We start from the raw sequence: 144,179 nt of genomic DNA, 5'->3' as shown, positions 1-144,179 counted from the left end.
ACCAAATTTAGGGGGCAAATTTTCAAAGTCTAGGGGTGGAATTTTTTTCCGACGAAAATACCAAAAAAGGTATCTTTCCAAATCAAGTGGACAATAAGTTCCCCTGCTTTCAAGGTAGTACGTTGGTATGTATTCTTTTATCGTTTGTATATTATACATGAATAAATAAATTCATCTATTTCTTGTGTCTCTAAAATAAGCCCAATTAGGAATTACTATCCAGTTATTCAATTAAATTACAACAAAATCTATATTAAACTTGAAAGAAAGAAGATGAATTCAAACCTATATGCTGTGAGATAAAATTTTAATAGGATAATTGAAAGCAGTATCAGATTGGTACTTAAATACATGTACTTAAGAAGGTACTTAAGTATAGTTCCAAGCACTTACTTAAAGACATTTTTGAAGAGTAAGTTAAGCACATATTTAAATACATTTTGTGTGTACTTATCGTTACTTAAGTACCAAGTATATTTGTGTCTTGAACTTCTCTAAAGTCTTCTAGAAATTAAAACAAATTCGCGAGTAACCCACTACCGGCTTTAACAAGCCACTGAAGGTAAGTGTATTGTGAAGAACACAAGTAATTTTAGTATTCTGAACTATGGGACACATCAGGCTTCTGAAAATACGCTATTGTTTGGCAACTATTATCTAATTACCATGATCTTTCTACAATCTTAACTGTCCAGTAATCATGCCTAACTGCATTTAAACTTCAGAAGTACAGTTGCTGACAGCTGGACATAACTCAGAAGGAGGTGAACTATAGCGCGGTTTTGGAGCTCAATCACACCAGGGACAAAGCAAACAGTTACTTATATTAGTTCGAGTGGTTCCAGCTAATAACTATCTTCAAGAAAAAAATAAATAAATTCCTGCAGTTAGCTGCCTGATATGTTGCCAAGCACACTCTAGGTTAGGATTCACATCAATATGTAGGCATTATTTTTCTTCTCTTAGACAGGCGCGGAAGTTGCTGTGGGGCAAGGAAGCTATATTCCCCTCCCTCTTGCTGCACAATATTTATCTTTTAGTTTTACGATTTTTGGAATAATTGTTTAAAAGGAGTATATAAGGAATATTACACTTTTTGATAATACATTTCAACAGCTTCCGGCACTTTGCAGCGTAGAACATATTCTATTCAAGCCGTTCACTAGCCCTTTAACAGAAAGCTTTCACCACTTTAAACCGTATTTTTCAAATATAATATAGTCGTCACGTTTTTGGTTTTGTCTCACACTCTCGCAGTCGTCTCGTAAAGGAAAAGGGGTAGTGACACCTTTTGCTACAGCTATAAGTACTTTAGACAAACTTAGTAGGTGTCATTATTATATCGTAACCAAGCTCCTTCCCCTTTTCCGGAATCCTTAATCTGCCACTATATCTATTTTGTAAATATTTGAAAAAATAAACTTTTAGGTTGAAAATTTGTAGTATTTTCCGCCGCGAGGTATCGAAAGTTTGCCCCCCCCCCCTCACAATAGGATTCTTCTGTATTTACGCCACTTGGACTTAAGAAATTGTTTTTGCTCTTGCGGCTTATGCACCAAATCAAAAATTATGGTTACCAGGTACCTAAATCTCGAAAATTAAGATCCATGCCAAATCTTTTAATAGCTTGATTTAAATAAGTATACGAGCAAGAGGCTTTAGGTGAGCTACTACCATCATATATTAAATTGTTTGAGCAGACCATAGGCTATTTAATCATGCATAGTCCGTTTTTTCATTATCATCTTAAATCCTCTGATCTTCATATACTTTATTCTTTAAATTTTTAAACAAAATTATGCTATTTCAATGAATGTGCAATGTCTTCCGTTTTTTTGTATTTAAATTTTTTTTTTTTAGCATGTCCAACCTCGCTTGCATCAGTCATTTGTCGAATACAAGGAGGAAGCAGAAAAACAGTCTTCTAAAAGTAAAAGACTCCTAATGGATCATGAAGGAAATAAAGAAAGTATGGAAGAGGGGGTACTGCAAGATCCATGTTCTCTTCCAAGTACAAGTAGTTCTGAAAAGTCAGCTCATAACAAAGGTTAGTATGGCGTTCAGACGGGTGACATAAGAAAAAAAAAATCCGAATAGCAGAAAACCCTATTTGACATAACTATTCAATATGCAATGCTTGTTACGTCACCCGTCGTGTTCACCCAATGAAGCCACTATGAATGTCTATACTGGTATAATTTTTAGACAGTTTATATTGTTATAGTAAATGAGAAGCCAGTATTTTGTTTTTGTTTGCTACAGAACTTGTAATATGGTTGAAGCAAAGCTGTTGTCAGTGGTACTCAGGGCCGTACTCATGAATCTCGTTCGGGAGGTTGTTTACCTAAAGAAGTTTGTTTGGGGGCAGGTTTGCAAAAAATACCCTCCTATGAATTTTTTTAACTTCCTGAGCACGATTAGAGCATTTTTGACGAATTTGTTAGTCGGAGAAGCATTACGGGGGAAGGGGGGTCAAACCGAGTAGCATCCACCCCCTGGATACGGCCCTGGTGGTACTATAATGGAGTTTCTTTTCAATTTTTCACTTGAGACAATTGAGCAACTAATGTCAGTTTCTCTCCCGACGACCATATTTTTTGCCATGCAAAAAAAGCCTTCAGGCCTTGTATTTCTGTGCTGAAGTATTAAGTATTTAAGTACAATTTACTTTGAGTGCTTTGCACTGATACTTAATTACAATTTTAGTTGAGTACTTGGTAGTTATACTTAAATACTTTTTTGAAGTACTTGACCGAACACTGATTGAGAGATATTTCTTCTCTCCTAATAATATTCGCATGCTTCGTTATAATTTGGCTTTTATTTATTTATTCGGTGATCAAGCTAATATTTAAATCGACCGGCAATGCAGATAAAATAGCGATAATTTTTGAATTATTGAATGCTGGAATGGCATCCTTATATGCGAATCTTAAAGAGCTACATTCATTAAGCCTACCTAATCAATCAAATGTCTATTCACTCGCAATCCTTGAGGAAATGGAACAAAATGGTGGTGATGCCTCAGATGCTGCTCTGAGTGAGCTTACCAACAATAGGGCAAAAATTGTCTTAGCAGCATTAAGGAAACCTGTTCACCTATTCAGTTTTGCAAACAGGGAAAATGACAGAAATCAGCCTTTTCCTACAGACAAAGAAATACCTTTTACATACATTCCACACCAAGCTGAAATTATTGCAATAAATGGATTTTATAGACCTACTGATGATGGGGTGCAAAGCTCTCTCATTATAGGGATTGCCATTATTAAGGTAGGATATAGGAATATTTTTGGTAATAAAACATTAAAATTGCTCTTGAGAATAAACTATGATAATTACAAAGGGGCAGTAGACTATCATCATGCCCCACATCAAATGTTTTACTCTGCTGTTGTGTGAATTGAGGGCTCAGATTTTTTTTCTAATAAGAAGTGTCAAGAGCCACAATTTCAGCCCAGAGAAGTAAAGACAAAATTCTAGCCTAGTTTAGTCACTTTTTTCTATCTTGGAAATAGGATAGGCTACGTTAGGAAAATGAAACTTTCAGTAATGAATCCAGGACCAAAAAAATACTCTGGGAAGGAATTGCCAAGTTTCCTTGTTAACCTTCTAATTTTTAAGTCTTAGAAATTTGCCTAATTGACATTTTACCTTAATTTTAGTTATTAGTTTCCTTTTCTCTAGTTTTAGTTCTAAAAATGCAATTCCTGTTATTTGAGTAGAATTTTAAGCCATATCAATGTCTTTTTTATTAATTTAAGAAATGTAGTTGCAGATCTTTGAAACCTCATAAATTGGGATTGAGCAAAGCTGTGAAGCTGAAAACAGTTTTCTTCTACTTTGTTTAAGCAGAAGATCAGTTTTACAAGGTTCATGCTTGTAATGCAATGATTTTCAAAGGTCACAGCCCTCTAGAGAGAGAAGAAGTAGATATAGGTATTTTAAAATACTTTTCCAGGGCACACTTTAGTTTATAGGCCTAGACTCCATCCTGAAAGCTGTATTTTCCCAACCATATGCCTTTCCAAGATAGCAAAATACAGCTAAACTAGAATTTTACCAAAGTAAGAATGTATTAATTAAATAATTCTTACTTCAAAATATGCAGAAATATTTTAGGCTAATTAACATATTTTGAAGCTGCTTCTGCAATACTTCACTGAAATACCCCAAATGTGCAAATATACATCCCAAATTAGAAATTTCACATGCAATTAGCCATGTCTCACTCTTAATACACATAGTTCAATAAATGCTGACAAAATAAAAAATTAAAACATAAAGGAAATATGTAATTTAGACTGTATATTTACTCTTGGGATAGGAAAGGATCTAAAAAGGTATTATCTTCTCTAAGGTCTTTTCATTAAAAATGTCTTTTGGAGTATTTGTGTTGTAAAGATTAAAAAAGGACAAATTAGCCCCCACCCTAAACATCAAAAAACACATTTGTCTCTTCTTTGAAGTTTCATGATTGAACACCAATGCTTTCTGGATAGAATGTCTGCTACTGTGATAATTAAAATTTTAGAAATTAGAAGAATAAAAAGATTAAGACTTAAAAATTAGAAGAATAAAAAGAATAAGTTAGTAACATGACAACTGCTGAAACCTTTGATGACTGTTCCCCCCCCCCTTTGATATACCACTAGTCTAGGTTAAATATAGAGCAAGAAGAAAACAGTAAAATAACACATTTTTTCTTATATTTTGAAAGTTCCTTTATATCAGAATTTCATAATTTCTTCCAGTATAATTCAGGTTTTTTTAGTACATTTTTTTTAATTGGGCTGATATATTTATCTAACTGTTCTCATAGTTTCATAATGACATGACAGTATAGTGTAGTAAAGGTATAAAATGCCCATTTTAATGAGGTATAATGGTTGTTTTGGTGGTGAAAAACAATATATTGATATATTATATAGGGTTTTATCTGGCCCTTTTAGGATTGGGGGTTGGAGAGGAGGTGCAATTTACTATAATAGTGAAATTCTATTTAGACAGAATGTATAATAAGGAACATAATGGCATTGTTTAGTTATCTTTCATAGTGTTTCTTCCTCAGGAAGAATGTTCATTGATGAATACTATGAATTTTTTTTAGTTAAAGCAGAATTCATAAAAAAGAAATGAATGCTAACACTTTTATAGGGCAAATAAAAGACTTTCATCTTCATTTTTATTTGGAAGAATATTGGTTAAACCATGGTAATGAGATTGTGATGAGAAGAAATGAACCATTCAATTCCCCTGTCAATACTGCTTCTTTATTTACTGATGGTTGCTGCATGCATACCTTTGCTGACTGGATTTTTTTGTACTAATTTCTCCTCAAAACTAAGTTTGTAGTGCAAAATAATGCCAATTTTGAAAAAAAGAACAAGTCTAGGGCTAGATCCAGTCCAATGAAATGTAGGAGCCAGAGTATTACTGACTCAATATTAAATTTCGGTAATTAAGAAAGTTAGAAATAATAAGATAAGAACATGAATAAAAGAAGATTGAAAATACTGATATGACAACCATTGAAAACTTCACTTGACAAAACATTGTTTTGGTTGATAAATGTTGCTGTTTTCACCTTAATTCATTGGAGAGCTTTAAGGTCCTCTGGACCAGTAGTGCTCTTGAGTTGATGACTCCCAGTCAAATCTCCACTGCTTTTTCTCCCACTCCTTGTCAAGCTGACGTTTGAAAAACTGGATGGAAATAGTGCTAACAGTTGTGCCCTACAATTCATTTCATTGGTTTATTACTCTTCTTGAAAAGTACATTTGACAGATTCTTGATCTGGAGGTTAATTTTGGTAGCTTCATTGAGTGTCCTCTTTTGAGATTGTGGCTGCTCATGTAGATGGTAGAGTTTTCCTTTTGGAGTTTATAAGTCAGTATCATCTCACTATGCATGTGTCAGTAGACAAGGGTAGGTACCTTGAACTACTTGAGATGGTCCTCATATGAGGCTGATTTTAGGCTTTTCATGCACTTCATTGCTTGCCTCTTAACATTTTTCAATGAGCCTAACATCTTGCCAGTAAGAGGGACTAGCTAGGCACATGCTAAAATTAAGATGGTGCTCTAACAAGAGCCTTAAAAAGTTTCATGGATATTGTTGCCTCTCAGCTACAGATGTTTCTTTTAATAGGTCAAGGATAGAATTAGCTTGGAAGACAACATGCTGGACATGGCTGTGGAACCTCAACCTTTCATCAATGATCACACCAAGGTCCCTTCCTTTTCACTAAACGGTCCCTTATATTAGTGATTAGATTTTACTAAAATAAGTTCTAAATTAGGCAATAAGACAAATAAACTAAATAACACAAAAATGCTAAGATGTTGTTGACATGCAGCATTATTTTTAGTAAAAATTTTTCTAGTGTCATGGAAATGCTTTCCATGAAAACAAACCCAAATTGAAATGAATTTTAGACACTGAGTAGGTGAAGTTTTTCTGTATTCTAAGACCATTAAATTGGCTGTCTATTGTAGCTTAGAGAAAGATAAGACATACATTTAAAGTGTTTTGCTTTCCCTCAATAAGTAGGTAGGCTATCTATATAACATTTACAATTTTTCTCTTAGACTAGCAATCTATTATTGCTAGTACATAACAAAGATGGACTAAGTGGAGTATAAAAAAAAGGACACTGTCAAAAACTCCACACAATTATTGACATTATTACTTCCAAGCACTCATTTAACAAGGGTAAAATGCTGCAATACTTTGCAACTTACAATGCAAGGCACTTTATAGAAGACAGATCAGTGGAAAATCAACAATTTCTTTGCAGTTATCAGCAAATCTATATGACAGTTCATCTGTTTTTTTTTTTTTGCAATTCTCATAGCACCACACTGTCAGGAGATATGACCATTACCTCAATCTGCACCCTGGAGTAAATTAGGTCCAATGTCGGGATATTACAAGTCCAAGTAGGGAGATTGAGAAAACACTTGCAGAATCTAAAGAACAATAATTAGATTTGCTTTTTATGATAAACAAAGAAATGTTTCCAAAAGGGTGTAAAAAACAACACATGTTGTACAAAAAAACAAATTATATAGCTGACCAAGTGTTGTCTTATCAAATTGGCCCTTTATCCTGGCAAGAAGTTCATAAGAATGTCTGAGTTTTTTTTTCAAAGAATCAATTGTAAGCTATCTTTTGGATCTAATTGGCATTCCAAATGGAAGGCATAATAAATACCTAAGTGAACTGAAAGATGGAATTGTAGCTAGAACAACTTGGATTGTACCATTGCATGGTGATCTCTGGTCCAAAGACTTGAAACTCAGTTTTGAAGTATCAACAGAAATACCATTTTCATTCAGTCTAGAGAAAACAACATTAATTGCATTTTGAAGTGCACCTAGATTATCAGCTAAAAGAAGAAAGTTGTCAGCATATGACAAGTGATTTGTATTAATTAATGGCTCAATTAGGTATGGTAGAAACTGCTCTGATAGCATTATTAAATATTATGGGATTTAAGACAGAACATTGTTTAACACCTTGGCACACAAATATGATCTCTAATAGTACATTATAAATGTATCCAGACTGAAGCTATCTTTACTTGAGTGCAGCTATGACTGCAACCATGATCATTGTAGGACTCTATTCCTATTTGTCTTAGGTTTACATATGGCTCTTTGCTTTTTTTTCGAAAAACTCCTTTTTATAAGCTTATCAAATTAATTTTCTAGATAACTTAGGTAGTGCAGATTGTATGTTTTAGCAGAGGGCAGGTGGACTGAGAGGGGATGCTATTAAATACAACAGAAGGGCCTTTTGGCTATCAACTTTTGAAAACGGCCCTTGTCTCCTTTCTTCTGTGTAGGTATGAGTGTTTCGTTTTTGGCTCTAATTTGGTGCAGAATGATAATCTTCTTTTAGCCTGATGAAAGTGGTGGAACTAAACAATATCTAAACATGTACTCAGAGTATGATATCACTGAAAAGGATATGAAGTTAGAGTCACTTGCCCTCAACTGCTTCTCAATAGAGCTGGGATTTATACCTTATCAGCTTTCTCATTGGATGTTATTTCAAGGAAACCTACAACCAGAGGTATTTTGGGTGTTTTTCTTCTTTTTTTTTTCTTTACTGATAATGGTAGTTTTTGTTGTTTTTATATCTTGCAAAAACATGGTGGGAGCTATACCTGAAAACCTGTGAGAATCTGGGCTATTGTTTAAATCTGCCTGTTGCAAGGCAGCCAGGGAGTAAAAACTCTCTAGGTAAGTAAAATTAAAAACTGGCAAAGCTTTAAGCTGCTGTATTGGCCTCAAACAGTTGTTGCTGCCCTGTTTTGTGAAGGAAGTTAGGTTGAGCCCTTTGGTTTCAGTAAATATTCTCATGTTAAGTTTAGCATCTTGTGTCAGATTTTATCCGTTTTTATTTGAAGTTAATGTGCTATGATTAGGCCGTTGGCAGATTAATATTATCAGCATTGATAAATAAAATTTTGTCATGGTGAAGATATGCCAAGGCTTAAGATATAATCATGGAACAATATGTTTTTATGGTTACTTATGGCAATGGTTTAATACATAAAATAAGATGCTCTATTAATCAAAATAACAAATGCTACCACAGATATATCATGTATTAAAATAACAAAATCAGTAATGTTAACAGTATACTGTACAATAATCTCACACCATAATAAATACTATAATCTGTCTAAAATTTTTAATCTTTATAGTTTAGTCTATACTATAATTAATGCTATAACAAATCCATAAGATAAACTTCATCAAACATCAGATACTTCCTCTTCTTTTTTGTACTCAAAATGGATAGTTTGTAAGTTTGTAGGTTCTTGAATATATTATACAAAGGTACTTTATCCTTTTTTAAATTTTTCAAAAGAACATGTTTAAAATTGTATCAAATCAAGGCATGATATTAGAGCAAAATAACATAGAACGACTTGAAGATCATCTTCAATTATTAATGAAAAATGTCCAAGCAGTTTGACTTGAATATCTTATGAAATCTTTGTCAATAAGCTTCATATATCTTTAGGAACTTTTTCCTGAGTTTGTGGTGCCTGCTACTTTTTAGTTTTAATATACTGCTATTCTTTTACTTCAATCTTTTGAAAGATCCAAGAAAGAAAGTTATAGGGAAAATGTCCCCAGGACGTTCTAGGCTAGAGGTCTTTCAAACCACTTGCCACAGAGGCAAGTTCTGAAAGATGTATTGGTTTCAGAGAGGATGAAAATAGGCTATTTTAGCAGTCTTTTGAACTAGATGGACATTAAATTCTTACAAATTGTACTTTTTTAAAGTAATTTTCTTTAAGAAATGACTCCTCTGTTGTTTTTTACACAAAAAAATTTATACCAGGCATCTGATAATTCTGGTTCTTTGCATTTAATCATTGAAATTTGCAAGTAATCTATAGATGCTTTGATGAGAAACTATGTTTCTCTACATTACTTGTCCCCCCCCCCCCGATTTGAAGATGACTGTAACCAATTTTATTATTGACAGCTCATTGGCAAAGGACGACAAAATTGTTGAAGAGTATAGGCTTCAGTTTTTGATTGTGGATCCTAAAACACGAAATAATATCTTTGTAGGTCCAACATAAGTTTATTTTCACACATGTCCTTGGGGGACTTCATCCATTGCATCTGCTATTGCTCTTACACGGGTTTGGAAGTCTTATTTGATGCAGGTCTTCAATGTGAAGCATTTTGTTATTTTTAGATTGCAGATGACAGTATATTTGTGTTTTGCGTTTTATTTACATTATATTTGTTATATTTTCGTATTTTTTTTACGTTTATTATAGGTGTTCTTTGTCTTCTTGTCGTTAGGTTGTTGCGGTGGCGTTTACAGAAAAATAAGAGAGAAAGAGAGAAAAGAAAAACGGGTTTAACTTAAATAAAGCAGTGGAACAAAAGCACGAAAAAACAACAACAAAACTTAAAACAATAAAACTCCAAATACTTTGGCTCCAAGTCTGGGAGCCTTTTTCAACGGAAAAAAAAACTTTAAGAAAAACAAAAACATAAAAAAGCAGTAAAAAAAAATGTATGAAACCATCTAAAGAAAAGACCACTAATACAAGAGAAAAAAAAAACAACTAGAAAAATATACATATAAATATAACTCACACTTTCAACACTTCCAGAACTGCAATTACTGTGAACACTGGCGAAACAAAACAGTTGTCTATATACCAATAATTTCCCTCTTTAAACACTTACCAGAACTACAATTACTGTGAAAACTTGCAAGACAAAACGAATGCCTATGGTACACAACAAATATATTTTTTAAATGGTTTGATTTTTTAAAAATGTTTTTTTGTTGTTGTTTTTTCTTAATTTTTTCTTCTGCTGATAAAGAATACTGGACGTGGAGCCGAAATATTCGGATTTTTATTATCTGAAGTTTATTTTTGTGCCTTTTTTTACACTGCTTTAATTGAGTTAAACCCCTTTTTTTCTCTCTTAAATTTTTGTAAATGGAAAAGTGGTATGGTCTAAAAAATTAATTACGTATATAATTGCGTATTCCAATTGCCCTTTAGTTTCGAATTTCTTTTCTGAATTTTTTTTTGGAATTTTTGCCATACTTTTTTCTTCTTGTATTTAAATATGAAAAATTACTGTGCGTAGTAGCTGTAATTAGATCAACGTACTAGATTATGAGTTATCTTTCTTTGACCATCAACAAGAACTAATAAATTGTGTTTTATTGTATTAGGTTTAATAGTTTTTAATTTGATTTTGTCTTACTTTTCTTATGTTTTCATAGTTTAAAATGTTGATATATAGCTGAAATAGTTTTCATTATTTTGTTTTTCTTTTTCAGTTTTATTTTAGTTTTACTTACAGATTTGTTAAGTTTTAGAGTTATGTATAGGTAAAATCGTAAATTTTAGATGATTTTGCTGAATAGTTAAATCACCACCCAAGATTAAAATACATCTGTTATTTAAGATAGGCTTATGCTACTATTACCTCAAACTTTCACCACATTGTGCTCACTAAATCAACTTTACAATAAAGAGTTAGGGGAGGGGGTATTAAGGCTTATTTTAAACATTAGGGGCTGCATATCCCCCTAACCCATCTTCTCCTTATGCAAAATTTTATCCTTAATAAATATTTCGGTTCTAAAAGGGCCCACTTGCCCGCGTTTTCTTCAGACAGTAACGTAGGATCATCTTAAATATAAGCGGATGTACCACCCGCTTATTATTATTATTACTGTTATCACAATTATGGGCAGACCCATCCAACTGGACTGAGACTCAGGCTACAAAGGTCCATTATGTCTGGCTACCCATGTATCTTCCTGGTCTTTTTGCAAGTTTTCAAGTAGTTCTCTGGATGAGGGTGGGTCTGAAATTCCAAAAACAAATTTAGCTTTAAGTTGTCCTCCTTTCTCTCTTCGGATAAGTGTGTGAAAATTATCTTTTCTATTATTTACGAAACATTGCTTTTAGTAGAGCGGTCATCCCCTAAGAACCCATATTCATTGATTAAGTCAAATATATTTCTCAAAATTATAGTATTCTAGGGGTTGAATTCCCACCAATCTGTTTTTACTTGAGACCTGTCACGGAAGGACACAATGAGAAAGTTATAAAATTAGGGAGTGAAAAGGCACTTTTTGTCCTTTTCACCCCCTCCCCTAATACCTTGTGCAAAATTGCGCAAAGCCGTATGTGAATGAATAAGTGCTCATATGGATTACCTCTGTCAGATGATGCACGAAACGAACTGTTGACGGTTCTAAAGCAGGGGTGCTCTGAAAGACGGGGGGAAGATTTGTTAGATTTCTTCTCGTGCACTTGTCTACGGATTGTTTTGGGTAACTGTCTGACTAACCGTATTTCAAACAGTAAGCTGTACGATCTCGCTTTCTAGGGCTATAATAAGAGAAAGTTTGAGATGGCTAGGGCATGTTCTGTGGATAAAGGATGATATATTGCCGAAGATTGTTCTTTTTGGCCAACCGTCTAGGGCTAAATGGAAAGCAGGTCGTCCACGGTTGAGATGACTAGAACCCGCTCTGCAGATGAAGAGTGAGAGATTGCGCTTGTCTGCCAATCATCTAGGACGAATGGGGTGGGAATTATCCCCTAATGGGGTGGGCAGAGTTCGTAAGATAAGATTTGAGGAAAATTGGAACTTCTTATGAGTGTGTAAAGAGGAAGGCTTTGAATAGATTGCGATGGAGAAGGAGCATGCGTAACTATATTGGCCTCAGGTGACTTGGTACTGCAGTGAGTTGTTAGTAGTAGAAGTAGTATTGTCTATAATAACCATTCACGTTGCATGGACTGCACATGTCTTTAACGAGGAATGGAGTATGGCAGGATGACCCCTGAAGCTGGAGGCTTTAAAAGTAGATTTTGGTAGTTTTAGAAAATTGATGTGTCATGTTTTTTTTGCTCTCTGCGGCTGACTTCCCCTCTCCCTTATAGGCTGAAATTACATAAAAAGTCCAGAATTCAGCAATATTTCTAACAAACATGATATTATTTTGACCTATGTTTTTTTTTAAAAAAACGTATTTAAAAAAATGTTTTTTGTTCTTTTTTTCTACCACCCGAAATTTTTATTAGTCTTGCCCTGAAATAAAGCCTACTGATACCCTCGGTTCATATAGTCGGTGGTTCAAATCTATGGCGTGAATAAAACGTGGCAATATTTGTGGCAAATAAAATGTTTACGAATTAGTTGTAGCCTAACGTTTGCACAATTTGAATGACTTAATATAAAATTTGTTATGAATTGTATGCAAAGTAAAAAAAAAAACTGTAATAAATGTAAAACTTGAATGATTAAAATTTCAATCTACAATCATTTTTTTTTTTATTTCAGATGGTTTGGCTGATAAGTGGGAGTGATGAACGATTACACTTATTTAAAGAAAACAGAGATAGCCACACATATGAAGAAGTGGACATTGGTCCTTTTTTTCCTGAACTGAACAGGATTTTTCCAAGTATCGTCCTTTGGGTAGACATTATGTATGATCAACAGAAACACAGGTACTAACACAGGTCTAAGTCTTGGTAGTCCTTTGTCCTTGTGATGCGTTAGTTTGCACCTTCTGTGTTGCGATTTCTGTCTAAAAAGTTGGAAATAATAAATATAAATTTAAAAAAAAGTAGCATTCTGAATGGACTAAAAATTAGGAAATAATTTTTTTTTTCTCGAGAATCTGGGAGTACAAGTGAAAAGAGGGGAGCAATGTCTATTTTATTCAAAGCTTCAACCCGTTTGTGCCCTTCGTTTTTACGAAGATTCTAGAGATTCTAGATTCTAGAGAAAAAACTTTTTTTTTCTTTTTTAGACCTTTTTGAAAGCCACTTAATTTTTTTTTATATTTATTATTTCCTTCATTCTTCTTTGTTTTCTGTGCGTAATGTTTGGCTGGTTTGAAAGCAGCTGATCCAACCTAAAGTTTCGGATTACAACTAGCTTGGCTTAGTAAAGAGTAATGTATCTACCATGTGTTAACAATTTTTCATTTTTCGTTCTTCTCCTCTTGCTTTATCTTAGAACGGATCAGCGGCCATTAGATATCAAATTTTGGGATATTCTTTTTTTGGTTCGAAAAGCAATCAAATGCCCCTGAACTGCCTGTTTACCAGGCAGCTTACCTGCCTGTTTACCTGCCTGTTGCCCCTGAACTGCCTGTTTACCAGGCAGCTTACCTGCCTGTTGCCCCTGAACTGCCTGTTTACCATCCTTTGTTTGCATGGGTGCTGCTGCAACCCCTCGTGTTGCACCCCTCGTGCAACATTACATTACAATTCGAAGCGTTCTTAAAAATGGTCGAACATCGAAAAAAATATCTCGTGGGGCTAAATTGTGCGTGCAGCCCCAGGGACATGAAAATAGCCCAATTTTCGAACAGAACACCATAAGCAGATTTAATTAAAAAGGGGACAGGTTACACCCTGTTACATTTTAAGTAAGTAATTAGTAAAAAAGATCTCACTCATGATTTATGACACTTACTAAGGAGGCTGAGAGGAGGGGTATATAAGGAAGACTGTAAAAAGAGGAGAGGGATTGTAAACCTGAGACTTAACATTTTGAACGTACGATGAAGATGGTTCTCTTTTCCTGATTCTGAGCCTATCTATTCTGGAAATGTCACAAAAAGCACCAGATGGCACTTTATGACAGCGTTATCAAGACGAATTTGTAAAAAGCACGTAGATATGAAAATCAGCTTTCGAATGGGCACTTAAAAAGCTGTCAATGTCGCAGTTACGAAAAATAAAGAAAGAAGATCAGTGCTTTCCATGGGCAAAAAAAGGTTTTCTTTGTTGTTCAAGGTTCACGCCATTTTCAAACCGTTTCCAGCTCTTTTTTGAAATTCCTTTAAATATATTTTTGCAATAAACTATTACTATTAATATTAACCGAGATAATAGATGCCATTCCCGAATCTGCTACTAATGGTAATATATCCTCACTAGATATTTTTTCAAATTGTAAACCATTAGTCACTGTGGTTTGTGGATTGCTCTTTACTATAGTTGCAGCAATTGCTGCAACCATAATGCTTTCTTTTGACTTTCTTTTCAAAGACTTCTCTGACTTCTCATGCAATGCTTTCTTTTGACTTCTCTTTTCATATTGACTCTCTTTTCAAAGTTTCTTAATGAGCTCTTTTCAAAGTTTCTAAGAGAACAAATGGTCATCTCAAAATTTCTAACAGAAGTATTTCGGGAAAATATGTGGCGTGGGGGGGGGATATCCACCCTTCGGTCAATCTGAATCTTAAAAAGGGCTTGAAACTTTTGATTACCAAGGTAATGATCCCCCCCTCCGAAGTTTATGCGATCACCCATTCTATATGCACCTTATATGCCCCAGGGCATAACTTACAACCCTTGCCCGGAGGGCTAAAGGGGGGGGGGTCAACCTCAAAGACATAATTTGCGGACCTTTCAACTACGTTGAACAAAATGGCTCTCTTAAATTTTTTATTGAATGTGTTTGACGAAGTGGTGGGCGTAATCACTTTCTACTATTAAAAAGAGCAGTAGCTCTTTCAATTTCCAATAGGTTTGAAAATTAAGGTTAAGAAGACTAAGTCACTAAGGCTAGGAATAATTGAAGATGAAAAGGTGACGTCGGGTAACGAAAAGATTCATCAGGTGGGCAGCTTAACATACCTTGGTAGTATTATTAGCAAAGACGGTGGGAGCAGTGAAGATGTTAAAAGTAGAATAGTCAAGGCTCAGGGTGTTTTTTTTCTCAGTTAAAATAGAGTTGGGAAGAATAAAAAGATAATTCGAAAAACCAAGATTAGAATATTAGAAGCTACAGTGATGACAGCGGTCAAATATGGCTCTGAAGCATGAGCGCTCCAAAAAGCGGATGAAGATTTAGATGTTATCCACAGAAATTGCCTACCGATTGTTCTGGGCTGACTGACCGTATTTCAAACAGCAGGCTGTACGGAAAATGTGGTTCAATCCCTCTTTCTAGGGTTATAATGAAGAAAGGTTGAGATGGCTAGGGCACGTTCTGCGGATGAAGGATGACAGATTCCGAAGATTGTCCTTTTCGGCCAACCGTCTAGGGCTAAATGGAATGCAGATCGTCATCGTTTGGGGTGGGAGGATGTCATAAACAAAGATTTAAAGGAAATACGAACTTCCTGGAAGGGTGTAAGGAGGGAGTCTTTCAATAGATTTGAATGGAGGAGGAGCGTACGAAGCTGTTTTGGCTTCAGGTGGCTTGGTGCTGATGTGAGTTGTTAGCAGTAGTGTATTTTGAAGGAGCCTAGTTGCCTTTGGCTGCGAATAATTCAAAGATAGATAACTATAATAATTGAGCTAATTAAGTAATTGAAATATTTCTGTACTTCTGTAATTGAAAGCTAGTTGCATTTGTGAATAAGTGAAATAAATGAACTAATATAATAATCGGAAACTACATGTAATAATTGCAAGCTATTTATAAGTTCATAAGCTTATTAATCAACATTCACAAACAAATAAATAAATTAAACAAATCTTTTGTGCTAGAGAACAACTTACCTATTAACTCTACTACTTACTTAAACCTCAACTATTTAATTAGAAGTATTTTAAAGAAATGGAAAATAAATAAGCTATAGTCTATATATATATATATATATATATATATATATATATATATATATATATATATATATATATATATATATATATATATATATATATATAAAACCCTATAGGCAAGTGTGTATTCTCCTGATGAGTCCTTGTGTTGGGTTGTTGCCTCTGAATTATTCGTCTTTTTTTTTTTTTTTAATGTTTGGTAAATGACGACTTATACTTACTGACGACACGACTGCCTGTCCATGGATTATTCTTTATGATTGATTGTGTATGGCTATGCTGTTTGACCTATGTGATTGTATGGATGAGTAGGGTTAAGGCCTCATTCAAGTGCTGATCTATATTAATCACGAATGTATAGGAAAACAGTCTTCCTTTTCTCTTTCTTTCTTTTTTTTTTTTTTTTATGTGTTTGTGCTGTTGCACTGGTGATTTCTTTTTTCATTATATATATATATATATATATATATATATATATAGTTTCCATCACTCTTCAGTACTCAACTTTTATAATTGAAATATTCTTATATTTTTAAAGGAGCCAGCGAATATTTCAAAGATAGATGATTGAAATAATTGAACTAATTAATTAAATATGTTTTTACTTTTTAAATTGACGGCGACTTTTACCTCTTCAGTTGAAAAATAGGCTACAGTTAGCCTGTGGCTATGAATAAGTGAAAACCTTTTGTAAAGTGAAAAGCTACTTGTATACTTGCATTTTGAAAAGCTAATTGTTTGTCCTATAGTTCAAAGCTAATCTTATTTTGCAGGCAGCTAGTAGCTTGTAGCTGTGAATAATCGAAAGCTACGTATATTTTGGATTAACCGTACTAATTGGATAATTAAAAGCTATTTGCAGTATTTGAAAGCTAACTGCGCAACTACTTATTATTATTTTTTTTATAATGTTAGCTACTCATATTTTGAAATGTAATTGAAGTGATGGAATAATCAAAACCTACTTGTAATAATTGAAAGCTACTTGTACGTCTACTTGCTAGTTTTTTTTTTCTATAATGTAAAACTGCTCATATTTTGCAGATGCCTATTAGCCTGTGGCTACAAATAATTGAAGGCTATTTGTGTTCTGAAATAATTAAACTGATTGAATCATTGAAAGCTACTTTTGATTATTGTAAAGTGTTCTATAATTAAAAGCTACTTATTTTACTATACGACTTTTTGTCCTGTGGCAACAAATATTTCAAAGCTTTTTCTTTTTTTTGGAATAATTAAAATAATTAAGCAAATGAAAGCTACTTGTAATAATTGAGAGCTTTTTGAATAATAGAACTGATTAAATAATTGAAAGCTGCTTGCGCTTCTACAACTGAAATCTATTTGCCTTTTTAGGCGTCTAGTAGCCTGTGGCTGTGAGTGTGGGAAATTGCTTTTTTTCGTCACCAATGTAGTCAATGACCTGCCAAACTTGGAAAACGAATACACAGAAGATTTTTCAAGTCCAATAACTTCAGTTAAATTTTTTGAAACTAATAAAGCACCTTTTCCACCACCTGCCATCTTGACTCAGAGTAAGTATTTGATTTTTTTTATATATTATTATTATATTCACATTATTATTGTATTCACAATCTTTTTGCTATTACACTGAGGATATTGGAAAGAGGGATTTTTGCTTTGTAATCTGAATCATTAAAACGTGTAAAATTTAATGTGTTACGAATCAAAAGAAAAACATAAGTATATTTTATTTCAGAAACGTTTTTGAAGTATTTTTCATCAAAAGAGTGACTTAAATTGTGTTTGTGTGTGGTGGGGAAAGGGACAGCCCCCCATCTTTGCTCCTTAACCTTTTAAAATATTCAAGTACCATTTTGGGGGGTAATTTTTAAGTGGAAAAAACTTTTTTTTGGTATTTTCATTGAAAAACAGGAAACCCCCCCCCCATTAGATTTTAAAATACAATCCCGTCACCCGTGAATTATTTGTTTGGGTAGCTTTGAAATAGTAAATAGCTAAGAAAGTAAACTAGCTAAAAATATGAAGTAAAATTAAAAAACAATCTACTTTTAACATAATAGTCTTATTTCAAATTTATAGTCTTCTTTCGTATTGTATTTTATTCATCTTTTTATTGGTTTGGAATCGTTATATCTTTTATATACTCAGTTTTTGACTCTGTACTTTTCTATTATAGACACATTTTATCAGCTATTCTAAGAAAAAGCTTAGAAATAAAGCTAAAAAGCTAAGGAATAAAAAAATGGTTTGACATGATCTTTAACTTCCCAGCAATATTTTAAACAAATAAAGAATTTGTCTCTTGCCGATTTATGAATATCTCCAATAGGTAGACAAAGATAAAAAAAAAGGCTCGAAACATATTAATACAGAAAAGGCCGTATCCAGGAAAGTGTTAGGGGTTTGAACCCCCTTCCCGAAACGTCATTCCGACCCGCAAAAATGTATCAAAAATGAATATAAACAAATTTTTTATATGTTTTTTGATGTATTTTTGTACCCCCCCCCCAGGGAAAAAAATCTTTTTAAATCTCCCCCCCCCTTCAAAAAAAAATCTGGATATGGCTCTGAGCATAGTAGATATTGAGTTCAAAAACTGATTCCAGTGTTGGAAGATGAGCGCATTTGCTATATTTTTTATATTTATTAATAAAAAAACGTTTACAAATAATATTATTCTTTTTTAAAGAATTGGTAGTGGTCTTCAACCGTTTAAAGCGAACGGCCGAAATTTCGTAATACAGAACGAGAAACCTTTCAGTCGAAATCTCACGTGGAATAATTCACTACAGTCGTGACAACGCCGTTCAGATGCATTTGTAACTATTATTCAAACCAAAAGTCTACATACATTGTTATATCCTTTAATTCTGTGAACAATATCATAACTAGCTTTGAAAATAATTCTACGAACAAAAATATAGAATATAAATGTTAAATATTAGAATTATATATTCAAAATATGTAAATTTGTGTTAAAATGCCAAATGAAATTAAAAAGAATTAAGAAATATAAATGTTACAAACGATTCCTGTATTGGTGCCAGAGAAGTTTGCAAATGGTTGCGAGTGCTTTTGTTGTTTTTCCCCAAACGGCTTAATTATCTCTGAGTTTAATTATCTTTGAAACAGCCATGCACTGCTGACAACTTCTAAAAATGTAAAATATTGTCATTTTTTGAAGATTCAAAATTAAAACAAATGAGGTGATCTGCTTGTTTTGTGTTGCTTTTGAACACCGAATTTAATGCTTTCATTTTATTATAATTTTTACAATGTAATACTATAAGATAAATATATAATACTGATAGGATAAAATATAATTCCTTTAGTTAATATTAAGATTTTTTACGATAGGTAGTTCAAATAATAAAAATGATTATAAAATAATAGCTAAGTTGAATGTAAGAAATTGTATCATATGGTTGCATTCTTCTTTTGTTTTATTTTCTTCAATTCTTAATTTTTTCTTATGATTATGATGAAAATGGTGTTAAATAGTGTGTATTGTGTAATGTAGATAAGTAAAAATTCAACCTAAGCTGAGAAATTGCATCGTATGCTTTCTTTTTTTTTGTACAGTCAAATGTTTCTGTCAATGCATACTGACTTTTGTAGCGCTATGAAAACTCTTAATAGACCCTTCAACTGTTTAAAGCTAACCCCCAAGTTTCTTAAGACAGAACAAGAAACTTTTCAGTCGAAATATTACTCAGAGTAATTTACCATAGTCGTGACAACGCTGTTTATATGCTTTTGAGACAATATTTCTCACTACTTTTGTATTGGCTTTATATTGTCTCAGAAGCATCTAACCGGCCTTGTCACGACTCTCATAAATTACTCTGAGTAAGATTTCGACTGAAAGGTTTCTTGTTTTGTCTCACGAAATTTGGGTGGTTTGCTCTAAACAGTTGAAGGATCTATTAAGAGTTATCATAGCAATATAAACAGCTATGTAAATCATTCAGTTTTTTTTCTGCTTCTGATTTTAATTGGTCAAAATTATTTCTTGCTACAATAGCTCGTTGACAAAATAGCCAACACAAATTTGTAGTTAGAGTAAACCAGATAAGGTTTGAATTCCTTGAGGTATAGAAACCGAAATCAACTTTTTTCTTGCATTAAGCAGAAAATGTGATAATCTTTCGTGGCTTTATAATTGATACACTTAAAATTTAAAACAATTTAACCTGAAACTTTGAGAGGAAATGTTTTACTTGGCAGCTGAAAATATGAATCAATAATTTTACGTCTTACATAAAGTGAAAATAAGTTTTCTTTTGAAAAATACCACTGCATGGAATACCATTCTTTTCCTAGGTGTTCCTTAGTATTCATATTTTGCAAAAACAATTAAGTTAATTCTTTCTTTTTAAGTGAACATCAACAAGGAAGTAGAGGAGCCATTAGAAGCCTCAGTCAATGTAATTGTTACTCCAAGTGGTTCATCATCTCTCGTATTTAGGTAACTAGTTTTACACATATAATTACTTATATTGTTACTATTATAATAATATATTGTTACTTATATTGTTACTATTGTAATAATATAGTAATTATATTACTTATAATTAATTATATATAATAACTTATATTACTTATACACATATAATTACTTATATATAATTATATATTACTTATGCTCTTTTTATTTCCTTTCTGGCTGATATATATATATATATATATATATATATATATATATATATATATATATATATATATATATATATATATATATATATATATATATATATATATATATTGGGACCCCTTTGCCTAAGGTTCTCATTGAAGCTCTCGTTAGCCTAAGGTCTCTTGATGTTCTCATTGAAGTAACTCTAATAGCTTCTTTTCCCTACGTGGATCAGTAGCGACTATTGTATTTATTATTATTGGTGGTGGTTTTATTTGTAACCACAAAATTTATTTGTGTTTATAATTGATCACAAGTTAATTCAAAATTAACGCGCCATAAAACAGAATTTTATTTTAAAAATTTCTATCACAGTATGGTTGTCGAATTTGAATTTTACGTCAATAAATCGTTAGTATATATATATATATATATATATATATATATATATATATATATATATATATATATATATATATATATATATATATATATATATATATATATATATATATACTAGCTGTTGGGGTGGCGCCACCCCAACACCTAGTTGGTGGGGGCGCTTCGCGCCCCCCCCAAGCCCCCCCACGCGCGTAAGTCGTTACGCGCCATATTAGTTACGCGCCATTGTAGTTGTGTCCCTATGTCCCACCTGTGAATATAGATATATATATATATATATATATATATATATATATATATATATATATATATATATATATAGATATATATATATATATATATATATATATATATATATAGATATATATATATATATATATATATATATATATATATATATATATATATATATATATATATATATATATATATATGTTTTTAACTACGTAAAACTTGCGAATATACAACATTCTTTGCTGTCCCATTGTCTGTGCATATAAATAGATTGTCAGGTTTACCGACTCTTGAACATGCAACATATAATGGTCCATGGGAAAACAATCCGTATTCAGATCTATACCTCATGATTCTAATGATTGCCCTTGAGCTTTGTTGATGGTGATTGCTAATCGACCATTCCCTGAGTCGCCATCGTCATTTATATATCCCCCTGTGCACCCCGGCGTCCCCTTTGTAGTGATGTCCCTGTGTCCCGGTCGTCATTTATATTCCCTGTGTCCCGGTCGTCATTTGTGTCCCGGTGTTCCAGTCTGTGATTTCTCTTTGAGTGTCCCGGGCGTCATTTATATTCCTTGTGTCCCGGTGTCCCGGTCGTCATTTATATCCCCCTGTGCCCCCCGGCGTCGCCATTGTAGTTGTGTCCCTGTGTCCCGGTCGTCATTTATATTCCCTGTGTCCCGGTCGTCATTTGTATCCCGGTGTCCCGGTCTGTATATACATTCGTTTTTTAGTTTTGTTTTTCTCCTTTATTTTTTTCCTTTTTTCTTTTTTTTCTTTTTTAGTTTATTTAGATTTTTAGATTTTTTAGTTTTTTTATTAGTTTTTAGTTTTTTGTAGTTTTTACCATTTTTTTAGTTTTTTTAGTTTTTTTTTTTACTTATGTCCTGGTCGTCATTTATACTCCCTGTGTCCCGGTCGTCATTTGTGTCTCGGTGCTTTGTTGATTGCTAATTTATATTATATTTATATTTATATTTTTTATATTTATTAATATTTTTTTAGTTTTCTTTTTCTCTTATTTTTCAGTTTTTTCCTTTTTTTTAGTTTTTTCTTTTTTAGTTTTTAGTTTTTTTTTGTTTTTTACCTTTTTTTAGTTTTTTTAGTTTTTTAGCTTTTTTAGTTTTTTTATTAGTTTTTAGTTTTTTTTTAGTTTTTGCCTTTTTTTAGTTTTTTCAGTTTTTTTTAGTTTTTAGTTTTTTACCTTTTTTTAGTTTTTTTTTCTTTTTAGTTTTTTTTGTAGTTTTTACCTTTTTTAGTTTTTTTCTTCTTTTGTATTAGTGTGAAATAATTCAGACGTCATATGCGGACAAACACGACGTCACTCGACAGACAGACAGACAGACATAACCCACAAACAACTTATTTTTATATATATTTATTCATATTTTTTTAGTTTTCTTTTTCTCTTTTATTTTTCAGTTTTTTCCTTTTTTTTAGTTTTTTTCTTTTTTAGTTTTTAGTTTTTTTTTGTTTTTTACCTTTTTTTAGTTTTTTTTTAGTTTTTTTAGTTTTTTAGCTTTTTTAGTTTTTTTTTCAGTTTTTATTTTTTTTGTAGTTTTTGCCTTTTTTAATTTTTTTCAGTTTTTTTTTAGTTATTAGATTTTTACCTTTTTTTAGTTTTTTTTAGTTTTTTAGCTTTTTTAGTTTTTTTTTCTTTTTAGTTTTTTTTGTAGTTTTTACCTTTTTTAGTTTTTTTCTTCTTTTGTATTAGTGTGAAATAATTCAGACGTCATATGCGAACAAACATGACGTCACCTGATCCATCCACAGATCCACACACAGACAACTTATTTTTATATATATAGATAGATAAGATATAATCTGGCGTAACAGGCATAGTGTAACAGACAACTTATTTTTATATATATAGATTTTTATATATATAGATACAGTTTCTTCTTTAGTTTTTTTTCTTTTTTAGTTTTTTCTTTTTTTTAGTTTCTTCTTTTTATTGATTTGTTTTCTTCAATTTGTCAATGTTCATTCTAACATTGACACTTGGAAAAATCTTTACGTGCCAAGCATGCTAAAGCTCCAATAATTTATATTAAACCTCAAAATTTGGGGTATCTGTTTTAAGGTTTTCGAATTACTTTAATCTATTGTCAAAATATATTGAAATATTTGTGCAATTCCCAGTTTTTTTAGTTTTTTCTTTTTTTAGTTTTTTAGCTTTTTTAGTTTTTTTTCTTTTTAGTTTTTTATCTTTTTTATTTTTTTACGTTTTTTCTTTTTAGGTTTTTCTTTTTTTAATTTTTTTAATTTTTAATTTTTTTTTTAGTTTTTTCTTTTTAGTTTTTTTTTAAGTTTTTTACCATTTTTCTTTTTTCGAATTACTTTAATCTATTGTCAAAATATTTTGAAATATTTATGCAATTTCCAGTTTTTACATTCTAGTTTTTTTTTCTTTTATATATATAGAAGATATAATCTGGCGTAACGGACAGACAACTTATTTTTATATATATAGATATATATATATATATATATATATATATATATATATATATATATATACATGAGTCAAAACTTAGTTAAAAAGTCAAAAAAGAAAAATAAATAGATGACAATAAAATTAATGGCTAATTTCCCTGGCTATTATATAACTCAATAAAACTCGGCCAGGAAGGTAGGGTTTGAGGATGATGGAACGTAATCAAGGGACAGAGAGGGTCCTGGTACCGAAACATAAGCCTAGGAGATTTCTTCTCTTGGCCAACGTGGTGAGCTTAAACTTACCTAGTAGATAATGATATGGAACCTTCCCTTTACCATTTATGGTTCTAAGTGCTTGTTTTTGGACATTTTCAATCTTATAAATATGCTTTGGAGAAAGACGGAAATTTCCCACTGGACAAGCAAACTCCAGTATTGGCCGAATAAAAGAACAATAAAGTTGGAGAAGATCCTTAGGGGGACAAGAAAATTTTAAGAGAAGTTTTAGAAGGGAAACCGAAGGGGAAGCTTGTTTTGGGATATTTTGAACATGGGTACCCCACTTTAATTCAGCAGTAATTGTCACCCCCAAGTAGTTTAATGCATGTGACATGGATTTTGGGAGGAATAGGGTCTCTGAAAGAAGGGGGTGATTTAAAAAAATTAACTGTCATTACTGACGATTTATTAGCGTTAACTTTCATCTTCGACAAAGAAGCCTCCTGCGTGGCATCGTGAAGTAATCTAATAATTGAGTCTTTAATATTTCATCGACAAACCTCAAGTACAGATAGATCGTCCACGTACTTCCATCGCTTTGTGTGTTCAGTCATGAGGCTATTTACCATTATAAGGAATAAAATGGGACCCATTAAAGTTCCCTGGGGCATCTCACAAAAGATAGGAAGGGGATCGGAATAAACAATTTTATATTTAAGCACTTAAGAACGACTTGTTAAAAAGCAGGCAACAATTTTAACTAGAAATGGACTCACTTGAAACTCCGCCAGCAGTTTATTTACAAGGATATTGTGGTCAATTAGGTCGAACGCTTTCTGGAAATCGATTAATAAAAGATTCAACCAAGTATCAGGGTTTTCACGATTTTTAAGAATGGTGTCAAGAAGACTAACAAAATAGTGTGAGGTAGATGTCTCCTTCGGGTTTCCAAACAGTTGTAAATAAACAAGTTCGAGAATCTCTGCCTTTAACCAATTAGCTAAGAAACTCGTACATTTTTAAGAAAACTGGGGTCAAGGTGATTGGTCGTGCTCCAATAAAATCATCCAGGCATCCTTTCTTTTGGATTAGAGTAATATACCCCAGCTTCCAGCATGACGGGTACCATCCGGAATTACTAATAGCATTAAAAATACTAACAAGGGGTGTTGATAGTTTATGCTTCTATATGCTTCTATAGATAATGCTTCTATAGATAATGCTTCTATAGATAATGCATTATCTTCTATAGATATGATCTATAGATTTTTAATGATCTTTAACGATAGATTTTTAATGATCTTCTATAGATCATTAAAAATACTAACAAGGGGTGTTGATAGTTTATGCTTCTATAATGCTTCTATAGATAATGCATTATCTTCTATAGATATGATCTATAGATTTTTAATGATTTTTAATGATCTTTAACGATAGATTTTTAATGATCTTCTATAGATCATTAAAAATACTAACAAGGGGTGTTGATAGTTTATGCTTCTATAGATAATGCTTCTATAGATAATGCTTCTATAGATAATGCATTATCTTCTATAGATATGATCTATAGATTTTTAATGATTTTTAATGATCTTTAACGATAGATTTTTAATGATCTTCTATAGATCATTAAAAATACTAACAAGGGGTGTTGATAGTTTATGCTTCTATATGCTTCTATAGATAATGCTTCTATAGATAATGCATTATCTTCTATAGATATGATCTATAGATTTTTAATGATTTTTAATGATCTTTAACGATAGATTTTTAATGATCTTCTATAGATCATTAAAAATACTAACAAGGGGTGTTGATAGTTTATGCTTCTATATGCTTCTATAGATAATGCTTCTATAGATAATGCTTCTATAGATAATGCATTATCTTCTATAGATATGATCTATAGATTTTTAATGATCTTTAACGATAGATTTTTAATAATTTTTAATGCTCTTTAACGATAGATTTTTAATGATCTTCTATAGATCATTAAAAATACTAACAAGGGGTGTTGATAGTTTATCAGGGAATGCTTCTATAGATCAATTGGAATACCAATGGGACAAACACTATTTTTTTTTCAGTTTGTGTATTTTTCTATTATTTGCTTTGCTGAAATTTCCGGGATTTTGTCTTTTGGAGTTTCAGGGATTAGATGGTTTTCAGAGAGAGGGGGAAAGTTTGCACAATGCTAGCTTGGTGTTTGATAAGCTCATTGGCCGTCTGTATGGGCAGTTCATCCAGAAGAAAATCAAGGTTCTTGCACAAAAGACCCCGTATTTCTTTTACTTTATTAAACCATTACAAGTAATTAGATTTTGATGCGCTTCTTAGACTAATTTTTAGCTTACTTTTAAGATGATACAAAATAATTTCTTGTGGTACCAATTGATTGAATCATTACCGTACTAACGAACCAATGCCTAACCGTTAGGATTGAACTACTACTACTTATGATCTATTATTTATTGTGCTACTTACTACTCGTATTTCTACTCGCACCAAGACAAGATATTTTTCGACCTCCTCTGGCAACTGAAATCCAGATCTTACGCGGTAGAACCTCTAAAGACTCACGGCTAGAGTTGCCACCCGGCGGAAAAAATTACTAGATTTTAATGTTTTTTGGTATATTTGGTGATTCTCTTCAATAATCTAAGGATTTATGTGCTGATTTAGGGATTTTTTGTTTAGGCAGCATAAAAATAACTATAAATAGTGATAAATCACTAGGGGTGGCAACCCTGCTCATGGTGACTGAACTAGAAGTCACTGAGATAAAAAGCGTGCTTTACTATTTTGTGATCATTTAATTTTGTGGCGTATTTTCCTGCGGCTATCACATTAGCTTATTCCTCAAGCATATATGCAACAAATTACCGCTACCTTTTTCCACATTATTGCTGTGTCAAATTCTTAGCCAGTTAAAAAAAAAAAAAAAAAAAAAAAAAAAAAAAAAAAAAAAAAAAAAAAAAAAAAAAAAAAAAAAAAAAAACTAGAGATCCTTTTATAGAAAATTTCAAACCAATAAAATTTTGAATGATTTTGAGTCAGAACATTTATACCGGTAAGCTCTCCGTTCTCTGCTAAAACTATTCTTGACAATAATAATCCTGACAATAACAGCTTCTTAAGAGTTCTTCGATGTTTCGTTTCTTACCTTAAAGGAACACCCTGAAGAAATGCAACTCCCTTACCTTTTACTTATCTTTTATTTACCTTAAAGAAATGTACTCCATAATGGATTGACTACACGTCAGAAGCTACCATCAAGTGAAAACTTTGATGTTGTGACATGTTGCACCGTTGGGGACGTTACTATGGATGGCATCGATGAAATTATTCTTGGAACTTACGGACAAGTATTACTTTATTCATTTTTTCATTTATTTATTTACTTCTATGTTAACCGCGCCAGGTACTTAAAAGTATCTGATATGCTGCTATTCCCTTATCTCGTTCCGAAACCTCTAGGCTATAAATTTCTGTTGAACCTTCTTTTAAAAAAGTCAACAAAGGGATTTACCGGGACAATATTCCCAGGATGTTTATTCCAGATAGAAGTCCAACGACCGATGAAGCTGTTCCTAAAGGCAACATTTGCACCCTACTACTATTACCAATCACATAAACTACTGCATCCGTAGTGAGTACTACCAGGGCTGAGGATATTGAAATAAACATCCGAGGAAATGTTGAGGGGAAAGTTAAATTAAAGCAAAGCATACTATGTTTATACAGATTGTTAAAAGAAAGTATCAGCAATATTTTTGAAACAGCTTACCGTATCGAGATGCAAATTCCGGGGCATCTTGAGGGGGATGTATAATTGACCAAAAGGCAACTTGTTCTTGCTACTACTTCTGTTAATACTGCTGCTACTACTGTTACTGCTACTAATACAGCACTAATGCTTCTACAGTGACTCAGAGTCTACTGTGACTCTGTAAGCTCAGCCATAGTCGACCCAGCTCTAAATCGGTACCTGGAAAAATCTGGGGAAGGTAAGCAGGAAGGGTGTTTGAAAGCACAGAATGGTTGGCCCCCAACCCCCCATGGCACTTTCTGGCTGAAGGACCATGAAACGGAGATCAGCACCGCCGGTTTAGACCTTAAGGGTCTAGTACCGTCTTACTTACTTTTACTTACTTTCTACTATTGCTCCTACTACTGCCACTACTACCATGATACTAGTACTATTAAGGCTCAGTATATTAAGGTGGAAATTTTACAGAATATTGAGGGAAAATTTGAACTAAATCTAAACACACTATGTGCATGAAGATTGTCAAAAAGGTGTATCTCAAGAATGCATTTGGGCATTAAGTTGGAACTTTGAGATAATGCTTAAAGGGGAAGCTGAATTGACCAAAAGACAATATGTGTACGCTATTACTTGTATTACTACCTCTGCTGCTTTCACTTCTACTACAGCTCCAACTACTATTTCTATTGTCGAACAGTTCGTGGTAACGAACTGTATTAAGGAGCGACCCGGCTCAATAGTAAACGAAACTCTAAAAATCAGAATTTTGATGCTAAAAGATACATCAAAAGAATCGGATTTTCATGCTGATTTTAAATATATAAGTTTCATCAAATTTAATCTCTGTCATCAAAAGTTACGAGCCTGAGAAAATTTGTCTTATTTTGGAAAATAGGGGGAAACATCCCCTAAAAGTCATAGAATCTTAACGAAAATCACACCATCACATTCGGCACATAAGAAAACCCTATAGCGAAAATTTCAAGCTCCTATCTACAAAAATGTGGAATTTCGTATTTTTTTGCCAGAAGACAGATAACGGGTGCGTGTTTATTTGTTTGTTTTTGTTTTGTTTTTTCTTTTTCCCAGGGGTCATCGTATCGACCAAGTGGTCCTAGAATGTCGCAAGAGGGCTCATTCTAATGGAAATGAAAAGTTATAGTGTCCTTTTTAAGTGACCAAAAAAATTGGAGGGCACCCAGGCCCCCTCCCACGCTCATTTTTTCCCAAAGTCAACAGATCAAAATTTTGGGATGGCCATTTTGTTCCTCACAGGTGCAAACCATAGTAACTATGTCTTTGGGGATGACTTACTCCCCCATAGTCCCTGGGGGAGGGGCTGCAAGTTATAAACTTTGGCCAGTGTTTACATACAGTAATGGTTATTGGGAAGTGCACAGACGTTTGCAGGGGGATTCTTTTGGTTTGGGGGGTTGTGTTGAGGGGAGGGGGCTATGTGGGAGTATCTTTCCTTGGAGGAATATGTCATGGGGGAAGAGAAACTTAAGGAAAATGGCGGAGGATTTTCTAGCATTAATATAAAAAAAAAACAATGAAAAATAAACATGAAAAAGTTTTTTCAATTGAAAATAAGGAGTAGCATTAAAACTTAAAACTAACAGAGATTATTAAGCATATGAGGGGTTCTAAAAATACTTTAGCATAAAGAGCGAGGTATTTAGGAGGATATAAATATATCGCTCTTTATGCTAAAATATTTTTAGTAATTTCAACTACTTATTCTACGGCCTTTCTGATTCAGGGTTCATTCTTAAAGAATTGGGACAAAACTTAAGATTTAGTATAAAGAGCGAGGTATTATCAAGAGGACAAACCCTCTCATATACATAATAAAAATATAAGAATGTAAAAGTTTTTTACGTGAGTTAATTCTTAAGTTACGTATATTTTTTACTAATAAAAACGTTCGTTAAAAATTAAAAGTTCTAGTTGCCTTTTTAAGTAACCGAAAAATTGGAGGGCAACTACACCTCCTTCCCCACTCCTTATTTCTCAAAATCGTCTGATTAAAATTAAGAGAAAGCCATTTAGCCAAAAAGAGAATTAGTATGCAAACTTCATTTTAATAATTTATATTCGGAGAGCCAAAATCAAACATGCATTAATTCAAAAATGTTCAGAAATTAAATAAAAAAACCTAGTTTTTTAACTGAAAGTAAGGAGCGACATTAAAACTTAAAACGAACAGAAATTACTCTGTATATGAAATGGGTTTTCCCCTCCGCAATCCCTCGCTCTTTACGCTAAAGTTTGACTCTTTGCCACAATTCTGATTTTTAAAATAATTAAAAACTTTAGCGTAAAGAGCGAGGGATTGCGGAGGGGAAAACCCATTTCATATACAGAGTAATTTCTGTTCGTTTTAAGTTTTAATGTCGCTCCTTACTTTCAGTTAAAAAAAACTAGTTTTTTTTTATTTAATTACTAGTTGTAAGGCTAAGAGTATTAAGATTAAAAATTCAGGAAGTAAATGAATATACAGGTTATAAAAATTGCATATCGGCATTGTCATAGTAACGGCTAATTGTATTAAGTTGAAAAACCCAGGACTTGATGAGAGGGATCAAGACTTGATGAGAGGGGTGTTCAACTGACCAAAAGGCAATATGTTAATGCTACTCATGCTACTAGTACTAATGCTAATACTGTTAATACTACTAGTAATACTTACACTGCTACTCTGACCACTATTACAGCTATGCCTAAGGGTATGAAGGGACATTTCCAGGGAATGTTTTAGGGGGAGGTGAACTGAATCACGACACGCTGTCTGTATGCAGGTTGTTAAAAGGGCATATGGCAATGTTGTAAGAACGGTTTGGTGTTTTAAGTTGAAGATTACAGGGCTTGCGGGGAATGTTGAATATAACTAAAAGACAATATTTACATCCTAATGCTACGGCTTCTATTCATACTGCTACTACTATTACTAATGGTAACACTACTTCTAAAGCTAAAGGTATAAAGACGAAAAATTTGAGGATTATTGACACGGAACTAAAGTGGAACACACTATGCGTATACAGGTTGTCAAAAGGACGTATTAGCAATGCTTCAGGAGCCGTTTATGGTATTAAATTGAAACTTTCAGTGTGTGTTGAGAGGGAGGTTGAAGAAAAGCAAAGATGCTATGTGCCTACTGCTACTAATGCTATTATTGTTTCTACAACTATTGCTACTTCGCAACTAAGGGTATAAATGGGAAGCTTTCAAGGAATATTAAGAGGGTGGTGAACTAAATCAACACGAACTGTGAGCATGTGGATTGTCAAAAGTGTGATACCGCAGTATCTCAGGATCGGCCTACATTATTAAGTTGGACCTTTCAGGGTGAGTCTGGACTTGCTAGAAGGCACTATGTGTATTCTATTAACAATACTTACACGACTGGGATGACTATTGACGCTAAAGTATCAAGGTGAAACTTTAGGGAAACGTTTAGTGAGTTTAAACGACAAATTATATGCCTGCAGGTTACAAAAAGGCATATAAGTAACATCTTAGGCAGCGCAGCGCTATCATAGATAGTATTATCATAGAAACTGTTAAAGGATTTAATCTGATTGGAAATTCAAAGTTCTAGTGTCCTTTCTAAGAGTCATAAGTGAATGGAGGGCAAGTAGCCCTCCTCCCAAGCCTATTAATTTTCCATTCATATCCAATCAAAATTTTAAGACAGCCCCACAGTCATGCAGTTTGCATATTATGCTTCAAAACTAACTGTTGTTTTAAAACTAAATCAAAAAGCACTGCGTGTATGCTGGTTGAATGAGAAAACATTTTTGAACCATCAAACATGACAAGATCCAGTGGACAACCTGAGAAACGTAAATTCCCGATGGCTGAAAGCGACAAATTGGACAACCAAGACGAATCCGAGAAGCAAAGTAAAGGGTTTTGAAAAATGTCTGAAACGCTGAAAATCCGAAATTAAAACGAGAGTTGCGCGGTTAGAAGACAAGCGACAGAACGTGTCAAAAATGAAAGTGAAGAAAAAAGAAATATTAGGTTACAAGAAAACCGCCGTCGCAATCTTCGACGCCAACAAGCTGTGGCACAAACGTCAGTACGAGCGTATAAAGATGGCATGAAAAACAGAAGTGTTAATTACAAGTAAAAAAAATAACAGTATTTAAAATAAAACAATTTTTTTACACAGAAAAGATGATGATACACTTTAAAGGATGTCTTAGGTAACAGCGATGAAGAAAAAATTCGTTCCTGCGAAGAAAAAAGCCGAATGCTTTTTCCTTTGTCTAATGCTCCGTCTTAATATAAACCAAGACTAGGCTGAACGAAACCAGGAGGAGTGTAAGGAAAGTGGATAGAGCATTAAATTTATAGTAGAGTACTTGGTTCACTCTCTACAAACTTTTCACTTCTTTTCAAACTGTTAGTTTGTAAAGAACGATTCACGGTCCATATTACCCAAAACATTAGCGAATATGTGGATTGAGGAAGTGCATAGCTGTCTAAAAATATATATTTTTTTTTTTTTAAATAGTATTTTTGTTGCAACTTAAAATATGGAAGAGTGTTTCTTACTCGTGTTTTGTTCATATTGTTTACTTTTGATATCACTGATTTGTAATGCGAAAAGTGCATAATATTTCGAAAACAATAGTTGAGACTGACAAAACTACAGAAATTAAGGAAAATGGGGGAAAAAATTGAACAATGCTTAGAAAATTTGAAAAATCTTTAACACAAAGCGAGTTGAACTCAGCTCCTTTAGAGACGAACGAGTCCTTTCTCCGCTGTGGCAACTGGTAATAACAATGTACCATTCAGTTTGTGGTGTCTAAGACGTGATGAAAACATGTGAAAATATGTCCCATACAATTTTGGAGCAATAAAATATTAAAAAAAAAGTTGCAAAAAAATAGCTGCCTCAACATATAGCTAAACCGTGAGCATTTTAGTAGTAGCTTAAAATATGAAAAGAACGTCCCTTTTATAGAATCCTAATAAGTGGGGAATTAATGCCAGTTTGCTTCTCATTCAATTGGACTATCTGTCTTGGCTTATTTTACAATCAGCCATGACTTGATGCCCACAACTATTCCATTTTAATTCAAAGGAGTTTATTTTAATTCAGGAGGTTAGTTCATTTGTTTAATAGATATGTCTATCTATTATACGTCCATGCATCATTGATAGGGCGGTAGAACCAAGGTAAATAGTCATAGAGCTAAGATAGTGATAGAACCTGTAGTTTGCCAAGTGTTTGCCTATGGCTGAGCATAGCATCAGCAGAAATGTCTACATTTTGCTTGTTTTCATAGACAAGTAAAAAAAAAAAGGGTAAAGAATACGGCATTAGACTCTACAGTCCCTACCGGCGACGCTGATTTCCGTTTCTTGGCCCTTCAGCCAGGAAGTGCAATGGGGGGTTGTGGGCCAACCATCCTGTGCTTTCGCACACCCTTCCTGTTTACCTTCCCCAGATTTCTCCAGGTACCCATTTAGAGCTGGGTCGACTCTGGCTGAGCTTACAGAGTCATGCCACTGATCCCCCTCCCAAACCAAATAATTGAGTACACCAGGTTTCGAACCCTCGCCCTCTCAGATAAAGAATCCTGAATCTAGCTCACCGATCCACTCAGCCAAGGCGGCTCAAATAGACAAGTAAATAAAGTAAAGCATAAAAAGATAAAAGTATAAGCATATAAAAGCATACATAAAAGCATAAGGATGAATAAATACTTATTCATCCTTATTTTTATGTTTACCCATCAGGTTTTTTTTTCACGTCTATTACGCTTACAGTTGAAGAAGTTAGCTCCATGCAGGCCATTACTATTAATACTAGAAATAGCCTACAAGTGTTATTTATTTGAAGGTGATTCTTTGTTATAAATGCAACAGAGAAGGTGGATGGGAATTGCTTTGGAAGAAGGTCTGGTCAGACTCTGTGCTCCAGCTTCATTACTGTGATTTGACTGGTGATGGTGTCAAAGAGCTTGTTGTTTTGACTACAAATGGGGTGCAGATTTTACAGGTAAGTAGCCAGTCCTTTTCCTTTCAGGGGTAGGAGACTACCCCTGGTCGACCCGCTTTGGAGCCTCAGAATATAATAAAATACTCGTAAAACGAAGGCAGAAATTTCTTATTGTAGTCTTAACTCAAAGACTGTGGAGTGCATAAGCAGATATTTTAATTTTTGAGTTTTTAATTTTAAAAAGAATTAATTTTAAATCTAATTAAAATGGGCTTAACTTTAATCAATTTAATTGATTAATTAATTAAAACGGGCAAATTAATTTTAACCTAATTAAAAAGAGTTTTTAATGTTAATTTTTAATTTTTGAAGAGATTAATTCATCAGAATCTTACAGTGTACAAAGTCTTTACGTTATTCTTGTAATTTTATGTCCATACCAGCACTTTTGTGAAAGACATGCAAAATCTGGTTTACCCTTGTAGAGATATCTGATCGTATATCCGAAAATATAGCCAGCTCAGAAATTCTGATTTCACTATTGAACTTACCGTTTCAAGAATAGGGGGGGGGTGGAAGGAGTCTAGCCGTTGAAGTCAAAATCAACTTTGTTTGTGGCTGCTAGACTACGTACGCTCCTCCTCCAACCTAATCTATTCAAGGCCTCCCTCTTTACACCCTCCTAGGAAGTTCCCATTTCTTTTAAATCTTTATTTATGACATCCTCCCAACCAGACAAGGACGACCTACTTTCCGTGTAGCCCCAGATTTTTGGCCAAAAAGGACAATCTTCGGCAATCTGTCATCCTTCATCCGCAGAACGTGGCCTAGCCATCTCAATCTTTCTTTCATTATAGCCCTAGAAAGCGAGATTGAACCACATTTTTGACAAAAATGTATCTAAGTCTTTTAGCAATGCGCCAAACAGCGCTACCAACATCGACCCTAGGCTGAAAACCCCAAGGTATTGGGGTATTATTACATATTCCTGATGAGGTTTCACCAAATATTTTCTCTTCCGTGGTACGGAAATGTGCAGCTGCTGAAAAAATCTGATAAATTTACATATAAGTTTGTTTTTGAAACCAAAGACAACTTACAAGCGGCAATGAGTAGCGGCAAGATTTGAAGAACTCAAAGAGATTTTTCTTCTTTTTTTTTTACAAGTATTAAACATCTGTTCAACATATCCTTTTTTCAAAAACAGAGAATCTATAGAAGCGCAGTGGTTTACTGAAACTCTATTAAAGTAACCATGAAATCAACAGCTAAACAGCTTTTGCCAATCCATTTTCATTTTCACCATCCTTCATCCTCTTAGCAAATTTGATTACTCAAGATTTTGATTTCTGTTTTGTCTTTGTGTATGGGGGTGGGGGTATAAAGGTATAGCTTCACCTTTTCTTTGTTTCTAGGCAGTATCCGTCTGAGGTTTCTGATGCGTGTTCCATATGAAAGATAATTCTATGTAGTGTGGACGCAACAGTACCCTCAAAAATAAACAAAAGTGGTTAAAGCTAAGGTAAAGATAATAGCAACTATTTCATGTAGAGTCCACGCTGTACTTTCGTTGCTTGATACGTACTGCGAACAGAACTCAAACACAAAAAAGGCAGCACTATAACCATTCCTTTCGCAATAATATAACTTTTAAACCTTTAAAATAAACAATTTCCATTCCCTTTTTCCGATGTAAGTTGTTTCTGACCATCCTCATAAGTATAGTTTTTTATATTTGAAGTAACAACCCTAGCTGTCAAACGAAGACTGTTTTTGGCGTTGATACAACTATTGCGGTTAGCATACCCAAGGTTGGCAACTTGCACACTTTTTCTGTACACTGCACAGAAAAATTGCGACAAAGCCAGAGCTACGAGCGCCGCCGTTGTAATAATGCTACTCGCTATTCTCGATCTGCTTGTAATCATGTAAACATAAAAGATGGACTCTATAATGCTGCAATGATATGTGCTTTCTGTTAGCAGTCTGACCAGTTGTACTCCAGTATTGAGTGTCCCGTGGCCAGAAGTGGTGAAACCGTGACCAATTTGGACCTGAAAGTGACTATGGAATCTGAACGGTAGTGTAATTAATAAATTCCCAAAGTCTTGTAATGCTGTATTATGCATAAAAGAACATTTTCTGTCAGCTGAGTCCTCTTCCCTATTAAAAGTCAACTATAGAACCGAAGATTTCACTTTGCCAGCCAAGCGTTCGAGCAGAGGAGACCTTCAGGTGGGCTTGGAATACTAACCAGTTTCCACCTTCAGCATCCCTCTTTACCGAAAACGAGTGTTTCCTCGGTCAAATTGGTGATATATTACTGTTATTTACCGATTGATTTTATGGATCTTACTTCCGAAGAAGGTCTTTCCCGGGCTACAACAAAGTTTATTAAATCTTTGCAGCGGTGGGTCCTTGCATCTCAATCCAGAATCCTTGCCGGGGATGTCAATTGTGATTTCTCACTGGCAGATCAGTCAAGAGCTCAAATACCTTTAGCTGTCTTTTCCATTCTGACTTGTCCCAAATTTCCATTCTTATGCGTATATCTGTTACCGCGAATGTCCGGAAATTGGTGGATTTTGACATTCAACGGTGAATGTCCGAAATGCCTTCTTTTCTCCTTGGATTTAGTCAGCGTTGCCAGTCAACTTTTAAATTTAATGCAAGATTGGATGATGACAGATTCGGTTAGATTAAATTACGTTTGGTTAGACGAGGTTAGGGTGGGTTAAGTTGGCTTAAGTTAGGTTATTAACCCATTTCTAATATTTAGAACCAAATTTAACCTAACCGAATCCAACTTAATCTGACCTAACTTAAACTAACATAATCTAACCTAACTTTAACTTTTACCCTCATAGCTTGCATAAGACTGAAAAAGTTGACTTGCAAAGCTAATTGAATCTAAGCAGAGAAAAAGGAATTTCAAACATTCACCGTTGAATGTCGACAGTAACCAGATTTCGGACATTCACGGTAACGGATCCATAGGTCAAGAGTTGCTCCTCGATTTCATGCTCTGTTCATGCACCGTTAGTGTTATGTTGTATACCAAGTGTCGTTTTGCAAAGTGTCTCGTCAACTATAAGGCTGAAATTATTGACCACAATAGTGAGCATCTCGCAAGTAACTAAAGTGAGAACTGGAATTTCGCGGGAGGAAAAATGACCCGAAGGATTGCCTCAGAACTACCAAGTGAGAGTAGCTAATTTTCTTTCTCCTTTCCCCCCTGATCCTGTGTTAGAATACCATTACGAATCTCTACAAGCTGAAAGTCTGATCGATGTTGATTCAGATATCGATTTTGCAGTGTCAGCCTCGAACATATATCGTGGTATCATTCGAATTCAAAAAAAGATCTCTCTTAGAAATAACCACTTGTCCAGTTTTCATTTACTATATGCAAGGGATAAGCTTTTGCAGCACCAACAGTTATTGTGCCAATTACTCAGGTGTTATTGTGCCAATAACTCAGGTGTTGTTGCCGAATCTTTCAGTATTGGTACATTGAATCCTATTGTAAAAAAAAGGACAATATAGGTGGCAGTGTTACCTTTTAACAGTTATTGTGCCAATAACTTTTATAGGTGGCAGTGCTACCTTTTAACAGTTATTGTGCCAATAACTCAGGTGTTGTTGCCGAATCTTTCAGTATTGGTACATTGAGTCCTATTGTAAAAAAAGGGACAATATAGGTGGCAGTGCTACCTTTATTGGCCTATAATATTTTCTTCTGTTCTTTGTAAGTTGCTGGGGTTATTAGTGATAAAGGACGTAAATAAGGCTGGTTCTACCCCAAAAAAAATCAATTTGATTTTAAGGAAGGCTACCATCGAGAGCACGTGTATTACCTGTTTGCAAAAACTCTGCTAGTAGTTGCTAATATTCTGACTGATACAGAGTAGTGGCGAATTCCCGGTTCTTTTGAGGTCGGTTTGTTTCTCGGACTTTTGTCTCTTGCCTAGATTCTCATTTATTGTAGAGTGCGCAGCAGTATAATCTTAATCGTTCAGTGTTTAAAAATATGTATGCTAGGTTAGGCGTTACCTTGAAAGTTCCTACCTGTAATAATAATGTTATCTGTAAGGCTAAAATAAGGGTTTGGAAAGTAATTCGACAAAGCGAGGTAACTTAACCCCCCTTGTCTAAAAATAGTGCAACTGAACCCCCAAAGAAGATGAAAATTATTTTTATGTTTAAAGGAATGGGCCTTTCCATGCTGAATTACACTGCTGACATTTTGAATTTAAGTGAAACTGTACCGTCTATTGAAGAGAATTTTTATATGCTTAGTAACGAATACTAAGTAACCGGTCTAGTAACCGGTCTAGGTTACTAGACCGGTCTAGTTACTAGGTTAGTAACTAGGTTAGTTACTAGGTTACTAGACCGGACTAATAGTAACCGGTCTAGGTTTTAATGCGTCGAAGAGCAAGGGTGTTGTTTTAGGTAATGTTGACTACATAAAACTAGGAAATCATTACTTATTACTCTACTGGCATTTTTCAACCTTTTACTTACTACTGGTTTAGTACCATCGTCATTCTATATTGGCATAGTTACGCCTATTCCTAAGAGCGGGAAAAAAGACTTGTCATCTTGTAGTTCCTGGAGGCCAATTACTAGGGGTTCTATGATTGGGAAAGTGTTTGAGTTGTGTTTGAAGGATCTTCTTGAAATTCTTGACACTGGTTCTAATCAAGTTGGTTTCAAGAGAGGTTTGGGATGTGACCATGCCCATGCATCTTTCAGCAAAGTTATTGAAGAAGCGAGAATCCCTGGTCAACCGCTATACGTCCTCTTGATTGATATCAAAGGGGTCTTTGATAACATTTCTCATGCATCCGCTCTGCTCACTTTAATCCATGCTGGATTGCCCCTAGCTGTCATACGAGTCCTTCGCTCTTGGTATTCTGGTTTAAAGATCCGTATCTGTCCGAGTTCGTCTTCATCTCAGTCCAAATTAATTCAAGTGGGTAGAGGAATTAGACAAGGAGGAATTATTTCTCATTATATATTCAATTCTTGTTAGGTACTGCCCTTAATTCTCTTTCCTGCTCGTTTGTTTCATTATCTCGAAATCTGTCTTACATTGCATATGCTGATGACATTATCCTTCTAAGCCGGTCCAAGTCTAGTCTTGTTTCTAATTTTAATATTTTAATTAATTGTTTAAAAGGTTTGGGCCTTTCTATCAGTTTTGAAAAATGTGAATTTTTTGTTGTAAATTGTTTAGAGGATAATGTCAGGGCGACTCTCGATTGCGGCAATGGTGTTATTTTTCAGTCGTTGCCAATAGTCACTTATTTGGGATTACCTTATGCTGCTTCGAAAAGAGATTTCAAACCTGTCCTGGTTCAGCATGTTCAGATGAAACTACGCAAGGCATTTGGTCTTTTAATTCGTTTTCGGGGTCTTTACCGTCGGGACATCCTTGGTCGTATGTATAGCGCTGTTGCTCTGCCTCACGTATTGTTCCCGTCCCTCCTCTTCCGAAATTTCAGACCTTCTGATCTTTCGCCCATTATTTTAAATTTTGTAAATTTTTACTTGGTTTCCCCCTTTCTTTTAGTAACACTGAGATTGTTTTAAAGCTTAATGTGAAGGATCCTGTAGTCTGTATAAAGAAAAAATATAAAACATTTGAAGATAGGGCGAAAATCAGCCTTTTAGGCCACAATTTATTTCCATTTTTTAGTAACAGTTCTGGCTCTTCATGATTTATAGGCTAATCTATTTAGCAAGTGTTTTTTTTTCTTTTTTTTTTTTAAGTGTTGGATCAATATTTGATAGGTTTTAATTGTAAGTGTTATCAGTTATTTTTTCTTTATATTATATTGTAGCGTACTCCTCATTTTTTGAGAGAAATAAAGAAAATAAATAAAAAAAAATTCAATTATCTACTTACATTAAATACCTTGGTTTTCCAATAGGAGATAGTTTGAAATCGACTAGGACACTCCTCATCAAACATCTAAACGAAAAACTTGGAAATACATTTGGCATGTTAGTCCGCTGTAAAGCGAGCTAACGTATTCTCGGCATTTTGCCTTTTCCCATATCCATAAATGACTCCATTTTGGAATATGATTACGACTACCGGTAAAAAAAAATCAGGTCTGTATTTTGTTTTGTTTTGCGAAGTGTCTCTTTTGTATACCCCTGCGGGCTGAAACAAACGGTCAGTCTCAGCTTACTGGTTAAATGAGTCACTACTAGCGGTTGGGGAGCGTCGGGTTCACTTTTTGTGTAAGATGGACAATTCGAATAGCCTCCATCCTGCTATATGCCAGCACATTATTTTTTCTCTATAGCTTACTTGTTTTAGCTTTTATCTTACGTTATTCAAAATAGTATGTTTTCTACGTGTGTAGTCTTTTTTCTTTTTTTCTTTTCATTCTTTCCTTTTTTCCCCCTTTTTATTCTGTTTATGAAACCTTGTGTGTTCTTTTTGAGTAATAAAATATTTTATTGATAATTTTTTTATTTATTTACAGCATGATCCCGAAACTGTAAGCCAAATTTTTAGTGAACGATTGGCCAATATGTTGAAGTACTCACAGGAGTAGACAAACTTTTGGAAGAAGAAATTTGAAATTTTTTATCAACAAGTGAAAATGTATATATATCCTACCCCGTCTTTCAAAATATCAGTAAAACTCGAGTCAAGTGTTTGGAACTCGTTTCGTGCTTCTTCATTGTGAAGCTGGGATACCAAATTGCTCATTTCGGCATCAAAGTAACCTTAAAGGTATCTGAAAAGGTTTATGCTGACGGCTAGTGTTGGTTCTTAAGAAAGTCCATAAAATAATTGACATGGTATGGTAGTGCCTGACTATGTGCATTTAACAATTGGAATCTGTGCTTGCTGAGATCGTCACGCTAGATAAACAAAGGCTAGTTAAACAAAATAGGCCTGCTAATTTATGTTTTTATGCTAAACGCAAACGACTCTCCCTCACTCCTCGAGAACTAAAAAAGGAAAGGAAAAAATCAAACTATGAGTATCGATGGTTGCGTCACCTTATAAACAGGGAAATACGGTCATGCCATCTATTTTTTATTCATTCTAAAGAGATACAAGATCCGTAAGTATCTGTTTTGTGTTAAGGTCGAAAGGGTTGCAAATATCAAATTTTAACAACCCAAAATAATTATGGTGACACTGGAATTTTTAGCCTGTTCAAAACTGGAAACTACCATTACCAAATTCTTATCCATTACATCCATTAACGTTGTGTCGATTAGATTTATAGAGTCCCTTCCATTTTCTATCTATATCCCATTCTCCTCTCATTTACATGCCTATGTCTTATGTTGTCCTATATGCCTATATTGTCTTGGGCTGTACTTGAAAGTCTGCTAATTTTTTGGTTTGTATTTATTTTGCTCTTATTTCTCATCGATTAGTTTGTAATGAAAAAAACAACAACTAATTTTTAAATAGCTTAAAGCTAAATAAATAAAAGAGAATTAAAGAGTTAAATAATGAGAAATAATGAGAATTAAAGCTAAATAATGAGAATAATGATAAAACATAATGAGGGGCAATGGAGGTAGCTAAACTGGAAGTGTGAAAACCTGATAATAGAAATTTTTGAAGGTAATAAAGCAAACAAATTTTTATCCCTAGTTTAGGACCCCCTCTTATCACAATTGGCTCAGGGCCAATTATTTTACTGTTGCGATTAAATTACTGGTACTATAATCTGAATTGGAAATCTACAGTGTAGAGAAGACCTGCCTCAAGTTATCATGTTTATTAACGGGGCAGTCAACAATTTTGGAAGATCGCTAAAACAGAAAAAAACCTATTGTTCATTGTTTTAAATAAACCTTTCAATTTTTACTTACATTTTTCGGATATTTAAGACTTTTATGGGAAAAATCTACTCACTCCTGTGCCGCCTGTCTATCATTTATCGAAAAGCAAATTTACATTATTATCATCTTATCAATATCATCATCATTATAATATAACGAAAAGAGAAATCACCAATGCAATAGCACAAACACATTAAAAAAAAGAAAAAAAAGGGGGAGGCAGAAGGAGAAAAGGAAGACTGTTTTCCTAAATTAGTGATTAATATAGACCAGCACTTGAATGAGGCCTTAACCCTACTCATCCATACAATCACATAGGTCAAACAGCATAGCCATTCACAATCAACCATAAAGAATAATCCATGGACAGGCAGTCATGTCGTCAATAAGTATAAGTCGTCATTTACCAAAATATATACATTATTATCAATTTACATTATATAAATTTACATTATAATTACATCATTATTTTAAACAAATTTACATAAAAAACTTCCGCAAAAGAAGTTTTTCATTTATGTTCTATTTAACGCGTTTGTAGAAAATCAAATTTTGTGTGAACAGCCTTTGGTTTTTATACTCGTTTATTTATTATTTAATTATATTGTATATTATTATCATTAGTTTATATTGTTATATTATAGTAATATGTAATAGTGACATATGTTATGCGTAATAAGTTATAAGTTCATTTATCAATTAAATATACAAAATTGTTGTTAAAGCTTGAACAGTTAAATAATTATGAGATATTAGGCTACAAAAGAAAGTGAATTCCTTTTCAGGCAAGGACTGTGCTTTTAAATATTCTGCCATACTTTACTTTATATACTTTACTTTATATTTACTTTATACTTTACTTTATATATACTTTACTTTATACTTTACTTTATTTACTTTATACTTTACTTTATATTTTGCCATACTATATTTATATTCTGCCATACTAAAATACCATAATAAAAATATTCTGCCATATATTTATATTCTGCCATACTAAAATACCATAATAAAAATATTCTGCCATATATTTATATTCTGCCATACTAAAATACCATAATAAAAATATTCTGCCATATATTTATATTCTGCCATACTAAAATACCATAATAAAAATATTCTGCCATATATTTATATTCTGCCATACTAAAATACCATAATAAAAATATTCTGCCATATATTTATATTCTGCCATACTAAAATACCATAATAAAAATATTCTGCCATATATTTATATTCTGCCATACTAAAATACCATAATAAAAATATTCTGCCATATATTTATATTCTGCCATACTAAAAAGTGAAAGTATCTGAGATCTCTTTTTTAGACTGACTTTACTATCAAGAAAAAAAAACGAATTTAGAAATTTGTGGAGGTGAAGCTCTAGCTTAACTTTTTCGCCCGTTCCAGTAGGGCGAAAAGTTTTTCCCAGTAGGGCTACTTTTCCCCGTTTCGGGGAAAAGTAGAACTTTTTCCCCGTTCCAGGCTGTCGGTGCAGTTATTTTGGGATGATCTAGAGCGAAAACAGTTGCAAAAAGTAACTTTTTGTTTTGATTCCACTATTTATTGACAGCTAGAGGTCTCAGATTTTGGAATCTGATAATAAAGATTGAACCTTACTGGACGGTCGAGCGGGAACGAATTTGAATACGGAGCGAATTTGATAACGACAAGCTGAAGGATCGGGATACACTCAGAGGTTTCTGCATATCCCTGCAGAACAGATTCAAAGCCCTAAACACAGTTGACGATGCCACAGATGTAGAACGTATCTGGGCCTCAATTATAAGGTGACCAACACAACCATCGAATTCAAGAAAAGAAAGAAAGAAGAGTGGATACCTGATAACATCTGGGAATATGTTAAAGGGATGTTATCCCTTTTCGCTCTTCGCATAAGGAAAGTTCATTTTTTGCTGAAAATAGTCCATTCGAAAAAGTTAAAATTCCACGTCATGGCTTGAAAATTGTCTGTTTTCATGGATTTTCCATGGTCGTGTCAATCCTGATTTTATGTTATATCTATTTGTCACATTTTTCAGAGGGCACTTAGACAATAGTATTCCACAAAATGTCTTAGAAGTTTAGGTGTGTATACTTCACCTGAAAAACAACAACTGTAAAAGTTGTTAAGATTCTTGATAACGGAAGGGTTTTACTGTTGAAATTCGAAAAATAAGGCTTAAAACCAAAATTTTGGTGAAAAGTTGAATTTCCCGAGACGGGAATGCTTTAGTTATCAAAATTTGAAAGCCTGAAAAAACTTGGATTTGTTTAAATGGGAGGAGTCCTTTAACGAAGCTGAATTTTTAAAGTGTTCGAAGTCTGTAACTAAAGAGAGGCTATTACTATCGTTTATTTTCATCGGAACTGAGAAATTGAAACAAAGGGGACTAGTAATCATTAATTTACTAAAGAAAGAGTAAAAATAATTATTTTTTATTATTTGGTTAAAACTGGGTTGAAGTTGGCGATGTTGAGGTATGAAGCGTAGTTAGCATTTTTTTTTTTTTTTTTATAATGGAGATCTTTATTGCATAACTAATATATACAGAAAAAACACGAAGCCTATTATTCTGGGTTTGTATAGCTGCTGCTATAATACTGTACATTACACATATGCAACGGGTTACCATCTACCAACATATCAACACAATATTATAATTCCGCTCGAGAAAAAAAAGTCAAAACTCATACTCATACTGGCAATGACGTCTCAACTGGCAATGAAAAGCAATCCTATCTAACTTATTTTTCAATAAAGAAGGCAACCCATTCCAAAGCGCTGGAAGAAAATGGTGACTGGAAATTGCCGACCTTATCGACACCTTCAGTTGTCTTCTATACTGGCTTACCTTTCTAGTTCTATAACTGTGGAGATTCGCAGCAGTAGAAAGCATATTCCGAAAGCAAGCAGGAATAATACGACTAATGATACTAAACATAAACAAAATGTTATAAAACTTAATTAATCCAGAGAATGGTAGTATTTGGACGCGAGAATAGATGTATCTTACAGAAGTTCGGCTCTCGACCGCATACTCTCATCACTTGTATTTTTTAATGACCGCAACTGCTTAAGATGTGTCGAAAATGCATTAGGCCATATCGAACAGCAATACAATAAATATGGATGGATTAGTGAAAAATAAAGAAGCCATAACTCTTTTTGAGGATACTGGTATTTCAGTTTATACAATTCTACGTTTCTTGCAATCTTCGAGGATATGCACTGAATGTATTAATTTTTAGACTTTTAAAGAAAAAAACATAATCAGTCCTCTTGAGAGCGAGGATTTCTTCTTAAGTGTATCCCTCTTCTAAGTGGAATAAATAGTTTTGAAAGATACGCTTAGAAAGATAAAATTCTTTTAGAGAAGTGTTTTTATGTAAATTTAGGGAAGCGAGGGGGATTAATCAATCAGAATTAGTTAAAAAAACAACAACTAAATCCGACTCTTTTTGGGATGAAGTATAAATACTATTTAAATTGTCTAAAAAAAACTAGATGTGTAGAAGGGGGAGGGGGAAAGAAAGGAGGGGTTATATTCGAAAGAAAATAACATTGGAAAAGGAGGGATCTTATCCGCGTCAGGGGTTCTTCGATTCATGAGGCGTAATTGTTTTTAAAGAAAAAGAGAGATGAAAGAAGAAGAAAATAATCATCAATTTTGAGAGAGGGAGAAGAATATAGCATACGGTTTTCCCTTAAAGTATGAAAAACATCGAAATAATAGTATTTTTGTCATATTGCTGAAAAAAGCGATTTCTAATTTTTTGGCCATGGTCTTGGGGAGGGGGCATGTAAGATGCTGGTAATGCTACTAACTTGTCTTTACCAAGATGAGGTGTATCAAGGGGGGGATGACCGAAGTAAGCTGACTCTGTGTGCTTGCCTGAGATAAAGGGAACCAGGACAGCTCTTCCTATGATGAAGTATTACTTTTAGGATTAAAGAGATAATATTTCTTTGGGGCAGCTTTTACGTAAGTATAATTATTAGCTAAAATCTGAGACGAAAAAAGTTGGAAATTATTGCAGGTAAATAATAAAAAAAGTTAAAGAGAGGCTGTATATCTGACTTAGCAGTCTTGGACGAGGGAGTAGAATTATTAATTAAAGTAGAGTCAAAAGAAAAATAAGATATTGTATTAGAAAAATAATACGGTAAAGCCGTAAAATACAGTAAAAAAATGATACGGTAAAACCGAGAATATGATTGATTGTATGCTGATATCGAAGCACTGGAAGTCTTCTGCTCTAGTCAGTGTAGCACTACCTGGAGTAGACTTTGGCTATGGCCGTAATCTCCTGATATCAAGGTTCAAGCTAAGAATGAGAAACGAGAATGAGAAGGTTCCCGTCGACTGAAATAATTTTGGTAACATCAAAGAGCAGCAACTTCTCTGGTTCAGCCACGACAAACGAATGGAGCCGAGCCATTCGATATTGATTGTAACCTCAGTGGAGGTTATTTTTACAGTCAAGTCAATTTTTGCGCATTTGCCACACTATATTACAAAGAAAAAAACATGGCAGGCTTTGCGTTGTCAGCGTTTTAGGCTTCAAGGGGCTCAAGGCTGTCCTTGTTAAGAGTAGTTCTTCAACTTTAGGATTTTCCACAATCTTTGCTTCAAGCTTCTCAAAATGTTGATGGCAAGATTCAGGAAAGCGTTGGAGGTCAAGAAATTGCGAAGTATTAATTACTGAAAAGCTTCTGAGATATCCTTCAATAACAAAAAAAAAATATTGGAATAGGTTAAAAGAACACTAGGTTAGTTTTTTATTTTTCAATTGAAAGTGTCTAATGGTGCAGTTAGTATTAGCTAGTTCTGTTATTAGCTGGTGCAGCTAGTTTTTCACCTTTTGGATTTCCCACAATCTTTGCTTCCAGCTTCTCAAAATGCTGATGGCAAGTTTCAGGAAAGCGTTGGAGGTCAAGAAATACGTGAAGTATTAATTACTTAAGAGCTTCTGACATATCCTTCAATAATCAAAAACATTTGAAATAGGTTAAAAGAACACTAGGCTAGTTTTTTTATTTTCCAATTGAAAGCGTCTAATGGTGCAGCTTGTATCAGAAACGTGACTCCAAAAGTGTCATCATTAAAGCTCACATCACATCATTAAACCACCATCATTAACATCATTAAAGCATCATCAGTAAAGCAATCATTAAACATTGAAAGCTGTACATTGGTGTTAAAAATGAATCTGTAAAGCTGTAGAATTATTTATAACTTCATTATATTTATTTTTAGTTCTATCATAGTTATATTATTAACTAATTTGTATTATAACTATTAAATATTACATAACTGTTATATTATAAATATTTTAATTGTATATTTAATTATTTTATATTATATTAGTAATATGAGATTATATTATGGTTATATTTTTAACTTCAGTGGGTTGTGGGGAGAAAGTTGGCTCAAGCAAATACGTTAGCATGGGCTATAAACTGAGATCGCTAACATACTGACTTTTTATTGTTTTATTTTCAAGTAAAAACGAGAACAGGGACCTAAATGCATTTTGTAATTGCTGATTTCAACATCAAATTCCTAGCCATCGCACAGCTTAAAAACTGAAGTGAATTCCGAAAAAAAAGAAAGAGAAAAAAAATTCTTCCTTTGTGCGCTCGCTTCCCTGGCGCGGATTCATGCGGAACATTCGAGTGCGCTGTCATTAAATCCAAAACAGTATCTACACAGCATCCACGTAATATGTCAGATAATTCTAATGAACCGGAACCGAAAAGGTCAAAGAGATTTGCCTCCGCTGTTGCATTGAAAAAAAATAAGAGCAATAAACTATATGTTATTAGTTTATTAGGTATAAATTTTGTTTATTTTTATTCATGTCTTTTAGTTTTACTGCTGATGATGAACACTGTACATGTGTTCGAAATATCCAGTTAAATAATTTTATATCTATTCACTGTCAATAAAAAGGTTTCATCCCTATTTTGAACTGTTTTACTTTCGTCATGGAAAGGCAGTGTGGTCTTCGAAGTTATCTACGTAAATGCATCTTGTAATTCCTGATCTCAGCATCAAATTCCTAGCCATCGCACAGCTTAAAACTGAAGTGAATTCCGAAAAAAAAAACGAACGAGGAAAAAATTCTTCCTTGGTGCGCTCGCTTCCCTGGCGCCGATTCATGCGGAACATTCGAGTGCGCTGTCATTAAATCTAAAACAGTATCCACACAGAATCCACGTAAAGTATGCTTCAAACTACTGCAACGAGACCAAACAAGCGCTTTATATCACACACCTTCATTGGTGCATCAACTAGTTTTCTCTCAAAGACCTGGTTGATTTCGGCGTATCCCTATTCTATTCTCCATATCCATAGGAAGTAGAATTTTTCGTTGACCGGTTCTCTCAGCTTTTTGGCTCGTTCTATTTTATACTTTTTAAATAATTTAGTTTTATTTTTATAATTATCTTATACTATTATATAGTAATTCATAATAATATATTGTGATACGGCCATGAATACGTTATATTATTATAAATTAATCAATTAATGCTTTATAAATTAATGCCAAGGGGCACTAAAACCTACCTTGCGATTCCAGAATGTGGTTGAGTCATAGATATGATTATTTGCCTTATTTCAATTCTCAACAATCTTTGTTTTACATTCCTTCTTGATTTTACGTACTGCCGTACCCTTCTGTATCAATCTGATGATGCCATTTTCGATATCAATCTCATATCGTATTCTTTATTATGTCCAGACTAAAAAATTCGATTAAAAAAAGATTTCAAATAAAAGGGGTTAGCACCACAAGGAACTCCCAAAGTTGTCAAATTACTCAAACACCATTTCCTTTGGACTGATTTTTAATGTTTTCGAAGCAGGTATGCTAACACATTTTAAAAAGAAAAAAAGAAAGTTCTGCTCAATTAAATCGAAAATTTTCTTTTTACATTTTCTAATGATGTAAGTTTCATTAAATATGGGTATCAGGACCTCCGGCACAAAACAGGAGACATTAAATGTTTTTTTTTTCGGAATAGTAGGTGTCAACTTTTAGCTTTCAATCATATATTTGGGTTTCTTATTCAAGCTCTACAAGTTAGGGCAACACCATCCAATCAATTCTGAATTGTTTAGCCATCCAAATTAGAAAAAATTAATTGAAAGGATAAGAGATGTAAGGATAAGAGATGTTTTACCACTTAACAGATGTAAAAAAAAATATCAGAAGAAATAGATGTATCAAGACCGGTTCTGATTGTTAAGTAACCTCAAATATGCATTCCTGAGCGACCATGAAGCTTTTTCCCACTCAAAGGTTCTTTTGGAGAAAAACAAATCACCTGATGATAGATTCTGCAGCTTTCAAAATATGCCTTGCATTGAAAGGGAACACTTCCTAGGCCCAAAAAATCGCTTGTCCCGATTGAGGCTGCCGTGAAGAGAATGTGGCGGCACCAACATTTGCTATCGCAGGTTTAGATGACAAAATAAGTCTAAATCAATCTCTCGCTATTTCGTCCTCAACTGAGAGATTACTGCCAAAAAAAAATTGTATATTTCCTCAAAATGCGATTCAACATATTTTAAATATTAACAAGGTTAAGTTTTCAGTCATATTCAATCCTCAATTATACTGTCCTACAACCTGAAAGTGTTTCAAAGGCCAACATAAGGATAAAACCTTCAGGATAAGGGGTTAGATTTATTTTGAAAATTATCATAACAGGGGATAATTGGACTTATAATTCTTAATCTATAAAAAAATTATGAACTTGAAACAGCACATAGCCTAAAGATAGCTTGACTCAGGAATAAATTTCAGAATGAAGTTCGATTGTGACGTAAAACGATGTTAGCATTGAAATCATATTGAAAATAACTTTTCCCTCGCGGTCCCTGAATAGGGGGGGGGGATATTCTCCGATAAGCGCCAATGACTTCTATAACATTTGTAGAGTCGATTCAGTCAAGTAATTAGATTCGGTTTTATACTACAATGGAGGCATTTAATCGACAAAACAAATCCACAACAAAAATATCAACTTTTCCCCTTCTTTTTATACAAGAAGGAAAACAAGAATTTGTTTCATCAAAGGATTTGGCATTTTAACCGTCATACCTCATATTGGAAGCATAAATACTTTGCATCGTTGATTTATTGTCCCCAATTTTCGACCTTGTATGCCATTGAAACTTTCCAATTCATTTTACTATTACTAAAAAATACACCTAAATTTGAATCTGTGACTAATAGACAAATATATATATATATATATATATATATATATATATATATATATATATATATATATATATATATATATATATATATATATATATATATATATATATATATATATATCTACTAGCTGTTGGGGTGGCGCTTCGCGCCACCCCAACACCTAGTTGGTGGGGGCGCTTCGCGCCCCCCCCAAGCCCCCCCGCGCGCGTAAGTCGTTACGCGCCATAATAGTTACGCGCCATTGTAGTTGTGTCCCTATGTCCCACCTGTGAATATAGATATATATATATATATGGTTTTAACTACGTAAAACTTGCGAATATACAACATTCTTTGCTGTCCCATTGTCTTTGCATATAAATAGATTGTCAGGTTATCCCCCTGTTTCCCCCGGTGTCCCCGTTGTAGTTGTGTCCCTGTGTCCCGGTCGTCATTTATATTCCCTGTGTCCCGGGTCCCGGTCATCATTTGTATCCCGGTGTCCCGGTCTGTATATACATTCGTTTTTTAGTTTTGTTTTTCTCCTTTATTTTTTTCCTTTTTTTTTCTTTTTTAGTTTATTTAGATTTTTAGATTTTTTAGTTTTTTTATTAGTTTTTAGTTTTTTTTTCTTTTTAGTTTTTTTGTAGTTTTTACCTTCTTTTTAGTTTTGTTAATTTTTTTTTTTTTACTTGTGTCCTGGTCGTCATTTATACTCCCTGTGTCCCGGTGCTTTGTTGATTGCTAATCGAACATTCCTTTTGTCCTGGTCGCTTTCTCTTTGAGTGTCGTCATTTATTTTTTTCTTTTTTAGTTCTTTTAGTTTTTACCTTTTTTAGTTTTTTTTTAGTTTTTAGTTTTTTTAGTTTTTTACCTTTTTTTAGTTTTTTTAGTTTTTTAGCTTTTTTATTTTTTTTATTAGTTTTTAGTTTTTTTGTAGTTTTTGCCTTTTTTTTTAGTTTTTTGTCCTGGTCGCTTTCTCTTTGAGTGTCGTCATTTATTAGTTTTTTCCTTTTTTTTTTTAGTTTTTTATTGGTTTTTACCTTTATTTTAGCTTATTTTTCAGTTTTTTCCTTTTTTTAGTTTTTTTTTATTTTTTATTTTTTTTAGTTTTTTACATTTTTTTAGTTTTTTTAGTTTTTTAGCTTTTTTACTTTTTTTATTAGTTTTTAGTTTTTTTTGTAGTTTTTGCCTTTTTTTAGTTTTTTCAGTTTTTTTTTTAGTTTTTTATTGGTTTTTACCTTTATAGTTTTTTTTAGTTTTTTAGCTTTTTTATTTTTTTTATTAGTTTTTAGTTTTTTTTTAGTTTTTGCCTTTTTTTAGTTTTTTCAGTTTTGACGTCACCTAATCCAGTTTTTTCAGGTGACGTCACCTGACACATCCATCCACACATCCACAGACAGACAACTTATTTTTATATATATAGATAGATATATATATATATATATATATATATATATATATATATATATATATATATATATATATATATATATATGGTTTTAACTACGTAAAACTTGCGAATATACAACATTCTTTGCTGTCCCATTGTCTTTGCATATAAATAGATTGTCAGGTTTACCGACTCTTGATTATGCAACATATAATGGTCCATGGGAAAACAATCTGTATTCAGATCTATACCTCATGATTCTAATGATTGCCCTTGAGCTTTGTTGATGGTGATTGCTAATCGACCATTCCCTGTCCCGGTGTCCCGGTCGTCATTTACATCCCCCTGTTTCCCCCGGTGTCCCCGTTGTAGTTGTGTCCCTGTGTCCCGGTCGTCATTTATATTCCCTGTGTCCCGGTCGTCATTTGTATCCCGGTGTCCCGGTCTGTATATACATTCGTTTTTTAGTTTTGTTTTTCTCATTTATTTTTTTCCTTTTTTTTTCTTATTTAGTTTATTTAGATTTTTAGATTTTTTAGTTTTTTTATTAGTTTTTAGTTTTTTTTTCTTTTTAGTTTTTTTGTCCCGGTCGTCATTTATATCCCCCTGTTTCCCCCGGTGTCCCCGTTGTAGTTGTGTCCCTGTGTCCCGGTCGTCATTTATATTCCCTGTGTCCCGGTCGTCATTTGTATCCCGGTGTACGGGTCTGTATATACATTCGTTTTTTAGTTTTGTTTTTCTCCTTTATTTTTTTCCATTTTTTTTCTTTTTTAGTTTATTTAGATTTTTAGATTTTTTAGTTTTTTTATTAGTTTTTAGTTTTTTTTTCTTTTTAGTTTTTTTGTAGTTTTTACCTTCTTTTTAGTTTTGTTAATTTTTTTTTTTACTTATGTCCTGGTCGTCATTTATGCTCCCTGTGTCCCGGTTCTTTGTTGATTGCTAATCGAACATTCTATTTGTCCTGGTCGCTTTCTCTTTGAGTGTCGTCATTTATTTTTTTCTTTTTTAGTTCTTTTTGTTTTTACCTTTTTTAGTTTTTTTTAGTTTTTTAGATGAAATTTTTTTTTAGTTTTTTCCTTTTTTTCTTTTTAGTTTTTTATTGGTTTTTACCTTTATGTTAGCCTTTTTTTAGTTTTTTTAGTTTTTTAGCTTTTTTATTTTTTTTATTAGTTTTTAGTTTTTTTTGTAGTTTTTGCCTTTTTTTTAGTTTTTTCAGTTTTGACGTCACCTGATCCAGTTTTTTCAGGTGACGTCACCTGATCCACGATCCACAGATCCAAAGACAACTTATTTTTATATATATAGATAGTTTTTTTTTTACTTATGTCCTGGTCGTCATTTATACTCCCTGTGTCCCGGTGCTTTGTTGATTGCTAATCGAACATTCCTTTTGTCCTGGTCGCTTTCTCTTTGAGTTTCGTCATTTATTTTTTTCTTTTTTAGTTCTTTTAGTTTTTACCTTTTTTAGTTTTTTTTAGTTTTTTAGATGAAAATTTTTTTTAGTTTTTTCCTTTTTTTCTTTTTAGTTTTTTATTGGTTTTTACCTTTATTTTAGCTTATTTTTCAGTTTTTTCCTTTTTTTTAGTTTTTTTTATTTTTTATTTTTTTTAGTTTTTTACCTTTTTTTAGTTTTTTTAGTTTTTTTAGTTTTTTAGCTTTTTTACTTTTTTTATTAGTTTTTAGTTTTTTTTGTAGTTTTTGCCTTTTTTTAGTTTTTTCAGTTTTTTTTTTAGTTTTTTATTGGTTTTTACCTTTATTTTAGCTTATTTTTCAGTTTTTTCCTTTTTTTAGTTTTTTTTAGTTTTTAGTTTTTTTTGTTTTTTACCTTTTTTTAGTTTTTTTAGTTTTTTTAGTTTTTTAGCTTTTTTATTTTTTTTATTAGTTTTTAGTTTTTTTTGTAGTTTTTGCCTTTTTTTAGTTTTTTTAGTTTTTTAGCTTTTTTATTAGTTTTTAGTTTTTTTTGTAGTTTTTGCCTTTTTTTAGTTTTTTTTAGTTTTTTAGCTTTTTTATTTTTTTTATTAGTTTTTAGTTTTTTTTTGTAGTTTTTGCCTTTTTTTAGTTTTTTCAGTTTTGACGTCACCTGATCCAGTTTTTTCAGGTGACGTCACCTGATCCACACATCCACAGACAGACAACTTATTTTTATATAGATAGATATATATAAAAATAAGTTGTCTGTGGATCTGTGGATCAGGTGTGACGTCGTGTTTGTCCGCATATGACGTCTGAATTATTTCACACTAATACAAAAGAAGAAAAAAACTAAAAAAGGTAAAAACTACAAAAAAAACTAAAAAGAAAAAAAACTAAAAAAGCTAAAAAACTAAAAAAACCTAAAAAAAGGTAAAAATCTAATAACTAAAAAAAAACTGAAAAAAATAAAAAAAGGCAAAAACTACAAAAAAAATAAAAACTAATAAAAAAACTAAAAAAGCTAAAAAACTAAAAAAACTAAAAAAAACTAAAAAAAGGTAAAAAACTAAAAAAAACTAAAAAAGAAAAAAACTAAAAAAAAGGAAAAAACTGAAAAATAAAAGAGAAAAAGAAAACTAAAAAAATATGAATAAATATATATAAAAATAAGTTGTTTGTGGGTTATGTCTGTCTGTCTGTCTGTCGAGTGACGTCGTGTTTGTCCGCATATGACGTCTGAATTATTTCACACTAATACAAAAGAAGAAAAAAAACTAAAAAAGGTAAAAACTACAAAAAAAACTAAAAAGAAAAAAAACTAAAAAAGCTAAAAAACTAAAAAAAAACTAAAAAAAAGGTAAAAAACTAAAAACTAAAAAAACTGAAAAAACTAAAAAAAAGGCAAAAACTAAAAAAAACAACTAAAAACTAATAAAAAAACTAAAAAAGCTAAAAAACTAAAAAAACTAAAAAAAGGTAAAAAACAAAAAAAAACTAAAAACTAAAAAAGAAAAAACTAAAAAAAAGGAAAAAACTGAAAAATAAGAGAAAAAGAAAACTAAAAAAATATTAATAAATATAAAAAATATAAATATAAATATAATATAAATTAGCAATCAACAAAGAACCGAGACACAAATGACGACCGGGACACAGGGAGTATAAATGACGACCAGGACATAAGTAAAAAAAAAAAACTAAAAAAACTAAAAAAATGGTAAAAACTACAAAAAACTAAAAACTAATAAAAAAACTAAAAAATCTAAAAATCTAAATAAACTAAAAAAGAAAAAAAAGAAAAAAGGAAAAAAATAAAGGAGAAAAACAAAACTAAAAAACGAATGTATATACAGACCGGGACACCGGGATACCAATGACGACCGGGACACAGGGAATATAAATGACGACCGGGACACAGGGACACAACTACAATGGGGACGCCGGGGGGCACAGGGGGATATAAATGACGACCGGGACACCGGGACACAAGGAATATAAATGACGCCCGGGACACTCAAAGAGAAATCACAGACTGGAACACCGGGACACAAATGACGACCGGGACACAGGGAATATAAATGACGACCGGGACACAGGGACATAACTACAAAGGGGACGCCGGGGTGCACAGGGGGATATATAAATGACGATGGCGACTCAGGGAATGGTCGATTAGCAATCACCATCAACAAAGCTCAAGGGCAATCATTAGAATCATGAGGTATAGATCTGAATACGGATTGTTTTCCCATGGACCATTATATGTTGCATGTTCAAGAGTCGGTAAACCTGAAAATCTATTTATATGCACAGACAATGGGACAGCAAAGAATGTTGTATATTCGCAAGTTTTACGTAGTTAAAAACATATATATATATATATATATATATATATATATATATATATATATATATATATATATATATATATATATATATATATATATATATATATATATATATATATATATATATATATATATATATATATATATATATATCTATCTATATTCACAGGTGGGACATAGGGACACAACTACAATGGCGCGTAACTAATATGGCGCGTAACGACTTACGCGCGCGGGGGGGCTTGGGGGGGGGCGCTAGTATATATATATATATATATATATATATATATATATATATATATATATATATATATATATATATATATATATATATATATATATATATATATATATATATATATATATATATATATATATATATATATATATATATATATATATATATATATATATACTAGCTGTTGGGGTGGCGCTTCGCGCCACCCCAACACCTAGTTGGTGGGGGCGCTTCGCGCCCCCCCCAAGCCCCCCCGCGCGCGTAAGTCGTTACGCGCCATAATAGTTACGCGCCATTGTAGTTGTGTCCCTATGTCCCACCTGTGAATATAGATATATATATATATATGGTTTTAACTACGTAAAACTTGCGAATATACAACATTCTTTGCTGTCCCATTGTCTTTGCATATAAATAGATTGTCAGGTTATCCCCCTGTTTCCCCCGGTGTCCCCGTTGTAGTTGTGTCCCTGTGTCCCGGTCGTCATTTATATTCCCTGTGTCCCGGGTCCCGGTCATCATTTGTATCCCGGTGTCCCGGTCTGTATATACATTCGTTTTTTAGTTTTGTTTTTCTCCTTTATTTTTTTCCTTTTTTTTTCTTTTTTAGCTTATTTAGATTTTTAGATTTTTTAGTTTTTTTTATTAGTTTTTAGTTTTTATTTCTTTTTAGTTTTTTTGTCCCGGTCGTCATTTATATCCCCCTGTTTCCCCCGGTGTCCCCGTTGTAGTTGTGTCCCTGTGTCCCGGTCGTTATTTATTTTTTAGTTTTTTACCTTTTTTTAGTTTTTTTAGTTTTTTAGCTTTTTTATTTTTTTTATTAGTTTTTAGTTTTTTTGTAGTTTTTGCCTTTTTTTTAGTTTTTTTAGTTTTTTAGCTTTTTTATTAGTTTTTAGTTTTTTTTGTAGTTTTTGCCTTTTTTTAGTTTTTTTAGTTTTTTAGCTTTTTTATTTTTTTTATTAGTTTTTAGTTTTTTTTGTAGTTTTTGCCTTTTTTTAGTTTTTTCAGTTTTGACGTCACCTGATCCAGTTTTTTCAGGTGACGTCACCTGATCCACGATCCACAGATCCACAGACAACTTATTTTTATATATATAGATAGTTTTTTTTTTTTACTTATGTCCTGGTCGTCATTTATACTCCCTGTGTCCCGGTGCTTTGTTGATTGCTAATCGAACATTCCTTTTGTCCTGGTTGCTTTCTCTTTGAGTGTCGTCATTTATTAGTTTTTTCCTTTTTTTTTTAGTTTTTTATTGGTTTTTACCTTTATTTTAGCTTATTTTTCAGTTTTTTCCTTTTTTTACCCGGTCGTCATTTATATTCCCTGTGTCCCGGGTCCCGGTCATCATTTGTATCCCGGTGTCCCGGTCTGTATATACATTCGTTTTTTAGTTTTGTTTTTCTCCTTTATTTTTTTCCTTTTTTTTTCTTTTTTAGCTTATTTAGATTTTTAGATTTTTTAGTTTTTTTTATTAGTTTTTAGTTTTTATTTCTTTTTAGTTTTTTTGTCCCGGTCGTCATTTATATCCCCCTGTTTCCCCCGGTGTCCCCGTTGTAGTTGTGTCCCTGTGTCCCGGTCGTTATTTATTTTTTAGTTTTTTACCTTTTTTTAGTTTTTTTAGTTTTTTAGCTTTTTTATTTTTTTTATTAGTTTTTAGTTTTTTTGTAGTTTTTGCCTTTTTTTTAGTTTTTTTAGTTTTTTAGCTTTTTTATTAGTTTTTAGTTTTTTTTGTAGTTTTTGCCTTTTTTTAGTTTTTTTAGTTTTTTATTTTTTTTATTAGTTTTTAGTTTTTTTTGTAGTTTTTGCCTTTTTTTAGTTTTTTCAGTTTTGACGTCACCTGATCCAGTTTTTTCAGGTGACGTCACCTGATCCACGATCCACAGATCCACAGACAACTTATTTTTATATATATAGATAGTTTTTTTTTTTTACTTATGTCCTGGTCGTCATTTATACTCCCTGTGTCCCGGTGCTTTGTTGATTGCTAATCGAACATTCCTTTTGTCCTGGTCGCTTTCTCTTTGAGTGTCGTCATTTATTAGTTTTTTCCTTTTTTTTTAGTTTTTTATTGGTTTTTACCTTTATTTTAGCTTATTTTTCAGTTTTTTCCTTTTTTTTAGTTTTTTTTTATTTTTTATTTTTTTTAGTTTTTTACCTTTTTTTAGTTTTTTTAGTTTTTTTAGTATTTTAGCTTTTTTACTTTTTTTATTAGTTTTTAGTTTTTTTTGTAGTTTTTGCCTTTTTTTAGTTTTTTCAGTTTTTTTTTTAGTTTTTTATTGGTTTTTACCTTTATAGTTTTTTTAGTTTTTTAGCTTTTTTATTTTTTTTATTAGTTTTTAGTTTTTTTTTGTAGTTTTTGCCTTTTTTTAGTTTTTTCAGTTTTGACGTCACCTAATCCAGTTTTTTCAGGTGACGTCACCTGACACATCCATCCACACATCCACAGACAGACAGACAACTTATTTTTATATATATAGATATATATATATATATATATATATATATATAAAATAAGTTGTTTGTGGGTTATGTCTGTCTGTCTGTCTGTCCGCATATGACGTCTGAATTATTTCATCATATACCAATTCAAAAACGAAAGTATACAAGCTGATGTAGCTGAGTTGGTAACGCGGTATGTTCCAGGTTCTTGGTTCGAGAGGTTCCAGGTTCAAACCTTACAAATAAAAAACAAAACAAAAAAAAATAAAAAAGCTAAAAAAAGTAAAAAAAAGGTAAAAAACTAAAACCTAAAAAAGAAAAAAAACTAAAAACTAATAAAAATAACTAAAAAAAAGGTAAAAACTACAAAACAAACCAAAAACTAAAAAAAAACTAAAAAAAGGTAAAAAACTAAAAACTAAAAAAGAAAAAAAAACTGAAAAAGGAAAAAACTGAAAAATAAAGGAGAAAAAGAAAACTAAAAAAATAAGAATAAAAATAAAAAACTAAAAAAAAGCAAAAAAAAGGCAAAAACCAAAAAAAAGGCACAGGGGGATATATAAATGACAACGGGGACACAGAGAAGGTCCACGAATGTTGGCTTTAGCATTAATACAAAAGAAGAAAAAAAACTAAAAAAGAAAAAAAAACTAAAAAAAAAGATAAAAAAAAAAATAATAAAAAACAAAAAAACTGAAAAAGAAAAAAAACTAAAAAAAGGAAAAAAACTGACAATTAAAGGAGAAAAAGAAAACTAAAAAAATAAAAATAAAAAAAATAAAAAAGAGAAAAACTACAAAAAAAACTAAAAAGAAAAAAGAAAAAAAAGACGACCGGGACACTCAAAGAGAAATTACAGACTGGGACACCGGGATACAAATGACGACTAGGACGTGTGTGTCGACTGATGTCATGTTTGTGTGTCGACTGACGTCATGTTTGTGTGTTGACTGACGTCATGTTTGTCGACTATAAATGACGACTGGGACACAGGGACACAACTACAGCAACATTCTTTGCTGTCCCATTGTCTTTGCATATAAATAGATTGTCAGGTTTACCGACTCTTGAACATGCAACATATAATGGTCCATGGGAAAACAATCTGTATTCAGATCTATACCTCATGATTCTAATGATTGCCCTTGAGCTTTGTTGATGGTGATTGCTAATCGACCATTCCCTGTCCCGGTGTCCCGGTCGTCATTTACATCCCCCTGTTTCCTCCGGTGTCCCCGTTGTAGTTGTGTCCCTGTGTCCCGGTCGTCATTTATATTCCCTGTGTCCCGGTCGTCATTTGTATCCCGGTGTCCCGGTCTGTATATACATTCGTTTTTTAGTTTTGTTTTTCTCCTTTATTTTTTTCCTTTTTTTTCTTTTTTAGCTTATTTAGATTTTTAGATTTTTTAGTTTTTTTATTAGTTTTTAGTTTTTTTTCTTTTTAGTTTTTTTGTCCCGGTCGTCATTTATATCCCCCTGTTTCCCCCGGTGTCCCCGTTGTAGTTGTGTCCCTGTGTCCCGGTCGTCATTTATATTCCCTGTGTCCCGGTCGTCATTTGTATCCCGGTGTACCGGTCTGTATATACATTCGTTTTTTAGTTTTGTTTTTCTCCTTTATTTTTTTCCTTTTTTTTTCTTTTTTAGTTTATTTAGATTTTTAGATTTTTTAGTTTTTTTATTAGTTTTTATTTTTTTTTTCTTTTTAGTTTTTTTGTAGTTTTTACCTTCTTTTTAGTTTTGTTAATTTTTTTTTTACTTATGTCCTGGTCGTCATTTATACTCCCTATGTCCCGGTGCTTTGTTGATTGCTAATCGAACATTCCTTTTGTCCTGGTCGCTTTCTCTTTGAGTGTCGTCATTTATTTTTTTCTTTTTTAGTTCTTTTAGTTTTTACCTTTTTTAGTTTTTTTTAGTTTTTTAGATGAAAATTTTTTTTAGTTTTTTCCTTTTTTTCTTTTTAGTTTTTATTGGTTTTTACCTTTATGTTAGCTTATTTTTCAGTTTTTTCCTTTTTTTTTAGTTTTTTTTTATTTTTTAGTTTTTTTAGTTTTTTACCTTTTTTTAGTTTTTTTAGTTTTTTTAGTTTTTTTAGTTTTTTAGCTTTTTTACTTTTTTTATTAGTTTTTAGTTTTTTTGTAGTTTTTGCCTTTTTTTAGTTTTTTCAGTTTTTTTTTAGTTTTTTATTGGTTTTTACCTTTATTTTAGCTTATTTTTCAGTTTTTTCCTTTTTTTTAGTTTTTTTTAGTTTTTAGTTTTTTTAGTTTTTTACCTTTTTTTAGTTTTTTTAGTTTTTTAGCTTTTTTATTTTTTTTATTAGTTTTTAGTTTTTTTTGTAGTTTTTGCCTTTTTTTTAGTTTTTTTAGTTTTTTAGCTTTTTTATTAGTTTTTAGTTTTTTTTGTAGTTTTTGCCTTTTTTTAGTTTGACAACTTATTTTTATATATATAGATAGTTTTTTTTTTTTTACTTATGTCCTGGTCGTCATTTATACTCCCTGTGTCCCGGTGCTTTGTTGATTGCTAATCGAACATTCCTTTTGTCCTGGTCGCTTTCTCTTTGAGTGTCGTCATTTATTAGTTTTTTCCTTTTTTTCTTTTTAGTTTTTTATTGGTTTTTACCTTTATTTTAGCTTATTTTTCAGTTTTTTCCTTTTTTTTAGTTTTTTTTTATTTTTATTTTTTTTAGTTTTTTACCTTTTTTTAGTTTTTTTAGTTTTTTTAGTTTTTTAGCTTTTTTACTTTTTTTATTAGTTTTTAGTTTTTTTTTGTAGTTTTTGCCTTTTTTTAGTTTTTTCAGTTTTTTTTTTTAGTTTTTTATTGGTTTTTACCTTTATAGTTTTTTTAGTTTTTTAGCTTTTTTATTTTTTTTATTAGTTTTTAGTTTTTTTTGTAGTTTTTGCCTTTTTTTAGTTTTTTCAGTTTTGACGTCACCAGATCCAGTTTTTCAGGTGACGTCACCTGACACATCCATCCATCCATCCACAGACAACTTATTTTTATATATATATATATATATATATATATATATATATATATATATATATATATATATATATATATATATATATATATATATATATATATATATATATATATATATATATATATATATATATATATATATATATATATATATATATATATATATATATAAATATAAGTTGTTTGTGGGTTATGTCTGTCTGTCTGTCTGTCCGCATATGACGTCTGCATTATTTCATCATATACCAATTCAAAAACGAAAGTATACAAGCTGATGTAGCTGAGTTGGTAACGCGGTATGTTCCAGGTTCTTGGTTCGAGAGGTTCCAGGTTCAAACCTTACAAATAAAAAACAAAACAAAAAAGAATAAAAAAGCTAAAAAAAGTAAAAAAAAAGGTAAAAAACTAAAACCTAAAAAAGAAAAAAAAACTAAAAACTAATAAAAATAACTAAAAAAAAGGTAAAAACTACAAAACAAACCAAAAACTAAAAAAAAACTAAAAAAAGGTAAAAAACTAAAAACTAAAAAAGAAAAAAAACTGAAAAAGGAAAAAACTGAAAAATAAAGGAGAAAAAGAAAACTAAAAAAATAAGAATAAAAATAAAAAACTAAAAAAAGCAAAAAAAAGGCAAAAACCAAAAAAAAGGCACAGGGGGATATATAAATGACGACGGGGACACAGAGAAGGTCCACGAATGTTGGCTTTAGCATTAATACAAAAGAAGAAAAAAAACTAAAAAAGAAAAAAAAACTAAAAAAAAGATAAAAAAATAATAATAAAAAACAAAAAAACTGAAAAAGAAAAAAAACTAAAAAAAGAAAAAAAACTGACAATTAAAGGAGAAAAAGAAAACTAAAAAAATAAAAATAAAAAAAAATAAAAAAGAGAAAAACTACAAAAAAACTAAAAAGAAAAAAGAAAAAAAAGACGACCGGGACACTCAAAGAGAAATTACAGACTGGGACACCGGGATACAAATGACGACTGGGACGTGTGTGTCGACTGATGTCATGTTTATGTGTCGACTGACGTCATGTGTGTGTGTCGACTGACGTCATGTTTGTGTGTTGACTGACGTCATGTTTGTCGACTATAAATGACGACTGGGACACAGGGACACAACTACAACGGGGACGCCGGTGGGGGCACAGGGGGATATATAAATGACGATGGAGACGCAGGGAATGTTTGATTAGCAATCACCATCAACAAAACTCAAGTGCAATCATTAGAATAATGAGGTATAGATCTGAATACGGATTGTTGTTCCCATTGACCATTATATGTTGCATGTTCAAGAGTCGGTAAACCTGAAAATCTATTTATATGCACAGACAATGGGACAGCAAAGAATGTTGTATATTCGCAAGTTTTACGTAGTTAAAAACATATATATATATATATATATATATATATATATATATATATATATATATATATATATATATATATATATGTATATATATATATATATATATATATATATATATATATATATATATATATATATATATATATATATATATATATCTATCTATATTCACAGGTGGGACATAGGGACACAACTACAATGGCGCGTAACTAATATGGCGCGTAACGACTTACGCGCGCGGGGGGGCTTAAGGGGGGGGGGGGGCGCGAAGCGCCCCCACCAGCTAGGTGTTGGGGTGGCGCGAAGCGCCACCCCAACAGCTAGTATATATATATATATATATATATATATATATATATATATATATATATATATATATATATAAAAAAAATAAGTTGTTTGTGGGTTATGTCTGTCTGTCTGTCTGTCCGCATATGACGTCTGAAGTATTTCATCATATACCAATTCAAAAACGAAAGTATTCAAGCTGATGTAGCTGAGTTGGTAACGCGGTATGTTCCAGGTTCTTGGTTCGAGAGGTTCCGGGTTCAAACCTTACAAATAAAAAACAAAACAAAAAAAAATAAAAAAGCTAAAAAAAGTAAAAAAAAAGGTAAAAAACTAAAACCTAAAAAAGAAAAAAAAACTAAAAACTAATAAAAATAACTAAAAAAAAGGTAAAAACTACAAAACAAACCAAAAACTAAAAAAAAACTAAAAAAAGGTAAAAAACTAAAAACTAAAAAAGAAAAAAAACTGAAAAAGGAAAAAACTGAAAAATAAAGGAGAAAAAGAAAACTAAAAAAATAAGAATAAAAATAAAAAACTAAAAAAAAAGCAAAAAAAAGGCAAAAACCAAAAAAAAGGCACAGGGGGATATATAAATGACGACGGGGACACAGAGAAGGTCCACGAATGTTGGCTTTAGCATTAATACAAAAGAAGAAAAAAACTAAAAAAGAAAAAAAACTAAAAAAAAGATAAAAAAAATAAATAATAAAAAACAAAAAACCTTAAATAATAAAAAACAAAAAACATAAAAAAAGGAAAAAAACTGACAATTAAAGGAGAAAAAGAAAACTAAAAAAATAAAAATAAAAAAAATAAAAAAGAGAAAAACTACAAAAAAAACTAAAAAGCAAAAAGAAAAAAAGACGACCGGGACACTCAAAGAGAAATTACAGACTGGGACACCGGGATACAAATGACGACTGGGACGTGTGTGTCGACTGATGTCATGTTTATGTGTTGAGGAATGTTTGTGTGATGAGGAATCACAAGAACAGCAAGAAAACAGGCTTGCAGCTGATAGAGAAAGTAAGAAAAGAAAGCGTGCCGAGGAATCACAAGAACAGAAAGAAAACAGGCTTGCGGCTAAAGAACGCAAAACCGCGCAGTTAGATGAAAATCCACCTGGAAAGCGAGAGTCAAAACATATCAAAACTGAAAATGATAGCGATGATTCGGTTTGGGATTTTGGGACAATGGGATTTGGGATTTGGGACAATGGCGCGTAACTAATATGGCGCGTAACGACTTTCGCGCGCGGGGAGGTTTGGGGGGGGGGGCGCGAAGCGCCCCACCAACTAGGTGTTGGGGCTGCGCGAAGCGAGTTGTGTGTATGCATGTTTGTTTGTTTGTAAAAAGAGCGTTTGCATATGACGTCATTATTAGTACATAAGGCTTTGCATATGCACAGACATATAAATATAAAAGCTATTTATATGCACAGACAATGGGACAGCGAAGAATGTTGTATATTTGCATGTTTTACGTTTATAAATATATATATTTATATCTATCTCTATTCACAGGTGGGACACAGGGACACAGCTACAATGGCGCGTAACTAATATGGCGCGTAACGACTTTCGCGCGCGGGGAGGTTTGGGGGGGGGGCGCGAAGCGCCCCACCAACTAGGTGTTGGGGCTGCGCGAAGCGAGTTGTGTGTATGCATGTTTGTTTGTTTGTAAAAAGAGCGTTTGCATATGACGTCATTATTAGTACATAAGGCTTTGTATATGCACAGACATATAAATATAAATGCTATTTATATGCACAGACAATGGGACAGCGAAGAATGTTGTATATTCGCATGTTTTACGTAGTTAAAAATATATATTTATGTCTGTCTCTATTCACAGGTGGGACACAGGGACACAGCTACAATGGCGCGTAACTAATATGGCGCGTAACGACTTACGCGCGCGGGGGGGCTTGGGGGGGCGCGAAGCGCCCCACCAACTAGGTGTTATATATATATAGTATATATATATATATATATATATATATAACAGCTAGTTGGTGGGGGCACTTTGCGCCCCCCCCAAGCCCCCCCGCGCGCGTAAGTCGTTACGCGCCATATTAGTTACGCGCCATTGTAGTTGTGTCCCTATGTCCCACCTGTGAATATAGATATATATATATATATATATATATATATATATATATATATATATATATATATATATATATATATATATATATATATATATATATATATATATATATATATATATATATATATATATATATATATATATATATATATATATATATATATATATATATATATATATATATATATATATATATATATATATATATATATATATATATATATATATGTTTTAAACTACTTAAAACTTGCGAATATACAACATTCTTTGCTGTACCATTGTCTGTGCATATAAATAGATTGTTAGGTTTCCGTATTCAGATCTATACCTCATGATTCTAATGATTGCCCTTGAGCTTTGTTGATGGTGATTGCTAATCGACCATTCCCTGTGTCGCTGTCGTCATTTATATATCCCCCTGTGCCCCCCGCGTCCCCTTTGTAGTTGTGTCCCTGTGTCCCGGTCGTCATTTATATTCCCTGTGTCCCGGTCGTCATTTGTGTCCCAGTGTCCCAGTCTGTGATTTCTCTTTGAGTGTCCCGGGCGTCATTTATATTCCTTGTGTCCCGGTGTCCCGGTCGTCATTTATATCCCCCTGTGCCCCCCGGCGTCCCCGTTGTAGTTGTGTCCCAGTGTCCCGGTCGTCATTTATATTCCCTGTGTCTCGGTCGTCATTTGTATCCCGGTGTTCCGGTCTGTATATACATTCGTTTTTTTAGTTTTTCTCCTTTATTTTTTCATTTTTTTCCTTTTTTCTTTTTTTTCTTTTTTAGTTTTTTTATTTTTTAGCTTTTTTAGTTTTTTTATTAGTTTTTACTTTTTTTTAGTTTTTTTAGTTTTTTTTACTTATGTCCTGGTCGTCATTTATACTCCCTGTGTCCCGGTCGTCATTTGTGTCCCGGTGCTTTGTTGATGGTGATTGCTAATCGAACATTCCTTTTGTCCCGGTCGCTTTCTCTTTGAGTGTCGTCATTTATATTCCCTATGTGCCGGTGTCCCTGTCGTCATTTGTGTCCCGATGTCCCAGTCTGTAATTTCGTCAGTTGAAAACATGACGTCAGTCGACACAGAAACATGACGTCACCTGACAGACAGACACACAGACAGACAACTTATTTATATATATATATAGATAGATACAGTTTCATTTCAGTTTTTTTTCTTTTTTAGTTTTTTCTTTTCTTAGTTTTTTTTCTTTTTTAGTTTTTCTTTTTTAAATTTCTTCTAATTTTTTACCTTTTTATTTTTTTATTTTTTTTTACATTTTTCTTTTTAAGTTTTTTCTTTTTTTAATTTTTGAGTTTTTTTATTTTTAGTTTTTTTTTTAGTTTTTTACCATTTTTCTTTTTTCAGTTTTCTTTTTCTTCTCTGTTTTTCAGACGTCATATGCAAACCCTCAATAAAAAAATACATACAACTTATTTTTATATATAGATAAGATATAATCAGGCGTAACAGACATAGTGTAACAGACATAAAAGACAGACAACTTATTTTTATGTATATAGATTTTTATATATAGATACAGTTTCTTCTTTAGTTTTGTTTCTTTTTTAGTTTTTTTTTTTTTAGTTTCTTCTTTTTATTGATTTGTTTTCTTCAATTTGTCAATGTTCATTCTAACATTGACGCTTGGAAAAATCTTTACGTGCCAAGCATGCTAAAGCTCCCACAATTTATATTAAACCTCAAAATTTGGGGTATCTGTTTTAAGGTTTTCGGATTACTTTAATCTATTGTCAAAATATATTGAAATATTTGTGCAATTCCCAGTTTGTTTTTTTTGTTTTTTTTTTTTTAGTTTTTTAGCTTTTTTTAGTTTTTTTTTAGTTTTTTATCTTTTTTATTTTTGTACGTTTTTTCTTTTTAGGTTTTTTCTTTTTTTAATCTTTTTAATTTTTATTTTTTTTAGTTTTTTCTTTTAGTTTTTTTTTTTTTTAGTTTTTTACCATTTTTCTTTTTCCGAATTACTTTAATCAATTGTCAAAATATTTGAAATATTTATGCAATTTCCAGTTTTTACATTCTAGTTTGTTTTCTTTTATATATGTAGAAGATATAATCTGGCGTAACGGACAGACAACTTATTTTTATATATATAGATATATATATATATATATATATATATATATATATATATATATATATATATATATATATATATATATATATATATATATATATATATATATATATATATATATATAACTGAAGTAGGAAATACGACAATCAATCAAAGATTAGTGTTTATTTATTCCTGGAACGCGGTATAAAAATTCTCCAGTTTCTGCATCGTAAAAAGAGTCTCCTTGCTGAATTACAGAACCGTCAGCACTGCCTGACATCTTGAAATTAGTGTTCAGACTATCTGGGGGGCGTTCCCTCATAATTCCATAAGGATACTGGAAAAAAAATTCAAGACTCGAGGTTAAATCGGGATTATTAAACAGAAAATGAAATAAATAAACATCAAATCTACTGCTCTATGACAAAAGGCACGAGACCTCTGAACATAAAAATTCTTTACCAACAAGCACCACGATTCCCACTTCTCCCTTCAACACAACCACAAACCTGAATTTGCAACTTAATATTTAACTGAATATTTAAAACTTAATAATATTTTTATTATTAACTTAATATTTAACTTAATATACAACTGAATATTTTAACCTTAAAAATAGGGTTCTTGCCTTCTCCACGGACGCAAAACCATCTTAGTTATATAAACTAAAATAGAGCTAAAATAAATAAATAAACTAGAAAAAAGGTTGTAAAGTCTCCCGCTCAACAACTTAATGCGCGGTTGTCTTAACTCCTAAAATTAGAATTACTCTAGTGATTGTTGTAATTATTATATGAATGGTATCATAGGATTTGTTATGATCCTCTTGATTAGTTACTTACTTTTTTTTTGTACTTCAAATCATGAATTGCTTGCAAAGATGTAACTGCCTATCCACGATAAATTTTGACGAAAGCCTACTTCGATGTTTAAGAAATCACAGTCAATATTCCACTATTAGGGGGGAGATTTTCCGCATCTTCCCCTGAATTTATTGATTTATGACAGATTTATTCAAATTGGAATAGATCCATTTTTGACAACCATCATAAAATAACAGCTTGACAGAATCCGTCACAATCACCAAAAACAAGAAGAACAATAGGGAATTTTTTGAGACAGTGGGAAACAAATTAGAATGAATATTTCGGCTCAATGTCCAAGGGCTGTCCTCAGCAATACAAATAAGAAAAAACATTCATTAATAAGAAAAAATATTCATTCTAATTTGTTTCCCACTATCTTAAAAAATGCCCAATTGTTCTTCTTGTTTTTGGTGTTTGTGATGGAAAGGCAGTGTGGTCTTCGTCGTTATTTATGACAGAATCCGTTTGACCTGACCTGGGTAACCCCAACTGAATTGACCTGATTTCTATAAACAAACCTGGCAGATGCCTGAAACTGCTGATAAGTCGATTCAGTTCGTTATTACGAACTTTTTGCTGTATCATGGTTGCAAAGGTAGCTACAACCTAGTAAAGAACAAACCAAGACGTATAGTTACCAAAAGTAATACAATCGTGTAAAAAAACTAGCTAGCGAGAAATAATTGCCACGTGTGGCTGATTCAGGAATGGTAACTATTATTTCGATCATTTTTAATAATATCAAAAATATATTTATAGAAATTTCGAAAAATAGCCTGAAACCCCCTACAAATAGCGTCAGATTGAAACAAAGTGTACCATTGGAATGGCTCTAGTATCCAAAGCTCCTAGTGACTCTAGTATCCACAACCACATAGAATAACAGCTAGACAGAATTCGTTTGACCTGAGCTGGGTAACCCCAACTGAATTGACCTGAATTTCTATGAACTGACCAGGCAGATGCCTGAAACTGCTGATAACTCGATTCAGTTCGATATTATGAAATTTTGCTGCATCATGGTTGCAACGGTAGCTACAACCTAGTAAAGAACAAACCAAGACTTATAGTTACCAAAAATATCTGGCTATATTACTAAAAATATCTGGCTTATAGTTAGCCAGTAAAAAAAACTGGCTAGTGAGAAATAATTGCCACGTGTGGCTGATTCAGGAATGGTAACTATTATTTCGATTATTTTTAATAATATCAAAAATTTCGAAATGTCAAGAAATTTCAACTGAATTGAGTTTCAAGAAATTTCGAAAAATAGCCTGAAACCCCCTAAAAATAGCGTCGGATTAAAACAAAGTGTACCATTGGAATGGCTATAACAGAAAACCATATACAGGAGCTTTAGCAACAAGGAAAATCAATTTTTGCATGGGTAGCACTTTTGCATGTGTCCTTTTTTTGTTTTTCTTTTTTCGTCGCTAGTGGGGCATTGGAAAATTATAGGAAGATGTTTAAGGAGTCATTAAAAAAAATCGCAATATCTAGTGCCTTTTGAAAGTATCCAAAGCTCTAGGACAATCACTACTTGACAAAATAACGCCATGTTGCATTATATGAGTAGCTTGATATAAAGTAGCCATCAAGGTCAACTTCTTTAACAAGGACACACATTCTCTTGTTATACGGTTGAGTTGAGAGATTTTAAGCAGTGTTGAGTACAGATTTGAACGATTTAGAAGTAGCTGAGTACAGATTGTTTCCTGCGATAAAGAAATTACTGTCATCAGCAGGAATGACTGGAAGCAGGTCTGGGGCGAGCCCATCAAGATGGTAAGAGGTCATTAATATAAACCAAAAACAAGAGGGGGTCGAGTACTGTTCCTTGTGGTACACATTTACATACTGCAGAGGGGATAAAAGAGCAACTTTTAACTGATACATACTGAGATCTTCTAAGCAGGTAAGACTTGAACAAAAAATGGGGTACTTTATGCATACCAAAAGACGAAATCTTTTAAAGAATAACTATGATCAACCATGTAAAAGCTTTGCAAAAATCTAAAAAGACACTTAGGACACACAGACCTTTTTCAGATTAATTCCAGGCTCAAATTTTCTAGGCCCAATCCAGTGGCATCAATGAAAGTTATTAGAGAGAAGGCAGAAAACCAATCTAATTACACGAGGCAGGGGGGTTACCAAAAGCAGACATAGCATAGCAAGCAACTACGAACGACCAATACTACTCTCACCAATGGTTAAATGTATGACAGGGCTTTTTACAGGCATATCCAAGGCAAAATTTGCCCTTGGAAAACCAGTCCCCTAACAAAATTTAGAATGAAAATACCACACATATATTAGCATATCCTTTTATTGAAAGCAGTTTTATATAATAAATGGTTCTGTATACATATTCAGAAAATTTTAATTTATGTAATAATTCAAAAAAATGGGAACTTCATTTTTTTTATTTACATTCATTTTTATTTAATACAAAAGACCTTCAGTTTGTTATGCAGTTTTTGAAAGCAGCGGACGCCAAATTAAAATAGAAGAAATGTGGGTAAAAATTCATCAAAAACGTATGATAAACGTATCGAAAAAACAAACTTGTTGCATTTGACGACGCTTTCGCCCGTAAAGAGTCAAACAATAAGAATTTGTTGGTTCCCAAAACCAACCATCCTTTCAAAGGAAAGTAAATCTTCTTAAACTTTTTGGTGCCATATACTTTTAGCTTAATTTTGATTAATTTTTCGCCTACATTTTTGTCTTCTTTTTTTTATAATTTGGCGCTCACTACTGACAAAAATTGCAGAAGTTCATATGGAAGTTCTTATCCATTATAAATTATTATATTAGTTAACCTCTCTTAAAAATAGTTGAAAATAATACTGCTACTACTAACAACAACTGAGAAAAATCTACTAACAACAACTGACAACTGTCTACTAACAACAGTCATCCTCCTTCACCCAAGAAACGTGTCTTAGACGTCTCAACTATTTTCTCATTATAGCCCTATAAAGTGGGATAGAACCAAATTGTTTCGCACTGATTTCTTGTTGTTTGATGGTCTTCAAATATAGATGGCATCAAATGTATTTTGAAGGCATAGTTGACTTTGGGAATCAACAGGTTGTTCATGTTTTTACAGACAGAAACAGTTACAAAATTTAACTAATTAGTTTTGCTTATTTATTTTTACGGGTAAATGAGGCAATACTGCCGATAATGGGATGCTGCAATTTTGATAATTTTGAAACAACTAATTGCAAATTTTAGAAAATTCTAAGATTGAATACATTGTAATATTCAAAATACATGTTCAGAAAATTTTCAAGCTGCTTATAATATGAAACTTTATAAGAAACAGACCTACAGCCCAAGATAGAGCACAAAAAGATGTACGAAAGTTCATACCTCCCCCTCTTTGCCCAACCAGATTACGACTTCTTCCGAAACTTACATGGAACACGACTCAACTGTGATTAGCTTTAGGATTTGTCTTTTTATTCACTGTTGGGGTTCCCCCTCCTAAACTTGAGATTTTACCTGAATCAAGAAAATTGTTATATTCCAGAGATGACTCTGCTGTCTAGTTCTCTATGTGGGAAAAAAAAAAATAATCTAAATTTTTAATATTCTTATTCTTATTACTTAGAATGTTAGCAAATATTCTTATTACTTAGAATGTTGTGAATCGTCTAATGAAAATAAGCTAATTGTGTTGCAATATTATAGTTGATTCTCTTTTTAGGAATCCTCTTATTGGCAATCGATTGCTTATATATTTTAAGTTATTATGTTCATATTTTTATTTTGTCTATTAATCTAAGTTTTAAACTATTTTCTTCTTTTTTAATTGGTTTTGGTAAACAAATTTTAAATTATCTGAAATTTATTATTTCGATTAATTAATCTTCTTTAAAATGAATTTCTTTTTGGCAACCCTGGCAAAAGTCATAACAGCTTCCTTGATTCGTCCTTCCCTACATGATTACCAAAAGCTACCCTGGGCATATTTGCTGCAAACAGACATCGAGCATAATGCTCCTTTTTGACAACACTGCAATATCGTTTACAACATCAAACATATACACACTGCTACATTCAGTTTTCATTGCATAGCTTTTACTTATAATTTAGAACAAAAAACAAAACAAAGAAGAGAGAGATAAACAGAGGGAGACAAGAAAGAGAGATAAAGAATAATGTACCTCATATCCTTGCTTATCTGTATAAATATAAGCTTCTTCAATACCATCTTTTGTTTCAGTTTTATATGGAAGTGATTCTTCAGTTGCACCTTCCAAGGGTTTAGGAGTAGGAGGTATAAGGGGTGAAGTTATATGCTTTCCTGTCTTATCTGGCTCGGATTTCGGAGACACACTGGGTTTAGATACAACTGATGGTATGGGTTTTGGCTCAGAGCTGTAATTGAGCGCTAATTTCTTAAATTCACCGCAAGTAAATTTTTCTTCAATAATTTTTTTCATTTCTTCACACGAAAGTTTTGGACGAACTCGATTCTTTACAATTTTCTGCAAAAGACGATGCATTAAGTTAGGCTGCATATTCATCATTATTAAATACTTGCATTAAAAATAAGCAGATTTTTAACTAAACTTTTTATACGAACTTGCATCAAAAAGAAAAAACAATAATTGTTATGTGGTTCATTAAAATGACTTGTGCATTTATAAGGAAAGAACTTCATACAAAAAATCCACATCTTTGAAAATTTTAAAAAATTTGGCGAGAAAAATAGCAACTTACAGGCGGGGGCATTCCTCCACCCTCATTAGATTTCTTTTAACAACCCTAGATTTCCGAAAATAATTTTTTTTTGTTATTTAAATTTAAAAAAAATTTGTTCCACCCCTAGATTTAGAAAAAGAACGTTTTGAGGCATCCCAATATTTTCGTGAATTGACCCCACTGGACTCTTAAAAGCGTTTTCTTTGTTTGACATTCATTAAGAGTACGTTTTGAAATACCAAAATCACGAGACTAAAGGAAAATATGCCAGTATATGATTCTATTGGCATTACTGTAAATCGTAAAGAGGATATTTGGTCACTTCTTCGACTTTAGCAGGGGATCTAGCGGCTACAAAACTTACTATTACTACTACTGACATCTCACTACAGCACCAAACCACCTGAGACCAACACAGCTACACACCTTCCCCCCTCCCAATCTATTCAAAGCCTCCCTCCTTGCACTGTCCCAAGAAGTCCCAATTTCACTTAAATCCTTTCATACCAAAGCCTCCCACACCATTTTGGGACAACTTGCTTTTTGCTTGGCCCTAGTTGGTTGGCCGCAAAGTATAATTTTTGGCGATTTGTCATCCTTCATCCACAGAACTTGTCCCAGCTTTCTTTCTTAAACTTTCTCTCCTTATGGCCCAAAAAAGCATGATAGAACCTCATTTTCATACAGCTTACAGTTACAAATACGGTCAGTCAGATAGGTACCCAAAGCACCACAGCCAGATATACCCAGATATACCCAAAGGTATCTAGTCAGATATATAGTGAATATAGAGCAAAACTTGAGTATTGCAACAAATTCAAACGCCTGGAACATATAATCGAGTACAGTGGCTTCAGAAGAAAATAAGTGCTCATTAGAATAGGACAAGCAGATTTCAACCGACAACGTCAAGTCTGGATATCAATATATTTACGGCCAAACATAAATCGGCCAGAAACTACAATAAAAAAATTAATGAAAGCCACAACATTCAGAACTTAAATAAATAAAATCAAACAAATAGATATTACATACTAATATAAATGAATAATTAAGTCCTGACACTAGCAGAAACGAAAATGAGTACTCTAGTGAAATTTAAATGAACAGTAAGTGATAAAAAGAAAAGAAAGTATGAAAAGAGAAGAAAGAAAGTAAAAAAAAATGAAAAGAAAGTATGGCTACTGCTCCATCTCCATTCCCCATCTATAAGCTTTCAACAGGCAGTTGCATGTGTCATTGCAATTTGCAGCAAACCGTAGAGAATTCCTCTGGAAAACTTCTAACGAATCCTCCTCCATCTTTTGGAGCGCCCACCTTTGATCACTGACATCACTGTAGCTTTCAATATTCTAATCTAGGTTCGCACACTCACCTTTCTATTCTTCTAAACTTCTTTCATCTGTGAAACAACACCATGGGTCTTGACTATTCTACTTTAAACATCTTAACTGCATCCACCATCTTTGCAAACAATACAACATAGGTAAGTGAAGCTGTCCACTTGATCTTGTTACCCAGCATCACTTCTTCACCTTCTCTTAATTCCAGTCTCAATTACTTAAGTCTTCTTAATATATCCTTCATAAATCTTCTTCACAAAATCATCTATCATGACATCAGTCCCATCCGTCTTTCGATGTCGTTTTGGGGCCTCTTTCTACTTAATGGCGTGGGTATGCCTTCTGTATGCCTCACGGTCTCCTGCACAGTCATCTATTATACCTGTTTGAAATCCATTATACTTTGGCAACTCTTAAGATCTCTCTTATTTGAGCAATTATCATTTTCACAAAATCACAACCCAAGGCTTCCAAAAATCTTTTTTTTGTAACAACTGCGCTCATCTTATTTTTATTATCTTATTTTCTGTTATATTACTTATCATGCTAAATTTATTGTAATCTTAATATCCATTATCTTTTATAGTCTCGTTTAATTTTTATTATCTGGTGATTGTATAGTAGCGGTACGGTGCTTCTTGAATACTAAGGTCCTTGTGTTGATCCTTCAGGGTGTTGCTATGGCTAGGTTTGATCTCTGGGTCTTGTATTACCAACCTGAGATCAGACCCACTACGCCACCACAGGACAATTATTTGGTGATACAAATCAGAAAAAAAAACAAATCAAAATTTATGCTACCTTAATAGTTTGAGGTCCTACTCCAAATTGTGTGCTTAAGTCGAAAATCTTGTCAGAATTTGGATCCGCAGCATAAATTTCTCGGACCAAATTTCTCTCGTCCATTGTAAGGACCCGTTCAGCGGCATCTTTCTTGCTATATTGATTTCTGAAAAACTTCCTCTCTTTGACACTTCTTTCCACAGCAGGGTTTAGTTGTTTGCCATACCTCCAAGAAAAAAGAGAACTAAAAACATTACAGCTACACAAGACCGTATCCAGGCTAGGGGGGTTTAAACCACCCCTCGAAATGTTTGTCCGACTCGTAAAAGCACAACAAAATGAATATAGGCAAATTGTGATTCGTTTTTAAAGGTTTTTTGTACTCCCCCAAAATATATTTTGTACACCCCCCACCCCCGAAAAAAAATCCTGGATACGGCCCTATACAAGAATACTTAAAGCGATTTTTTTTTAGAATGGGAGGAGCAATAAATTTCTCTGTTGTATTGTATTGTATTTCATATTTGTTAGCTAACAAGCTACTATATATCAAAAGATGACTAATATACATTTTTCAATGTGTATATTAATGTTGTTAGGTTATAAAAAAATCTTTTGCAAAATGATAACGAAGTAATGAAATAATAACAAAAAATAACGCCAAAACTAAAACAATGAAAATTAAAATAATAGAATTTTTTTAAATATAATGTTTGCTCTATGCAGCGGTTTCTATTGGTGGGGTGGGTCGTCTGCCCCTCAAAATTTTTTGCTCATCCCCGTAGTGGTTGAAAAATACCTTTTTTTGGAAGGGGGGGGGGATGTTTTTATTGAAAATGCTATTTTCATTGAAAAAGTTATAAATTATTGAAAAATTATATAATTAAGATTATTATTGTAAGTTATCTATGTGAATAATCATTTGTATATACAGGGCAAGGGTCTCCACCAAGACCTCTTCAATGCAAAAAAAATAATTAAAAAAGAAAAGAAAAAAGTAAAATTTTGAATTGAATTCATAAACAGAGAAGATTAAACGATAAAACACACCAAGTGCTTCTTCTGCTCTGTTTAGAGTTCACTTCAAGAGGTTAACTTTTTTTTCTCTCCTTTTTTTTAAGCACTGAGACGACTTGGTGGGTATCTTTGCCCAAATATCTGCCTTTGTATTTTCGCTTCTTTTCTTCTTCTGGCTGAAACTACCCTAGTTTTCATGGTTATTTTTTTATTATATTATCTTACATTTTTTTTTCTTTTTGTCAACCGCTATATATTTAAATAAACAATACAAAAAATATTCACAAATTTATAAATAATTGTTTTTCTTAAACATTTAGATTTTAATTAACAGTCTATGTTTCTTTGGATCCCATCTAAATTCTATTAATGCATATAAACTCGGCTGTGAGATTACTAAATTTACCGAGTCTCCATGAGCACTGATTTCAATTGATCATCTGCTTTGGCCACTTTTTGCTTTTAAGTTCTCAATATCAAACAGTTCGTGGTAACGAACTGTAGTAAGGAGCGACCCGGCTCAATAGTAACCAAAACTCTAAAAAATGGAATTTTGCTACCAATAGTTACATCAAAAGAATCGCATTTTAATGCTGATTTTAAATATATAAGTTCTGCTATACCAGCCAGCGTGAGCACTTACACAAGAAGTACCCTGAAACTAGTTGGATGCTGCACGAATAGATTCATACATTCTTTTATTTTATAAATATTTTTATAAAATGAAAAGTTTTATAGCGTGCAATTGTCCCACTGCAGCACCAAGCCGCCTGACGGTACCACAGCTACTTATGCTCCTCCTCCATCCCAATCTATTCCAAGCCTCCCTCTTTACACCCTCCAGAGAGTTCCCATAAAAACAGTAATGACCTATTAGTGAAAGTACCTAAGTGGAACATAATTGTCTTCATCTGCATTTGAACAAAAACGATCTTACAAACTAAACATGAGATAATAATACATAAATAAATAAATAAATAAACATCAATATATTATTCATTTTAAAAATTGAGAATTTCTTCTTCTACACAAACAAAAATATGTACTTTTTGATACTATAGTAGCATTTCAAAGATATCTTTATATTAGAACCCATCCAGCAGCACCTTCAGCAAAATTTATTATAACTATTCCAAATATTTATAACGTCATTCCTATGAACAAATTTCATCACCCCTGAACGAATTTTATCATTATCCCACACCACAAAATAGAAGCATGCCAAATTTCAAAAAAAAATATAGTGCTGTTTTCAAGAAAATTTCCAGACAAATAAACATAAATACATACATATATATAATTACTATTCATTTAATAAGATTTGAATATTTTTTGTTTTTTTATATCTTTTTTATTTGAGCAAAAAACATACACAGTTTAATCATACAGTTACTGGTTGATCAAAAAATCTCAATGACTTTTTTATAGCAGGAAACCACATAGGAAAATCTTTTCCAAGTATTTGAGAACTCATTCTTATCAATTCTTTCCCCAAAATAAGACCTCAAACGAATTTCCCCATAGTGGAGATCTATCTAGACTTTTTTTTCACATCGAAAAATGGTTGTATGCCAGTTTTCAGAAATAAATATAGCCTGTTTTCAAGAACAGATTTAGAGAAAAATAAATAAATGCACATATTACTTTCAGGAATTAGACAATTATGATTTGTTTAGTAAAATACCTTTCATTTTCATTATGTAATCTATCAAAGGCCATTGGGTTTAACTCATCTCTGGTCATCTCTTCAAATTCATCACTTGGCAGTTTATCATTTTTTCTTGTGTCTAAGTTTCTCACACGGTATTCTGGAGAACAAAAAACAATAATACTGAGTAGGCCATATCTTTATACATACAAAGAAGAGTTAGGAGAGAAAACACATAAAAAGAAACATAAGATAAAATACCTATAAAGAAAAATATTATGTATAGGGTGTATCAGCTCTAAGCTCTAAATGGGTCTAATGGAGGATTTTCCCCCAACCATGTACTGCACTCCTGGCCAAATGCAGTGAATCAGGAAATTAGTACCTATGCAATGCAGACTATTGGTCAGAAGTAAGTTATTTTTTTTAAGTAGGGTGTATGCTTAAGGAGAGGGTGCACTGACCAGATCTTCACTCTTTGTCTTATTCTACAACAGTGCAAATGCTACAACCTCCCTACAATTGACGTGTTTCTGCATTTCGTGGCTGCTTTCAACTCTGTAACCTATGAAAACCATTGGCAAATCATGGTAGAAGATGGTATGCTGGTTGATTTCAGAGCTGCTGAAAGCTTACTATGAGCACTGCAAATCGACTGTAAGAATGCTGGGTGAAGAAACTGAGCCCTTCAATATGGATAGTGGTGTAAAACAGGGGTGCATATTGTCCCTCATCCTATTTAACTACTGCATAGATTGGGTTCTAGAAAGAGTACTCTTGAGTTTTGATGGTATCATTATGGATTGAGCATTAATGTGTCTGTCCTGGAATACGTGAATGACATTGTTTCTCTTGTTGTTGATCCAGCAGCTGCCCAAGTAATGGTAAATAAGACATTTTTTTTTATCAGCTACTGTGTATGAAGATCAACACAATCAAAACTGAAGTCATGAACCTAAATGTAAAGTCAGATTATCAGCTTGTACTTTATGGACATGAATTGGAAAAAAGTTGATAGCTTCACTCATCTTGACTCGCTAATAGACCCTCGTGGAGGGTGACCTTGACATACAGAACACATACAACAAAGCCCAAGCCTTCTTCTCTGAACTCCAACACCACTTGTGGAACTAACGGGAGATGAGTAGGAAGACAAAATTTGTGTCTATAAAAGTACTGTTAGATCTCTTCTCTTCTATACATTTGAGACTTGGTCACTGAAGGTGCTTCATCTCCAGGGTATGGACGTCTTTGACTACCACTGTTTACAGAAAGTTTTGAGGATTTGATACTCTGACAGAATCAAAAATGCTGATGTGCATCACCACTGCTCGAACATAAATTCCATAACAATTACTGTCAAACAAAAAAGACTGCACTGGCTTGGCCATGTTTTTAAGAAGATCCAATGACCACAAATGACCAATCAAGTAATGACCAATGACCAATCAAGTAATGACCAATGACCAATCAAGTAATGACCAATGACCAATCAAGTAAGTGCTTCTAGCTGCTCCTTTGCCGGATTGGCACAGATGACCTGGTGATCAATTGAAGAATTAGTCAACAGCTGTACTCAATATCATTGGTGGATTTCAGAAGTTTGGCAGAAACTGTGAGAGCTGCTGGCTTAAGTTTGCTCGAGAGCTGACACAAGACTGCAACAAATTGGAGTGAATCATATGGAGCCATCTAAAAGTCAGGTGAGGTATCCATATCTGGTGCTGCAGCAAGTACCAGTAAGTAAGTATCTTTATAAGTAGCAAGAGAAGGTAGGAGAAAATACCCATAAGTAATAAAATACAAAAATAATAAAATTTTGAAGGCTGTATCTTTGTAACCAACATGAAAAGAAAGGAGAGAAAAAAAGAAGAAAAAAAAGAAAATACCAGTAAGAAAATAAAACAACTGCGGACGTTGTTCTTCACAAGTGACAAGAAAATGAAGGGGACAATACCAATTTAAAAACAAAACTTTTGGAAGAATATACAGAAATTATTGCAAAATTTGGCCTTGATTGAAGTCTAACTCATACCATCATTAAGGGCAGAAATCACAGTTGTCAGTTGTTTTTTAGTTGTCATTGCCAATAGGCTTTGATTAATCTCAGATGACTCCACGAAAATATAAAGTCTTCATTTTTCTAATGTTTGTTCTTACTACTTCAATGAATCTAACATCAATCAATTTATTCATATTAAAACACTATTAAAGACACGAAACAGTTATTTGGCGAAAAAGCTTTAAAGACTAGAATATTATAATAGAATAATATAATAGAATAGATGATAGAATAGAATAATATAATTAATAGAATAAAATAATACAATTTACAGAATAAAATAATATAATAGAATAATAGAATAGATAATAGAATAATAATAGAATAGAATAATATATTTATGTTGTATTTCTTTATGAGTGAACATTTGAATTCTTAATCTGGTGAATTGCATTGCCTCATTACAACAGAAAAGGAACAGTTGGATATACATATTGTTAGAAAATGAGAAAGAAACTGAAAGTCTGATTACAACAAGATAACCAGTATCTGGGCAACAACTCACTGTCTCAATAGTTAAATCATCATAGAATCTTTATATACTGCCCAGAAATTTGGTTTTTAATCATTGGATATGTCTAAATTTTCTTAATAAGTATGCCATTAATTTAAATATCCCAGCCATTTAAAATGCAAAAAGAAAACGGTTGTTATGCCTGATGATAAGATGCAGATAAAATAGGCATTACAATCAATGTTATTGTAATATATAGCGGGCTGGATGGTTATCCGCCAGAGGAGGAGAGGTAGAGTAAAGCAAAGCATATTTAGGAACAGATTAAGTGAGGATCTATAATCATTTACATTTAGTTTTCAGAATTCTTCAGGGTTTTGTTTAAGTGTGCCACTGATCTAAACAATGACCTAAGAATTGTATTAGTATAACATTTTTTTTCAGTTTTGTAAGTAGCCTAGGGCCATATCTGGCCTTACTAAGGGGAAATAGGTTACATTGTCAGAATAGCAAACATTATATATAGAAAGAGGGTTGACAAGGGAATTGAATGGTACTACTGTTTTTTTATTATATGTGTACATTTTTTTACCATTATAGGTGGTATTGAGTTTGTGATTTCATGCTATAATGTGTACTACAATTATTGGATGCTTTCCACGTTGTGAACATAATTAATGATGATGAAATTTCTTTACTGATTTCTATTCTACATTCCTGAATTTTTAGGAATTAGGTCCTGCCCTTTAAGAACATCTCTGTCTTGAATTTAAAAATTATTAATGATTACTTGAAAATTATTAACTAGAGTTTCCCTAAAATTGCAAGGTACTTCCCCTCTTTCAAAAATCACATTCATAATCTTATTATTAACGTTATTATCTTATTATTAACGTTTCATAATTATTATCTTATTATAATCTTATCTTATTATTAACGTTTTATAATTATTATCTTATTATAATCTTATCTTATTATTAAATTATTAATGAGTTTCCCTAAAATTGCAAGGTACTTCCTCTTTTTCAAAAATCACATTCATAATCTTATTATTAACGTTATATAATTATTATCTTATTATTAAATTATTGACGAGTTTCCCTAAAATTGCAAGGTACTCCCCTCTTTTAAAAATCACATTCATAATCTTATTATTAACGTTATATAATTATTATCTTATTATAATCTTATCCTATTATTAAATTATTAACGAGTTTCCCTAAAATTGCAAGGTACTTCCCCTCTTTCAAAAATAACATTTATAATCTTATTATTAACGTTATTATCTTATTATTAACGTTATATAATTATTATCTTATTATAATCTTATCTTATTATTAAATTATTAACGAGTTTCCCTAAAATTGCAAGGTACTTCCCCTCTTTCAAAAATCACATTCATAATCTTCAGTAGCTTATCTCTAACCTCACAAGCACCATATTTAAACAAGAGCCCAGAGTTCATATGGCACTTGTAACAAGGTTGGAAAAGCCCAGAGCTCATATGGCATGAACTCTAGCAAAATTCTAAGAATCAATAGATTGATTTAAAAGTAAAATCAGAGGCTTAATGCTGGTTGGGATTTAAAATAAGAGCTCTGAGACATGAGGTCCTTCTAAATATCACAATTGATTAAGATCCAATCACCCATTTGTAAGTTAAAAATACCTCATTTCTTTTAATTTTTCCTCTCCCTTCAGCTCCCTAGATGGTCAAAATGGGGAAAACAACTGTTATGAAGTCAATTTGTGCAGGTCCCTGATACACCTACCAATTTTCATTGTCCTAGCATGTCCAGAAGCACCAAACTTGCCAAAGCACTGGAACTCCCCCAAACAGAGCAAATCCAGTCCGGTTACGTCAATCATATATCTATGACATGTGCTTATTCTTCCCACCAAGTTTTGTCCCTATCTCTCCACTCTAAGCGTTTCCAAAAATTTCCCATTTCACCCTCCAACACCCCCCAATGTCACCATATCTGGTAGGGATTTAAAACAAGAGCTCTGAGACATAAATTCCTTCTAAAATACTAAATTTTAAGATCAAGTCACCCATTTGTAAGTTAAAAATACCTTGATTTATTCAATTTTTCTGAATTAACACCCCAACTCCCCCAAAGAGAGCAGATCCATTCCAGTTATTACAATAATGTATCTAGGACTTGTGGTTATTCTTCCACCTACTTTCATCCTGATCTCTCCACTCTAAGTATTTTCCAAGATTTCCTGTTTCACCCTCCAGCTCATCCCAATATCACCAGATGCAGTCAGGATTTAAAGTAAGAGTTCAAAGACACGCAGTGCTTCTAAATATCAAATTTCATTAAGATCCAATAACCCATTTGGAAGTTAAAAATACCTCATTTTTTCAAATTTTTCCTCTCCCTCCAGCCCCCCAGATGGTTGAATCAAGGAAACAACTGTTATCAAGTCAATTTGTGCAAGTCCCTGACACGCCCACCAATTTTCGTGGTCCTAGCAAGTCTGGAAGCACTGAAATCCACCCCCAATTCCCCCAAAAACAGCAGATCCAGTCCAGTTATGTCAATCATGTATCTAGAACTTATGCTTATTCTTCCCATCAAGTTTCATCCCAATCTCTCTACTCTTAAGTGTTTTCCAAGATTTCCGTTTCCCCTCCACCCCCAGATTTGATTCAAATAGAAAATGTAGCATCAGAGACATAAGATCTTTCTATATATAAGGTTTCATTAAGATCTGGTCACCCATTCATAAGATCAAGATACCTCAATTTTCACGATTTTCCATCCCTCTACCCCCCCCCATATGTTAGAATCGTGAAAACGACTGTTATAAAGTCAATTTGTGCAGGTCTCTGACATGCCTACCAATTTTCGCTGTCCTAGCACATTTGGAAGCACCAAACTCACCAAAGCACTGAAAATCCTCCCACTCCCCCAGAGAGAGCAGATCCGGTTATGTCAATCATGTATCTAGGACTTGTGCGTATTCTCCCCACTAAGTTTCATCCTGATCTCTGCACTCTAAGCATTTTCAAATATTTCTGGTTTCCCTCTCCAACTCTCCCCAAGGTCACTGGACCTGGTCGGGATTTGAAATAAGAGCTCTAAGCTACGAGGTGCTTCTAAATATCAAATTTTATTAAGATCTGATCACCTGCTCATAAGTTAAAAATACCTCATTTTTTTTAATTCTTTTGAATTACCCAAAATACCCCCCCAACTCTCCCAAAGAGAGTGGATCCGTTCCGGTTATCTCAATCAGGTATCTAGAACTTGTGCTTGTTCTGCCCACCAAGTTTCATCCCTATCTCTCCACTCTAAGCATTTTCCAAGATTACTGGTTTCCCCCTCCAACTCCTCCCAATGTCACCGGGCCCGGTCGAGATTTAGAATAAGAGGTCTGAAGCACAAGATTTTTCTAAATATCAAATTTTATTAAGATACAATCACCCGTTTGTAAGTTTAAAATACCTCATTTATTCTAATTATCCTGAATTAACTGCCCCTCCACTCACCCCCCCCTAGATGGTCAAATCGGGGAAGGGACTGTTTCTATTTTAACCTGGTCTGGTTCCTGATATGCCTGCCAACTTTCTTTGTCCTAGCTTGTCTGGAAGTGCCCAAACTAGCAAAACTGGGACCAACAGACAGACAGAAATTGTGATTGCTATATGTCACTTGATAAATATCAAGTGCCATAAAAACTCATTTACCTGGGCCTTATCATTTCAGAACCTGGGCATTATTATTTTTTAATCCTTTTAGTACTGTCATTTGTAACTAATTTTTCCTCACAAAATAAATCTTCCTTCATATCTAAAGTGTAACAAAATTTTTATTCTTTCCTATATCTTTTGCTGTATCTCTATCATGGTTTTTATATTCTCAAAATGTTCTGCTCATCTCTATTTAACTCTTTCCTTCTCAATAATTATGGCTCTGTTTTTACCTTTAACTGGGACAAGGCCAGATTGACTATTACCACTCAATTTATTAGCATGCCAGTAAAAATATTTCACAATCATGCCATCTGGCTGCATCTTCCAGATCTTCAGCAATTTTATCCATGACCTCCACTTTAAACCTCCTTGAATGATATTTGACTGTTTTTTCTGCTTTCTTTATATTCCTCTTATTTTCATATGATCTTAAGATCAAATAATTCTTGTATAGGCCTCTCCTCCTCTCTGTTAAACATAAAACATTTTTAATAATATTTTCAGATTTGTTTCTAACTCTTTCCTTAGACACCATCAGCAACTTCACAGACTAATTTTCTAAGATTATTCCACACATCTTCCACATTGTCAACTTTTAAACTCTCCAGCTTAGTATTCAAATGTTCTTGGAAAGTTTTGCTCACATTCTTATCCTGGAGTCTACCAAGGTCATAAATTCCCAGAAAGTAGTAGCCCTTCCTAAATTTCTGCTTTAAATTATCCGTAGACACTACTAAATGGTGATTGTGATTTTTAGGATCAAAATTAAATAAAAAAACAAGTTTTTTAAATGCAAGGGGCAAAAATAAAACAAACAGAAATTATCCTGTATATGAAAGGGGTTGTCCCCTCCTCAACACCCCACTCTTTATGCTATAGTTTGACTCTGTCAAAACTCTACTTTTTAAAACAATAAAAAAATTAGCATAAAGAGCAAGACATTGCAGAGGGGACAACCCCTTTCATATATGGAATAATTTCTGTTTGCTTTCAGTTTTAATGTTGCCCCTTACTTGCAGGTAAAAAAACCTTGTTTTTTTTTTATTTAATTTCTGAATGTTTTTGAATTAATGTATGATTAGATTTTGGCTCACCACATGAATAATTAAAACAAAAATTGCATATTAATATATTTTTTGCTAAATGACTTTCTCATACTTTTGATAAGACAATTTTGATAGAAAAAGAGGGGCAGGGAAGGAGGCCTAGTTGCCCTCCAATTTTCAGTTACTTAAAAATGCGACTAGATTTTTAATTTTTGTTAGTAATAAACATATGTATCTTACAAATTAACTTATCTAATGAACTTTTAAATTCGTATTTTATTATGTATATGAGGGGTTTGCCCCCTCGTCAATACATTGCTCTTTACACTAAAGCTTGATTTTCATCCCAAATCTTTAAGAATGACCCCTGTATCACAAAGGCTGTAGAATACATAGTTGAAATTACTAAAAATACTTTAGCGTAAAGAGCAAGGTATTGTGGAGAAGACAAACCCCCTTATATACATATTATTTTATGTTCATTTTAAATTTTAATGCTACTCACTACTTCCAGGTGAAAATTTTTTCTATTATTTATTTTCTAATTTTTTTTTAATAATGCTAGAAAATCCTTCACCACCTTCATGAAAATTATCTTCCGTCATGATAAATTACTCCATGGAAAGATCCTCCCACGTAACCCCTCCCCCTGATCCACCCCAACTCAAACGTGAAAAAGTCCTCTTGAAAATGTCTGTACACTTCATAATAACCATCACTATATGTAAATAATGGTCAAAGTTTACAACTTACAGCCCCTCCCCTGGGGGCTGTGGGGGATTAACTAGTCCCCAAAGACATAGTTATTGGGTTTTTGACTAATCTGAACAGAATGGCTATATCAAAATTTTTAGACCTAGGTGCCCTCCCATATTTTGGTCACTTGAAAAGGACACTAGAACTTTTAATTTCCACTAGAATGAGCGCTCTCCTGACATTCTAGGACCACTTGGTCAATACAATCACCCCTGGAAGAAAAAAAAAACAAATAAACACATATCTGCAATCTGTCTTCTTGCAAAAAATACATAATTCTGCATTTTTGTAGATAGGAGCTTGAAACTTTTACAGTAGGTTTCTCTGATACACTGAATCTGATGGTGTGATTTTTGTTAAGATTCTATGCCTTTTAAGGGACATTTAGCCCTATTTTCTAAAATAAGGCAAATAATCTCTTGCTTGTAACTTTTGATGGGTAAGACTAAACTTGATGAAACTTATATATTTAGAATCAGCATTGAAATGTGTTTCTTTTGATATAACTATTGGTATCAAAAATTTGTTTTTTAGACTTTTGGTTACTATTGAGCCATGTTGCTCTGTAACACAATTCATTACCATTAACTGTTTGATAACACCACTCCTATATAACAGTAAATTTTATTAATCCTGCCAATCTTTTGTACAGTATTGGCTACTAGATTGCTACACCTAAAAAATTGCAGACATGAAACCATTACTCTTTTCTTTTCCTACACCAAATTTGCCTAGGCTAAGATACCATCTATCTCTATTTTAACCAGTCTGGGCCTTAAAATTTCATATTTATGCCTGGGACCCTGCCTGCCTATTTGTTCCCATACCTGTAAGTAATATTCATCCAAGTCACTTCTACAGGGACATATACTATTATAACTGATACCCTATACTTTTTAGTCATAAACTTAGCAACTAGCCTAACATTGAAATATTAATACCTTCCCAAACTAAACAAAACTTGGCAGTTTCCTTATTCACCATGCATCATGAGCCCTACTAAGCACCCCACCCTTCCTACCTGAGTAAATAAATTCTATGTCATCTACTTTCATGTTTCCTACACTTTGTATATGAGTTTCTGGAACTCCTAATAAGTCCAGTCTGAATTTGACAGTCAAAATGTTAATAAAGCAGTTGTTTTTTCTTTTAACATTGAAATATTCCAAGTTACAATTTGCAGATTTTCTGATTGAAATTATTATGGCCTCAGGAAATGAAATAGTCCCAGAGCCAGTGCAGGATAGGGACTAACACTTCTTCTCAAGTCTATACAAAGCACTTAAAGAGTAAAATTCTAGACAAGCTACTTTTTGTTATCTTGGAGAGGGGTTATGTTAGGAAAATGAAAATTTCAGTAATGAATCCAGGGCCAAAAACATGGAAGGTATTGCCAAGCCACTATGTTAACCCTCTTCTGATTTCTAAGTCTTAGAAATTTCCTTACTTGACAGATCTATACCAATTAGAATTTTGGCAAAACAACATTATACCTTAATGCTCAATTTTCAGATTCTTTTTCTCTGCATTTAGTTTTGAAACCAATTAGTAAGTTTGAAACCAATTTTTTAACCAAAAACTCTTGAAACAATTAACATATAGCCATATAAAAAATTATCATTACCAAAGGTCTAAAACAGGCTCAAATTGCATTTACAACAAAAGCAATCAGGCCTATTACATTTGGAAAGAGCAAAAAAGGATTGACTGGTATGTTCACTTTATTTGTTGGTCAGAAATGCAGACTGCTTCATACTTACCCTTCAAAATACCTTCCTGGTACATAGACTATTTTAATCTGTAGATCCATCCTTGAGAGTTTCATTTTCCTAATTTGATCCTTTTTGAAGATATCAGAAAATAACTTGTCTAGAATTTTACCCACTTAAGCCAACTTAGAACCACACAGCAAGAAGTCCCTGGGACCTCTAGTTGAATGGCTTATGTAATCCTGCCTTATTCTAATGGCTAAGCTTTACTTATTGTTTTTGAAAAGTTGAGCTTTTTTTACTTTTTTCTGATCGCAATAAAGTCATAGGAAGAAAGGAACCTATAGGACTAAGGCAAACTTTGTGGGCCTCCTAAGTTTACTAATCCACAAGAGTTACCTCCATTTAAACCCGAAAAAGCTGATCTTACGTTTTTCTTTTGATGCTTTATATTTTTGAAGGTTCTTGGCCAATCCTGAGGAAATGTGCAAGTAGACCTTCGTTACTTTCTCTAACTTTCTTGAAAGCATCCCGAGTCAAGCATGTTTTCGCTTTTTGAATTCTGTCACGGAATAAAATCCTTAATTATGTCGAAACTATTTCAAGACCTTTCAAAGAATTTCAGATTTTTTAGCGAAATTTGCCAAATTTCAAACGTAAATTTGACAGTTTTGCTGTAATACGAAGTTGAACATTTGAGGTGGCTTCTATTTTATTTTCTACCACTGTAGTGCATCACAATGTTACAAATATGCTAAAATCAGTCTATTTTGAGTATATAGGCTTAAAATGTGTAAACCTAAGCATTGTCCTATATTCTGGAATGGCTGGGGTCATTACAATTCCAAGGTCAAATCTAGGCTTGGTCTCACCAGGAAAAGAAACAGGTTAAATTCTTAGATGGGTTGATGGAGTTTAGTTAAAGGTCTTCTCTCAACCTCAAAAATTGTTGAGTTAGGTGAATGAAATTCTCAGGAATGAATCCATAAGTCAAATTTAGCCTGGATAGTGTTGTGAGGTTACTATCTCTCTCTCTCTTGCTTGACCTCTAGGGCTTAGAAAATTGCAGTAATGACAGGCCTATAGCTAGGTTCTTACCATGTATCATTTTAATTTTGGGATTCCAATTTTGGCTAGGTCTAATTTTAACTTGTTTTTGAAAATGCAATTCAGATTGTTTTTGCAGGGTTTTAAGCAATAGTAAAGTTATTATTGCTGATTTTGTAGCACCAGGTAGGCTTGGCTATATTTACATTGGCTATGTGGTTTGCTGATAGCCTATGCTTAACCTTCTTTTGAAGCATTCAACTGAGAATAGAGAGCTCAATACAAGAAAGCTCTAGAAAAGAAGGTGAATCTATGCATTTATAGAAAAAAGTCCTAAATGTTGGAAACAGGCCTATTTTCAAATCTTTAAAACCTTATTGAATGTCAGGATTTATCATAGTCAGGGATAAAGCATGTTATTTCTAAATATAGTAATTCTTACACTTGTCAATCAAATCTAATGCTTTTAAATGGTCCCTAAAGTCTTTATTCTAGAAATTACTTTCAAACATTTCAAAATGTCTAATTTTATCCTTTCTAAGCATAGAATACTTCACTTATGTTGTTCAACCTCTGGGCATCTTTTTTGAGAAATTGAAGTATACAATTTGCTTTCAAAAGATAAATGCTTTTATCTCAAAAGGTGAATGTTCTCACTGAAAAGGTAAATGCTTTTTTTTCTCTTTATGAGCAATTCTGCTTAAAGTAAGCCATGATTTATTAATAGTACTTTTATAGACTATTGGATTACTGATTCAAGCTTTTTTTGCACAGCCTCATAGTCAATACAATTTTTTGGGCAAAGCTGAGAATGAGGATAGCTGTTGAAGGATAGACAGGATAACAAATAGTAACTGTTTGCAAAAGGAGAGAGAAACTTAGAGATTCAGTATTGGTTCAAGGATGGGTTCTAGCCACCTCAATACTATTTTTTTTTAATTAAAGAATTGGTAAAGAAACATTTTGGTGAGGCTAGCAGGTTAGCTGGTCACTAAGCCACCAGATTTTAGAGAAGCTGAAGCCACTAGAGAATATCAGGTCTATAGAATTAAACCTGGTTGTTTTTGGAAATATAGACCTTCTTATAAACTGTGCAATAGATACCATGTTGTCATTATTTTGGAGTTATGTTTGTCCACTAAACAAACTTCTTCTAATCAATGAAAATATATCAATTATAGACTAGCCTCCAAAAGACTTGCCAGCATTGATTGGAAGCAGCTTATTACTGATGATATTAATGTGAGTTGGTCTAATATGAGAACTGAAATTTTGCTTCCTGAAAAGACTTGAACCAGAATATTTTTGGGCAAAACTGACCAAAAGCTTACTTTTTTTAACTATGGAAATAAGTAAGCCAACTAACAGAAAATATTATGCATAGAATTGCTATAGAAAAAGAAAACTTCATAAAACAAATAATGTCTTTAAAACTTTTCATAACCAGATAACCAACCAAATCAAGGAGTTGAAGAGAAGGCTTGAGGAAAAATTGGCCAAGGATGTTAGGGGCAATCCTAAATCTTCCTTGCAATATGCCTCTCAAAAATGTTGCAGCAGACATGCAGTTCCTAATATCTAGCCTCAAAAAAAAAAATGGCCAAGTATATTAAGGATAATTTTAAATCTTTCTGGCAGTATACCTCTCAAAATGTTGCAGCAGACATACAGTCCCTGATATCCTGCAATATAATCATCCTAAGCTGAAAATTGAAATTTTCAACCAGAAATTCTCATCTGTTTTTTCCTCTGACTCCAGCACTGTTTTTCCCCAACCTCCTGTATATGATGTATCACTTAAGATGGAACTTATTCTGATTATTGATATAATTAAGGTAAGGTTTTTTTGAGGGGGTACACAAAAAACCTCAGAAAATACACAAAAATTTGTCCATAGTCATTTTTGTTATGTTTTTATGAGTTGAAAAAACATTTTGGGAGGAGGGGTTCAAACCCCTTCCCCAAAAAATATATGCTGGACAGCTCAGTCTAGCTAGTTAGTTAAAAGACAAATACATTGCCAAATTCACATGTGGAAAGAACACTTGCCTTTCATGTTTCAGTGCAAAAGTGTTCAAAACTATATCAGTTTATGTTAAAGACTATCTGTTTTTTTCAAAACACCTCACAAGCAAAGAGTTTGTCAAACCATAGTTATTCCACCTGAAGCATGTCTCAAGTAAATTTTAAGTTGTGGCAGAAGGCAGTGTTGTCAACTCACATGACTATAGTCCAGTCCTTTAGTGCAAAGGGAAAGCAGAATGTCTGACAAACTCATATATAATGGAGTACTTAACTTTGTATAACAAACAGTGGTTTAATGGTATTAAGCTGGATAGTATAGTGAAGAAGACTATTGAGTTCTTTAGTCATGATGATATCCTAAATGTCAAGTGTATCATGGCTGATATTACTACTAATCTTAGCCTAGAATTCCATTACTCTAGACTGGTCAAGGATAGTGACAATGTGATGGACATCACAAAAACGCTTAATGCATGTGCCAAGGAGAAGGAAATGCTCTCTGTTTTTGTAATGAAAGATTCCCAAGAAGTTTCCTTGTGTAGAGAGGTTGTGAAAAGGCCACTCAATGTGGTGAGACCCAAGCTCACAAATTGCACTTTTCCAGCAAAAACAATCTACTCCAAGCTATTCCCCAACCACTGAAAATCTGCCTACAGCTCTTCAAAATTGAAGAATTTTGATTCTTACCATGAAGTTGTTACCATTGCCATGAGACATCACATTTGGCCAAAGACTGTACCAATCAAGAAAATTGTGGAGTCTGTGGGAGCCTACATCACATAATCATGAAAGAAAGCCTGTGTAAGCTACCTTTTAAATGCCTAAACTGTAGAGCCTACAAACATACCTGCTACCATTTAGCTTACCCTTGAAATATTATCACTAGTCCCCTTCAATCCACAAAACAATGTGCCATATTTCCTCTTGAAATATAAATGGTAAAGTGCTGGACTGTATACCCTTTATATCTGTTCTTTCAACTAAATATTATATAATGTGCCCATAGCAATATTTTCTGACTAAAAATAACCTGAACATTCTGGTATTCTCTTCCTATCTGCATCACTTCATCCAACCTGCACCTAAATTTAATTCCAGGGGTGGCCCTTCTGAAGGTCCTGCAGTTATTGTGAGTCAGGATATCTCTTCTTCACTGCAACTTTTTACTCAAAATGCTTTCTATCAAGTGATCAAGATCAACAGCCTTGTAGTTATCAATGTATACCTCATAATTGACTATGGTGATGAAAGATCAGAGTAAAAATTTGCTCTTGCTTGTAAGACAATCGGCAGGGAATTGAGAAAACAACAGATGGCTGGTCTTCAAGTTATGATAATTGGTGACTTCAACTACAATTTAAAAGATAACCATAGCCCAAGAAGTAAGGTCTTGATGGGAGTTATAGCAGATACTTACAATTTATTGAAGAAAGACAGGCAATACTCATTCATAACCATTGCACATAATGTATCAAACATGGATCATGTCTTATACTCCCAAGATTGTAGTTATATTATAGTTTCAATTTGGCTGGAGCACTCTATTTGGACCACCTATTACTATCCCTCCTCTTCCCTACTTCAAGCTCCTGCAGTGAAAAAGTCAATGGAAAATGGAGATCATATAGCAATTGGGATAATGTTGACAAGGAACTATATAAAACTAGTTGCAATGCAATCCTCAAAAAAAAAATCCCCTTCCACCGGCTTCAAATTAACTCTACATTGCCATACCATGAAATTGTCATTGAACTCAATATCTGTTTTGCACAAACATCCTGTGCTTTAAGGTCTGCCAAAAAAGATGCCATTCCCAATAAAAGACTTATTGTGAATACCCATGTGAAAAGGTGGTAAAAAAACAGTGAACTTGTGAAAGCAAAAGACAAAGCAAAATTCTGGTTTAAATTATGGAACAAGTGAGATTGCCCAAAATCTGGTATAGTGAGTAATATCCACCAACTCACAAAATGCCATTTTGATAAAGAACTCACCAATCATTGTCTACATGTCCAAAAAGATCCTAGAAAAGCCTAACCAATTATGGAAGCTGTAATCTAAACATTGGGAGGCAAATAATGAAAAGGTATTGGACATCAGTGAGGACAAGTGGGTCCAGCATTTTGCAGACAAGTTCAAACACCCCAAAGAGTCTAGGAACTACAATTCTACAATTCAGCTTGATAGTGTTGTATTGAAGAACCCTAATAGTTTTGTGGTCTCTAGTTCTGACATAGCACTCCAGTGTAAAAAAAAAAACTATAAAAAAAATCTTCAAGAGGAGCCAACAACTTGTCTGCCCTGCATCTTCTTCATGGCAATAATCTATTATTTGAATATCTATCCTTTGCCTACCAGACTGTGATGAATCAAGGTGTTGTCCTGGATCTATTTTGTTTATGTGTTATTGTCCCCATTCTTAAAAAATAGAAGCCACTGAATGACCCATCCTCACATAGACCAAACATGCTTTCATCTGTACTCTGTAAACTGTTTGAACTTCTGATAACCAATTAAATCAAGACTAAATGTAAAATGCTGCCCCGCCGGTTCGTTTCTAACTGAACTGGTAGGTTTTAACTGAGCTAAACTAGGCTGCACACATACCCTAAATGCTCTAGCAAATATTCTGCTTGATGCACGCTATAGTGAAGAAAGTTTGACCTTAGGTCAGTATGATGTCAAAAGGGTATTTGATGTGAGCATTCATCCACTAATCCTCTTAGAACTGTATGATAGTGGTGTTAGTACCTGTGTTATCCAAGTGCTATGCAAAACCAGTATATGTACATAAAGGAATCAAACAAGGGTCTCTCACTTCTCCTGATTTGTTTAATAATAATGTAATCAGAGCCCAAGCAGTAGTTAAACATCTTGTATTTATAAAGGTTAAGATGTATTGTTAATTGGTTTTGCAGATGATGTCATAAACATCACCAGAGTGTTGTCACGTTTGGAGAAAAATTTTGCCCTGTTACAGAAATCATATACTAATACTAGCTGTTGGGGTGGCGCTTCGCGCCACCCCAACACCTAGTTGGTGGGGCGCTTCGCGCCCCCCCAAGCCCCCCCGCGCGCGTAAGTCGTTACGCGCCATATTAGTTACGCGCCATTGTAGTTGTGTCCCTGTGTCCCACCTGTGAATATAGATAGATTTATATATGTGTTTCAAACTACGTAAAAATTGCGAATATACAACATTTTGGCTTTCCCACTACTGGGAGCTTTCCGTTTCCAATTGCCAGCAATTGATCTGAAAATGTTTGACCAGAGTCATCGTTTTGTAATCGGACACGCATATTTGTAGTTAATTTTAATATTTTTACGTGTGCCCATAAATTAGAATTTTTCAGGCAAGCATTCATTTCGTCAGCAGGAGTTAAACTACGTAAAAATTGCGAATATACAACATTCTTGGCTTTCCCATTGTCTGTGCATATACAAAGCCGTATGTACTAATAATGACGTCATATGCAAACGCTCTTTTTACAAACATGCATACTTAACCGCTTCATTTGGTTCCAAAACTGTGTTGATTGACTTGTAAAGGACTGCCTGGTCTCGAATCTTGGTCAAAACAATATTGTTGATTTCGTGGACGTCTATATTTTTGGGTGCGAGAATCGCTCTTTCACTTAGCCATTTATTATTTTTATAATTTTTTAGAATATTCGGAAATACTTTTTCAATCAATTCATTTTTGGACGTCACTAAATTACAGAAATCAGCAGGTAGTTGTATACGTCCTGAAATTGAGTATCGTATCATAAATGTCTTTTTGTTCTGACGTTAACTTGGAAATGTTATTTTGTACATATGACAATAGATCACTCGTACTGTAACTTTGTTCACGATCCAATTCTACACATGTCGAAACTGCAGCGATACGGTTAGATGAAGGCATTCCCAAATCCTGAAGAGGTTTGTTTGCCATACGTACGCACAAATCTTCTATAATAACTAAAGTGTAGTTATAAATTTCTGATGTAAAATCAAAAGTCATATCTGACGTCTCTAACGGTTTTCGATGGAGTATATCTACGGACATTTTTGACTTATATTTTCCCCATAACTCTGTAGGAGCTGATGGAGAGCAAGTTGTTAAAATGATGCCAAACAATGCACGAATTTCACTTGGGGTTGACGTTTCGCACGCGTCATTGATGCAGTTATCCCAGTGTTGGCCATTCTCCAATAAATTCAGAGCTTGGCATGCACTACGGTAAGTGTCATGTATAGTACTGTTTACAGTTCTCAAATACTCAAAGGATGTCGGACCGGGTACATTCACCAAAAGCAGGCGTAGAAAGAAGCATTCATGTTGATTGGGGTGACTGGTGTAGAGTCTTCCTGTCGTGGTATCTTTGAAGATGGTAGGTTGGCCGTCGACTGACTTACCCTGTTTTTGACGTTCAAATACTTTATTTTTAGTATTCCACGTGTAATACGAAGGCACTTCAGTATACAGCAGTTTTTTTGCAAAAGAATCATTTTTGCAAAGCGAAAAAAAAGCTGTTAATTTTGTATCCGGTGGATTCAGGGCTCTTTGTTGCACGTTGGTTTCCGAGAAATAAACACGTTGACCATTCTGTAAATGTACCGCTAAGTGAACAACAGCTGGACTACGTTCATGTATTGGAAATGAAAGAATTCGCCAAACAGCTTCATCACTGCTTATGTATCTTCCAGCCTGATATTGTACGATTTCGTCAAAATCTTTGATTTTGGGCTGCAAGCCAAAAACTGCCATGTCACTGCCTTTGTTGACGTATTTACATATGTATTTGATTGCCTTTACGGAGTTACAGTATTCAACGTTTATGTGTGCATTAAATGTTTTTGATAATAATGGGGAATATGGAACAACCCACTGGTTATCTACTTCGATGGTGGTACCGTTGCCATTGTAGGTTCTTCAGTCATTTTACAATTAGAAATTTCTCTTTCAACGGTCTTCTTACTATTAAAAATTTGTCTTTGAACAACATTCTTAAATACATGTGTCCTGGTCGTCATTTATATTCTCTGTGTCCCGGTCGTCATTTGTGTCCCGGTATCCCAGTCTGTAATTTCTCTTTGAGTGTCCCGGTCGTTATTTATATTCCCTCTGTCCTGGTCGTCATTTGTGTCCCGGTCTGTAATTTCTCTTTGAGTGTTTTTCTTTTTAGTATTTTTTAGTTTTTTACATTTTTTCTTTTTTCAGTTTTCTTTTTCTTCTTTATTTTTCAGCTTCACTATGAAATACATATCGCCGAACCTTTGTTTTTTTAACTAAAATCTGGTAGGCATTGATGACCTTATCCAAGTCAAAATCCCAAACCCAATCATCATTGCTATCATTTTCAGTTTTGATATGTTTTGACTCTTGCTGTCCAGGTGGATCTTCATCTAACTGCGCGGTTTTGCGTTCTTTAGCCTCAAGCCTGTTTCCTTGCTGTTCTTTTGATTCCTCAGCACGCTTTCTTTTCTGACTTTCTCTATCAGCAGCAAGTTTTTTGGCATAGACTCTTTGAGCATCTTCATCGGCTTTTGCCATGGTAAGTTCATCAGTCATTGTAAACTTAAACATTGATAGATTTCTACGTGAACATATGTCTTAAATATCTTGAATGACGTCACCGTCAAAGCAAAAATGACGACAACTAATTTCATGACGTCAGTGGACACAGAAACATGACGTCACCTGATCCACAGACAGACAACTTATTTTTATATATATAGATTGGTCTAGATTTTAATTTAAGTAAAAGTGAAGTGTTGCTATTCAATTGGAAAAATTCTAAGCATACTTCATCAATAAGACTGGGAAATCATGATGTTGTGCCTTCACAATCCATTACTTACCTTGGTTTACCCATAGGCAACAACTTGAAATCTACTTGTTAATTGCTGGTAAAACATATAAACAAGAAGATCCAAACAAATTATGCTGGTGTCATTTCTGCCAAACTTAATTTGAATCATCATCTACTAGGTTGTCTATTTACCTCTGTATGTTTCCTAAATGTTCTTTATTTGGCACCATTTTGGAAGTTATTATGAGAAAAAGATAAAATAGAAATTTGCTCTACCTATTTCTGTTATCCCAAATTCTTACTCCAGCTCCAAATATGGATCAGAAATATTAAGATCATTCAGCAATATGGGATAATTGACTCATCCGTTGCAACCTCAATGTGTTCAGTTATTTGATGACTGTGGTAATAATATTCTTTCTTTCCAAGTATGTTTTGAGTTCCTTGGGGAAGTATTTTGGGCTCTAATCTAATTAATATCTTCACCAGTGATGCTCCTTTCACAATCAGTAGTAAATCAACACTATGCTGATGATTTGAAACTTCTTAGGACCTCTTGTCCTGTGAAAATCATGTCCTTCTACAATATGATCTTAGACTACTTGGTCAAAGGGCTGAGGCTTGGGTTCTTGAATTTAATGTTGGCAAGTGCTGTGTCATTCACTTTGGCAAAATGAATCCTTGTCACACTTATTTTTTCTCAGACCACCCACTCTCCTCTGTGAATAATGAGCAAGATCTTAGGAGTCACTAATGATTTTGAACTATATTCAGTACTTGTGCTTAGAAGTCTGCTGGGTGGTGCTAGTCATCTCTGGGGCTGATTAAGCATACTCTTTCCATTGTTTCCCTAAAGTCATTAGTCATTTGTATAAGGAACTTGTGCACCTCAAGCTTAAAATTGGAATATATATAGCCTCTGTTTATTTAAAAAACACATAAAAGTTTTGGAAGATGTGTAGAGACTAGTCATCAAAGTGACATCTTGCATGGGGGAGCTTTCCTACCCTGCAAGACTAGCAAAGCTGAAACTCCCAAAACTTGTATAGAGGAGAAACAGAGGTGATACCAATCTAGCCTATAATTTAATGAGGGCTAATACTCTCCCAGTATTATTTCCTATTGTTGGTTCTAATTAAAGAACTAGAGGTCATCAACTTAAACTTGTTAAGCAAAATCAGAAAATCTACTATGGTGCAGAAGGTCAAACAAATGCTTTGCCAACTTTATATTTATTTTTTTTTTATTTAAAAGAACTTTGCTTTTTAGCACATGTTTTGTTTTTGTACTTTATTATTTTTAATAGTGTCGGCATCCCCCCCCCTGCTCTTTATCTTCATTGTTAAACTGTTCCATGGATGTGATCCAAATTGCTGAATCTCAAGTTCTTCTAAATACAAGCTTTTGTTGTTTTTTCTTGATAGTCATAATAAGATTAAATAATGTCAAATTATTTTCATTTGTCATATAATTAACTCTTTACTTACTTTCTTCCTAGGTATCACAAATAATATCAAAATGGAATTCTCCATAAAGGAGAGGTCAAAACAAACTTTTCCACTGAAGCACATAAAAGATGTGGTAAATCTCTTTGAAGCTGAGCTGACTGAACCAGAGGAACCTGATTTGGTATTGTTGTCTATTGTTATGGGCAGCTTAGAAACAGCGTTGACAACCATCAAAGATACTCCATTAAAAGAACATGAAACAGACATATCAGCGCCCACAGACCTTAACAATGAGAAAGAAGAAGATGCTGATTTTCCAGTGCTCTCTTTGCCACTTGTTGAGAATCTGTGGAATCAATTTGTCAATCAAGTAAAAAATATCAATTTTGAAGAAGAAAATGAGTTTGAAGACAGGCCATTGATTGAATTGACACATTCAAAAGATCAGGAGTTTGCATCAGAAAGTCAGGTGAAGAAAATTGCAAACTCAATTTGGAATACATTGTCCAGAGCTTATTATAAGGATAAGCCACATTTGCAAACTTTGTTCTCATATTTGATTGGTAAGTTCTTGTTCATCTTTTTGTTGAGAAAATTCTGCTTTTTTTTTAATTTGGATACCACTCCCCTTCCTAATCCTGGGTTGTTTGCGAAATCTTATTGTTTGTTTTCCTTTCTAATTGGTGTTTTGAACAAATTTCGGATAAAAAATAGAGGATAGACATAATGGTAAGTCACATTTTATATTTAGCCTATCGCTATATATCTGCCTATAATCATTTGATATAGTATGCTGATATACAATTTTTTTTTGAATTTATCGATTTATCTTCATTTTATTTTTATTCAAAATAACAAATAGTCTGCTTTAATTTTAAAGTGAAGAGCAACGATTTTCTTTCAAAAAAAAAGAAAGAAAAAATACTATTTTAGAAATTTGCTTTATATTAAAGTGAAACGATTTTAGGAATGATATGAGTAGGGTTTTTTTTAAATAATTTTTTTAAAAATAGAGGATAGACATAATGCAGATCAACACTGTAAGTCACATTTTATATTTAGCCTATCGCTATATATCTGCCTATAATCATTTGATATAGTATGCTGATATACAATTTTTTTAAATTTATCGATTTTTCTTCATTTTATTTTTATTCAGAATAACAAATTTTCTGCTTTAATTTTAAAGTGAAGAGCAACCATTTTCTTTCAAAAAAAAAAAAGAAAAAATGCTATTTTAGAAATTTGCTTTATATTAAAGTGAAACGATTTTAGGAATGATATAACCTAGAAATGGTTTGACTCCTCCTTTCTCCCAACGAATAAAATTCATGTACACATCCATGCTGCTTTGTTTGTATTGTATGGAAGAGAATTTGTTTTTATTCAAATGGAGAGGTAGATTTCTCCTACACTTAGCACATTTCGACAATTTGAGTGTCTTAGTGGAGGAGGAGCTTGCGTTGATACATTGGCCTCAGTCTAGTTGGTACTTTAGTTAGTGGGTTATGCTTGCAGTACTTGCAGCATTTGAGGGTCCTAGATGATTTTTTTTTTTTTTTTTTTTTTTTTTTTTTAGCAAAATTAATGAGTTTTTGGACACTCCAAGAGCTCAGTGTGAGAGAATAGGTTTGAAAATTGATATTAGCAGGACTATCTCGGTTAACTTAGAAGTAAATGCGAATGGGCAATGCTGGGTAACGAAAAAATTGATCATTTTGATCTGATTACTAAATATTCATTCCAACTATTTTTCCTTAGTAGATCTATCTACATTTTAGAGCCATATTCAGCCAAATCAGATTTTATAAAATATAGCCCTAAGAATCTCTTAGGCTATAAGAGACAAAAACAAACAAAAAATAAAAACAAAAAAACAAATAAACACGCATCCGTGATCTGCCTTCTGGCAAAAAATGCAAAATTCCACATCTTTGTAGATAGGAGCTTGAAACTTCTACAGTAGTGTTCTCTGATACGCTGAATCTGATGGTGTGATTTTCGTTAAGATTCTATGTCTTTTTTTTAATGCAGGACTGTTATTCTTCTCTGGAACAAAAATTCAAATTGTTTCTGTCTGGAAACATTACTGATAAAAGAGCGGAGGATTTTAAACCCTCCGCTAGAAAACTTAACCACCAGTGGTCTTCCCTCTTATGTATAGTATGTAGTTATGTCTGTTTTTGTTGATTGTAATATCTCTTTTCGTTGTTGTTTATTTTCACTTTTTATTTTTTGTCTTATTCCGTCACTATGGCTACAAACCCTCCTTTGTTTTGTTGACGGGTCAGAAATAAATTGATTGATTGATTGATTGTTAATAATGACTCATCAGTTGCTGGATGACCAGGCAAACAATACCAAAATAAGTCATTTAGCTGAAGCTATTTAGGGGCATCTTCTTCTCTTTTTTACTGTTTTTACTTTTTTTTTTACTTTTCGCCCACATTTCTGTTTTTGAATTATCACACCCGCTAATAGCAAAACTGTAGGGAATATAGGGAGGGAGGGAGATACCTCGGAGGGTGCATTTTAAAGTCGAAACATCGCTACTCTATTTGAGCCTTCAGATAAATACAGAATTAGTTATAAGGGAGATACGCGAGAAGGGTGAAGGTAGAAATTTATGTATAATCCCCAGGACTGTACCCTGGACTTGGATTGTTTTTTTCAGAGGGCACGGGGAAGGATGTACAAAGAACTTTAAAAACGGATATAAAAATGTGAAATGGATATTTAATCCCTCTTGGTTTCCGACAATATTTTTTGGGCTATGCTGATATTATGAAAGTAAAGAGTAACCATTCAACCCAAAATGAGTCGGATTTATTCTGTATAGAAATGTGGAAAAAGGTTTTTAATTAATTTTTGCTTGTTATATATTGATAGTTTTTTTCAAATGACCAAGTCAACCAGGGCAAAACACAAGAGGGGATAAACTTCACCATTACCAAAATAAGCATGAAATATGCATATTTTATTATATTTCACATTTTCATTTTTCATATTTTTATATTCCATTTCATATTTCATTACTTTGCATTAAAACTCAAAGAAACAAAATCAGCAAACTAAGTGTGTTGCGTAGGACTGTGTACAGACGTTGTCACAGAAAAGACTGGCATGCAGTTATACTAGAAGTGAGCCTTTGAAAGTTCAAAAATCGTGGGTACACGCCAGAGGTTAAGAACCAACTTTGTTCTCTAGCCATACAGACTGAAAAGCCCAACGTGTTCATTGTTCAAACAAAGCACAGATGACGATTTTTTGCAATAAATTAGTGGTGGGAGAGATGGTACTAGAGGGGCCACAAGCACACTTAGTGGCTCCTATGATATGAATTACTACTACTACTACTTACAACAACTCACCGCAGCACCAAGCCGCCTGAGGCCAACACAGCGACACACGCTCAAAAAATGAAAATTTGAAATTTTCACAAAATGAAATTTGCTCAGAATGCCGGAGTGAGCTGAGGCAATGAATAGATACTATTTGGCAAGTGATTGGAGACGGTGGGCACCCCCTCCCCGTCTATCCTGAAGAGAAACGCTTGAATGCTAGTTGAGACCAAAGGAGGTGGCCTTTAGGCTTGTTTGGCTTGGGCCTGACTGGTGTTGATAGCATTGGTATAGGCACAGCATGGGTACTTGTCTAGCAAGACAATACGTGCTGAAGTGAGAGAGAAATTTTGGACAATTTTTTGGATGCCCACCTTAGTCTTAGGCAAGGGACCTAAAACTTGAAAAAGTTGTGAAAAACTGAAATTTGCTCAGAATGCAGGGTGCTTAGGCAATAGGTAAGTACTATTTGGAAGATGATTGGAGAGATACTAGACAGAGAGAAGCAAGATATGAGGGGATTACTGGAGAAAAGAAAAGTTACATGTTTTTTCCTCTATCATGGAGAGTGATTTGTAAGCTTTAATTATAAAGTGCCTCCATCTAACAAGGCAAGGGCAGTGGTGGATCCAGGGGGCACGTCCCCCCCAGAAGAGATGGTTGATTTGTGGTTGGGAACGTTTGCTCTGGTTTGGGTTGGGATGAAAGTTGTTTTTTTTTATAATTGGTTTTTAATAGTTAATGTTTCAATAAGTCTTTAGTTATTAAGACTGTTTCTTTTTGCAAACAAGTTTGAAACAAGGTTTTAGTCACTTTGTTCAGTCTCTGTTAGATTTTACTAATGTCGCATACTGCCAAAAAGTATTTAATTAAATTTAGGTTTATCAAGGGAATCTGTCCGGATTACCACAAAAGCTAACTGGGAGGCGAAAATTTTCATTTCGTAATAACAAGGAGAGGGGAAATTTATAATCCTAACTTCTTTAGGCAGCCGAAATGATATTTCAGGATTGTGCTGTCACAAAGGGGCTCAGAAGTATGACACTGAGGTGAAGAAATTGGTATCATTACTTTTTTTGGCTGTCTGTTTCAGTTTTTTGGGTTTGCTTTTTTGCAAAGCTGGGTGTTTTTTTTTAACATTTTAGGTTTTTTTAATATTTAGGTTTTTTTAGGTTTTTTTTAACATTAGGTGTTTTTTAGGGAATTTGTATAATAGAAATTAAACGTATGAGAAGTGCAAAAATTATTAATCTAAGTTTTGGATTTTGGTGAGGAAATGGTGGCCACTTTACTGCCTATTTTAATCTAATTAAACCTCTGCATTATATGACATATCACCTCCTCTGTTCATCCTAAAACATTAAAATAAAGGTCAAACTCTTCAGAATTTTAATAAAAGTTTGTATAAGTATATGCTTAAAACTAAGTATATGAATTGAAATACTCCTTCCAAGGTCGGAGCAATCATTTAAGAAAAATAAATTTTCGAAAAATTGTTTGTAAAAGAAGGCAAATAACTGTGTTTTTTTTATCTAGCTGGTAGAGATGGGTCTATGAATTCTCATTTTGAATCAGAAGAATGGCATCGATTTTTTTTCAAACATTTACTAATAAAATTTTAAGGAAAAATGAAAATTCATACAACTTGAGTTAACCACGGAAATGTAATGCAACTACAATATTACTTCAGAATTTCTCACCTTCTCAATACCAACACATCACAAAATATAGTTATGCTATTGTATAGGGGTTGCATATATTTGTCCATAAAATTGTCTAAACTATATATACCGCTGAGGATTTTTATGCTTACTTTGATACATTTCATCCAATCATATTTCCACGATTAGTTGTTTATAAATCAAAATTTTTAGAGGTAAATTCTTAAACTTAATGCTAAACCTCAGTCAAATTTCAAATTTTTATATTTGTGCTTAACAGACATATCGAGATTTAAACGTTCGAATTAAATATCTGAAAATCTCAAGACTAAAAAAAAAAATAATTAGAAATCTACCACAGCTTGAAACCTTGAGAATTTAAATTACCAATCTATGCCTATCAAATACAAAAATAACAAACACATAATAATTTTTTTAAGGAGTATTTTGACTCATTTACTTAGTTTGAAGCAAATCCCTACATGCATCTTAATTAGAGTTCATGTTTTTCTGACGATTTTGGTCTTAGATGAATAGAAAAGGAAATACTAACGAAGAGCTCTAAACGGACATGATTGTAGACTGACAGGACTAGCCATTGTAAACATTCACCTAAATATTGAGGTAGATATCGACCGTGTAATAAATAGATATGGCGGGAATGGAGAAATAGACTTTTTCTTATAAAGTGTGAATTCTGTAATATAAACGAGTTATTTCGAACTTTAAAACATGGAAAGATACGCTACTTTGTTATTTAAAGCAAAATTTTGATTAGTAAATTTTTGAGAGTTCATCAAAGTTGACACTGTTTATTAAAACACTATTTTTAAAAAGAAATAGTGATTAGTTAGTGCTTTATTGCCTATACCTAAAACCCTCGTTTTAAATTTTTTTTATGCATGTCTATCTGTTGCATTATAATAAGGAAAACATTCTGTTTTTCTTGTTACATTCCCAAAAGAACTAGTATTTAATGTTTAATATATATTTTACGAATATACAAGTTGCATCTTTATCCTCATTTCCTACTCTTCATTACTACCTCCGATGCCATAAAGCTGGGTGACATGCTAAACGGTTTGACATATACAAATCGTATATACAATATACGAATACAAATGTCACAAATTTGACATCTCAAAACAAAATTGGACAAAAAATGTCACTTAGTTATTTGTATATTGTCACTTTTTGACAATATACAAATTGTCACAAAGAGTGCATGACCCCAAAAGATCGTTCAATTTCTTTTTTCTTTTTGACAAAAGGATTAACTCACTCGCTATAGTGGTCAGACGTGTAAAGGCAAAAAATTATGCAGAAAATATTAAATATCATTTTTTTATTGATGGTGAACAGCTTTTTTTATGGCGGGATGGTTTTCATAACTTACTATCTTTTTTTATCAATATTTTTATACCATTTCAATTTCAACAGATTTAGCAGAACTTTAACCCTCACCAGGCTTTGGAATACCGGCTACCTAATTACGATATAAAGAATTAATAATGAAATAATATAAAGTGTATGAAATAATAATATAATATAATAATATAAAGAATTAAGATATTACTCTGAGATCCAGAATAAAACTGAAATTTGAGAAAGAGATGTAATAGGAAGAAGGACAAATTTCCACAAACAAGCAAAAATTAAAGGAAAAAGAGAGAAAGAAAGTGAACGTGTTAAATGGGGGGCTACCAGGCTACCTAATTACGACGCATAGTTGTCTAGGCTCCCTTTAAATTACAGGCACTTCTTTGTTCTCACGTTTATCCTAGCAACCTATTATGTGCCCCCCCCCCCTAAAGAAAATCCTGGATCCGCCCCTGGGCAAGGGGCTACATAAATTTGCCGTTTAGTTTTTTATTTAACCTTTCTTGATTCATTTCGTGCTAGAAAAGTTTGCTTTTATGCAGCTGACTATGTAACATTTACATATAATGATGCAAACGCATCGATACAGTTTTGCAATAGAAAAACAGCAGAAACTTGCTGTCAAGATAAAAATTACTCTTTTAAAGTTGTGATAATGCTACATACTGTCTTTTAGAAGGGGAGGGTGGACGGTGTTCAGTACTGTCCGATTATTTGGATGTCAAGCCAACTAGTCTTGGTATCAAGGACATTCCAAAAACGTTTTGCGACACTGCTAGCATACACTATTTTTTTCTCTTTTTCAGAAGGGAGGTTAGACCCGTTTGGAGTTACATATGCAGTAGTGGCAGCGTGCCAAGTTTTTGGCCTTTCTGATGTTCACTTAGCACTTTCTGAAGATCATACATGGGTTCAATTTGGAGAGAATTGTAGCAAGACACTTGAAGTCACTTGGCATGGTAGGCTTCTTTTTTTTATGTTTTTTCTTCTTCTTCTTTGAAGATGGATTTTGGCATAGGTCATTTGTTTTTACTAAATGTTTTGTTTCTTCTTCTTCTTTTGCACGCATCAAGAATGCTAAAGTTAAAGGTAACTAACAAATTCAAAAGAAGTTGAATGTAATTTGAGCATCACGTATCATTTTTTTCTCTCTATGTTTTATTTACTATTCTTCTTTTGCACGCGTCAACTATGCCATAGTTAAAGATAGTAAAAAAAATTAACTAAATTTTACATTCGGGATCGGTGTCGCAATTTTTTTTTTGGGGGGGGGGGTGGATCAGCCAAAGAGGTCACAGCCTCTGCAAAGCGACCCAAGTCTTAATTTATTAAAACAAAATCCTACTGCATTCCACTCCTCTCCACATCAATGTTGTTTTTTTTTGCAGAAAGGTCACCTTGCACCTAATTTCAAGCAGAATTTTGATTTCTGGATTCTGTTTAATTTTTGTGATATCCTGGTTTTATTTGATTTTCGTGCTGTTTGCAGGGACAAACAGATATCATATTTGATATTATTAATATGTAAATTTTTTGTTGTTGTTTTTTCATCTGTGTTTTTTTCTTTAATTCATATGTTCTGTTAAATTTATTTTTCTATAATAATGTTTTCTAATGACACAGGCTTTTGGACATGAAGTCGAAATATTCAGACCTTTTTTATTATTAAAAGTTTGTTTGTGTTTTGTTGTTGTTGTTTTTTCACTGTCTTTCTTAAAATATAATACCCGTTCACTATATTTTTATTTGTTTAATTTTTAGATTATTTACTCATTCGTATCATACTATGGACAACGGCCTCTGCAATGGGCTGCCTCGACCCTTTCGGGGTACCTGCAAGACTGGGGACCTTGTGATCAACCCTATTCCCACTTGAGGAGTGTCGCCACTCGAGGAAATTATAGCCTAGTAAAAGACACAGCAGTCGCACGGAAAGCAGGCCGTCGTCGTCTGGGGTGGGAGGATGTCATAAAGAAAGATTTTAAACGAAATGGGAACTTCCTGGGAGGGTGTAAAGAGGGAGGCTTTGAATAGATTGCGATGGAGGAGGAGCCTGTGTAGCTGTGTGAGCCTCAGGTGGCTTGGTGCTGCGGTGTTGTTGTTAGTAGTAGTAGTAATTCGTATCATAGGAGCCACGAAGTGTGCTTGTGGCCCCTCTAGCACCATATCTCCCACCACTAATTTTTTGCAAAATAATTGAAATTTTCGCCCTGTTTCAACAAGGATCACGTAGGGCTTTTGAGTCTGTTGGTTCTTAGCATCTGGCACGTACGCACGATTTTTTCCTTGGAGGAAGGGGGACAGATAATGTTGGGATTTTTGCGTGTTTGGCCTCTCTAACACCCCCCTTCTTCCCCTATTACCCCATCAAATTTTGTGCAGAAAGGTAAGCAGATTTTCTTTCCCTGATGGGCTTGAAATTTATGGAGTTTTGGCCTTGAACAAACGGGACTTGATAGTAATGATACACTTGAGACCTACTCTCCTTTTCCAACTTTTGCACTGTAGTGTTCAGACCCACTTGAAACATTTTGGACACGGGCCAAGTGGGTAGATGGAATGAATTGTAAGAGACACTGGTCACTTCTGAGCCTCGCCTGCCTTCCACATTGAAATATCTGGATTTGCTTGAAATTTATTAATCAGGTATCGACAGCCGAGTAGACTTCAGACAAGAAATTTTAGACCATGAATAAAAGATTTTATTTAGTGACTAAACACGTACAGAGTATTCCACTATCTAATCTACAAAATATAACACATAAATTATATCACAAGTCAGCTACAAAAATATAATTACTAAAAAGAACACAGGGGTAAAAAAAATTGACAATTTTCAGTCTCTTTGTTTGATTCAAGTTGTTAGAATGACATATTGAGCCTCTTTAATAAACCAAATAAAATTAATATTGAAAATATCAGAATAAGAAAACTCTTGTAATCTAAATTGCATTTCGGCTCTTTCATTTTCAAAAAGTTTACACTCAAAACTATAATGATATAAATTCTCGTCATCACCACAATCAAAAGTGGAAGAATTACTTTTATGAATTCTACATAAAAATGAATTTAATTTACAGTGACCAGTAACAATTTGTGTCAGTTTATAATTAGGAAAAGCTTTTGCAACTTGAAGGTCATTATAATCAGTAAAAAACTGAAGGGTCTAGGGCTTAACAGCTTGGCAGAATATTTCATACCATTTCATATATAGGCTTATGCGAGGAAGGTTTATTAGGGGAAGGTTTGTTAGAGGAAGAAAGGAAATTGCCGAATGCATAATTTGCTTGCGAGTCAGTATAATAGTTATGAACATTTAATTTATGGCTATTTTAATTATTCAGGGTTGGCCAATAGTCAGGCCTTTCTCTCTTTAGATATCTGGTGAGAGTTATCTCTTTGGCACTAAAGTCAATAGGAAGGCATCCTGCTAAAACTGTTATTCTCTCAGTTTTAGCAGATACAAAAGCTTTGGAAATCAAAATCATAGAAATTCTTTGAATATATACTAACTTTTTTTACAATTTTCTTTTTATTCAGCGCTGACAACCATACAGGTATTGCTTATAAAATGGTGGATTTAATAGCAGCTTTATATAACTTTCTTAGGGCAAATGGTTTGAGACCCCAAGTGGTTCTGGCGGCACAGAACAACTTTGTTTAATATTGTCTGGCGACTTTTACTTTACTTTCAACATGGTCATTCAAAAGTAATTTCCTGTCTATAGTTAAGCCCAAGTATCTTACTTTATCACTTATTGCTGTTCTATGACTTAAAAACTGAAGATTAATCTGTGAAATTTTTCTTTTCTTAGTAAAGATGATAGCTTCGCATTTATTAACATCGAATTTTGATTTATTTTTATCTGTCCATTTTTCAAATATTGCAAATACCTTTTTGGCTGTATGATCTAAGAAATTCGCATCTTTGGAAGATATTGTTACATAGATATCATCAGCATACGCTTGTATTATGCAGCCTGTCGGTAACTCTGAAATCGTCCACATTAATAGACAATAAAAACGGAGAGAGTATGCTTCCTTGTGGGCTCGAGTTTTGAAGGATTTGAGTTACATTATCAGCTTTATCACCGTTAGACACTGATAGATCTGATAGATAACTTTTAATCAGCATAACTTGAGGAGTGAGACAGCCTAATTCTAATAGCTTTTCTTAAGATCCCAGGGGGAATTTTAGATCATTGACCTTTGCAACCAGTTGCTATTATGCTTTGAAGTTCCCTGTTTTGGGTTTTTTGCTTCTTTCGTGGAGAATAACTTGTAAGAAAGAATCACAATGGCTGTTCATATTAAGCGATGCTTCTGCTAATTCAGCTGTTTCTTATTCGTTTTTGACCTATTTTTGTGGGTAAGAAACTTTGTCTTTATGGAGTTGGTTATGCAACGATAATAATTAAGTATACAGTACAATGCAGTACAATTAAGCGATGCTTCTGCTAATTCAGCTGTTTCTTATTCGTTTTTGACCTATTTTTGTGGGTAAGAAACTTTGTCTTTATGGAGTTGGTTATGCAACGATAATAATTAAGTATACAGTATAATGCAGTGACGTAGTTCTGAAAGTTTTGTCAAAAATTTTGTAAGAGAATCTCTGGTGAATGAGTGTTTCTTTTTTTTTGCCCTGGAGTTTTTGTTTCTGATTGGGATGGATGTTAATTTCAGTTGGTGAAGTCACGTGTCTTTCCCCTGTTTAGCTTGTCATTTCAGGGATTTTTTTTTAAGGTGGATGATCAGATTTTTTTCTGATCCTTCCTGGCCATAGAGCCTTACGGTGGAGACTGTGTTGAAGCTATTTTGGGGGGGAATTTATTGTAATGCAAGAACATCCCAAACTCAGTTGAGGCTCGGGCCTCAAAGACCCCTTGCCTCTACATCCCAACAAAACCTAATTAGTGGTGGGGGAATTTCTCCATCATTACCATTTATTTTGCCAGATGCTTGACATTCCTCTTCCTAACTACATCCTCCAGTTTAATGTGTATCCTTAATCTTTTACCATACATTATGCGTTTGCTTATTCTGCGATCAAATTCTTTTATTGAAGATGATTTTAGTATAAACAGGTGTTCCAATAAAGAAAGTGTTCTCAAAAAAATCAAGGAGGGATATTAATACCTTAAATGGACTGAAATAAAGTGAAATTTATTATAAGGGCAAAAGAACATAAATTATTAGCAATGAATAATTGTTACTCAAAAGGAACAGAAATTAGAATAAATAATCAATTCAAAGTAAGAATAATAGTAGGGCTACTGCCCCCTAAACCCTCTAAAAGGTAATGGGAAGGAATTTAAATTCCTTCCAAGGTCCTAGTCTTAACAAGTTTGACATGTCCTGTTTCTACTAAGGTTTATCTATGAAGAACTTACCAACGACATAATTGGAGGTCATTGTTACTGTGAATGCGTTGGTCATGCCCCCTCTTCTCCCTGGAAACATATTCTATAATTACTCTGAGTGAAATGACTATGTATCTACACATTATCCATCTAAAATAGCAAGGACTATCTTAACATTTTGGTCCTCTGAAATCATGGGTGCTGCGGTGGTGCTGCGGTGCTGCGGTGGACAAATAGGAGAAAGGGTCCTATTTTAAAATAGGACAGGTCACTTTTAAACCACCAAAAGGGGCACTCAATCTTTCTATATTCAATTGAATCAGCCCTCTTTTAATTATTTTTTCAAATTTGTAACGAAGTGGCTCGAAAAAGAGTATATGGAAGACGTATGGCTTTTTACTGGTTCAGTGCTGCTGTATTTAATCGCCCTATTTGCGTCTAATTAGCCAGTCTCTGTATTAATCATATCATCTCTGGCTTACAGGCAGAATAGCTGATGATAGAAGAGGCCACTCTATCGATACTGGAGTTCAAACCAGATCTTGGGTTTACCTCTTAGGTAAACCTGTTGTTGGATCGAGAAAAACAGAAGTGGCAGCCCTTGTTTCAGCAATAAACCCTAGTGTATCTGCACATGCTGACTCCCTTGAACTAACCAGACTTCATCAGGCCCTCCTCTGGAAGTTGTACGACTTGAACTGTCTTGACAACTATCCACTGGCTCTTGGTATGTGTTTTTTGGCTATTTTTAAGTTGTTTTTGTTTTGCTTCTTCCTGCTTACTTTTTGCTTTGTTTAGGTTTAACCTCAGAGAAGTTCCGTTTTTCTATGCGAAATTTTAAAGTAGATTCATATTACTGCATGGATCAAAATATGATGAATCAACTTCAATTTTGATGTATCGTTTGGGGTTTAAAAAAATAAGTTAAGATTATTACTTTTGGTTAGTTATTAATTATGTAGTATTTTTCATTTTTCCTTATTAGGGATTTCTCTCGGGTCTTGATATCCCTCTTCTTGTCCCATTGCTGGTTGAAATTGTATCTTATGTATCATCGGGTGGGGTGTCTGTTCTCTTGTGGTGAATAATAAACCATGTGTTTATTGATTTTTTTTTATTTTTTGTGTGTTGAGTTTTTCATTTTGATTGAAAATCCGTTTCTTTATTATTTTTTTTTCTATGTAAACGAGCTTGTCTCTCTGTCAGATATTTGTAGAAATGAAGAATCTGATATTTTAGTGTGTTATACTTGTTATGCGAGATAGAAAAATGAATGAACATATACGTTAATTATTTCCTTTTTTTGGGTTATTCTAGTTATGCTAATAGAATTATTTCACTTTAAAGCAAATTTTAGCTCAAAGGTACAATGTGCGTAGATATCTCCAGCTTGGGTCTTTGTGGGAGAGGCGAAGGGTACTAGAGGACATCAATAAACCGACTTGGGTGATTTTCCTTCAGTGTTGGTATATGCAATAAATTGCATATGCTAATGGGTGTTTTAATTTAATCTACAATTTAAAGCGAGTGAGCATAGTTCAGACCCTTTGAGGATAGGGTTGTCTCTGTATTTTACTTGGGAGAGGCATAAAAGTAAATATAAAAATATTATGGCATGCTAATTGGTTTTTTAAGCAAAAATTAGAGGCGTCATGTGGAGCTCAATCCCTCCTGCATTGTGTTGGGCCAGTCGGTAAAAAAAATTGTTTACCGACTTTACCGCTATTTTACAAAAGTTTCATCCATGGTTAGCAACAATGGTCAACCAGTTGGTGAAATTCATTGTCTCCCTGTCCCAAATCATAATTATGGTTAGTCTGATTAAGTATTCTTTTATAACAAGTCCTTGGTCGAATTTGTAGTTTCTGACTAGACTCTTTTTAAATCTAAACGTTTGACTTTTACGGTGTAAACAAGATTCTTAGTACAAAGTACTTCCTCTCTTGTTGCTGCTGGGAAGGAAAAATGAAAATTAGTAAATCAGTGAGTAAGTTGTTCAGCGGAAAACGAGAAAAAAGCTTACAGCAATTGATCAGACTTACCACCAACGGCGAAAGACCCCCCAGTCTCTCTCTCTCTCTCTCTCTCTCTCTCTCTCTCTCTCTCTCTCTCTCCCTCTCTCCCTCTCTCTCCCTCTCTCTCTCTCTCTCTCTCTCTCTCTCTCTCTCTCTCTTCCCTCTCTCTCTCTCTCTCTCTCTCTCTCTCTCTCTCTCTCTCTCTCTCTCTCTCTCTCTCTCTCTATCTCTCTCTCTCTCTCTCTCTCTCTCTCTCTCTCTCTCTCTCTCTCTCTCTCTCTCCTCTCTCTCTCTCTCTCTCTCTCTCTCTCTCTCTCTCTCTCTCTCTCTCTCTCTCTCTCTCTCTCTCTCTCTCTCTCTCTCTCTCTCTCTCTCTGTCTCTCTATTTTTGTATTTGGCCTTATTTGTTGCATTATTTTAACAGGGAACTTGGCCGACCTCGAAGAGTCCTCTCCTACACCAGGCCGTCCATCTTGTGAAACACTGTACAAAGAAGGAATCAGTGTTGCCTCTAAAATGTATGATGACTTGCACGTTTATCCTTACATCTACTTAGCTGGTCACTACTATCGCAGAAAGATGTACAAGAAAGCTTTTGAACAGTGGGCCAATGCTGCTCAGGTTATTGGAAAGTAAGTCGCATCAATTTGTCTAGTATTGGGAATCAGAATTGACAAATAGGATTGAATCATTAAATGATTAGATCTCCTACTTATAAAACAGATTCTTGAAATAACGTTAAGAATATCAGCGGAACAAAAGAAGCTTATAAAAAATGTTTTAAAAAAAGCTATTGTATTTTAAACTGCGGAACATAAAAAAATTTAAATCAGTCAAAAATCACTATTTTTTTGTGCCATTATTACTATAGTACGGCTTTGCGTTAACCATCCTAATAAAGAAAATTAAACTAATTAAATTTAAATTAAATTTGAATCCTTAATTAAAATTAAATGAAATTAAATTGTAAATTAAATGAAATTAAATTGTAATGAAATGAAATGAACATGAAAATAAAAATTGAAATTAAACATCCTAATTAAACAAAGAATAAAAATAGGAAGATCGTGCTGATGCGCTTTATTCCCATACATTCTCAAATTATGTATCATTGCAAATGAAAATCATTAAAATTAGAATAACCCTTGACTAAAAACAATAAAGATGTAATATATAAATATAATACTATTTTGAATAACAATATGATAATACAATAATGTTTTGAATATTAATATAATAATGTATATGAATGTAAATAACTATATATATAAATGCAATAATATGAATATAATGATGTATTCAATAAAGATCAACGATGGATACATTTTTCTAGTCGCATGACCTTTACTTTTAGCTCTTTCTATTTCTTGCTCATCTCCTGAGAATATTTGAAACGATAGAATTCACAATCTAAATTATGATCTCTTAATCCTGATTATTTGTTATAGTGGCAGACTTACAATCCATGTTGATTTGTTTTTTTTTCACAGACCTCATTTTTTTTTTTACTTCCTTCCTGTGACGAAACGAATAAGAGTTTCAATATGGATAAGTCCTTTATTAGACAGTGCACAACAAATTCAAAAGTTCTGAGTATTTCGAAAACACAGTTCTTCATCATCAACAGAAATACTAAAGTATTATAATTAATACAAACTATATTTACACAGAAGTAAATGTAATAACTTCCGGATCACTGAATCTTACTGGTCCATTGGCTTAAAAGGTTCATTAACTAAGTTCATTCAAAGTCTTGAGTTCTTAAGCCTTCTTAAATTCATGTTGAATTTTTAATAGGGTTAGTAAAATCTTCTTCTAATTGTAAACAAAATGTTGCTAAATTTATAATTCTTAGTTAAGCTGGTACAATTTTCTTCCTCTTCTAATTTTAAACGGAATGTTGCTGAATTTATAGTTATAAAATTTTCCCGGTCTATCATCCCCATATATACGACGTTGAGTTTTTGAGAACCCCACAAATAAATCAAATCATCCACCCCATCTCCACACACTGGGCAAACATATTGAAGTATTTAAAAATAGGTACAGACATATATGTTTGACCTCAATAGGACGGGGCAGAGGTTCTCGTAACAGCCTATTCCATCCCTCCTGGTGGGAGCTTTGCAGGGGAGTAATTTTTCATAAAAAGCTGTTTCGGGCCGTGATGATCAGAACATCTTTATTTTAAAAATCGGCTAAAATATTGAAGGTGGTTTCAAACAGAGATACAAATATTATGTTTAAGTATAGGGTGGGATATTTTATAGAACCTCCCAGCCTACAAAGGTTAAGGGGGCTTTGTCCCTGCTCTATATTATTGTGTGGGGAGAGAGGGTCTCGTTCCAGCCTATTCGATCCTTCCTGGTGAGAGCTATGTTGGGGAGCATTTTTATTTAGTAAAAATTTGTTTTAGGCCATAATGCTCTAAATATTCTATTATATTGACTGCAATACTTTCGTATTACTTATGGCTGCTAAGTAAGGAAGGCGAATCTGGAATTTTCTCCTTCTGAAATGTCCCGATTTACACGTTTTTTACTTGTTTCACTACCTTATTATATAATCAACCACTTATATAGGAGTCGGAAGAGTCTGCTCTCGTCCTCACCTTGAACTAAGGTCTTTTAAACGTTCATGTACTACACGAAGAAGTTCACTCTTGCTTGTTCTCCTACTTTATAAGAAAGGGAGGGAGGAGTACTTCCAGTGTAGATTTGGAGTCACAATGGCTAATGAACCCTTAAGACCATTCCCAGGCTTATAGACATAGGACTTGAATCAAAGGCATGTGCTGAAAGGATGACCACTTTTTTATTTATTTGTTTATTTATTTAACATAAATGGACAGATTTTGTGCAGTAACCTGCACATGGGGGTGCAATATTTCACAATCGCCCTTAAAAATTTCTCAAAAGGCTCTTTGGAAAATAAAGGGGAATAACTGTCATAAAAACAATACTTTCTCCGAGATTTTACCCTCCCCCTTCCCTCTCATAACGTTCTGATGCCTTTTCCCTAAGGGCCGGACCCTTACTGGGCTTATCAGCGTTTTCCTGGAAAAAGCATAAAAATTTTAAATATCCTTTCTAAAGAATTTCAGCTAAGTTTATCTCTCTCTCTCTTATTAGAATCTCTTAAGGAGGAGGTTACGCTTGATAGATAGATAATTTTTTTGGCACTTGGTATTTACCAAGTGACTTATAGTGATCGCAAATTTTGTCAGTCTGTCTGTCCTGGTTTTGCTAGTTTAGGCACTTCCAGATAAGCTAGGACGATGAAATTTGTCAGGCGTATCAGGGACCAGACCAGATTAAATTAGAAATAGTCATTTCCCCGATTCGACCATCTGGGGGGGGAGTGGGGGGACGATTAATTTGGAAAAATTAGAAAAAATTAGGTATTTTTAACTTACGAACGGTTGATCGGATCTTAATGAAATTTGGTATTTGGAAGGATATCGTGTCTCGGAGCTCTTATTTTAAATCCCGACCGGATCCGGTGATATTTGGGGGGGGGGGGGGGGTTGGAGGGGGAAACCTAAAATCTTGGAAAACGCTTAGAGTGGAGGGATCGGGATGAAACTTAGTGGGTAAAAATAAGCACAAGTCTTCGATACGTGATTGACACAACCGGACTGAATCCGCTCTCTTTGAGGGAGTTGGGGGGGGGTGTTAATTCGGAAAAATTAGAAAAATTGAAGTATTTTTAACATACGAACGGGTGACCGGATCTTAATGAAATTCGAAATTTAGAAGGAAGTCATGTCTCAGAGCTCTTATTTTAAATCCCGACTAGATCTGGTACATTGGGGGGAGTTGGAGGGGGAAATTGGAAATATAGGAAAACGCTTAGAGTTGAGAGATCGGGATGAAACTTGGTGGGTAGAATAAGAAAATGTCTTAGATACGTGATTGACGTAACCGGACTGGATCCGCTCTCTTTGGGGGAGTTAGGGGGGTATCCAGTGTTTTTGGCGAGTTCGGTGCTTCTGGACATGCTGGGACGATGAAAATTGCTAGGCTTGTCAGGGACTGGCACAAATTAACTTGATAAAGTCGTTTTCCCCGATTCGACCATCTGGGGGGCTGAAGGGAGAGGAAAAATTCCAAAAAATTAGGTATTTTTAACTTACGAGTGGGTGATCGGATCTTAATGAATTTTGATATTTAGAAGGACCTCATGTCTCAGAGCTCTTATTTTAAATCTCGACCGGCATTAAGCCTCTGATTTTCCTTTTAAATCAATCTATTGATTCTTAGAATTTTGCTAGAGCTCGTGTCATATGAGATCTTGGCTCTTGGCTCTTTCGACCTCGTCACAAGTACCATATGAGCTCTTAGCTCTTGTTTATTTGCAACAATTACATAAATAGATATGAGAAACCAGTGCACATGCCTACTTTAGCACTGACAATGTTACACTACGAAAGTAAAAACCAAGAGGAGGTCATAAAAAAAAAAAAAAAAGGCTGGAGCAGTGATAAAATAAAACAAAAATAAACCAAGCCAAGGCAAATACAACCTACGGCAGCATAAGCATAAATATACAAAAATAGACAAATCTTTCAATTTCTTTTAGCTACTTTACTTTCTGAGAGGTTTGAAAGATTTATGACATTTTGTCATATCTTTCCAAAGGGGACAAACGAAACATTTTGTCCTATAACCTGTGTGTAACTCCTTCGCCTGACCGAGGACAGAAGCATTTACAGGAGGTACATTAATGAGCTGGTGAAGGAGATGACCTTGACTTGACTTGAAGATTGACCTTGAAGATTGACCTTGACCCCAAAATGACCTTGGAAGGCAGATGGGACTTAAGTCAAGTCAAAATCTGATTCTGTCTCATGCCTTATTTCTGTTGGGTGTCATGGGGACACCCATTTGAGCATCAGATAAAATCTCTCCCCCTTTTAAATTTTTTCCCTTTTCCCCTCCTTTTCCCCTCCTCTGCTGCTCTTTAAAATTACCTATTGAATGTAAAATATTGTCTGACATTTCTTAAACAGTGAGCCATGCTACTGCTAGTTATTTCGGTAAAAGTAAAAGCACGCTATCTTAGTGTGTTACTAAATTTGGTGAAATGGGTATCAAAGACTTCATTCATTTGTCTTTTTCTGGTCGGTCTCGTCCTCTTTGTCCGCGAAGGAGGGTGTACCTACTTTGCTCTGTTTTGCATGGTTTTCATCAGTCCTTATATTGCCATTGGCAAGAGCTTATATATGTGTGAGCTTTTTTCTGGACATTACCATGTTATTTTTCTTAAACCAGGATAGGCTAGGAAAGATTTTCGGGGTCAGTTGGCTCAGCTTGGGCGTGTGATGCTTAGATTTTGGTAGCGGTACTCCTAGAGGTGGGGAATACCAGAATATTGGGTTTTAATGCCCTGATTTACTCCAAGCAGTTATAGGCAATAGGTGCTATCCTATAACAGTAGCCTATAGCTTTTCTAGATCGGTTAGTGGCGTAAGCTACTATCGTACAGGTACCCTTACAGATATCTATTCGATAGTTCCCATTTATTTCTGGATTTTGAAATAAATACTTCTTAAAGTAGCTATTTTTATAGCATGTTCCTTTATTTACGAAATCCTTCTGGTACACTTTTATTAAGTTTCATTTGTCATGCCACAGTTACAATACAAGAGTAACCAATAGCAACCCATCTAATAATTATTGTTTTGTTAGAGCTTTAAAAGTTTTAGTTTGATCTAGTAAAGCTTTTATAATAGTACCTTCTCATTAGATAAAAAAATCCAAATAATGAAATCTTGTATTTCAGTTTTCAAAGTTTTTCCTGCTTCAATAGCTTTTGTTTAAACAAAATATTTGGTTAAATTAAACTCTAGTTTTGTGTGCATCTACATAAACGTTTATTTTTGTAATGCAAAATTCGTGTTACGGTAGCCTAGTAGTATATTGCGTTTTGTTTATAGCGCTTAAAGCGCATATAATCTCTCTTGGTGACGGTAAAAAGGGAAAGGGGCGGGGTTTGTTGGTAGGGGAAGTCCGGCCTTTATTTTTAATTATTTATGCTATATGCTACTTTGCCAGTTATATTGTTATCTGTAACCATCTACGTTTTGATTGCTAAAACGTGGGTGCGGAGAAATGTTTGTTGCTCAGGGGAGGAGATTATATATGCTACGCATCGTTCAAGGAGTTTGTAGCACGTCTAAACCTCTGTGGCTGAAGGTCAAGAAAGGATTTGGGGTTTTGGGCGAGAAGTAGGGGTAGTAATTAGAATCTCAGGGATTGTTTTCAATTATTTATGTTAAAGGTGACTTTGCACATTACCCTTAACCACGGGGACATGAAAGTAAGGAGTTACTAAAATTGGTCACTTTAACGACTATACTTCTCTTATTAACGAATACATTTCAATCACTCATTATAACCATTATTTTTGAAGCAATCAAAATTGGATTATAGGGATTTTCAGTTTGATCATTTGATTTCAATTTCAGTTTTTTTTTTTTTTTTTTCAATATTACATTCCAGTATGTTTCAATTCAAATTAGTAAAACACAAACATATAGCAAGTATGTCAGAAACTACACTGCATACACACAAGATTTCTCGAAGATTAGTGTCTACCATGGTGGCAGTGGTAGCTACCACGTAGTAAAGTACAAACCACGGTAATTAGGACCCAAAAATTAAAAATGCGTTTAAAAAAAGACTTGCAAGCGAGGAAATATTGCCATTTCTGGCTTATTCAGAAATTGTAACTATTATCTAAATGAGTCTTTATATAGTAAAACATAAAAATAAATTTAAACTAATTTCGAGGAACAGCTTAAACCCTCCTAAAAATGGGATCAGATCGGAACGAGAAGTACCCCTTGGAATTCCCTCGGCCGAAAACCCTTTTCAGGAGAATTAAAATTCTCTGGCATGAACAACAAGGAAAATCACTTTTTTGCATAGGTGGCACTGATGTGTCCTCTTTTTTCTGCTGCCAGAGGAATATCATAGAGAGCAGTTTAATTGCTCATTTTAATACACATTAGATTGAGGCTTCATTTTGTTATTTACTGTAACACAGCCATAATTAACAAAGGATTGATTTTCGTCTGACCTCTTTTCGTTAATCCAGGCGCCTATCTGGTTGGTTTATCCCGATTCTCCAATATCTTTGGGAATTTTTCAACTAGCAGCTTGCTCATATTCTAAAGGTTAATTGAGGTCGTAAGAACAGCGTCAAAGCGGCTAAGTCAACCACAATAGAATATTATTTTTGTCTGGGTTAAGTTTGGAAATTAATTTTAAAAAAAAAACGAGCTTGTTCTTCGAGGTTAATCGAGTGGTTTCAAACCGTCCTAAAATATTAGAAATGTGACGCCGAAAATAAATAGCTTCTTGGAGGGGGGTTACATTAAATCCTACCCTGTGAGCAGTTAAGTAAAGGGGGGTTACATTTCACTTCACTGTTTAGATTTTAATTGTTTTTTTCTAAATATAATGTAATTTTTTTCTACTTTCTAAAGCGAGTTTGTTCCTTACTACCCCAATGCTTAGTAAAGGTTTCTCCTTTGATTCCCGTGGTTCAATAAATTATGATTATGGATACAAATTTACTATTATCAAGACTAAATTAGAGATATGTTACCATTATGCACCACTATGAAGATTGTTGAGCAATGCTGGATATTTCTCTTGACAATTCATTTGTTATGAGATATGTTACCATTATGCACCACTATGAAGATTGTTGAGCAATGATGGATATTTCTCTTGACAATTCATTTGTTATGAGATATGTTACCATTATGCACCACTATGAAGATTGTTGAGCAATGATGGATATTTCTCTTGACAATTCATTTGTTATGAGATATGTTACCATTATGCACCACTATGAAGATTGTTGAGCAATGCTGGATATTTCTCTTGACAATTCATTTGTTATGAGATATGTTACCATTATGCACCACTATGAAGATTGTTGAGCAATGATGGATATTTCTCTTGACAATTCATTTGTTATGAGATATGTTACCATTATGCACCACTATGAAGATTGTTGAGCAATGATGGATATTTCTCTTGACAATTCATTTGTTATGAGATATGTTACCATTATGCACCACTATGAAGATTGTTGAGCAATGCTGGATATTTCTCTTGACAATTCATTTGTTATGAGATATGTTACCATTATGCACCACTATGAAGATTGTTGAGCAATGATGGATATTTCTCTTGACAATTCATTTGTTATGAGATATGTTACCATTATGCACCACTATGAAGATTGTTGAGCAATGCTGGATATTTCTCTTGACAATTCATTTGTTATGAGATATGTTACCATTATGCACCACTATGAAGATTGTTGAGCAATGCTGGATATTTCTCTTGACAATTCATTTATTATGAGATATGTTACCATTATGCACCACTGTGAAGATTGTTGAGCAATGCTGGATATTTCTCTTGACAATTCATTTGTTACAATTCATTGAAGTCTTTACAATTCATTTGTTAGATTTGTGAAGAAAATTTTGTTGACTCCGAAACTGAATTTTACCCAAATTCGCAAAAAAAATAGAGACTTGATATCGAAAATATATAAGAAACCATTGTAAGGATTCCCAAGTAGCCCTTGGTTCACACTTCTAATGATGGGGGTTAATGCCAGAATTGCCTCTCACTCAATCGGACTATCTCTCTTGGCTTTTTCTACAATTAGCCATGACTTGATGACCACGACTATTCGAGTTTAATTTAAAAATCAACGGAGTATAGGCAAATAACAGTATAGGCAGAGAAATAGGCTGAATCAAGTTTTGGAAGGTAAAGAAAAGATACAAAGGGCTAGCCTGGTATTAGCCTAGGCTAGCTGTGCTTTATTAATAATGTAATTTTTATCTTCTTTGTTCCTTTCTCTGAAAATGTCCTCCCTGGCCTTGACGATCAAAATTTTGGATTAAAAGAACATGGTCTCATTTTTATATATTTATGGATAACTTCTGATAAACATGATTAGTTTCTCAGTTATTTGCAATTTATGGTTCTGAAAAGTTTTCAGTCCAGAATATCGGGTGCGATTTTCAACGGCTCAGTAGAGCTATTTCAACGCAACTGTTTCTTGCGCATAAACCTGCAGCAAAAAACGGATGCGCAAAAACCCATCAGTGTGAGCCAAGGGTAATAATGGTAATCGGCTAGTACACTAATAGTACTCTGTGGCCGTCATTCTAATTTTGGCTCGTAATTTGATTTTAACCTCGTTATTTAGAAGGCTAAAGTTTGTATTAGTTAATTTACTAGTTATTATCATTTATAAATTTTAGCTTCTTATTATTATCTTTTTTACTCTCGTTTATTTAGTTAATTGACAAATTAGAATCTATAGTTTCAGTTATTGTTTTTGCTTATTTTGGCACTGCGTTGTATTATTTGTTTGTGTTTTCCAACCGTAAAATATTGGAGGTAAGGGCACATATGGCCCACAATTGCTATCCGTGTTGAAATTACTAAAAACATCCAATCCAAAGATATTTTAATGTATTGCTGTTTTTGCAGATCTAAAGCCTTTTTGATACAGTGTTGCCAATAAAAAAAATTCTATAATTTATCAAATTAATTTGTTTTTTATTGTTTCATTATATTTATCATTTCATTATATTTATAATGAAAATTATAAATATAAATATATTTTCATTATATTTATAATATATTTTATTGTTTCATTATATTTATCTTGCTTTATTTACACTGTCTTGCATTGTGCATACGTTTTTTATAAGTTAAAAAATATCTGAATACCATGTTTCATTTTGCAACTTCTCACATTATATATAATATTTGCAATAGAGTTAGACTGGTTCTCGTATAATTAATATTATTATTTTTATATTTAAAATAATCAGGACTTGAGTGTCAGATGGATTCTTGAAAATGGTCGGTAATCAATTTTGCCGTCTGTTGTAACTTTTAATAACTTTGTTGGATGCAACTTTTTTTTTCACTAACTTTTTTTGCAAGTGACGAACAATTTGATAAAAATATAATTAAAGTACATCCAATGGGATTTCACATACTGTTGATAGTAAATACAAATCTGAATACAAGCATTATGGTACATTTAAGTCTTTTGTAACTTTTGCTCACTTTTTTGGGTTCAACTTTTCTTTTCTTTTTTTTTACTAACTTTTTTTATAACTGACAAACAATTTGACAAAACTATAATTAGAGCACATCAATTTGATTTCACATACTTTTGATAACAAATACAGTTCTTAATACAAGCATTGTGGTACAGTTAAGCCTGTTATTGCCTTTACTAACTTTTTTGGGTTCAACTTTTTTTTACTAACTTCTTTTTGTAACTGATAAACAATTTGACAAAAATATAACTAGAGTACATCCAATGTGATTTCAAAAACTTTTGATAGTAAATACGAATCTGAATGTAAGGATTATCGTATATTTAAGTCTGTTGTAACTTTACTAACTTTTTAGGGTTCACCCTTTTTTACATTTTTCCAATGTGATTGCTAATACTTTTGATAGCAAATAGAAATCTGAATACAACCATTATGGTACATATAAGTCAATGCCTTTTTAAGGGAATGTGTTTCGACTTTGGAACCCGATATACAAAAATGAATAAATACTGAACTCTTGTAGTGATTTATTTAAATAGCCATCAATGAGCAAATAAACGAGTTGGATCTAACATTAATTTCTTCTGTTTGGCATAATCGAGGTTAAGACATGGCTATGAAAGAGGCATAAAATCCTCGATAAGATTTGTGAGAAGTATTGACGTGCTGATACATGGAGTTGATTTCAAAATCCGGGCCATAGTTGAAGGTTTATTCTCTTAAACGTAGGATTTCCATTTGCTCCTTAGATTTAACTTCCTCTTTTTTTCTTTTTTTTAGAGTATAACTATTCTTATGATGAGGAGTAAATTTACAAGAAGAAAGAAATTTGGTTCTGAAACATCTAATGAGGACAAGGCCGTATCCAGCGGGAGGGGGCTACGTAGTTTAAGCCCCCCCTCAAAATTTTTGCCCGGCTCGTAAAAGAGTAACAAAAATATATATAAACAGATTTTTTTAGGCATTTCGTAAAGTTTTTCTATGTAAACCGCCCCCCAACAAAAATTATAGATACGTCCTTTAATCAGGTCAATATAATTTGGGAAAAAATGCGAATTTTGAGGAAGGCCTGGGCCTCCAGGCCCACTTCGTGGGCCAGTGTCCCAGCATTTCTCACCAAGTCTTGGTGGACACTTGTTGTCAGTATAAGAGATATCTCAAAATTTTGCAAGACCCCATGTCGGTGTCTCAGCACTTCCATAAAATCTTAGAGGACCCCCTGCGTTGGTGTCTTGACAGCTAGGGTGTAATTCCTAGCATCTCAAATTCTTATGACAGTTTTTAGAGACCCCGATTTCACCTAAGGATATCAAAATTTTATAAAAAACAATTTAATTTTATTATCATCTTATTTAAAAGTTGTTTTTGTCTTACTAGAAAGTCAAGCATCTTAATTTGAAACCTGGTTTCTAATGTCGGGAATTCAGATGAATATAGTCAAAGGTCATTTTTAAATGCATTCATAATTTGATTCATAATTTATTCATAATTTGATACTCATAAATGCCTTCATAATTCTGTAATTTGATTCTGAAATATCTAATGAGGACAAGGCCATATCCAGCGGGAGGGGGTTAGGTGGTTTACCCCCCTCCCTCCCTCAAAATCTTTTTCTGGCTCGTAAAAGAGTAACAAAAATATATATAAACAGATCTTTTTAGGCATTTCGTAAAGTTTTTCTATGTAAACCGCCCCCCAACAAAAATTATAGATACGTCCTTTAATCAGGTCAATATAATTTGGGGAAAAAATGCAGATTTTAAGGAAGGCCTGGGCCTCGAGGCTCACTCCCTGTGCCAGTGTCTCAGCATTTCTCACCAAGTCTTGGTGGACACTTGTTGTCAGTATAAGAGATATCTCAAAATTTTGCAAGACCCCATGTCGGTGTCTCAGCACTTCCATAAAATCTTAGAGGACCCCCTGCGTTGGTGTCTTGACAGCTAGGGTGTAATTCCTAGCATCTCAAATTCTTATGACAGTTTTTAGAGACCCCGATTTCACCTAAGGATATCAAAATTTTATAAAAAACTATTTAATTTTATAATCATCTTATTTAATAGTTGGTTTTTGTCTTACTAGAAAGTCAAGCATCTTAATTTGAAACCTGGTTTCTAATGTCGGGAATTCAGATGAATATAGTCAAAGGTCATTTTTAAATGCATTCATAATTTATTCATAATTGATTCATAATTTGATACTCATAAATGCCTTCATAATTCTGTAATTTGATTCTGAAATATCTAATGAGGACAAGGCCATATCCAGCGGGAGGGGGTTAGGTGGTTTACCCCCCTCCCTCCCTCAAAATCTTTTTCTGGCTCGTAAAAGAGTAACAAAAATATATATAAACAGATTTTTTTAGGCATTTCGTAAAGTTTTTCTATGTAAACTGCCCCCCAACAAAAATTATAGATACGTCCTTTAATCAGGTCAATATAATTTGGGAAAAAATGCGAATTTTGAGGAAGGCCTGGGCCTCCAGGCCCACTTCGTGGGCCAGTGTCCCAGCATTTCTCACCAAGTCTTGGTGGACACTTGTTGTCAGTATAAGAGATATCTCAAAATTTTGCAAGACCCCATGTCGGTGTCTCAGCACTTCCATAAAATCTTAGAGGACCCCCTGCGTTGGTGTCTTGACAGCTAGGGTGTAATTCCTAGCATCTCAAATTCTTATGACAGTTTTTAGAGACCCCGATTTCACCTAAGGATATCAAAATTTTATAAAAAACTATTTAATTTTATAATCATCTTATTTAATAGTTGGTTTTTGTCTTACTAGAAAGTCAAGCATCTCAATTCGAAACCTGGTTTCTAATGTCGGAAATTCAGATGAATATAGTCAAAGGTCATTTTTAAATGCATTCATAATTTATTCGTAATTGATTCATAATTTGATACTCATAAATGCCTTCATAATTCTGTAATTTGATTCTGAAATATCTAATGAGGACAAGGCCATATCCAGCGGGAGGGGGTTAGGTGGTTTACCCCCCCTCCCTCCCTCAAATTTTTTTTCTGGCTCGTAAAAGAGTAACAAAAATATATAAAAACAGATCTTTTTAGGCATTTCGTAAAGTTTTTCTTTGTAAACCCCCCCCCCCAACGAAAATTCTAGATACGTCATTTAATCAGGGTCAATTATCAGGGTTTTATGTCTGTTTAATTGACAAATAGTTTCTCACTGCTATTTCCTTTTAGGTATAACTATTCTCGTGATGATGAGGAAATTTATAAAGAGTTCCTAGAAATATCCAATGAGTTAATACCGCATGTTATCAAAGCTCGTAAAAGAGTAACAAAAATATATATAAACAGATCTTTTTAGGCATTTCGTAAAGTTTTTCTTTGTAAACCCCCCCCAACGAAAATTCTAGATACGTCATTTAATCAGGGTCAATTATCAGGGTTTTATGTCTGTTTAATTGACAAATAGTTTCTCACTGCTATTTCCTTTTAGGTATAACTATTCTCGTGATGATGAGGAAATTTATAAAGAGTTCCTAGAAATATCCAATGAGTTAATACCGCATGTTATCAAAGTAGAGAGCTCTGGAATATCTGCTCAAACACTACTGAAAGACCCCAATAGCTTTGCTTCAATCCTGCGTTTCTATGATGGACTTTGCATGTGGGAGGAGGAAGGCTCCACCCCTGTTCTCCACATTGGCTGGGCAAAACCATTGGTTAATATTCTTGTGAAGTATGATCCTGAAGTTCGAAAGCAGATAAAAATCTCTACTAAAAGTGGTAAGCTCTCTTTAAATATTTGCGATACATTAGAGGGGGAGGGGGGCAAATATCGAATAAAATAGTAGACTGAAAAGTTAAGTTTTTAACTAAGTTAAGAACTTAAGAAAGACTTATTGCAACACTAAGCCCCCTGAGGCCAACATAGCTGCGGACATTCCTCCTCCACCCCAAATCTCTTCAGATATTTGTTTTTACCCCCTCTTATCTTAAATGTGACCTATTCCACCAGATTGGTTACCAGAAATTGCTAAAATAGATCTTGGTCTTTCTGATCACCAATTTAGAACTTAATGAATTAACTAATTTGAGGACTTAATAAATTTAGGAATTCATTTAGGACCAGTTCATTTTAATTGTATGTCCTTTCATAGGATAATTTTGGCATTTTCCTTCGGCAATTTTGGGATTTTCGTTAGATAGTTAGGGTATCCTTCTGCAGTACTTTCCTTAGGATAGGATATCCTATCCTTCGACAGTTTTGACATTTTTCCTTCAACAATTTGGACGTCCTTCGACAATCTTTCCATTACATTGCTTAAGAAGCTCAGGTAATGTTAAGAACTTAATGTTAAGAACTTAAGAAAGACTTATTGCAACACTAAGCCACCTGAGGCCAACATAGCTGCGCACAGTCCTCCTCCATCCCAAATCTTTTCATCTTAAATGTGACCTAATGTGACCTATTCCACCAGATTGGTTACCAGAAATTGCTAAAATAGATCTTGGTCTTTCTGATCACCAATTTAGAACTTAATGAATTAACTAATTTGAGGACTTAATAAATTTAGGAATTCATTTAGAACCAATTTAGGACTTCACAAATTAATAAATTTAGGACTTAATAACCAAATTAGGACTAATGACTTATTCCACCAGATTGATTACCAGAAAGTTCTAAAAGAGATCTTGATCTTTCTGATAACCAATTTAGTACTAAATGAATTAACTAATTAAATTGGGAAACTGTGTGAAAAACAACAAAAAACCAAAAACCCAATTAACAATAGTTCACCATCATTTTCCTCTTCGTTCAATTACAAAATTTGACTACAGACTCAGAGCTCATCCCCACCGCCCCCTGTTTACTACCCAAGTAATACACCCCAAAAACACGAAATTATTTCTGATTACAGTGAAAACATAGTGTCCCATTAATTAGCCTCATCTTTACCCTGAAGATCGTCTATTTGATATATATCGTCCTGATATATCGTCTGTTTGATTGTCTAAATTCCTAAGTAGAATAAGTTGATTCTATGTGAAAGTTAATCTGTTTTTATTCAATTAGTTTTTCATCATATGTTTGTTGTGTTACAATATTCGTTCTTGAAGTACTGATAAAAAAAAAGGTCAAAACTTAGCGCCAAGGGCGGAAAACTACCGCCCTTGAATGAAAGGGCTCTTTTGGGTGTGTCTGCTTTATACAGTGAAACAGTTCTTTACATTGCATATTATAATGCATCAAAACTAAAAAGTGAATTAGGATCGGAACTTAGACTGACGGGATACAAAGGGTATTTCTTTGGAAACCATGTGACATTTTTGTCAATCTTTACTCTTAATCTTAGTATGCTCTTTCATTTTGTCCATTCCGTTATCCCCATACCTTATTCCATTCTCGAAATACTTGAAACTTTCTCCCTTTTTCCAAAATGTGTTATTATATTTTTTTTTCTACAATTTTAATAATCGATTCATGTGATTTTTGTGTCAAACTTTACTCTTAATTTTAGTACGCTCTTTCATTTTGTTCACTCCGTTATCCCCATACCTTCCCAAAATGTGTTATGTCCTTTTTGTCACTTTCCAACCGTTTTGACATTTTTGTCTACCATTTTATCTGTGAGTCATGTGACATTTTTGTCAATTTTTACTCTTAATCTTAGTACGCTCTTTAATTTTTTCCACTCCGTTATCCCCATACCTTTATCAGTTCTCGAAATACTTGGAACTTTCGCCCTTTTTTCCAAAATGCGTTATATCCTTTTTGTCATTCGTCAACCGTTTTGATATTTTTGTCTACCATTTTATTAATCGAGTTGTGTGTCATTTTTGTCAACCTTTACTCTTGATCATAGTACGCTCTTTCATTTTGTTCACACCGTTATCCCCATACCTTAATCAGTTCTGAAGATGCTTGGAACTTCCTATTTTTTTTTTCCAAAATGCGTTATATAATTTTTGTCATTCGCCAACCGTTTTAATATCTTTGTCTACCATTTTATTAATCGAGTCATGTGTCCTCTTAATCATAGTACGCTCTTTCATTTTGTTCATTCCGTTATCCTCATACCTTAATCAGTTCTCGAAATACTTGGAACTTTCTCTCTTTTTACCAAAATGCGTTATATCCTTTTGTATTGGATATATGATGGGTATATGGTATATATTGGATATATAATGGGAATAGACAAACAAATAAAAACTGGTGATAAATAATGGGGAAGTCTTGTTTTCTCTTCTACTTACCAAATAATATAACTGTGAAATCAATTTTAAAATGCTATTAAAAATCTCCCTCGTGTCTATCTCATTTAAGTTTTTTTCTAGCATTTATTTTTATTCTTCTATGCTATAGCTTGAATTTTGAATTTTGCACATTGATTTTTTTTTATATTTTATTGTTGTGAAGAAAATCTAGTTTTTAGTCTGTCGAAGACAATGGTCGATTTTGCAATCGAAGTATCACGAAAGCTTTGCTGGTTAACAACAAAGTTTTTTACTTAAATTTTTATATGTAGAAAATAAGTTATTGTTAGGTTGAAGAAAGCGTGATTTTCTGTCTTTTGAAGACAATAGTTGCTGCTGCAATCGAAAAATTAAGATCATTTTTAATGTCTTTGTTCAATGTCTTGCGAAATATCAGGAATATTTTGCTATTTTTTTACGTTATTTACTTCTGTATATTTATTTATTGCAAAAGCCTTTTTACATTAAATACTGCACACAATGAATAGAAAACAAGTAAATAGAAACTGCACTTAAATAAGTGACAATTAATAACAAGGCATGTATTCATTAAAAACAAGTTCAAACTTCTCAATTATACACTATACAGTAGCAGAGAGTACCATAAAATTCACTTTCTTACTATTATAATTTTCAATTAGTTGAGTTGCAATTTCGTTAGGTTCAAATACTCCGAATATCTAAACTAATTTTTTTTGACCTTTTTTTTTTTTTTTTTGACTAATTTTAAAAGGCGTTGAAGCGATTATTTAGCTATCCTGCAGATAACCTGAAAATCTTTTCAGATTTTCTGAATTCTGATTAATTGTGAATTTCTGAAGAAATATTATTTGAATAATAACAAATCTAATTTTCAATATAAACAAATATGCAACTCTCAACTACAAGCGCAGTCGCTGAATGTGGTCAAACCAGGGGAGTTGTTGGTTTTTGATCCGGTCCATGATGGTTGGGGGAGGATGGCCAACGTATTAGTTTTCGGAGATCTTCATTTGAGACTCGGTCAAGGGAAGAACTCTCCGCAACGTGCCTAAGGCATTTAGTTTCAAAAGTAGAGATTCTTCGCCCATCAGCCTTTACTGAAAACTTTCGCTTGAGTTTAAGACGATGAGAATTATGAGGGAGCTGAAGAGTCGCGCCTTTAGAGAAGATGACAGTCTTGATTTGCAAATTGGGAAGAGGCTTTTGAAGCTGGCGCTACTCAGGCAAAATCTTCGCCTGATTGCTTTCGAGCAGTTGTTGTCAAAAATTAGAAAGCTATCTAAATAAACGAAGGAGTTTATACTTTCTGCTGGCTCCCCTTTTATTGTCAGCTGGGTGTCTAGACCCAGCATTGTAGGAGGGTCTCTAAACTCCTGCATAACCTAGGTTTTGGCTGTATTAACTACCATCCCAAAAGCCTCGGTTGCTGACACTAGTTCATCAGTGTGAGCATAGAGCAGATGCTCTTGGCTGTTGATTTTCTCACCTGCCACTGTTACCCAATAACAGTGGATACCAATAATATAGTGGCATTGTAGTTGTATGATGGCAGTGTGGCCGAAACAATAACAAAAGATTTATTGGCTGCAAACATTTAGGCTTGTTTTTTTTAGAGTAAATACTTGGTTAAATAAAATGTGGGGTATTGAATATAATTAAACTTGGAAAGAGGGATATGGTTTAGTATCCCTTTGCATAATTTTCTATTCTTTTTCCTTTATACATAAAAATGATTGCAGATTTTTATATTTTCATTTACATATTTATTAATTATATTTTTTCGTTTTTTTTTCTTTAGCATAACTTAAAGAGATGAAGTGAGAATTTTAGCTACTCTTAAAGGGTTAAAGACATAAGGAACGATTACAGAAAAATCGTAAATGGATACATAATAATTTATACTTTTTTAATTTGCAGTAGCAAGGACATAAAAAAAAAGTGTTTTTTTTTTTTCCTCCTGGACCCATCTTAGGTCTGTTCATTCATGAAAATTGTGTTTTTCTAAGAATTTCTTTGGGTTGATTTCAAATTATGAAGCTAACAGAGCAGTGCGATATTTCTCTCAGTGTTGTCTTGTTGAATCATACAAATAAATAAGTAAAACAAATTAGCTTGAGTTTGGCTACACTTTCCGTCAGTAAAAATACAAATGTTAACCATTTGTTTGATGCCTTAGAAACTGTCTACACCTTCAAGGGAAAGCCAAGCTTTCTTGAGCTGTTCGGTTTCACATGCTTTAGCTTTGTTTTGCTGATTTTTACCCACGTTTGTTTTGTTTTTGAATTGGCTGCTCTTTATTACCAAAAACTGTATATCTTTATACGTAGGTCTTTTTCATCTAAAATTTACTCCCGATTTTTCCTAGTTCTTTTTAGATTAAAACAATTAGATTTCATTTCCACTGTTCTGTACGCTGAAAAGTGAAAAAGCTGAAAGTGAATAGCTGAAAGATGAATAGAAAAAATAGAAAAATATAATATAATAGATGAATAGATGAATATAATATAATAGATGAATCTAATAGATGAATAGAAAAAATGAATAGAAAAAAAAATATGAATTAGAAAATAGAAACAAATAGAATTAAATAGAAAAAAAATAGAATTAAATAGAAAAAAAATAGAATTAAATAGAAAAAAATAGAATTAAATAGAAAAAAAAAATTAGAAAATAGAAAAAAATATGAATAGAAATGAATAGAAAAGATATGAATAGAAAAAAGGTGAATAGCTGAAAAGTGAAAAAGAAAAAGTTTCAAGAAAAAGAAAAAGTAAGCTGTATTGCAAAGACAATTTAACAAATTAAAAAAAAAAAAAGCAAAGCAACTTAAGAGTGCACTGGTGTCCATTCGGGGCTCCCCTGTTTTTTCCCCTCTCCCTAGATTTTGAAATATACCTTTTTGGGGGAATCTTCATTCAAAAACACCTTTTGTGGTATCGTTTTTCATTAAAAAAAAATGAAAAAATGACAACTTTAACCTCCCTTCCCCCCTCTAGATTTTGAAAAAATACATTTTGCCCCCATCCCTGAATTTTTTTTTTGAATTGAAGCCACTGTAATTGATTGAACGATTGATTGAAGTGTTTTTATTGAATTGATTGATTGAAGTCAACTTCAACAAAAATCGAATGCATGGAAGATATTTGGGTCAGTTGTTGCCCTACTAGGTTCTCTCGTCAATTGATACTCATCGACTCGTATGAAAAGTATTAGAAATTTAAGAAGAAAACGATAACAATTATGAAATCTTGGGATGAAATGCTGGGAAGGGAGATTGCAAATCTCCCTTCCGGTAATTGACGTCGGTAATGACGGTAGTCCCCAAGCAACACGAGACAGGGAGTCTTAGGCTCCCTAGATGCAATCACAAAGGCTCCTGTAATTTCCTGTAATGAGACAAATCAGTTAAATAAATTTCCTTGAAACATCTATGGATGCCCTGTACACCAAAAATGGCCGAGGAGGAATTATTAATTAATAGTAGATAGTATAATAGTATTGCAAATATTTACCACTATCTAGGTTATATTTACCGCTAAAAAAAACTTCCTCAGTTTTTATGGCACTTGGTATTAACCAAGTGACATATAGCAATCGCAAATTCTGTCGGTCTGTCTGTCTGTCGGTCCCGGTTTTGTTACTTTAGGCACTTCTAGGTAAGCTAGGACGATGAAATTTGGCAGGCGTATCAGGGACCGGACCAGATTAAATTGGTGGGGGGAGTGGGGGCCCGTTAATTCGGAAAAAAATTATTTTTAACTTACGAACGGTTGATCAGATCTTAATGAAATTTGATGTTTGGAAGGATATCGTATCTCAGAGCTCTTATTTTAAATCCCGACCGGATCTGGCGACCTTGGGGGGGAGTTGGGAGGGGGAAACCTAAAATCTTGGAAAACACTTAGAGTGGAGGGATCGGGATGAAACTTGGTGAGAAAAATAAGCACAAGTCCTAGGTATATTATTGACATAACCGGAACGGATCCGCTCTCTTTGGGGTAGTTGGGGGGGGGGGGGTAACTCTTAAAAATTAGAAAAACTGAGGTGTTTTTAACTTACGAACGGGTGATTGGATCTCAGTGAAATTTGATATTTAGAAGGATATCGTGTCTCAAATCTCTTATTTTAAATCCCGACCGGATCTGGTGACATTGAGGGGATTTTTTTTTGGGGGGGGGGGGGGCAAAAATCATGGAAAACGCTTAGATTGGAGGGATTGGGATGAAACTTGGTGGGAAAAATTAGCATAAGTCTTAGATACGTTATTTACATAATTGGAACCGATCCGCTCTGTCGGGGGGGGGGGGGGGGGGTAATTCTGAAAAATTAGAAAAAAAATGAGGTATATTTAACTTACGAACGGGTGATCGGATCTCAATGAAATTTGATATTTAGAAGGACCTCGTAACTCAGATCTCTTATTTTAAATCTCAACCGGATCAAGCGTAATTGGGTGGGGGGGGGGGCAGTTGGGGGACCGGAAATCTTAGAAAATACTTAAAGCGGTGAGATCAGGATAAAACAGGATGGGAAGAATAAAAACATGTCTAAGATACGTGACTGACATAACAGGACCGGATCTGCTCTCTTTGGTGGAGTTGTGGGGGGGGATAATTTGGAAAAATGAGGTATTTGTAACTTATGAAAGGGTGACCAAATCTTAATGAAATTTGATATATAGAAGGATCTTGTGCTTTAAAGCTTTAATTTTGAATTCCGACCAGATCCTGTGACATTGGGGGGAGTTGGAGGGGGAAATCGGAATTCTTGGAAAACGTGAAAATTGGGGCATTTTATCTTACGAATAGGTGATCGGATCTTAATGAAATTTGATATTTAGAAGGAATTCATGTCTCAGAGCTCTTATTTGAAATCCCGATCAAATATTTTGACATTGGGGGGAGTTGGAGGGGAAATCTTGGAAAACACTTGGAGCGGAGGAATCGCGATGAAGCTTGGTGGATAGAATAAGCAAATGTCCTTGAGACGTGATTGTCGTAACCGTATTGGATTCGCTCTCTTTGGGGGAGTTGGGGGAGGCGTTCAGTGATTTGGCGAGTTTGGTGCTTCTGGACGTGCTAGGACGATGAAAATTGGTAGGCGTGTCATGGACCTGCACAAATTGACTTGATAAAGTCGTTTTCCCAGATTCGACCATCTGGGGGGGGGGGCTAAAAGGATAGGAAAAAATAGAAAAAATTAGGTATTTATAACTTACGAGTGGGTGATAGGATCTTAATGAATTTTGATATTTAGAAGGATATCGTGACTAAGAGCTCTTATATTAAATCCTGACTGGCATTAAGCCTCTGATTTTCCTTTTAAGTCCATCTATTGATTCTTAGAATTTTGTTAGAGCTCATACCTTATGAGCTCTTGGCTCTTAGCTCTTCATGCCTCGTCACAAGTGCTATATGAGCTCTTAGCTCTTGTTTAATCTTCTATTTAAAATTATATATTTCCTAATAATAATAATTTATTTGAATCCTCTATACATACAAAATGCAATTAGAGGAGTATGGAAAAAAAATATACATAATAAAAACACTTATAATCACAAACACTAAAAACACACTAACAATGACTCACAAACGATTAATGCACCCCAACGGAAAATCTACGACTGAATCAGAAACATCCATCTTATCACATATCTCGAAAACTACTTAACATTTTTTATATTTTTATATAGAAAATACTTTCTTCACACACCAGAAGTTGCTGCGATAGCAAATTTTCGTCAATAGGAAATGACGAAGGAAATCACGATGCGATAGGAAATCACGGCAAATGGAAGTTTTCAATAGTCAATAGGAAATGACGAAGGAAATCACGATGCAATAGGAAATCACGGCAAATGGCAGTTTTCAATAGTCAATAGGAAATGACGAAGGAAATCACGGTGCGATAGGAAATCACGGCAAATGGCAGTTTCCAATAGTCAATAGGAAATGACGAAGGAAATCACGGTGCGATAGGAAATCACGGCAAATGGCAGTTTTTAATAGTCAATAGGAAATGACGAAGGAAATCACGGTGCGATAGGAAATCACGACAAATGACAGTTTTCAATAGTCAATAGGAAATGACGAAGGAAATCACGGTGCGATGGGAAATCACGGCAAATGGAAGTTTTCAATAGTCAATAGGAAATGACGAAGGAAATCACGGTGCGATAGGATATCACGGCAAATGGCAGTTTTCAATAGTCAATAGGAAATGACGAAGGAAATCACGGTGCAATAGGAGATCACGGTAAATGGCAGTTTTCAATAGTCAATAGGAAATGACGAAGGAAATCACGGTGCGATAGGAGATCACGGTAAATGGCAGTTTTCAATAGTCAATAGGAAATGACGAAGGAAATCACGGTGCGATGGGAAATCACGACAAATGGCAGTTTTCAATAGTCAATAGGAAATGACGAAGGAAATCGCGGTGCGATAGGAAATCACGACAAATGGCAGTTTTCAATAGTCAATAGGAAATGATGAAGGAAATCACAGTGCGATAGGAAATCACGACAAATGGCAGTTTTCGTTGCCTTGTTGTTCACACAAGATTTTCGCATCTGTCAATTTTCATCCGCCAAAATTTGAAACTAAAGCACGCGAGAAGAATGATCCCATGTTTTAGCAGCAGCATTGATGTTTTTCATATATTAACAGAATTAAACTGAACAGCCATTATCAGCTTCTTAATAATATTATCAGTATCTTCCATTATGTTGCTGTTGCGTGCAGAAAACTGCTATAAAAAATGCTTCGTCGCCCGATTGAAGTTGAATTTTTTCAACTCTGCAAAGCTGCTCAACAGAGCAACTAAAATTGCGCAAACTAGCAACTAAATTGTGACGATAGGCGATTTTTGCTCCTGGGTGAACATGTGTGTGAACCCAGAGTTACAAAATTTGAAAAAGATAGATCGAATTTGTTGACGTTATGAAGAGGTAAAAACTTCTATAATGGCACTAGAAAAATATATGGGGAGCGAAAAACGAGTTATAAACCCGACCAAGCGTTTTTTTTTTTTTTTTTTTTTTTTTTTCAAATTGTCCTTTAACTCTAGAGAAACGTCCATAGGACTTTCTGTGTTTTTTTTTATGTAGCTCACCTAGTGTTTTCCTTTCTTAATGCAGCATCCTTATTTCCTTGTTTCATTGAAAAAAGATATTTGGTCCAAATTGACATCAGTAATTCAAAAGACATTATGTTATAGTATATATGTTACCGTGAATGTCCGAAATTGGTGAATATCGACATTCATCAGTGAATATCTGAAATACCTTTTTTTTTCTCCTTGGATTTAGTCAGCGTTGCCAGTTACCTTTTTCAGTTTTATGCAAGTTTCGATGGTGACATGTTATGTTAAGTTGGGTTAGGTTCGATTTTTAACACATTTTTGAGATTTTTAACCAAACCTAACTATAACTTTTACTTTCAAAGCTTGCATAAGACTGAAAAAGCTGGTTCCCAAAGCTAATTGAATCCAAGCAGAGAAAGAAGAATTTCGGACATTCACCGGTGAATGCTGACATTAACCATTTTTTTTGTGTGTTGTTTTAGGGTTTTATAATGTAGTGTTTCGTTGTTTATTTTTCATTTTGGTTTCAGTAAATGATCTCATACTCCAGACTCTTTCTTTTTTTATTTTAGCACATCCTCGCAAGCTCTGCTTTTGTTATGCTATTATATAAAAAATGATTATAATAAAAATCAGTGTAGTAGTAAATGTCTGATCTGTTTCTAAAATTATCACAATTACGAAGCTTCTTATAAGCTGCCCTTACTCTATGGTTTAAAATTTAAATAAAGACTGTTTGATATACGTCCTATTTATATTAAAGGTATTTTGAAAACTAGAGAATGGCTCAGAGGCGCCATTTGGACCAAATCTTGGGGTGGGCATGAACTCCATCTTGCCCCCCCCCCCCGATTCACTTCGTGTCGCGTAATCATCTAGGAAACGGGTATTTGACAGAACTCGAGAATTTTATTATGTATCTTACCTACTTTCAAAGTTTACAATGATTAATAGCAACTAGCGTAATTACCCCAAGGGTCGTCAAGTAATTACGCTCTTTGGTTAATAGGCGTGCAGTAATTTCAAATCAATTGGACAGAATGGATTATGTTGGACATAATGGATTATTACGGCAAGCAAAGGGCCCTTTGTGGTGGAAACTTGGGCCCCCTGGAAAAATCTGGGGTGGGCATTTGCCCACCCCTGACCCCACCCCCCAAATGGCGCCTCTGGAATGGCTGCAGGGTACTTCAACAAGATGGATCAACTATCAACATTATAAATGTATACAATGCAAATGGCAACAACATTGAAATTGTATGCACTATTAATGAGTTGTCAAAAGAAATTCCTGCTAATGAAGGACTGATCATAACAGGTGATTTTAATACACACAGCACAGTTTGGTGCAAATGTGACATTGTGACATTGTCAGCAAATGCTGACATTGACTCATCTGGAATGAATTGCCAACCCGTAAAAACATGAGTATGATATGAGTATGAGTGTGATGAATATGAGCATGAAAGAAAACAATTACCGCTATTTCTAATTTTATATTTCTTTTTTGTCTAGATGGGGATGAAGGAGTTAAAAATGAAGATAATTCTGTTGAATTCAGAAGTCAGAAAATGAGTGACCTCAGGGATTTGCTGTTGGCTGATAAAATGAACACGCACGCCATTTCTCTTCTCTTGACTGCGCAGTCCCAAGTGGGAAAGAAACATAAATTTGGAGAGGTATTTGCAGATGGCACTTCTGCTGTTTCTCGTCCTAAGCGGCTTAAGCGGGAATCCTAAAGATTTTTCCCTTTTTCTTGGGGATCTCTTGTGATTTCTACTCTTTATGTGGGAAAACTTACTTATCATTTTTCTTAAATTTATGCTTTGTATTCCGAGTTCTTTTTTTATTCTATTGTGAATTTTATCAGAGTTTTAGATGAAGCTTCATAGAAGATCCAGTGAAACTACGAGGAGGAAAGGTCATATTCAGGGTGGAAGGCTTCTGGTTTTGAATTTACTTTTTGAATATACTTTGATATACTTTTACATCTGGGCGAAATATGGGGGAGTAGGCTAATCCTCATCGATTCTTAACACTTAGCATTTTGTTTAGTTTTAATTCTCTAGTATTCATTTTTTTTCTGTATTTTTTATTCACACTTATGGAATTGAATAATTCTCTAAAGTTTTTAACTCAACAATTAATCATTTTCAAGAGTTTGAGTAGAATAGGCACCTCCTCTCTGTTTTTATTTTAATTTGTCCTTATTTAGCAACCAACGCATACCGACCAAACCAACGTACATGCGCCCGGGAGATTCAAGAAAATATTTATGTGGTTAGCTTGATTTCTATTCAGTTACCTAATATAGTATTTGATATAGTACTAATATAGTACTATAGTACTAATATAGTCATGTCTCATAAACTTGTCTTAAGTAAAATTAGATTAAAAATAATAAAAAGGTCGCGTGACTTATGTCTCAATGGGCTGTGGACGTGGAAAAATGGTTGGGGGCCTGTTTAATTGTATGAGCTTTATTTCTTACTCTTCGTTGCTCCCAATATTTTTCTCTTTTTTTTGTAGTTCTTTGATTTCATTTGTGCATTTGTCTATATTTTTGAAGTTTTTGTGTTTAAGATTTATTATTTCACTTGTCATCTTTTTGCATGTGTCGGGTAGGGTGTTACCAAAACTTTGTTGACTTTTTTTGATAAAAGTGAGTCAAAATATTAGGGCTTTTGTTAGGAAAAGAAATTGTTTTCTACGGAAATGAAATAATTATAGAACGGGCAAAACTTTTAATAAGGTAATGAACCTTGCAAAAAAGAAAAAATAATCATTACTGTATTTATTAGAGTTTTTTTTTTTTTTTTTTTTTTTTTTTTTTTTTTTTTTTTTTTTTTTTTTTTTTTTTTTTTTGTCATGCAAGGTTCCCTGTCTCACTAAAGGTTTGCCGCTTTTCAGTCTTTTTATTTCGTTAAGCAAGTTTATTTTCTTAATTTTTTATCCCTAACTTGTTCCATAAGAGAAAAAGAAAATAAATCCTCAATCTGTAATAAAATTACCAACAAACAGTTAAGCGGCTTTCACACTACATACATAATTTTCAATGCAAAGTGGTTACGTTGCGCTAAGTATAACCGTCCAGACTTAAACAAGTCCTTTCACACTAGGCTGATGTAAAAATCCACAAAAGCATCATATTCATCGTTAAATATGATCACAATCATAAGTAAACTATTAAAAAATTAAAAAAAGGGAATTGGAGGTTTAAGCCCTGATGAAGCTTGAAAATAGGAAAATTTTATAAATTTACTTTCGAAATTTATCAATTGCTTACACAGAAATTCGATTTCGTTACTGCTATGTTAATTTTTTTGCATAACCGTACATAAACTTATATAACTTAAAATTCTAAGTTGCCGTTATTGTTGTGGAATCCTTTGTTTAAATCAAACATAACTTAATTAATAAACCACGTGAAAAGCAGAGATTGTCCATGGGGCAAGGAGCGCTTGCCCTGGGACATTGGGCACTTAATTAGCATAATAAAAAAAAGAGAGAACGAGAAATGGCTCCTTAAAGAGGAGCTCTTTTTATCATAAAAAGAACAACTAATAAGTCTCCAAGAAACCCAACAAAACTCATGATTTGAATAAAATGAATATTTGTTTTTCTTAAAATGGGCCAAATTAATAGAGTTGTTGTTTATTTCTAAATTGTTTATATAATTTAAATTGTGTATTTGTAAATTATTCCAAGCTTTAAGCCTCTTATAAATAAGAAAATATTTTGCTCGGGTATTATGAGGAGCATGAAGAACATCCCTTTGTGGGGTATCATACGTGTGAAAATCGGACCTAGCAAGAAATGGATCCGAAAACAAAGAAGCAGAACTTAACATAAAGCCTTAAGCTTTGTTAGTGTGTAATCATTGCACTGACTACAGTAAGTGAAAGGCAAATATATAGAAATTCATTTTGGGAGGGGCTACTTTGAAATAAATCCATTATAGGCAAACTATAGGGGAAATAAAAGATATATATATGTTTTGTGGGGGGAGGGGCAAATTAAAAGCCCTCTTACTTAGTGTTTATGCTAGTATAGTGGTCCTTGCTAAGTTCCTTTTAGAAAGAGTTTTTTGCATATTATCTGTTATATTTCCACTAGTTAATTTCCGTGGCTTTTTGCAAAAAGGGCCCAAGTCCATTTTTTTTCCCGAAAATTAGTTAAGTGTTTGGTTTGAAATTGCTCGAAGAGATCCATTGATTGGTCTATTCAAAATGAGCTTCTCTTTAATTCTAAACGAGTTATGAAGTATTCTAAAAGGGCAAAGTTATTTATCTTCTAATTAATGAACAATTAAGCACTTCTGATATTTTCAGCGAATTCCAAAGAAAAGTTAAATAGGAATCCATCTTGAAAGTTTCAAGTTTCTTAAATTCTGATTTGTGAGAAAGATTCTTTCATTGTGCGTTTTCATTTTCAATTTGCTCTCTTGGAAAAATAGGAAAAGTGGACTTGAGCCCTTTTATGCGAAACGTCATGGATTTGACGTCACTCTGCATTTTATTTTTGTATCCTTCTTTTATTGCTGTAGAGATGCCACTGAAAGAAAATGTTTAAATAGTATCCTAAATGAAGTATTCTCATTAGTCCTTTTTTTTAATCCCAGTGGTTTTATTTAGTCGTTTTATTTATTTATTTGTATTTTGTCAATACTACATATTTTTGTATTCTGAATCTTGTGTATTTTCAGTTTTATTCATATTTTGCATAAGTTGAATTATCTATCCTTAATTTGTTAAGTTTATATCAATGGTAATGTCCTGAATAGCCTTAAGATAACTGTTTAGAATTACAAAAAGGTTGTTGATATTGAGAGTCCTTTCCTTCGACAATTAGGAGAGTTTTCGGCCATCCTTTCATTTCGGTAGTTTGTTCTTTCCATCGGCAACTTTGATATCCTTTCCTTTGGCAATTTTAAATTGTTCTTTGACAATTTTATCCTTTCCTCTGGAAAAGATATTATTTCCTTTGGAAATTTTGAGATTTTCGTTAGACAGTTAGGTTATCTTTCGGCAATACTTTCCTTAGGGATATCCTATCCTTCGGCAATTTGGACGTCCTTCGGCAATCCCTCCCTTACATTGCTTAAGAAGCTCAGGTACTGTACCATTGATGTAATTATTTTCCTCTATTTTATGCGTGAACCAGAATATAGTCACACCTGTGGATCAATTAACTCTAAATTCGTCACTATAAAAAATTTAGATTGGACTGATTCATGGTTTGTTCACACTAGCGACTACAAGTTGGTTCGCATATCAAATGTACATGAAAGACTGGAATATTGAGTTTATAAGTATCGAAGTATTTTAGTAAAGAAACGGCGTATTTTTTCCCAGGTAGATAGATGTGACGCAACTTGTGAAAAAATTACTACATTTAAAAGTTTTAATATTAGTTATGACAAAGATTCTATAAAAGATGTTTTGGTTGAAAAGTCCTCTTCCGTCATCTTCTTTTCATGTCATAGGACTTTTCATGCCATTAAAAGAGTTTTTCATGTCAGGATAGATTCCATTTTTGTATCCCCAAATTTTTACATAGAAGGATATAACAGGATATCCTAGGGATATAACAATGGGAATTGACATTATTCGTACATTGGAAACTATTAACAAGGAAAGTTGACTAGAATGCCAATGGGCGATCCAATGAGAGAGAGCTCTAGTGTTCCCTTTCATTTGCACCAGGGTGTGTGACTAGGATAAGAGTTTAGTCAATATTCAAAAGTCAATATTCTATATTCATTCAACATATTGTACAACTACTAAGGACCCATCTCAGTAGTATACCGCCTGTATCCAAGAACAGTTTTGTGTGGAGTTTTATATATTATAACCAATTCATTTCGAAAGAGATTGGACACTACAAAAAGATCGATCAGTTACAGCTGAGTTGGTTCTATACGGACACACAGGGGAGGGTTGCTGCGCAGCTCCCCTCCCTGAGATCCCTCTCTGGGAACCGTGATCATAGAATATAGTAAAAAAAAATCAAATAAACTCTTCTGCAGTGAAGATACATTTTGACTATGGAGCCCTGTAAAATAAATATAGACGTTTAAAAGCAGGTAATATAGTCTAAGCTTGTATTCACAGAGGAACCTTTGGGCACCCCTATCCCAGAAAAATTCAAGGTTTTTACAGCTTGTAAGGAGTGGCCTTCTCAAGGAAAAACTGAAGAACAATTATGAAAAATGCGGTTTTTATATCTTGAAATATAAAATACACACCCTAAATTTTGAAAAATATTTATTTGGTGGGGGAAGGGGGGCATACCTGGATTTTGAAAGATACCTTTTTGGTTTTAAAACAAGTGCCTCAACATTTTTGTGAATTGCTACCCCTGGTCCAATAGGATCTCTTGCTAGTTATATAATCACTGCATTACCTTGTGGGAAACCACACAGGGTTTTAGAGGGTGCAGAAGAGAATGAACTCTTTACAACCAGGAGTGCATTTTGTGCAGGCTAAAAACTGGCGGACCGCCATATTTTCTTTTATAGAATCTTTGTTTTGTTTGTAAACTGCACTATTATACGTAAAGGCTTTAGTTTCTTACTCCCCGTCCATTCTAATTTTTATATCTTTGTCTTTTCAGATTTTAAACTAATTAATTTTATGTTTTGATTAGTTCTTTGCTTTTACGGTATCCTATTCATAATGTGTTTTTTTTTTATATATCATGCAAGGGTGTTATAATCATATTTCAATTCTTAATTTTGTCATGCGAATTTTGTGTGTAACATTATACCCAGGGTTTTATTTCTTGTAAATTTTCTGAGTTTTACACCCTAAATCCCGTTGTTTCTATATACCCTACCAGTCATATCTTCATAATTTAAGTTAGAAACAGTTCTAGCTTTCCTTTTTTTAGTTCTATTAATTTTTATTAATTTATGAACAATTTTTATTAACTTTTTAGTTCCATCAATTTTCTATTTAAGAAAATTGGTAAATTAGAGGAGTACTTTCCAGTTGCCATTGTTTCGTATTTTAAAAAGAATCTATAAATTAGAAACGAAAAAGAACTTTAAACGTTTTTTGGTTTTCGTTTCCTTACTCAAGTTTTTTTTTATGCGAATAATTCTTAGAAGTGCGCTTTTTTTTATAAAAAAGAATAACTAAAAATAATAACTAGAAAAAAATAAATAACTAGAATAAATAGAGAATAAAAGAAAACTAGAATAACTAGAAATTTTCAGCTTTCCTCTCCTTATCTAAAGTTTTGTAGTTTTAATAAATTAAATAGTATTAAACATAAATATATACATGTAATATACATAATTTAGCTTCATACTATTAATAAATTGAATGTAAAATGTATTTATATGTAACAAAAATTAGAGTCGTAACATATATGCTACATTATGTAATATATAACAGATCTATAAATTAAATGAAGCTGATTTTATTCTAATTTATCTTCTTATTCAAAGTTGTCAAATTCTTAAATCAAACTAAATTAAACAAAAACAGTCTAGCTTTTCTTTTCTTTTCTAAAGTTATACCATTTCTAATTATCTACAATGAACTATTTATATATATATGCGAGTACCGTTACTAGATATCTAAGTTGTACTTAAAAAGCAATTATTTTTGTTTTTAATAAAAGGCGATGATTTGACGACAAAATTCACACTTTGAATTGTTACTGAAAATTAAAATACATATTTGGATTGGTGTCAAATTTATAATATAGACAGGTAGCTTTAATTAGTTTTTAATTATTAAATTGTCTAAAGAATATTAAATAACGCCCAACCTAACTCTATATAAATATTAGGCAGGCTACATAGGTTTTTTCGTTGTTTTTTTTTTTTTTTTTTGCATTTTAGCTTTATTCTTATAAAATGGAACTTTTTCGGAAGGGATTAAAAATTTTTTTTTTTGCATTTTTTAGCTTTATAAAAAAAATATTCTGAAGGATCCCGGGATTCCATAATTTATTATTGGATAAATGAATGAGCACATTCAGTATTTATCGCTTGTGAAAGTGCGAAAAATATTATTAACAGTAAACCATTGAATCTATAATAATTAATTATGGTAACTAAAACATAATTAATTTAAATGTATCATATCTTACCTTCTTCTTTGACTCTTTACTCTCCATTTTCAACTACGAAGGTTTTGTCGTTGTGTTTTTCAACCTAACTGAACTGTTGGCAAATATTGGATGATAAAAAAAAACCTTTATCCTTACTGTTATGAGTATAATAAAGCATATATATAATAAGCAAGTAATGATATAAGTAAATACTCTTAAGCTCTTAGTAGATACATATAAGTAATATGCATATAAGTAATATAATACATATAGTAATATACATAATAAATAAATACACTAAGCTCCCCGACACTTAAGCTCTCTACCACAATTCGCTGTGAAAGGTTGTTCCACAACAGAATTGTTCGAGAAATGAATGATATTTTTAAAGGCGGATGGGAAGAAAATTAATGTTAAATGTAATAAAAAAAAATGCAAAGAGCAACGGACGAATGTTTACAACATAGTGATCAGCTTTAGAATATTTGCTTCTCAAAACCAAGCGTCACTTGCGCCCGAGAATCGAAATACTGTTCGGAAACCGAGGCTTTTTACTCCCGAATTTTTTGTTCGAAAACAAATTTGTTTAAACAGCGGAAAGTTCGAGAATCGATGTTTGACAGTAAGCATTGGCAGTTTTTGTTTCGCTCTGTCCCTTAATTTTCGGAAACAATTTTCATTAGCAGTTTTTGTTTCGCTCTGTCCTTTATTTTCGAAAACAATTTTCTGTTCGAAAACAAATTTTTTAAACGGTGAAAATTTCGAGAATCGATGTTTAACAAGCATTAACAGTTTTTGTTTCGTTCTGTCCCTTAATACTTTTTTTCGCATTTGTTTAATTTAATTTTTGTATCTTTTTTCTAAGTGTAGATTATTATATGACTAACTTACGTGCTGTTTAGGGAATGCTGTGTATACACTAGAAACATGTGTGATTTAGTGTACCTGGGTTATAAAGTTGTATTAAAAATATAGTACATTTATTTTTTGGAATAATTCTCTCTCTCTGTTTATTATAGTATAATAAAGTATTCTACTCAATTTCGTCTTAAGAATTTACAAATATTCTCGTACGAGTTGCAGGAAAAGTGGAACAATTGACCGAAAAGGCTGAACTTCTAAAAAAGAAAAAAGTCCAGTGCAATGCTATGTCGGCTAACCTATTACATATAATCAAGTGTCCTCCAGTCTGTCCATTTATCTGTCTTCCTCTCTTTTTCTAAAAAGGCCATATCCCAAATTTTTGTTGGGGGAAGGGGGGGGGGGGGTACAAAAAACTACGAAACGCAACAAATAATCTTTGTGTGGGAAGTTGTTATTTTTTAAATAAGGACATTTTTTTTTTGGGGGGGGGGGGGTTCAAACCCGATATTATCCCCCATGGATACGATTTTGCCCTCTAGTGATTTGGAGAAAGGTTAGATTTTTCCATGTGAACCTGCTTGTATTTTGGAGACATGTCAATACAAACGGAATACAAATAATTGACGAGGATACGTTGGGCACATAGATTGTCTGTCAAGACATCATCTCTATTTAGTCGCAGCGCATCCCCAAGCAGGGAAAACCATCTTGAGATTGTCTGTCAGGACATCATCTCTAGTTAGTCGCAGCGCATCCCCAGGCAGGGAAAACCATCTTGAGATTGTCTGTCAGGACATCATCTCTAGTTAGTTACTGCGCATCCCCAAGCAGGGAATAGCATCTTGAGATTGTCTGTCAAGACATCATCTCTAGTTAGTCGCAGTGCATCCCCAAGCAGGGAAAACCATCTTGAGATTGTCTGTCAAGACATCATCTCTAGTTAGTCGCAGTGCATCCCCAAGCAGGGAAAACCATCTTGAGATACGCGCCCCCCCGCGCGCGTAAGTCGTTACGCGCCATAATAGTTACGCGCCATTGTAGTTGTGTCCCTATGTCCCACCTGTGAATATAGATAGATATATATATATATATGGTTTTAACTACGTAAAACTTGCGAATATACAACATTCTTTGCTGTCCCATTGTCTTTGCATATAAATAGATTGTCAGGTTTACCGACTCTTGAACATGCAACATATAATGGTCCA

General features: G+C 33.4%; 3 protein-coding genes across 6 annotated transcripts; 2 read left to right on the top strand and 1 right to left on the bottom strand.

Annotated features, from left to right (window-relative positions):
* The first annotated feature begins 2,879 nt into the window (after positions 1-2,879).
* Positions 2,880-41,615, top strand: LOC136039252 (KICSTOR complex protein kaptin-like). 3 transcript variants are annotated; one of them, XM_065722808.1, is made up of 9 exons: positions 2,885-3,273; positions 7,906-8,079; positions 12,864-13,033; positions 17,468-17,646; positions 20,477-20,564; positions 27,259-27,394; positions 33,662-33,820; positions 35,755-35,840; positions 40,264-41,615. In XM_065722808.1, the coding sequence occupies exons 1-9, from the start codon at positions 2,911-2,913 to the stop codon at positions 40,280-40,282; spliced, it is 1,374 nt and encodes a 457-aa protein (XP_065578880.1). In that variant the 5' UTR covers positions 2,885-2,910; the 3' UTR covers positions 40,283-41,615. The 3 variants fall into 3 exon arrangements, with proteins under 3 accessions (XP_065578881.1, XP_065578880.1, XP_065578882.1); XM_065722809.1 differs by lacking the exon at positions 35,755-35,840 and having other exon boundaries at positions 2,880-3,273; XM_065722810.1 differs by lacking the exons at positions 33,662-33,820; positions 35,755-35,840.
* Positions 41,616-66,629: 25,014 nt separating this feature from the next.
* Positions 66,630-87,141, bottom strand: LOC136039251 (uncharacterized). Its single transcript, XM_065722807.1, has 5 exons — positions 87,001-87,141; positions 76,874-76,997; positions 74,191-74,398; positions 71,506-71,829; positions 66,630-66,798 (listed from the first exon to the last, which is right to left on the bottom strand). Exons 1-5 carry the CDS (start codon positions 87,098-87,100, stop codon positions 66,637-66,639), a joined length of 918 nt encoding a protein of 305 aa, XP_065578879.1. The 5' UTR covers positions 87,101-87,141; the 3' UTR covers positions 66,630-66,636.
* Positions 87,142-87,202: 61 nt separating this feature from the next.
* LOC136039250 (menin-like) lies at positions 87,203-143,148 on the top strand. 2 transcript variants are annotated; one of them, XM_065722805.1, is made up of 7 exons: positions 87,203-87,270; positions 96,936-97,448; positions 104,074-104,226; positions 109,112-109,354; positions 111,067-111,274; positions 124,217-124,506; positions 135,559-143,148. In XM_065722805.1, the coding sequence occupies exons 2-7, from the start codon at positions 96,956-96,958 to the stop codon at positions 135,780-135,782; spliced, it is 1,611 nt and encodes a 536-aa protein (XP_065578877.1). In that variant the 5' UTR covers positions 87,203-87,270; positions 96,936-96,955; the 3' UTR covers positions 135,783-143,148. The 2 variants fall into 2 exon arrangements, with proteins under 2 accessions (XP_065578877.1, XP_065578878.1); XM_065722806.1 differs by lacking the exon at positions 135,559-143,148 and adding an exon at positions 134,406-134,585 and having other exon boundaries at positions 87,205-87,270.
* Positions 143,149-144,179: the final 1,031 nt, after the last annotated feature.

This window comes from Artemia franciscana, chromosome 19, assembly GCF_032884065.1.
Source record: "Artemia franciscana chromosome 19, ASM3288406v1, whole genome shotgun sequence".
In the NCBI taxonomy this organism is placed as follows: Eukaryota; Metazoa; Arthropoda; class Branchiopoda; order Anostraca; family Artemiidae; genus Artemia; species Artemia franciscana.
This window is presented reverse-complemented; position numbering and strand designations above follow the sequence as displayed.

Excerpts from the sequence above, each read along its gene's own strand:
- LOC136039251 (XM_065722807.1), bottom strand. The coding sequence starts at position 87,100 with ATGCTTTCAAGAAAGTTAGAGAAAGTAACGAAGGTCTACTTGCACATT. Across the intron at positions 76,998-87,000 it reads TAAAGCATCAAAAGAAAAAC|AATACCGTGTGAGAAACTTA; the intron begins GTAAGATCAGCT and ends TTTGTTCTCCAG. Across the intron at positions 74,399-76,873 it reads TTACATAATGAAAATGAAAG|GTATGGCAAACAACTAAACC; the intron begins GTATTTTACTAA and ends TTTTTCTTGGAG.
- LOC136039250 (XM_065722805.1), top strand. The coding sequence starts at position 96,956 with ATGGAATTCTCCATAAAGGAGAGGTCAAAACAAACTTTTCCACTGAAG. Across the intron at positions 104,227-109,111 it reads ACTTGAAGTCACTTGGCATG|GCAGAATAGCTGATGATAGA; the intron begins GTAGGCTTCTTT and ends TCTGGCTTACAG. Across the intron at positions 111,275-124,216 it reads GCTGCTCAGGTTATTGGAAA|GTATAACTATTCTCGTGATG; the intron begins GTAAGTCGCATC and ends ATTTCCTTTTAG.
- LOC136039252 (XM_065722808.1), top strand. The coding sequence starts at position 2,911 with ATGGCATCCTTATATGCGAATCTTAAAGAGCTACATTCATTAAGCCTA. Across the intron at positions 20,565-27,258 it reads TCATCATCTCTCGTATTTAG|AAATGTACTCCATAATGGAT; the intron begins GTAACTAGTTTT and ends TTTACCTTAAAG. Across the intron at positions 33,821-35,754 it reads ATGGGGTGCAGATTTTACAG|TTGTACTCCAGTATTGAGTG; the intron begins GTAAGTAGCCAG and ends CAGTCTGACCAG.